Source organism: Coregonus lavaretus, assembly GCF_964263955.1.
Source record: "Coregonus lavaretus genome assembly, chromosome: 35".
NCBI lineage: Eukaryota > Metazoa > Chordata > Actinopteri > Salmoniformes > Salmonidae > Coregonus > Coregonus lavaretus.
In genome coordinates, this window is record NC_140022.1 from 3460111 (window position 1) to 3598767 (window position 138657).

Below are 138657 nucleotides of genomic sequence, written 5' to 3' on the forward strand. Positions count from 1 at the left end.
ACAATCCACTTTGCACTGTTGTTAATTGACTAATCACCACACTTTACACTGTCGTTATTGACCAATCACCACACCACCACTGTCGTTATTGACCAATCACCACACTTTACACTGTCGTTATTGACCAATCACCACACTTGACACTGTCGTTATTGACCAATCACTACACTTTACACTGTCGTTATTGACCAATCACCACACTTTACACTGTCGTTATTGACCAATCAACATACTTTTTTCCATTCACAGGTCGAAACTCAAGAGCGAAGGATAGGAGCATTACATTTACATTTACATCATTTAGCAGACACTCTTATCCAGAGCGACTTACAAATTGGTGCATTCAACTTATGATAGCCAGTGGGACAACCACTTTAGAAGTAGAAGGATTACTTTTATACTATTGCAGTTCCCTTGGAGTTAGCTTTCTCCATGCTCACCCCTTCCATAATACATTGTCTCTCTGTTCCATCTCTGCTGTGTGGATTGCAGTAGGACTGGATCAGAGACCTGCTGTTAGTGGTGAGTGCTTGTCATACATTATTCATACAAGGGTTGTTATTCAGTAGTGCACACCCTAGCAAAATGTTTAGCAACGGAAAACAAAATGAGTGTTTCTTATTGGACAAGTCCAGGTAGTCCCTCCTTGTTTCAGTCAGGTTTCTTCCGTTTAGCGTCTAATGAACACGACCCAGGTTTTCAAAGGGTCTTTCCACCACCCTATGCAGTCTAATCTTTGGAGTATTTGTACCCAAACCCACTGGCCTACTGACCCCTTCTCACCCTACGTTGGTACCCTTGGTACAGGCATGCACCAACATCAGCCCAGCCCAGGGTGCACATTCACAAGACCCCCAAATTCACACAGTCCTGTGATCCAATACAGCTCCCTTTGTCCTCATTGGCTGTGGTCCCAGATCACCCTCCAGGTCTCCTAGCCTCCTCCCTCTGAAGCCTGCAGACACCGTTACAGGCTTCGTCTTAAATGGCACCCTATTCCTTATGTAGTGTACTACTTTTGATCAGGTCCTTGTCAAAAGTAGTTCACTACATAGGGAATATGGTACCATTTGGGACACACCCACAGTTTGGTAACAGTTCTCGGGGCTCTTTGATAGTATTTACCATGCAGTATCATGACTGTATGCTTCAAAGACTCTTCATCTCTCCCCCCTCCCTCCTGCCTTATTTCAAGCAGTATGTCTATCCAGCTAGAAGCAGCAGATTCCTCTCTAATTCCCCTTTGAACTAATTCCAGTTCATTACCCTTCCCATTGTTCTAAAGCACGAGGGATCTAGACCATGAAGCTCACCTCTCTCACCCACCGTTATCATAGTTCTCTCTCTGTCTCTCACTCACACTCTACTGTATCACTAGTGCTCTACTCTACTGTATCACTAGTGCTCTACTCTACTGTATCACTAGTGCTTTACTCTACTGTATCACTAGTGCTCTACTCTACTGTATCACTAGTGCTCTACTCTACTGTATCACTAGTGCTCTATTCTACTGTATCACTAGTGCTCTACTCTACTGTGTCACTAGTACTCTACTCTACTGTATCATTAGTGGTCTACTATACTGTATCACTAGTGCTCTACTCTACTGTATCACTAGTGCTCTACTCTACTGTATCACATGTGCTCTACTCTATTGTATCATTAGTGGTCTACTATACTCTACTGTATCACTAGTTCTTTACTCTACTGTATCATTAGTGCTCTACTCTACTGTATCACTAGTGCTCTACTCTACTGTATCACTAGTGCTCTACTCTACTGTATCACTAGTGCTCTACTCTACTGTATCACTAGTGCTTTACTCTACTGTATCATTAGTGCTCTACTCTACTGCACCACTAGTACTCTACTGTATCACTAGTGCTCTACTCTACTGTATCATTAGTGCTCTACTCTACTGTATCATTAGTGGTCTACTCTACTGTATCACTAGTGCTCTACTCTACTATATCACTAGTGCTTTACTCTACTGTATCACTAGTACTCTACTCTACTGTATCATTAGTGCTTTACTCTACTGTATCACTAGTACTCTACTCTACTGTATCACTAGTGCTTTACTCTACTGTATCACTAGTACTCTACTCTACTGTATCATTAGTGCTTTACTCTACTGTATCACTAGTACTCTACTCTACTGTATCACTAGTGCTTTACTCTACTGTATCACTAGTGCTCTACTCTACTGTATCACTAGTGCTCTACTCTACTGTATCACTAGTGCTTTACTCTACTGTATCACTAGTGCTCTACTCTACTGTATCACTAGTGCTCTACTCTACTGTATCACTAGTGCTCTATTCTACTGTATCACTAGTGCTCTACTCTACTGTGTCACTAGTACTCTACTCTACTGTATCATTAGTGGTCTACTATACTGTATCACTAGTGCTCTACTCTACTGTATCACTAGTGCTCTACTCTACTGTATCACATGTGCTCTACTCTATTGTATCATTAGTGGTCTACTATACTCTACTGTATCACTAGTTCTTTACTCTACTGTATCATTAGTGCTCTACTCTACTGTATCACTAGTGCTCTACTCTACTGTATCACTAGTGCTCTACTATACTGTATCACTAGTGCTCTACTCTACTGTGTCACTAGTGCTATACTGTATCACTAGTGCTCTACTCTACCGTATAATTCGTGCTCTACTCTACTGTATCACTATTGCTCTACTCTACTGTATAATTAGTTCTCTACTCGACTGTGTCACTAGTGCTCTACTGTATCACTAGTGCTCTACTCTACTGTATAATTAGTGCTCTACTCTACTGTGTCACTAGTGCTATACTATATCACTAGTGCTCTTCTCTACTGTATAATTAGTGCTCTACTTTACTGTATCACTAGTGCTCTTCTCTACTGTATAATTAGTGCTCTACTCTACTGTATCACTTGTGCTCTTCTCTACTGTATAATTAGTGCCCTACTCTACTGTGTCACTAGTGCTCTACTGTATCACCAGTGCTCTACTCTACTGTATCATTAGTGCTCTACTCTACTGTATCACTAGTTCTCTACTCTACTGTATCACTAGTACTCTACTCTACTATTTCACTAGTGCTTTACTCTACTGTATCACTAGTGCTCTACTCTACTGTATAACTATTGCTCTACTCTACTGTATCATTAGTGGTCTACTGTATTGTATCACTAGTGCTCTACTCTACTGTATCACTAGTGCTCTACTCTACTGTATAACTAGTGCTCTACTCTACTGTATCATTAGTGGTCTACTATACTGTATCACTAGTGCTCTACTCTACTGTATCACATGTGCTCTACTCTATTGTATCATTAGTGGTCTACTATACTCTACTGTATCACTAGTTTTTACTCTACTGTATCATTAGTGCTCTACTCTACTGTATCACTAGTGCTCTACTCTACTGTATCACTAGTGCTCTACTCTACTGTATCATTAGTGGTCTACTATACTGTATCACTAGTGCTCTACTCTACTGTGTCACTAGTGCTATACTGTATCACTAGTGCTCTACTCTACCGTATAATTCGTGCTCTACTCTACTGTATCACTATTGCTCTACTCTACTGTATCACTAGTGCTCTTCTCTACTGCATAATTTGTTCTCTACTCTACTGTGTCACTAGTGCTCTACTGTATCACTAGTGCTTTACTCTACTGTATCACTAGTGCTCTACTGTACTGTATCACTAGTGCTTTATTCTACTGTATCATTAGTGCTCTACTCTACTGTATCACTAGTGCTCTAATCTACTGTATCACTAGTGCTCTACTCTACCGTATAATTAGTGCTCTACTCTACTGTATCACTATTGCTCTACTCTACTGTATCACTAGTGCTCTTCTCTACTGTATAATTAGTTCTCTACTCGACTGTGTCACTAGTGCTCTACTGTATCACTAGTGCTCTACTCTACTGTATAATTAGTGCTCTACTCTACTGTGTCACTAGTGCTATACTGTATCACTAGTGCTCTTCTCTACTGTATAATTAGTGCTCTACTCTACTGTGTCACTAGTGCTCTACTGTATCACTAGTGCTCTACTCTACTGTATCATTAGTGCTCTACTCTACTGTATCACTAGTGCTTTACTCTACTGTATCACTAGTGCTCTACTCTACTGTATTACTAGTGCTCTACTTGACTATTTCACTAGTGCTTTACTCTACTGTATCACTAGTTCTCTACTCTACTGTATCACTAGTACTCTACTCTACTATTTCACTAGTGCTTTACTCTATTGTATCACTAGTGCTCTACTCTACTGTATAACTAGTGCTCTACTCTACTGTATCATTAGTGGTGTACTGTATTGTATCACTAGTGCTCTACTCTACTGTATCACTGGTGCTCTACTCTACTGTATAACTAGTGCTCTACTCTACTGTATCACTAGTGCTATACTTTATCACTAGTGCTCTACTCTACCGTATAATTAGTGCTCTACTCTACTGTATCACTATTGCTCTACCCTACTGTATCACTAGTGCTCTTCTCTACTGCATAATTCGTTATCTACTCTACTGTGTCACTAGTGCTATACTGTATCACTACTGCTCTTCTCTACTGTATAATTAGTGCTCTACTTTACTGTATCACTAGTGCTCTTCTCTACTGTATAATTAGTGCTCTACTCTACTGTATCACTAGTGCTCTTCTCTACTGTATAATTAGTGCTCTATTCTACTGTGTCACTAGTGCTCTACTGTATCACCAGTGCTCTACTCTACTGTATCATTAGTGCTCTACTCTACTGTATCACTAGTTCTCTACTCTACTGTATCACTAGTATTCTACTCTATTATTTCACTAGTGCTTTACTCTACTGTATCACTAGTGCTCTACTCTACTGTATAACTATTGCTCTACTCTACTGTATCATTAGTGGTCTACTGTATTGTATCACTAGTGCTCTACTCTACTGTATCACTAGTGCTCTACTCTACTGTATAACTAGTGCTCTACTCTACTGTATCATTAGTGGTCTACTATACTGTATCACTAGTGCTCTACTCTACTGTATCACATGTGCTCTACTCTATTGTATCATTAGTGGTCTACTATACTCTACTGTATCACTAGTGCTTTACTCTACTGTATCATTAGTGCTCTACTCTACTGTATCACTAGTGCTCTACTCTACTGTATCACTAGTGCTCTACTCTACTGTATCATTAGTGGTCTACTATACTGTATCACTAGTGCTCTACTCTACTGTGTCACTAGTGCTATACTGTATCACTAGTGCTCTACTCTACCGTATAATTCGTGCTCTACTCTACTGTATCACTATTGCTCTACTCTACTGTATCACTAGTGCTCTTCTCTACTGCATAATTTGTTCTCTACTCTACTGTGTCACTAGTGCTCTACTGTATCACTAGTGCTTTACTCTACTGTATCACTAGTGCTCTACTGTACTGTATCACTAGTGCTTTACTCTACTGTATCATTAGTGCTCTACTCTACTGTATCACTAGTGCTCTACTCTACTGTATCACTAGTGCTCTACTCTACCGTATAATTAGTGCTCTACTCTACTGTATCACTATTGCTCTACTCTACTGTATCACTAGTGCTCTTCTCTACTGTATAATTAGTTCTCTACTCGACTGTGTCACTAGTGCTCTACTGTATCACTAGTGCTCTACTCTACTGCATAATTAGTTATCTACTCTACTGTGTCACTAGTGCTATACTGTATCACTAGTGCTCTTCTCTACTGTATAATTAGTGCTCTACTTTACTGTATCACTAGTGCTCTTCTCTACTGTATAATTAGTGCTCTACTCTACTGTATCACTAGTGCTCTTCTCTACTGTATAATTAGTGCTCTACTCTACTGTGTCACTAGTGCTATACTGTATCACTAGTGCTCTTCTCTACTGTATAATTAGTGCTCTACTTTACTGTATCACTAGTGCTCTTCTCTACTGTATAATTAGTGCTCTACTCTACTGTATCACCAGTGCTCTTCTCTACTGTATAATTAGTGCTCTACTCTACTGTGTCACTAGTGCTCTACTGTATCACTAGTGCTCTACTCTACTGTATCATTAGTGCTCTACTCTACTGTATCACTAGTGCTTTACTCTACTGTATCACTAGTGCTCTACTCTACTGTATTACTAGTGCTCTACTTGACTATTTCACTAGTGCTTTACTCTACTGTATCACTAGTTCTCTACTCTACTGTATCACTAGTACTCTACTCTACTATTTCACTAGTGCTTTACTCTATTGTATCACTAGTGCTCTACTCTACTGTATAACTAGTGCTCTACTCTACTGTATCATTAGTGGTCTACTGTATTGTATCACTAGTGCTCTACTCTACTGTATCACTGGTGCTCTACTCTACTGTATAACTAGTGCTCTACTCTACTGTATCACTAGTGCTATACTGTATCACTAGTGCTCTACTCTACCGTATAATTAGTGCTCTACTCTACTGTATCACTATTGCTCTACCCTACTGTATCACTAGTGCTCTTCTCTACTGCATAATTAGTTATCTACTCTACTGTGTCACTAGTGCTATACTGTATCACTAGTGCTCTTCTCTACTGTATAATTAGTGCTCTACTTTACTGTATCACTAGTGCTCTTCTCTACTGTATAATTAGTGCTCTACTCTACTGTGTCACTAGTGCTCTACTGTATCACTAGTGCTCTACTCTACTCCACTCTACTTGTAAATTCCCAAATTAGCTAACTTGTTTACTCTCTGATACAAAACACATGGAATACACACATCTGAATAGTTTATGAAGTTATCTTTATAATCGCAAACATTGGGAAAAAATTATTATGGGGTCTCTATCACCTCCCTGACCCCTTCATGTTGCATCATGTGCTAGGCCTATATTCTTCCTCCAACTAACAAGCAAAGCAGCCAATCTGAAAGGGTCATTCCATCCCTATAACTAAGAATTTTAACGTTCAGCCTAATCATATTCACCACAGAGCCTGTCAGTTGTTCAGAGAGAAGGGTTTCTCTGGTTAGATCTTTGCTTCACAACGTTTCTTTCTCAGCGAGGCTATACTTAAAATCACCTCCAAATGGCCTCTTACATAAGACTGCTCAGTGATGCTCAGTGATGCTCAGTGATACTCAGTGCTTCAAGAGATTCCTGTTGCTGCTGCTGATGCTGGTAATGCTGGTGATCTCTCTCCCTTTCTCTCTCTCTCTCTCTCTTTCTCTCCAGCTGTCTCTCTCTCTCTCTCTCTCCCTTTCTCTCTCTCTCTCTCTCTCTCTCTCTCTCTCTCTCGCTCTCTTTCTCTCCAGCTCTCTCTCTCCAGCTCTCTCTCTCTCTCTCTCTCTCTCTCTCTCTCTCTCTCTCTCTCTCTCTCTCTCTCTCTCTCTCTCTCTCTCTCTCTCTCTCTCTCTCTCTCTCTCTCTCTCTCTCTCTCTCTCTTTCTCTTGTTCTCTCTCTTTCTTTTTCTCTTTCTCTCTCTCTCTCTTTCTCTTGTTCTCTCTCTTTCTCGCTCTCTCTTTTTCTCTCTCACACACAAGACAAACTATCTCTCTCTATTTGTTCTACTGAGGGAGGATGGCTGCCAAACAGATCATGTCCAGACTTGCCCCCCTTTTAAATGCCCTGGATCAGGTAAGATAGGATGACTGAGATAGAAAGAGTTTTAAATTAGTTAAACCAGTCATAAGTCAAAGAGGAAGAGCCCTGGGTGGTTTATTACATTTAAACACTGTCATGCATAATGACAGGGGGGAGTTTTTTATTAGACGATCTGAACTCTGTTTGGAGTTTTTGGCTTTGTAGTGGGTTCCATGTCACCATCATCAGCAGCATCATCCTCTATTCAGCCAGGCTTTGGAAAATATCACTGAGGACACATTCCAGTGCTGCTAGATGTACATATGTGTGAGTGCTGTTTTTTTTTCATACAAATGCGCTCACTCACTGCAGGACTGTTTCTTAAAGTTGTACTGTGGAAGTCATTGCATGATAAATGACCCACCAGTGTGTGGATCGATGCTTGGGCTTGCACTGCTTATTTGTGTGTTGAGGGAAGCAGGAAAAGAGTGTGTAATGATTTAGCTAAAGTGGAAATACAAGAGGCTGTGATATAAGTAAAGAGAATAGAGGATTGTGGGAAGGGAAACTACTGTATCGGTTTAATTTAACCCTTACTTTACCGGGTAAGTTAACTGAGAGCACATTCTCATTTACAGCAACAACTTAAGGAATAGTTACAGGGGAGAGGAGGGGGGTGAAAGAACCAATGAATTAAAGTGAAGTGTGTGTGAAAGCTTTTGATTATGTCATGAGCCAGATGACTTACAGTACATTGCTGCCAGATACAAGCACTCATACTGTATGTATAGACTGGGGAGATTAGATTAGAATCAGGGTTTCTTAAACTATGGGTCGGGACCCAAAGTGGGCCCTGGGCATGTGAGAGGTGGGTCGCATGTTTTGAGAATACATCTATAATAGCACACTATTTCTTCTTATTGGGGTCGTTGGAGGACGATTTCGGTCACGGGAGGATGGTCAATTTCTCATTTGGGTCTCGAGCTGAAAAAGTTTAAGAACCCCAGGATTAGATAGTACTTTTTTGTCGGTTTTCACAGAAGTTTGTATTACGTTCAGAAATTGGACTGCTTAAAAGAGATCTACATCAAAAATCTCATCACGTCCACTTGTAAACCTATCAGGGACACATCACGTCCCCTTATAAACCTACTAGGGACACATCACGTCCATTTATGAACCTATCAGGTACTCATCACGTCCACTTAGAAACCTATCAGGGACAATGGCCTGTGTTGTCCTACTTAATCAAATATCCATTGTATTTATCCATCCTCTTATATCCTATATCCATTGTATTCATCCTCTTATATCTTATATCCATTGTATTAATCCATCATCTTATATCCTATATCCATTGTGACACAGTGATTGCATCAACTCATACACAGTATCACTTCATCTTGTCATTGTAATGTAAATAACAACAGTGAAGAAAGGCAAGCAGCCTGACTGAGTGTGGATGGAGTTACTGATCACATATGGGTTTTCTGTAATATTTCAGGTAGCTTTGTATATTCAGGTATGTTTTCAATTGTGGGTATATTTTGTTATGAGCGAGGCCCTAATGTTTAACTGACTGACTGACTGACTGACTGGCTGGCTGACTGAATGACTGGCTAACTGAATGACTGGCTGACTGGCTGACTGACTGACTGACTGACTGACTGACTGGCTGACTGGCTGACTGGCTGACTGGCTGACTGACTGGCTGACTGGCTGACTGATATCATAGGTGGAGCAACAGACAGAACTGTCCATTAGAGAGCAAGGGAGAGGAAGAGGCATGATTGTGACGATTAGAGTGAATAAATTCCTAAATTATGAAATTGGGCTACTGATTAGGTAATAGCAGCAACGATAATGAACCACTTCTCTCTACATTGTGTTTGTTCTACAAAAAAAAGGGTAGTTTCAGCAAAAGGCGAAATGTTGATCAACATTAATAAAATCTATAAGATCCTTCTCTATGCAAAGGAGGGCAACCGTTTCCATAACTATACAGTTAGTGCTAGAACCCATGTGACAACCTGTCAGTTGAACCAATCAGCTGAAGACCATTATTACCTGGGCCAGTGACTATTTTGAGCCTGGCTGTTGTGAATATCATCTGTGGGGATTATCACTAATCATCAAATTAAAAGCTAAAAGAAAACTAAAGCCAAATAAAGGTAGACTAGTAATATCCAACAAGATAGAAAAGATAGTCTGAAAAAGGTATGTTTCTATCCATGAGGAAATATTCTCTACTGTTGAAAACATACCCAGAACCAAATCAAACGTTTCCTACTTTAGTAATACCACAACTGCCTCCCAGACATAGGCTTTTACCTTTTGACATAACAGAGGATCATGCGCTATGCTTGAATAACACTGTGAGTTGAGCAGTTTACATTGCAGTGTTGTAATGATGTATAATATGAAAGAGCAGAGTGCAGCAGGGTCGTATTCATTAGTGCAAAACGAAGCAAAAAGGTTTTGCAACGGAAAACAAAAACAAGAGTTTCTTATTGGACAAGTTCAGCTAGTCCCTCCCATGCTGAGGGAACACAACCCAGGTTTCTGAGTCAGATTCACTGTACGTTCTCCATATGCACAGAACCATGGCTGATTGGCTCTTATATAAAACATGAAGCTGCAGGCATGGAGCCAAAAGAACACTGCAGCCTTAGCTACCTATCTGTGTTTAGCTCTCTCTCTGCAGCTGGTGTTGGATCTATTTTGGTTGTCTTGGCATTTTTTTAGGACAACATTGAGCTGTTTTGTCACAGACGCATCCCCTTTATGTAAATGCTACTCTCCTATTAATTATGTTGTTGTGTGGGCAGAAACAAGTAGGACAATAATTTTTAGGAAGAAATGGAGCTGAGCACTGTGCCTTGGGGGATCCCAATCAAACAAATGAAATGTTTTTGCAACAGACGGTTAAGGGAGAGAGATGTAGAATGAGAGGAGGATGATGGAGGAGGAGGAACACACAAACAAAGAAACCCTGGCGACTCAGGTAAAGTCAATTATAGCTTCAACAACAGGCCATTTCCGTTCACTCGCTCCTCAGAGTGAACTTCTCCCAGTGCGTGGAATCTCTGAGGACTAACGATGTATGACACGCACACAGTGAAAATGAAAGCCTGTACTCTGTGAGCATATCTTCAGGTCATATAATGAAAGCTTGTACTCTGTGAGCATATCTTCAGGTCATATAATGAAAGCCTGTACTCTGTAAGCATATCTTCAGTTCATATACTGTAATGAAAGCTTGTACTCAATGAGCATGTCTTCAGGTCATATAATGAAAGTGTTGCAGGACCGTGCACTGCGTTTCAGCCTGACTCATAGGGCCAAGATCCCACGCTCTGACTGATCTTCCTCAGTTGGAGTCAGGAATCAAACTGTACTCCATTAGCCTCCCTGTATTTATAGACCTTTAGGCTTCTAGGCTTATCGTTTTCTGCTTGCTGTTCAGTTGGATCTATTTTTATTTTAGTCACAGCTCAAATAAGGTTAGTGCATGTATTACTCATAAGAATGTGTGTGTGAGTGTGTGTAGACTATAGAGACCCTGTCACATGCCCATGCCTATTGTGTGTGTAGGCACTCCTTTGATGACCTACTTCGACTCTATACAGTACGCACATTCCATGTGAGAACGTTCTAGAAGCTAAGGCACATGTTTTCAGCCAAAGTCAAAACGATTCATAATGTTGGAGCAAAGACATGCAGCGTTAAACACGTTTGTAAGATCCAATTGTCCTCTGTACAAAGAGAGGAGGTCGCTGCCACTTGTAATTCTACAATCTGGACAGGATTGTAGAAGAGTTAGAAGGTTTAAAAAGTTGGGCCTGGGCAAACGATGGTGAACTCTCCTGTGATAATCCACGTGATGGACTGGAATATGGGCTATAATATGCTACCAGCTCTCACAGTGTCACGTCAGAATTAGACGTTCATCCATGTTTCTGAAACGTCAAATTTCTATCTTGTTCCAAACATCAAATGTCGAAGTGTTTAAGGTTAGGTTTAGGCATTAACTCTGAATTTGTAAGGTTAGGATTAAGTTCAGGCATTAACTCCAAATTCTTAAGGTTAGGCATTAACTCTGAATGGTTAATGTTTGGTATAGGCTTAAAACAAAAATATCAAAAACAACTTTCTATCGCTGGATTCAAACTTGCAACCTTTGGAAATGGAGGCAGATGCTTAAATCCATCCCTGTCCACAATGGCCTAGCAAAACCGAAACCTACTTCAAAGTAACAGGCTCACTGTTGCCCCTAGTGGCCGGTTTCCACGTCATCTCCCGACGTCCTCAGACAAGGATGGACGTCGAATACTGACTTGTATCACAGGTGACCTGACTGATAGTATGAGAATCATATCTAACTCTGGATCTACTGTGGTGTATCTACTCGGGATTGGATCTACTCGGGATTGGATCTACTCTGGATTGGATCTACTCTGGATTGGATCTACACTGGATTGGATCTACTCGGGATTGGATCTACTCTGAATTAGATCTACTCTGAATTAGATCTACTCTGAATTGGATATACTCTGAATTGAATTGAATTTATTTTGGGTAACAGACATATACAACAGAATGTACAATGTGGACCCAGAGGATATCACTTGAAAGTATTGATTAAAACGCTTGTTTCCAAAGTGGTCCTCCATGGTAAAAACAATAACACATATAATGATTAAAAGACAAAATGACAAACAACCATAAATACATTCATTTATATTGACACTGCACTTTTCCCTAACCTTAAAAACGAACCATATTAATTTCACTTTAAAACAATCTATTCATTGCACAGCATGCTTATCATTCAAATAAATAAGGTCTCCCGAGTGGCGCAGTGGTCTAAGGCACTGCATCGCAGTGCTAGCTGTGCCACTAGAGATCCTGGTTCGAATCCAGGCTCTGTCGTAGCTGGCCGCGACTGGGAGACCCATGGGGCGGCGCACAATTGGCCCAGGGTATGGGAGGGAATGGCCAGCAGGGATGTAGCTCAGTTGGTAGATCTTCCCCTCACTCCGCCCCTCACCCCGCCAGGTTTGTGGGTTCGATTCCCACGGGGGGCCAGTATGAAAAAATATAAAAAAATAATAATGTATGCACTCACTACCTGTAAGTCGCTCTGGATAAGAGTGTCTGCTAAATGACTAAAATGTAAATACACATGACCAGCAGTAGGGGGCACAAGGGGCAGTGGAGTGGTTTCTCTTACTTAGACAACCTTGTACAAATGAAAACCTATGCCTGCTTTTTAAAGCTATTTCTACTTTTTCTTTGCTTGATCTCCAAGGGGAGGCTATTCCGTAGACAAATGCCTGTATAGAAAAACGTGCTCCCCGCAGTACTGTTTACTCTTGGGATTTTACAAGACATGAACTAGCTCTGGTATTGTAGCTCTGGTACTGTGTTGGTTATAGACCATATCAATGTGGTTTTTCATATAACCTGGGGCACAATCATTTAAGATGTCAAACATATGATTAAGTTTAAGTTGGTCCACTCTGGACTCCAAAGGCAACAAGCCCACCTCCCGGAACTCCTGTACCCCTATGTGGGTCCTAGGGGGAACATTCAGCATATACCTGATAACATTATGTTTCATCACCTGCATTCTCTTTTTCAGCTTTTCCGATAGCCCACTATACCAAGCAGAGCATAATCAAAATGACACTGAATCAAGGTTGAGACAAGCAGCTTCTTAACTTTGATGTTAAAATATCTAGTGATAAGATATAACAATTTCAATTTGTTTGCCATTTTAGAAAGCATTTTAGCAGCAATCAGGTCTCCAGAAAGGGTTTGATCTAGGGACACACCAAGGTAAGTTACACTTGTTTTAGATTCAATCTCCTTGCCTGCACAGTTTACTTTTTATCTTGTCAGCCCAAGCAAAGTTTTTTTTTTGTTCCAAACAAAATCGATTCAGTTTTTCCCAAATGTAGCGACAATTTGTTGTCAGTTTTCCAATCTCTAACAAAATGCAATTCCTTACTCAGGGTCTCCTCTATGTAAACTGTATCCTTCCCTGATAGCAGTATGGCTGAGTCATCAGCATAAAGCAGGAATTTGCACTTTACTGTATCGGGCATATCATTAACGTATATAAGAAATATGAGAGGCCCTAAAATTGATCCCTGCGGTACTCCACAGGATATTTCTTTGGCCTCTGACAGAACATCACCAACATTACATACTTGTGTTCTGTTGGTCAGATAAGACCTAAACCAATTCGCTGCTGCATCATTTAGACCCATGCATTTCAATTTCATCAGGAGAATATCATGGTCCACAGTGTCAAAAACTTTCTGCAAGTCTAACATGACCATACCTGTACAGTCGTGGCCAAATGTTTTGAGAATGACACAAATATAAATTTTCACAAAGTCTGCTGCCTCAGTTTTTATTATGGAAATTTGCATATACTCCAGAATGTTATGAAGAGTGATCAGATGAATTGCAATTAATTGCAAAGTCCCTCTTTGCCATGAAAATGAACTTAATCCCCAAAAAACATTTCCACTGAATTTCAGCCCTGCAACAAAAGGACCAGCTGACATCATGTCAATGATTCTCTCGTTAACACAGGTGAGAGTGTTGACGAGGACAAGGCTGGAGATCACTCTGTCATGCTGATTGAGTTAGAATAACAGACTGGAAGCTTTAAAAGGAGGGTGGTGCTTGAAATCATTGTTCTTCCTCTGTTAACCATGGTTACCTGCAGGGAAACACGTGCCGTCATCATTGCTTTGCACAAAAAGGGCTTCACAGGCAAGGATATTGCTGCTAGTAAGATTGCACCTAAATCAACAATTTATCGGATCATCAAGAACTTCAAGAAGAGAGGTTCAATTGTTGTGAAGAAGGCTTCAGGGCGCCCAAGAAAGTCCAGCAAGTGCCAGGACCGTCTCCTAAAGTTGATTCAGCTGCGGGATCGGGGCACCACCAGTGCAGAGCTTGCTCAGGAATGGGAGCAGGTAGGTGTGAGTGCATCTGCACGCACAGTGAGGCGAAGACTTTTGGAGGATGGCCTGGTGTATACCATAGTAACATCTGACAAAAATATTTAAAAACACTGAAGCAGCAAACTTTGTGAAGACCAATACTTGTGTCATTCTCAAAACTTTTGACCACGACTGTATAGTTCCCCTTCTCACTTTCCTGCTTGATGTGGTCAAAAAGGTGGATAAGACAAGTATCAGTGGAATGAGCTGTTCTAAAGCCAGATTGGAGTTCATAAAGAAGTTTGTGCTTGAGAAGGTATCCCTCAAGTTGATTAAAAAGAATCTCTCAACAACTTTGGATAAGGTGCTGAGGATCGACACAGGCCTGTAATTTCCTACATTTGTTTTACTGCTCTTCTTGTGTAGCGGAACATCTAGGGTTGTTTTGAGATCATTGGGAAATGTACCACTACGAATAGAAATGTTTACAATATGCGTTATCATTTTAGCAGTGACACAAGCACTATCCTTTATGAATCTTGCAGCAAGGTTATCCAGCCCAGTTGCTTTGTTTGTGCTCATTAAGCATAGTAGATTGGAAACGTTGTCCTCTGTTACCATGCACAGCTCAAACAAATAATTTGTGATACCTTTGTTGGTAAAAGTTGTTAATGAAAGACTGGTCCTAGTGTCCAGAGCAGGTCGGTAACTTCTTAACCAGAGATGAGGCTATAGTGGTAAAAAAATAATTGTAAAATAATTTGCAACCTTTGCCTGGTCATAGCATAAAACATCATCAATATCCAGGCCAATACTATAGGATTCTACTTTATGGGGAGTTTTTCAGCCAATGTCCTTTAAACTATTCCACAGTTTACGAGACTTATGTAAGTTGTCATTAACAGCGTCTATGTAATGTTGGGATTTGGCCTTATCCATTTTGTATCTTGCCTGGTTTCTACAGTTAATATAACCATCATAATCTTGTTGTAGATTTGTCCTTCTGAATTTGGCCAGGTAGAGATCCCTTTTCCTTATGAGGTCGAATTTGTTTAATTGGAGCCAGAGAGTCAAGTGCAGACAGAAACAGATCTTTAAAAAGATACCAAGCTTGATCAACATCATCACAGTTTAGTACATGAGACCAATTCAAAATTCCAAGTACTTCTACAAAACGTTCCTTTGAGTATTGTTTCATAGATCACTAAAACCAATATTTAAGACTCCTGACTGACAGATGTTCTCTTGGTCTGATACAATAATCAAATCCAAAGTTGATTTAATGTCATTACACACCCGGGTTGGCTCAACAATCAGTTGTTTCAGTCCAAATAACTGATTAAAGTTATACAGGGCATTTACTAGTGCACTTTTCTTGGGTGATAACTGCACATTTGTATTCAAATCGCCAAGCAGAATACATTCCCTATCAGCAAATACATTGTGATCACAGCAAATTATTCTGCTTAGGAGGCCGATAGCACACCAACAAGTATAGGACAACATTTAGGAAGGAGTATATCTACCCATGCAACCTCAAGACCATCCATTTTTAGATCTGAACGAGGGTTAAAATGCACATAATTCCTTGTAAAAGCACACAGCCGCGGATTGGATCTACTGTGGATTGGATCTACTGTGGATTGGATCTACTCTGGATTGGATCTACTGTGGAGTGTATCTACTGTGGAGTGTTGTCACTTTCAGAATGTGTCCTACTACTGCTACAACTACTACTACTGTTAGCTAAATGTTACGGACATGTTTTTGTGGTGGTATCTGGGATTCACACCCCGGCTCTCGTGTTCAGTGTCCCAGTCTTAACGCTGGCCGATTGGGCGAGACGCTGTTCTTAAAATAGGCCAGCTGCCAGGGTGAAGTGCCCAGCGATCGCTCTTCCCGCATGCATGGTGAGAGTGGCGCTAACTGGGGCGTGATGGTGCCCACTGCACAGAGCTCAACCCCCTCCTCTCCCTTGCACTCGTCTCCTATCCCTCCCGCAACACAGTGAAGAAATAAATGGAGATTAAATTAGATTAGATCAGAAAATCTTTCAAATTCACATTGAGGCAATTCATTTCGCTGCATACATAATACACATACACACCACTACACAGCAGGCCTGTTTAAGAGGCTGGAGGGGTCACTAGAGAAAAAACACTGCCATATAGGATAATGACCTTGATAATAGATATACAGTACCAGTCAAAAGTTTGGACACACCTACTCATTCCAGTTTTTTTTAAAAAACTATTTTCTACATTGTAGAATAATAGTGAAGACATCAAAACTATGAAATAATAAATATGGAATCATGTAGTAACCAAAAAAGTGTTAAACAAATCAAAATACATTTTTATATTTGAGATTCTTCAAATAGCCACCCTTTGCCTTGATGACAGCTTTGCACACTCTTGACATTCTCTCAACCAGCTTCATAAGGAATGCTTTTCCAACAGTCTTGAAGGAGTTCCCACATATGCTGAGCACTTGTTGGCTGCTTTTCCTTCACTCTGCCATCCGACTCATCCCAAACCATCTCAATTGGGTTGAGGTCAGGGGATTGTGGCCAGGTCATCTGATGCAGCACTCCATCACTCCTTCTTGGTAAAATAGCCCTTACACAGCCTGGAGGTGTGTTTTGTCATTTTCCTGTGAAAACAAATGATAGTCCAACTAAGCCCAAACCAGATGGGATGGCGTATCGCTGCAGAATGCTGTGGTAGCCATGCTGGTTAAGTGTGCCTTGAATTCTAAATAAATCACAGACAGTGTCACCAGCAAAGCACCCCACACCATAACACCTCCTCCTCCATGCTTTACAGTGGGAACTACACATGCAGAGATAATCCGTTCACCCACACCGCGTCTCACAAATACACGGCGGTTGGAACCAAAAATCTCCAAATTGGACTCCAGATCAAAGGACACATTTCCACCGGTCTAATGTCCATTGCTCATGTTTCTTGGCCCAAGCAGGTCTCTTCTTATTATTGGTGTCCTTTAGTAGTGGTTTCTTTACAGCAATTCAACCATGAAGGCCTGATTCACACAGTCCCCTCTGAACAGTTGATGTTGAGATGTGAAGCACTTATTTGGGCTGCAATTTCTGAGGCTGGTAACTCTAATGAACTTATCCTCTGCAGCAGAGGTAACTCTTCCATTCCTGTGGTGGTCCTCATGAGAGCCAGTTTCATCATAGAGCTTGATGGTTTTTGCGACTGCACTTGAAGAAACTTTAAAAGTTCTTGAAATGTTCCGTATTAACTGACCTTCATGTCTTAAAGTAATGATGGACTATCGTTTCTCTTTGATTATTTGAGCTGTTCTTTCCATAATATGGACTTAGTCTTTTACCAAATAGGGCTATCTTCTGTATACCCCCCTACCTTGTCACAACACAACTGAGTGGCTCAAACGCATTAAGAAGGAAATAAATCCCACAAATTAACTTTTAAGAAGGCACACCTGTTAATTGAAATGCATTCCAGGTGACTACCTCATGAAGCTGGTTGAGAGAATGTCAAGAGTGTGCAAAGCTGTCATCAAGGCAAAGGGTGGCTACTTTGAAGAATCTCAAATATAAAATATATTTTGATTTGTTTAACACTTTTTTTGGTTACTACATGATTCCATATGTGTTATTTCATAGTTTGATGTCTTCACTATTATTCTACAATGTAGAAAATAGTAAAAATAAAGAAAAACCCTGGAATGAGTAGGTGTTCCCAAACTTTTATTCTGTACGTTAATCTGAGACACTCCATTTAGAATGATATGTTACATTTGGTATGGTTACATAAGACAGATGGTTACTTAATGCAAACACAAAAGGGAGGTGGATGGGTGGGCATATAACGCAAATGTCTAGCAACCCAAAGGTTGCGAGTTCGAATCTCATCACAGACAACTGTAGCATTTTAGTTAATTTGCAACTTTTCAACTACTTACTACTTTTTAGCTACATTGCAAATACTCAGCATGTTAGCTAACACTTCACCTAACCCCTAACCTTAACCCTTTAAATTAACTCCTAAACATAACCCTAACCCCTAGCCTAGCTAATGTTAGCGAGCTAGCTAATGTTAGCCACCTAGCTAGAATTCGTAATATATCATACGTTTAGCAAATGTGTAACACATCGTACATTTATCAAACATTTTACATATCATACGAATGACAATTCAATAACATATCATATGAAATGGGTGATGGACATACACAAATTAATACATACCATACGAAACGTAACATATCAAACTAAAAGGAGTGGTCAGAATTACGTACAGAATAATACGAAATGCTCTGAGACCTGGTTGAAGAGAGACGATCTTTATAGAAGTCTGTCACCACCACTCAAAAAGCCTTTTCCCTCCACTTTGGCCCTCTCACTCAGGTTCACCTGGTGGGTAGGTAACATTTGGTCTGTCACCACCACTCAAAAAGCATTTTTCCTCCACTTTGGCCCTCTCACTCAGGTTCACCTGGTGGGTAGGTAACATTTGGAGGTAAATTATTTATTTATCTCGCACGTGTTAAAAGTTCCAACGAGTACATCACGCCAACTTCCATCATAGAGGTAAATAGCAAAAACAAATGTAATCCGCTAGCAGTTCTATGCAACAGTTGTGTTACGAATATGTTGACTGGAAAATGTCTCAAAAGTATTTAGTTGTTCTTTTTGGGGGGGATGTCTGAACCCATTCTCATTTTCTTAGGACAGCGGTAAGACACGGCCAGCGGAGAGTGCACTGTAACAATGGGAGAACATCACAAGCAAACTCGTAATGCATTACGACCCATCTGTGAATGGTGGTTGATTGCAGAGATCTTTTAGAACTGCTGTGTCACATTGAAAGCAGCATTCAGGGGGAGTTTGTGTATCGAATAAGTCATAAAGTGAGTCGTATTTCAGTCATACAGTATAGGACTTCATGTAATGACCACAAACTGATTAAAGCCATTTTTTCTGTTGATAAGACTATCCAGGTGTGAGTCACTATAGTAACCTTTGGCGAGCGTCAGACTTTCCTATTAATTCGAATGAATCCTGGGCTCAAGCAGTGCGGCTCCACGAGAGTCTGTCGCTGCTCATCTTAAAATTACGCTCTGGTTCTGTTTTCAAGAATTTGACGCACGACCCACGTCCGAGAACACTTGATAAAGTGTCTCGCAACTGGATCATGCAGGCAAAAAGTTACTCATCCCCAGTGTAGCAGCTAAAAACCTACTGTTTTCTCCACACCCCAGTGTAGCTCCCCACCTGTCTGAGCATGGTTATCTCAGTAGCTCTATCACAGACACCTCCCTGTGACTTCTCTGTGACCTCCCTGTGACCTCCCTGTGACTTCTCTGTGACCTCCCTGTGACCTTGAGTCTCATCTCCAGACCACCACTCCCTCTGGCCTCTCACTACCCTCACAGGACTTCTGATTAGTCAAGGAAATGTGCTCAGAAACCTTATTGGCCGTGGAGAACGGTGTGAGGTGCCCCAGCTGCTTTGCCCTTAGTCAGAATAATGTGTTCACCTCTTTAAGATACCTGGAAATAATTTACGAGCTATATCGGGAACCAAAAGTGCCAGCATAGATACAAAATCAGACTAAGCCTTGAAGGATAGATTTAACTGTTGATTATGGCTGAAGAAATCCAGTCCAAAAGACAAGTCTTTGCTGGCATGTTTCCTGGTACAGTATGTTGCTGACTGGCATGTTCTGCTCTGCACAAGGACCGTTCATTCAGGTAGCACTGAGTTATAGACTGCAGTTTATAGGCTGAGCTTGCAGTACGTGCTTGATTAGCTTAGGTCTGTGAGATAACAGAGATAAAACTAACTGAATATTTCCGTTCTGTCCTCTGAGGTCAGTATTGTTAGACCCCTCTGTCACTGATTACCCAATGCTCTTGTTTACATCTCTCCTGGGCTAGTACACACACACACACACACACACACACACACACACACACACATGCACGAGAACGCATGCGCACATGCAAGCGCTTGCACACACACACACACACACACACACACACAGTAATGAGTTTATTGGGACTTTTCTTGTCCTTCTTGACGTTATAAATGACAATATTACATCCTGTATGGCGATTAGATTACTATATCAAAGGCCTTCTAGAAGAATGCGATTATTTTAAGATAGAATCAAAGTATGAAATGGAATCAGCTGAAGGGCAATCAGTACCAGTGTAACCTCTGGGGGAGGTCAGTCCACGGCCGGAATGAGTCACGTACAGATGTTGGATCTTAATTTGATCACCCTTGCAGGAGAACTTTCCTGCAATGCAGGACTTTTTAAACTTGTAGTGCATTTGAGGTTTATAATAATAATATGCCATTTAGCAGACGCTTTTATCCAAAGCGACTTACAGTCATGCGTGCATACATTTTTACGTATGGGTGGTCCCGGGGATCGAACCCACTACCCTGGCGTTACAAGCGCTACCCTGGCGTTACAAGCGCCATGCTCTACCAATTGAGCTACAGAGGACCACAGAAAGGCTTCTGAATTTTGTAATTTCCACTTTGAAATTTCAGACTTGATTTTCCCTCACATAAAATGTATCAACCCCTACAAAAATGTCCATTAATTATAATCCACATAATAATTCAAAATGTCTGTTGCTGCAGAATTATTTTCCTGCTGTAGCAAACTGGATCAAATTAAGATCCTACATCTGTTGTTCGCAAACAGAACAGCACCGTTTCTTTCTAATAGTTTAGTTGTGCTTGATTGAGCTTTCTAGACACAATGGAACCAATGGAATAATCCCCAAAGTGCAAAGCCCACCCATCTGGCACTCAAGGCTGGCTCAATCAAACGTTCAATCAGACACTTTAAAGAAAACAAATACAATGTGATTACAGCTCGTTGGAGTGATATTGTCAAGGAGGACTAGAAATATCAATGTGTTCATAATGTATTTCTTTTTTATTGAACAATCTCTAACGCTCTATCAATGAAAAACATGGTGTAAAAGATAGACGAACAGAGGACTGATTATAGTGTGTTTGGCTGGCAGAGTGTTCCTCTCTACCAAGGAACAACATGCAGTAAAAGATAGATGAACAGAGGACTGTGTTTGGCTGGCAGAGTGCCACAGGGGCAGAAGTGGATTAAAAACATCCAGTAGAGCATCAACAGAGCTTGTCTTATGACATTGACTCTCTCTGTAACACTGCTGAGTTGTGTAGTGGCTACAGTACAGAGTGATCATTGTTCCTCAGATGCCTCCCCATGCAGTCCTCCCTTTCTCCCATCTCTCTCTCTCTCTCTCTCTCTCTCTCTCTCTCTCTCTCTCTCGCTCTCTCTCTCTCTCTCTCTCTCACTGTCTCTCTCTCTCACTGTCTCTCTCTCTCACTGTCTCTCTCTCCCCCTCTGTCTCCCCCCCTCTCTCTGCCACTAGTCTGTTTAGCTAACAATATCACAACAAAGTAACATTCCCACACCACAAACATAACATGAGGACATTAAGTGATATTGCGCAACATGGCTTCAGTCAGGTGAATTGAACATTTCCAACTGACCCAAACCCTGTTGCGTAAAATGAAGCCAAAAGTGCAAGATGACAAAACATGACATAACCAGGCTAACAACACCATAGCTATGACATAATATATAACATATTGTTCGCCCAGCACTATTTCGGCAATGTTTCCCATAGGATTACACAACATTAGGCACTGTAAGAATAACCTAAATATTTCAGCCCGTGGTGGATGTCAATAGCAGCAGCAGCACAGGAATATGTCAGTATCAGATTGAGTGGGAGGAAGGTTTTATATAATAGAGTTGTCACTAGGCTTCATGTATGAGGATCCATGCTGCTAAAGCCTCTCTGTTTTTGTCTCCCTCAGGGCAAGCTCCAATCATACTGGCCTACTTATATAAAACACCAGATGTATTTTGGGCCTTCTTACAATGCCTGCCGGTGAATCTGAGCAAAAAGACTCAAAACACAGTATTGTTTTAACCAGTGAAGAGATAAGTTAAAAGAAAAGAGAAACCCGTAAACTGCTCTTGCTCGTATCACTTATCTTATTAAAGCTTGAAATGAGATCAGACCAGAGTCAGACTTCTGAACATTTTACACGTCTTAGGTTATAATAAACATTAAAGGGGCAATCTGCAGTTGCTACATCCATTTTTGGACTCATAAATTAATGATATGTACCCTTTGATTCTTGAAGAAAATAACTTAGAAATGCCTCATGAGCTTAGTTCAACTGTCGTACCCCATCAGAACCACAAATATGAGCTTGTTTTACTCCAATGTTTGTAAACAAACACTGTATATCCTTAAAACATGGTTAAAACTATAATGTTGATATCATGGATGGTCAGTCTTTGCATACATAGCTCTGTCTATGAATTTGAGAGGTTACGTTTCTCCAGCCCCATCCCTTTAGCTTTTTAATGAAATGGGGGCGGGTAGGACTCTTTGTTATAGTTTCAACTGCTGATTGCCTCTTTAAGGTGAGACGAGTATGATGTTAGAAGACCCAGTGATAGCCAATATCCACACCTCTACTACTCAGCACACCTCTACTACTCAGCACACCTCTACTACTCAGCACACCTCTACTACTCAGCACACCTCTACTACTCAGCACACCTCTACTACTCAGCACACCTCTACTACTCAGTACACCTCTACTACTCAGCACACCTCTACTACTCAGCACACCTCTACTACTCAGTACACCTCTACTACTCAGCACACCTCTATTACTCAGCACACCTCTACTACTCTGCACACCTCTACTACTCAGCACACCTCTACTACTCAGCACACCTCTACTACTCAGTACACCTCTACTACTCAGTACACCTCTACTACTCAGCACACCTCTACTACTCAGTACACCTCTACTACTCAGCACACCTCTATTACTCAGCACACCTCTACTACTCAGCACACCTCTACTACTCAGTACACCTCTACTACTCAGCACACCTCTACTACTCAGCACACCTCTACTACTCAGCACACCTCTACTACTCAGCACACCTCTACTACTCAGCACACCTCTACTACTCAGTACACCTCTACTACTCAGTACACCTCTACTACTCAGCACACCTCTACTACTCAGCACACTTCTCAAGTCTTCCCCGGACAAAATAATAATGTATCTTTTCACTGTAATCTGTTTTTCATGCTCAACAGTTTCCCGTGTGTATCAAGAATGGTCCACCACCCAAAGGACATCCAGCCTTGACACAACTGTGGAAAGCATTGGAGTCAACATGGGCCAGCATCCCTGTGGAATGCTTTCGACACCTTGTAGAGTCCATGCGCTGATGAATTGAGGCTGTTATGAGGGCTAAAGGGGGTGCAACTCAATATTAGGAAGGTGTTTCTAATGTTTTGTCCACTCAGTCTCGCTAGAAAGGAGTGATTCATATGCTTTTGAAGCTTTGCTGCAGTGGTTTCACAAGGCCAAGCACAGGTACTTCAGAGCAAGACTCAAAGGGCCTTTAATCTGAGAGGAGGCAGCAAATGTAGTGACGACAGAGAGTATGCGTCCCAAATGCCACCCTATTTCCTATGTAGTGCACTAATTTTGACCAGGGCCCGTAGAGCTCTGGTCAAAAGTAGTACACTATATAGGGAATAGGGCAACATTTGAGACACACAGAGAGGATTGATGGGGGCACTCAACTCTTTCATCCTCTCTCTGCAGCTGCCCAATGTAACACCGACACCATGGTCCATGTCTGACTGCTGGACAGAACTGCAAGTGACACTCCCCTCTGCTGGCTAATGTTGGTAACTGCAGCCCTTATCAGCTCTAATGGTAAATTCAGCACATTTGATTTCAACAATAATAATAATAATAATAATAATAATAATAATACAAGCGCCTCATAAATATTGGAATGTGTCCATTTCTGTTGCATATACCTTTTCCATCAAGTTAGATCAAATTGAATGGTTTTGGGTACAGTAAAAATAGCAAGTAGATTCCTTCACAGATAGATGCTTTTAGTTCCTAGTAAGAAGTGCACTGCACAGGGATTAGTTATGTGCAAAGACATTGCAAAGGCTTTGCTATGGCAGGTTTGCATAAATCCGACCCTATGGCACTTGAGAATGATTCCCCCTGCTGCAGGGTACCCGTACTGTGCATGTGTGCAAAGGGGATTTATGAAAGAGATTTTAAAAGGGATTGAGTGAGAGGATGCACTTACAGGAAAACAATGCAATAAAAATGTATAAGTTAATAATACAGGTAAATTAGACGAAAGTAGGATGTAGGGAATCCTTTCATGAATCTGTATTGTTGTAACACGTTATGATGTTAATTGCGAATACAGAAAACAAATAAATAGCTACAAATGCATGTAATGCACGTAGGGAAATGTAACAATGCAGAAAATTCCAGACAGGATCAACACAGACAATCATCCTCCATGAGTTCTAGGTCCCCTAACTAACAGACTCACCATTTATTTGTTGGTGTGGATTGGAAGATGACAAATAAACAGAGGACGGGGCGAGAATCAATGCTTTTAAATACTATTGATAGTATTTCTATAAAGTAGCTACTTGCAGGGTTCCATTGTACCATTCCTGTCATATTATGACGCTGGATACTGTAATGTACTCGACTGTACTGTGCATTGCATGCTGGGTGAGTAGCAGGCTGGGTAGTGGTAGGAGTGTCAGAGCTGGCATATGGTACGATACATTGGGCTGTGCAGACCCAGGCCAACCAGACCCACGCCTGGTTTTTGCATTGTCCCCCAGCCACCTCTGTGTATAAAACAACTGTGTTATTTCAGCCATCCCTGGCACCAACCTGGTCTCAGAGCATTTCATACTATTCTGTATGTAAAATCCGAGACACTCCATTTAGTATGACATGTTACGTTTCGTATGGTATGTATTAATTTGTGGATGTCCATCGTCCATTTCATATGATATGTTACGAATTACAATTCGTATTAGATGTTACAAATTTGCAAAACGTACAATATATTATGATTTCGCAAAATGTACAATATGTTACAAATTTGCTAAACAGATGATATGTAATGAATTCTAGCTACATTTACATTTTAGTCATTTAGCAGACGCTCTTATCCAGAGCGACTTACAGGAGCAATTAAGGTTAAGCTCAAGGGCACATCGACAGATTTTTCACCTAGTCGGCTCGGGGATTAGAACCAGCGACCTTTCGGTTACTGGCACAACGCTCTTAACCACTAAGCTACCTGCCGCTAGGTGGCTAACGTTAGCTAGGCTAGGGGTTAGGGTTAGGGGTTAGGTTAAGTTTAGGAGTTAGGTTAAAGGGTTAAGGTTAGGGTTAGGGGAAGGGTTAGTTAACATGCTACAGTGAGGGAAAAAAGAATTTGATCCTTGCTGATTTTGTACGTTTTCCCACTGACAAAGACATGATCAGTCTATAATTTTAATGGTAGGTTTATTTGAACAGTGAGAGACAGAATAACAACAACAAAATCCAGGAAAATGCATGTCAACATTTTTATAAATTGATTTGCATTTTAATGAGGGAAATAAGTATTTGACCCCTCTGCAAAACATGACTTAGTACTTGGTGGCAAAACCCTTCTTGGCAATCACAGAGGTCAGATGTTTCTTGTAGTTGGCCACCAGGTTTGCACACATTTCTGGAGGGATTTTGCCCCACTCCTCTTTGCAGATCTTCTCCAAGTCATTAAGGTTTCGAGGCTGACGTTTGGCAACTCGAACCTTCAGCTCCCTCCACAGATTTTCTATGGGATTAAGGTCTGCAGACTGGCTAGGCCACTCCAGGACCTTAATGTGCTCCTTCTTGAGCCACTCCTTTGTTGCCTTGGCCGTGTGTTTTGGGTTGCCATGCTGGAATACCCATCCACAACCCATTTTCAATGCCCTGGCTGAGGGAAGGAGGTTCTCCCCAAAATTTGACGGTACATGGCCCCGTCCATCGTCCCTTTGATGCGGTGAAGTTGTCCTGTCCCCTTAGCAGAAAAACACCTTCAAAGCATAATGTTTCCACCTCCATGTTTGACGGTGGGGATGGTGTTCTTGGGGTCATAGGCAGCATTCCTCCTCCTCCAAACACGGCGAGTTGAGTTGATGGCAAAGAGCTCGATTTTGGTCTCATCTGACCACAACACTTTCACCCAGTTCTCCTCTGAATCATTCAGATGTTCATTGGCAAACTTCAGATGGGCCTGTATATGTGCTTTCTTGAGCAGGGGGACCTTGCGGGCGCTGCAGGATTTCAGTCCTTCACGGCGTAGTGTGTTACCAATTGTTTTCTTGGTGACTATGGTCCAGCTGCCTTGAGATCATTGACAAGATCCTCCCGTGTAGTTCTGGGCTGATTCCTCACCGTTCTCATGATCATTGCAACTCCACGAGGTGAGATCTTGCATGGAGCCCCAGGCCGAGGGAGATTGACAGTTTTTTTGTGTTTCTTCCATTTGCGAATAATCACACCAACTGTTGTCACCTTCTCACCAAGCTGCTTGGCGATGGTCTTGTAGCCCATTCCAGCCTAGTGTAGGTCTACAATCTTGTCCCTGACATCCTTGGAGAGCTCTTTGGTCTTGGCCATGGTGGAGAGTTTGGAATCTGATTGATTGATTGCTTCTGTGGACAGGTGTCTTTTATACAGGTAACAAGCTGAGATTAGGAGCACTCCCTTTAAGAGTGTGCTCCTAATCTCAACTCGTTACCTGTATAAAAGACACCTGGGAGCCAGAAATCTTTCTGATTGAGAGGGGGTCAAATACTTATTTCCCTCATTAAAATGCAAATCAATTTATAACATTTCTGATATGCGTTTTTCTGGATTGTTTTGTTGTTATTCTGTCTCTCACTGTTCAAATAAACCTACCATTAAAATTATAGACTGATCATGTCTTCGTCAGTGGGCAAACGTACAAAATCAGCAGGGGATCAAATACTTTTTTCCCTCACTGTAAGTAGTTGCAAAGTAGCTAAAAAGTACTAAGTAGTTGAAAAGTAGCTAATTAGCAAAAATTCTCAAGTTGTCTGTAAGGAGATTTGAACTCGCAACTTTTGGGTTGCTAGATGTTCGTGTTATATGCCTATCCATCCACCCCGACCAACCACCCTACTTTCGTTTTTGCTGTAGCCCTTTCCTGCAGTCAAATGACCTACTGGCCTCATGGGTGGAATGTTCTAAATATTTTTCATAATTTCATTAATTAATTAACTAATATTTTTATTTTTAAACAGCCGAAAATCCTGTGTTGTTTCTATGTTAAACTTTATTGTTATATTTCAGTCTTCTGTGATGTATATAAAGTGTAATATAGGGATGGAAACTCAAAATGTAATACATTTCAACTCTATATCTGACATGGTACAGGTGTCTTCTTTTTTGTAAGCCCATAACCATGTGTGTGAGGCGTATTCTTTTATTTCAAAGTAGATTTGTTTAAGACTACCAAGAAACACTCTGTGTGACCCTGATTTCGCCCACTGAAGTACATTAAGTAACCATCTGTGCTATGTAACCATACCAAACTTAACATTTCATACTAATTTGAGCATTCTGGATTTACTTTTACTATGTTACATCTAGTCTATGAGACCAGGCTGCTGCACAGGCTCATCAGGCTGCAACCTCAGCACAATACCCCCCACTGACATTGCTGTGGATCCTTATTGGCAAATCCCCCTGAATCATCACTGGGGTTTACTGACCCATTGTTCAGGCTTTTTAGCCCACATGCCCATTGACCACCACCTGCACCCACCTCTTACCCCACCCCAAACACACTCCCCAGCTCGCCCCTCCCTCCCAATCCAAATAACCTCTGTGTATTGATGTTTGGAATCATCGGGTGGCTTCATGACAAAAGATAAATGAGTGATACAGTATTATTGTTGTATCTCTTCCTGAATGTTCCTCGTAAGCGGCGGCTGGTGGGCGAACAGCAGCAGGGTCGAATTTCGTGTGGTCACGTGGTCAACAAGGGCACGTCAGGGCACAAACACTGTACACAAGATTCAGTTGACCTCATATGACCGAGGGATGTCACCATGACCACACACCTACCGTACTACACAGTCTGGTTGTTCTCAAAAATATCTCACCAAATACCAGCCTGGTCTCATAGACTAGACGTAACATAGTAATCCGAGACACTCAAATGATGGTTACTTAATCCGAGACACCAGATGGTTACTTAAGGCAAAAACGAAAGTAGGGTGGTTGGATGGGCGTATAACACGATTGTCTAGCAACCCCAAAGGTTGTGAGTTTGAATCTCATCATGGACAACTTTAGCATTTTAGCTAATTGGCTACTTTTCAACTACTTACTACTTTTTAGCTAAATTGCAACTACATTGGAACCCTAACCTTAATACTTTTAGCTAATCCTTCCTCTAACCCTAACCTTAACCCCTTTAACTAACCCTTCCCCTAACCCTTTAACTTAACTCCTAAACTTAACCCTAACCTTAACCCTAACCCCTAGCTTAACTAACGTTAGCCAGCTAGCTAATGTTAGCCACCTAGCCACCTAACTAGAATTTGTAACATATAATATGCTTTGCAAATTCATAACATATTGGACGTTTTGCAAATTTGTAACGTATAACACAAATTGTAATTTGCAACATATCATATGAAATTAATGATGGACATCCACAAATTAATACATACCATACGAAACGTAACATATCACACTAAATGGAGTGTTTCGGAATTTACATACAAAATGCTCTGAGGCCAGGTTACAAATACTGATGTATTATTTGTCATTGTTATTTTCTAATGAGGTCCTGATCAATTGCTTTAATTGATATGCTATTGAAGTTTTATTTTCCCTTATTGGCTCAGCTCATTTGGTATGCCAAATGGCATTCTTGATGCACTCCTACTAGTCTATACAATGCAGCTTACTACATTCATGTGGTGTTTGAAATTACAGATCATGCTGGATTTGGATTTGTGTTGAGATTCTATTGGGTAGATATGATGGGACAGGCAATGTGTGCCCTAAAGGTTTGATGGCACAATCTTCTACTGTGGGAGCTTACCTCAAGCGCTCTGATGATGCCACACAATAGTGCAAATGTAGCACAATTAAAGATAAAGTTTCCCAAAACAGTTCTATTTTTGTTTCTTTGTTAAAATATGGTTGGAACTTCGATGAGATGTAGTATAGTACAGGCATTTGATTCAAATGCCTACTATTTTTACAGTGTGCTGTCAAATCTCTCTATGTGGACCAGTACAATTGATGGCCCTGCAGAGTCCCACATGGAACCAAGAGATATCAAGAGAAGAAGAAGCAGAGAGGAAAAGACAGGAAGTAAAAAGTCAGACGCCTTCTGATTGGCTGTTGAGCATAACAATGTCTTTATTTGATCACCCTGTTGCAGGAGAACTTTCCTGCAATGCAGGAAATTAAAAACTATTTGAGGTTTAAAAAGGCTTCTGAAGTTTGTAATTTCCACTTGATTTTCCCTTAAGAAAAATGTATCTACCCTTACAAAAATGTCCATTAATTATAATCCACATAATAATTCACATTTCCTGTTGCTGCAGGATTATTTTCCTGCTGTAGCAACCTGGCTCAAATTAAGATCCTACATCTTTATGACACTGATGGTCTAAAAGTCCTGGACGCGGCGGAGGGAGGCCACGTTGGCCTGCATACCCCCCCACTCGCTGTGGCGTCTGTACTCGCCACTCTCCAGCAGGTACTGGCGCCCCCTGTAGTTGGGGTGCTCGTAGAAGACCCAGGCGCCGTCCAGCACGTTGGCAGAGTGCACCTCGCGGTGGCGGAAGCGCTCGGACAGGTTGGGGCTGTCCTCACTGAACTCCATCATCTGACCGGCAAAGTCGGGGCGCTCGTACACGCGGATCCTGTGCATGCCAGAGGTCTGCAACACAGTTGGAACACAGTGGAGCACAGTTAAGCTCCTCATACGAAAACCAACATCAAGTTTCAGCAGATTAAAAGAACACTGTGGTGTTAGAATGGAAATGGATGCACTATAATCATTACATTTGGTCCTGTGTTTGTGTGTGTGTGTGTGTGTGTGTGTCTGGTTTGCATGCGTGCATGCATGGATGCGTATTTGTGTGTGTGTGCGTGCATGCATGTCTGTGTGGATCCCTGAAAGAGTACTCAACATGTACCACTACCACCCTCAAATCATCTCACAGTGGCTTGACATACATGTCTGATGATCCGGCAGGACCTGATGGTGTCGTTGTAGCCCATCCAGCGCTGGTAGTCGGGGTACTCTCCCCTGGTCAGGATGTACTGAGAGCCCAGGTAGTTGGGTCTCTCGTAGACCACCCAGGCACCACTCTCCACCCTGATGGAGTTGCAGCGGCTGAAATGAGAGCTCAGTTCGGGGCAGTCGCTGCTGCACTCATAGTGGAGGCCCTGGAAGTTCCGGTCCTCATAGAAGAAGATCTGCAAGAAGGATTGTTGTCTTTTTAAAAGGGTTACTTTTTTTTAAAAAGAGGAAGGAACACACACACAAATTCTGCGCACACACACACACACACACACACACACACACACACACACACACACACACACACACACACACACACAGCCACCTACAGTACCTTCCCCTGCATGCGGTCCATGTTTGGATGATTCTTTTTAACACTATTCTACACACAATCAAAAATATCCCTCTAGACATACACAGTAATGTAGCAACACTGCCCTGGGGGAGTTTTATATATGTATGACATGGAAATGCATGGCCAGTGGAATCATTGTCCTTCTCAAACGTGCACCACTATTAACTAGGGCACAACAGCTGATGCTGTGTTTGTTTTAAAACCCGACGGCTTTATGCCAAGTTTAATGGTCTGTTGTATAGACGCTGACCTTTTGATCCTACGGAGCCTGATTCCAGAAAAAAAGATTGATTTATCCAATCAAATTGTTGCCAACGGTGAGCAGCAGTTACTAGAACATAGCTATTAGTCTGAATACACTGTGGTCTCTGATAGTTCCAGTTTGCTATTCCTGTCTGTAACACTTTACCTAAAGCCAGCTGCTATAATGCCTTATCATGTAGTTATAATGCATTGTAAGACTTGTCTGAACATGTATGATCCTCTTATAATCATCTCATAATGATCCTCACCATATACCAGTCATTTTGAGTCAGTTGAAATGTTGATACATAGAGAAACGTAACGTATTATAAGCCTTGTAGAGAAACAGAAGGAAGTGAGGTGCTGCTAAGGTACACAATAGTAGATTTTAGTAGACAGAAGGTGTTGCTAAGGTACACAATAGTAGATTTTAGTAGACAGAAGGTGTTGCTAAGGTACACAATAGTAGGTTTTAGTAGACAGAAGGTGTTGCTAAGGTACACAATAGTAGGTTTTAGTAGACAGAAGGTGTTGCTAAGGTACACAATATTAGATTTTAGTAGACAGAAGGTGTTGCTAAGGTACACAATAGTAGATTTTAGTAGACAGAAGGTGTTGCTAAGGTACACAATAGTAGGTTTTAGTAGACAGAAGGTGTTGCTAAGGTACACAATAGTAGGTTTTAGTAGACAGAAGGTGTTGCTAAGGTACACAATAGTAGATTTTAGTAGACAGAAGGTGTTGCTAAGGTACGCAATAGTAGATTTTAGTAGACAGAAGGTGTTGCTAAGGTACACAATAGTAGGTTTTAGTAGACAGAAGGTGTTGCTAAGGTACACAATAGTAGGTTTTAGTAGACAGAAGGTGTTGCTAAGGTACACAATAGTAGGTTTTAGTAGACAGAAGGTGTTGCTAAGGTACACAATAGTAGATTTTAGTAGACAGAAGGTGTTGCTAAGGTACACAATAGTAGGTTTTAGTAGACAGAAGGTGTTGCTAAGGTACACAATAGTAGGTTTTAGTAGACAGAAGGTGTTGCTAAGGTGCACAATAGTAGGTTTTAGTAGACAGAAGGTGCTCTTTGGTAAAAGGTGTAAATTGCTCATCATAAAGAAAGGAGGACCAAGGCCCTCTTCATATAATTAATTTAAATGTATTTATTTGTATGGCATGTTCAATGGAAACAAAGTTTTAAAACTCTGATGCGTTTCGGCTGCATGGACTTCGTCAGGGAGTACAAAGATATGATAATACAATGTCCTCTTTTGAACAGCTTTTTCCAATCAACCCTGATTTGAAGAGGGAGTGAGCAATACTATACTCATCAAAAAGTGAAATACTGTAGATATGTTATCCAATGAATTATGTAACAACTCCCTCTTCAAATCAGGGTTGATTGGAAAAAGCTGTTCAAAAAAGGACATTGTATTATCATATCTTTGTACTCCCTGACGAAGGCCATGCAGCCGAAACGCATCAGAGTTTTTAAACTTGGTTTCCATTGAACATGTCATACAAATAAAGGCATACTATAAGCCTTATTATAAGACATTATAACAGCTCATATACATGCTTATAACAAGTTATAAAGCATATACCGATATGCTTTACCTTTCTGTTGAATCAGTATGTGCACTCTGACCAACTACCAGCATACAGTCTTTCTACAGAGGACTTCCTCTGCAGAATATAGCACAGGGAAACAGTTGTAGGCCCATCCCAGCCCCTTCGTGGATTAGAAATCATAGATAGTTGTAAAAGTGCATAGCATCCTCTTTTGCAAGCCTTCTGCTGCCATTGACTTATGCAACCACAAATTGCAGTTTTATTTCTGCAGGTCTTTAGGTCGGTGAGGTAAAGCCGTAGGATTGTGTGTTGTGAAATTCACTCCATGGTTTCATGCCTGACATGAAAACATGAGACTACGTAGGTATAATGTACAGCATATTTTGCGGTGTTGAGAGGGCAGTTGTAGATATCAGAATGAATTGGACATTTGGACAACATCAGCTATTTCAATCAGCAATGTCTTATCTTTTCTTTTGTTTTTATTAAATAAAAAGTGTACTTTTTTAGGAAATGTTTAATATATATATTTACATATTCTTTCTTTAGTGGTTGTGCATCTACAGATCCTGGAACAGGGACCTAGCTAGCTCACCTGTAACGCTTGGTAACCTCTGACCTTTGTTTTGGTTCAAACACAATTATTTTGTGGATATTTCCAAGATAAGTATTTTGGTCAAATGTATATAATTAATTGCATATATATTGTACTAACCAAAAAAAGTGTGTGTTTTTATAAAAATGGGAGAGTATAAATATTTGTATGTTTTTGGAAAACGAGAAATGTGAAATAAGTCTAAAATGAAGAATACCCTATTAGCTCAATTCAGTCTGTCTGAAGTTCAAGAATACATAAAGAAGAACAGAAGATAATAACTCTTCCTCTCTCTATGTTGATAAATGTTGCATGCTATAAAAGGTAAGTTAGTGAAAAAGAAGACTATTCCTTTGTGCATAATGACCTAAGATTGAGTGGTACATTTTATGTTTTAAGTCATACTTGATTTAACTGCTCTGGTATTTCATACACTCTAGCTCTGACTTTGCTGATAACTTCTTTATTGAGGAAACATGTACTTAATACGGCTTTGACATGTGGAATTGTACGAATCATTTTTGTGAGTTAGCAAGAGAGTAATCTCTAAGTAACACTTTAATTAGAAAGGAACATATTGCAAACAAGCTTTTTATTTTCAACACATCTTTATTTGTACTTCTTACACAATCATACACATAATCAACCCTTGGTGGTGACGTGTCGTACTACTTGACACAGCGGATATCTTATTTAGCCTTTGGTGGTGATATGTCTATTACTCCTTGACGCGGCGGATGGAGCCAACGTTAGCCTGCATGCCCCACCACTCGGTGTGGCGTCTGTACTCGCCCCTCTCCAGCAGGTACTGGCGCCCCCTGTAGTTGGGGTGCTCAAAGAAAACCCAGGCGCCTTCGAACACCTTGCAGGAGTTCACCTCGCGGCTGTGCCAGCGCTCCTGGAAGGAGGGCATGTTGTCTGCCACCTCCATGCTCTGGCCCTCAAAGTTAGGCTTCTCCCACAGCTTCATTCTCCACGAGTTGCCCACCTGGAATCACAACAACAAAGAAATGTTAAAGCATAAAAATGTTTTAGGGAAGATATGACCATCTAAATAGAAAATGATATCTTGACCTGCCCCTTTATGGTTGAATAATAACTGCTGCACAATCGGACATGTAATATACATTTAGAGTAGGGTAGTAGGGTTTTGTTAGGAACAAGCTCTGTAAGTGTGGGGGTAAAATGATTACAGGTTGGTTATACTTCTCTATTCCATATGAACTCTTTCAAAGAGTCTCATATTGTCAATCCATCCGCTCTACTCACATTCCTAATGATGCGACATGACCTGACGGTGTCATTAAAGCCCATCCAGCGCTGGTAGTCAGGGTACTCTCCAGGGGTCAGCACGTACTGGAAGCCCATGTAGTTGGGCCTCTCGTACACCACCCAGAATCCTCCCTCCACCCTGACCGAGTTACAGCGGCTGAGGAAGGTGTGCAGGTCACTGGAGTCACTGTCGCACTCATAGTACTGCCCCTGGTAGTTCCGGTCCTCGTAGAAGGTGATCTGACACGAAACATCATATAATTAAGTGATAATGCCCGAGAAGCCGGTGGTAACTTGTGGAATAGACACCGGCTGGAATGCGGTTTTAACCAATCAGCATTCAGGATTAGACCCCCCCGTTGTATAATACATATTATGAGTTACTCTGCAACTTCAAAGATATATGCAGTTTGTATTTAATTTACTATAGAGTTATGCTTTATGATAACTTAGATAACTTTGTGATAGCTTTATCAATAACTTCATGTGATAGCTTTATCAATATCTTAATGTGACTGCTTTATCAATAACTTCATGTGATTGCTTTATCAATAACTTTGTGATAGCTTTATCAATAACTTTATGTGATAGCTTTATCAATAACTTTATGTGATAGCTTTATCAATAACTTTATGTGATAGCTTTATCAATAACTTCATGTGATAGCTTTATCAATAACTTTATGTGATAGCTTTATCAATAACTTTATGTGATAGCTTTATCAATAACTCTGCTTACCTTTTCCATGGTTAATGATCAGTAGGCCAGGCATGATACATTAAACATTAAACCACCAGGCTCCACCAATATTCTCTTTATACGCTGCCAGGACAATAAAAGCAAGCACATGGTTACTTAGCACTGTTTGAATTGGATATATTCAATCAGCAATTGAAATATTTATCCCGACTCATCACATTGTTCCGAAGCACTGATGCCCCGATCTACAAACAAAGACAAATGCAAACCATCCCAAATGCACTTTATACCTTACACCATGCTGACCAAAACAAGGGCACTAGAGGACATTGGTTTGATATCAAATGTTTTGGGTCGGGGCCCATCCTTTTTAATTTGTCAAAGAACCTGTAACAGGTCTGGTCTCCACAACAGGACAACAGTTATGTTCTGCACAACAGGACAACAGATCTGGTCTGCACAACAGGACTATTATTGTGCATATTTTTTCCACTGCTGATGGTGCTTATGATGATGCCTATAACAACTCTTAAAGGGATAGTTCACCAACATTTCAAAATGACTAATTTGTAATTGTACCCTGAAAGCAGGTTATGTACAAAGAGGAGAGACTGCATGGAAACTAATGGAAGACAAAAGACAATGTAACATACCAGATATCAGTGTTGTAGTACTCGAGAGGTCTCGAGACCACATATTGAGTGTCTCGGTCTTGTCTCGATGTCGGGGATACATTTGCACTCGGTCTTGACTGGGTCTCGGACAGTGAGGGCTCATCATTTCTTCCCGAGACCAGTCGAGACCAGCGGATAAAAATTGTTTTTATCAGCTTCCATTCAGTCAGCACATAAAACCACTTCGCCAGGCCAAATATATACACTCCTTTCTTTAAATATTAATAGCCTAACAGCCGTTATATCTATTATAGACATGTTTGCGCAGTGGCGAACCTATAGGCCTTCAGTGTGACAGGTTCGTGATGCTGAAAGGACAGCAACCGTAATACCAGCGTACTCATGTAGGAGTGCACTTTTTGTTCAACAAAGGGCCAGTGGTGTAGTGGAGGATATACACAGGTATAAACCGGATACCCACTTTTTTTTCAGTGTGCATTGCTTACACTCACTTCTTAATCCCTACTGTTGCGTATCAAGGTAGTGTAGTGGAGGTGTACGATTGATCAATTATGTGGTACAATAGAGAAATCATGCACAAAGTAGTTTACACAATCGCAAAGTACGTGAAATATATTCACATGCGCTCTGCACACATAGCCTAGTTTCAGCGGGAATATCATCTGCAGGCAACAAGAGTGTGCAGCTCTCAACTGGTTTTGTCATGGAGCAGCTCACCGTAGCGGGTATTGTAGGAAAGACGTTTCAACTTACGATATCTACCAGTAAATGCTAACTAAGGCAACAATGGTTATGCAAACCAGGTACTGAAAAAGTTTAGTACAAAGTGTTGGTTAGTAGGCTATTTGTGATGCGCAATTGTCATCATGCGCTGTTTGCATCAGGGGCGTAGACATGGATGGACAGAGGCCCACCCAGTCAGGCCCTGACAGGCCCACCCAATCAGATTGACGTGGTTTAAGCATTGTTGTGGACCTAGACCATCAAATGTTCAACTTTTTTCTATAAAACGTTTTTTAAAATTATTTTAAGAGTGAAAATCTGAAAAATCTATAGGAAAACTCATTAAAAAACATTCTGGGCAACATTAGAGTATACTTCTCCAGGCACCACTACACCACTGCATAGTTAAATGATAAGCAGTCCACAAACTCTGACATAATAAGCCAGTAGGTCCCAATCATAAGAATATAAAAACACAACCAGTAAGCATTTCCCAATCGAAATGTACAACTATTGCAAAAAACATTTCCGTTTAGCATACAAAGTAACCGGTGACCCAAAGTTTAAAGTGGAACTGACAGCGTTTTAACTACATTTACATTACTTTTTTCTTTTTTTAAACTACTTTGCAGATATGAAATAAACATATTATCAGTAACAAATATAAAATCCCCAGTTCATGCTACAAAACCAACTTTATAAAAGGTTTTTAAAATATGTTCTATTTGACTCAATGCTCCATGACGTACACTAACACATTGTTGGCAGAATAGATGGATGCAGTTCAATGCATGATTAATATCATTCACCAATACATTTCTTGGTAGTCCAGAAAATATCAGGTTGTAAATCACAGCTGGCCTGGGACATTGTTTGCTGCCTCCATTCAGGATGCACCATTTCAGTTTCAATGACTCAATATTCTGGACAAAAATGGACGAATGTAACTAAGGCTGGGAATGTCAAATACAATCAAACTAGCAAGGGCAATGATCACAAGTCAGTCATAACGTGGCTAATAGGCTAGCGTATCTATTAATGTAGCAAGCTAAAAACACGGAGCCTAACGTTTGCTAGATAGCTAGCTAGCTGCTAGGAGGATGTCATGTCATGCCATTGGAGGAGTGGGTGAGTGAGTGACTTTTCCCCTCCTATCATGTTTTGGTGGCTATACACAGCTAGAGATGCAGGTGTCATTTGGTTAGCTAGCAAGAACTTGAACGACTGTTATACAGTTTGCATATCTCTTGCGTTCGTAAATTCACTCTGGCTATCTACTTCGATGCCAGAGTGCAGAATAATTGATGAATTTACGAACGTGCAACACCTGCTGAATATGACCAGTGTCAGTAAATATAGGCAAAAAATGTAATAGTTGTTACGTTCGTTCATAGACGGGTCAGACCAAGGCTCAGCGTGATATGCATACATGTTTATTTAAACTTAATAAACACTCGACAAAACAAGAAACGAAACGAAACGTGAAGTCCAAGGTAGACACAAACAACATACCTTATACGGAACAAGATCCCACAACACCTAATTCCCAATAGGCTGCCTAAGTATGCTCCCCAATCAGAGACAACGAGCGACAGCTGCCTCTGATTGGGAAACACACCCGGCCAAACATAGATCTAGACATACTAGATAGAAAACATAGAACTACACAACATAGAAAAGCACACCCACATTCCGCCTCGGAGGCGGATCCGGCTCCGGACGTGACAACCACCTATTCTCCGCCTCCCTGTTGCGCCCCTGGTCTGGTCTGGACCTCGGCGCGCTGCTTCCTCCCACTATACTCCAAGCCCTGTCTGGACCCTGGTGTGGGAGACCCCGAACCTGGAGAGGGGCTGACGTCTGGGTCTGGACTGGAGCCGCTGACCGGAGCTGGACCGGAAACCAGTGGAGCGGACTACTCAGGCTCCGGACTGGAGCTACTGACCGGAGCTGGACTAGGCACCAGTGGAGCGGACTGCTCTAGCTCCGGAGTGGCGCCGCTGACCGGATCTGGACTGGACCCCGGTGGAGTGGACTGCTCTGGCTCCGGAGTGGAGCAGCTGACCGGAGCTGGATCAGGCACCGGTGGAGCGGACTGCTCTGGCTCCGGACTGGAGCAGCTGACAGGAGCTGGATCAGGCACCGGTGGAGCGGACTACTCTGGCTCCGGACTGGAGCTGCTGACTGGTGCCGGACCAGGCACCGGTGGAACGGGCACGGGCCGTGCCGGACTGGACACACTCACCACTGGTCTGGTGCGAGGAGCAGGCACGGGCCGAACCAGACTAGGAACATGCACCACTGGCTTGGTGCGAGGAGCGGGAACAGGCCGGGCCGGACTGGCGACGCGCATCACTGGCTTATTGCGAGGAGCAGGAACAGGCCGGGCCGGGCTGGCGACGCGCACCACTGGCTTGGTGCGAGGAGCAGGAACAGGCCGTGCCGGGCTGGCGACGCGCACCACTGGCTTGGTGCGAGGAGCAGGAACAGGCCGGGCCGGGCTGGCGACGCGCACCACTGGCTTGGTGCGAGGAGCAGGAACAGGCCGGGCCGGGCTGGCGACGCGCACCACTGGCTTGGTGCGAGGAGCAGGAACAGGCCGGGCTGCCGACGCACACCACTGGCTTGGTGCGAGGAGCAGGAACAGGCCGGGCCGGGCTGCCGACGCGCACCACTGGCTTGGTGCGAGGAACAGGAACAGGCCGGGCCGGGCTGGCGACGCGCACCACTGGCTTGGTGCGAGGAGCAGGAACAGGCCGGGCCGGGCTGGCGACGCGCACCACTGGCTTGGTGCGAGGAGCAGGAACAGGCCGGGCCGGGCTGCCGACGCGCACCACTGGCTTGGTGCGAGGAACAGGCCGGGCCGGGCTGGCGACGCGCACCACTGGCTTGGTGCGAGGAGCAGGAACGGGTCGGGCCGTACTGGGAACACGCACCACTGGCTTAGTGCGGGGAGCAGGAACGGGCCAGACCGGACTGGCAACACGCACCACTTGCTTGGTGCGAGGAGCGGGACTGGGTTCCTTTATTAACCCCCGCTCCTTCTGCTGCCTAACCAGCTCCTTTCGCCGTGCCTCTACACTTTCCTTCTCCCTTTTAGCCTCCTGTAGCGCCTCCCTCTGACCAAATAACTCCTGCTCCCTCTGAACCAATAGCCCCCGTAACATAGTGGCCTCCTCTCCTAACCTGCAGACCCGCCCTTTAACGGCCTCCTGCTGCCTTGTCGTCCACACCGTGTGCCCCCCCAAAATTTTTTATTGGGGTTGCCTCTCGGGTCTCCGTCGTCGGCATTGTTGGCGCCGTTTCTCCTCTCTATACCGGGCCTCAACTGTCTCCTCCCAAGGATGGCGATCCATCCCAGCCTGAATCTCCTCCCAAGTCCAGGATCCCTTACCGTCCAGGATCTCCTCCCAGGTCCAGGCTGTCTGCTCCTGGACACGCTGCTTGGTCCTCGTTTGGTGGGATCTTCTGTCACGTTTGTTCATAGACGGGTCAGACCAAGGCGCAGCGTGATATGCATACATGTTTATTTAAACTTAATAAACACTCGACAAAACAATAAACGAAACGTGAAGTCAAGGTAGACACAAACAACATACCTTATACGGAACAAGATCCCACAACACATAATTGCCAATAGGCTGCCTAAGTATGCTCCCCAATCAGAGACAACGAGCGACAGCTGCTTCTGATTGGGAAACACACCCGGCCAAACATAGATCTAGACATACTAGATAGAAAACATAGAACTACACAACATAGAAAATCACACCCTGACTCAACAAATAAGAGTCCCCAGAGTCAGGGCGTGACAATAGTTAGTCAAGAACGCTCTAGATAACATGTAAACAGCCGAACCAGCTCTGCTACGGTGAGTAAAATGGTCAGAGTGAGGTGTTCTCTCATTTGTGTCTGGAAGTAGCTAGCTAGCAAGCTAGCCAACTTTAGCCAGTTAGCTTGGGTGCTTGGTTGGGATAAGCATGCATTGGCAGGCAAGCTGCAGAAGGACAAGGAGGCTACAATTCCTGATCGTTTATCAGTGCAATTTTGACGGCCAACTAGCTGAAGAAGTTTGAGAGGGTTTATCTAATGTTCCTTCGTTAGATTTGACCTCATCTTGCTCTGGCTAGCATTAGTTGTTGATCTTATTGTTGTTGATGTGCATAACTGAGGGAGAGATAGCCTACATTTTCATGGTTGTTTGATCAATAGGACTGTAAAGTTCCCAAAAGTAAGAGGACTCCCGTGGTGTTTACATATTTGCAGAAATCGATTCAGGTGTATTTTGTGGCTTTTGGCAAATGCATTATAATGATCTAAAGTCGCGCTGTTGCAACTGCCTGTAAACAAACAGTCCAGTTCAAAGTGAATTATGGCAGACCAGTGTAGCAAATGGCTTGTTTGTATGAAGGTCTACTGCAGCTCTGATTGGCTATAGCGCACCGGTCTGTGTAGACTCCTGTTCCTGGACAAGACAGATGTTTTTATTCGGTTTTATTTACTGCAGTGTCTATTAATTGTCCAAACGCACGGTCCTACCATATCAAAGTGGTTGTTTGTCAGACGTCATTTTTTAAAGTGTCATACTCTTCCTGGGGGTGTATATGAACAGATTTTAATAAGATTGAATGTTGCTAAAATGCTGTCAGTTCCACTTTAAATGCAACAATGTTTCACACAAGTTATTTTCAAAGAGATGGCTAACAGCAAGCAGGCAGCAATAAAAAACACAGTTCCACTCACCAGATGATGATCATTTGAAACGTAACTTCTTGTTGAAAGTTATTCTTGAAGAGGGAGAAGCTAACAAATTAGCAACATGTTCTTTGATAACACCTGCTGCAGCCGCTACAAACTAGCTGACAGCAAAAGCTAGCTGTTCGCTATTGATAAGTGACCTGTTGGCCTTCAAAAAGGCAGAGGTTTCCATACGTTTTTGTAACAGTCCCACTCATTAAGTTAAAATGTGATTGCTGATTCCACTGTCAAAATTTTGCCCTAATACAGTTGAATGGCAGATGCTTTTATCTAGCTTCTGATGGCCTAGCCAATGGCTGACTTAGCTAACTTGATTTATCTCCCCAGAAACCAGCAAAGAAAAATCCCGATTGGATCTTTTTCTCTTCAGTATTAACCCTTTCCAACAAAAACTGAAGAGATTAAATCAGAACATCATTGAAAATATTATAATCATTATTATTTAAAAAAATATATATTCTTTAAAAGTACCTAAAACATGTATTTAGGTTGTGGGAACATGACAATAGAGAGGTTGTCACGTTCGTTGAAGAACGGGTCAGACCAAGGCACAGCGTGAAATGCATACATGTTTATTAAACTGAATAAACATACAAAACAACAAAAGGCAACGAAACGTTGGAAGGCTATACACTAACAAGCAAAACTCACTGAACACAAACAAGATCCCACAACCCAGGCAGGAAAACTGGCTGCCTAAGTATGATCCCCAATCAGAGACAACGAGCGACAGCTGCCTCTGATTGGGAATCACACCCGGCCAAACGTAGAAATAGAAAACCTAGATCTACCACAACATTGAACTAAACATGCACACCCTGACCAAACTAACTAGAGTTCTATAGGTCAGGGCGTGGTGCGAGACGCAGGCACGAGGTGTACCGGACTGGGAACTGACGTTAGAGATCTCCGACTGTACCAGTCTTTTACTCTCCGCGCCCAGTCCTCCTCCAGTGAGGACTCCTCCTTGAGCCCCCACGAGTGCAGTTGTCGGGGCTCTTCTCTGTCAATCCCTGACCACCATTTTAGCCCCTCCAAAATGTTTTTCTTGGGGCTGTCTCTCAGGCTTCTGCCTCGGCCGGCGCCTTCTGTGTTGCCGTTGCTCCTCTCTAACCCGGGCCTCCACCGTCTCCTCCCAAGGACGGCGATCCATCCCAGCCTGAATCTCCTCCCATGTCCAAGATCCCTTACCGTCCAGGATCTCCTCCCATGTCCAGGATGTCTGCTCCTGGGCACGCTGCTTGGTCCATTTTTGGTGGGATCTTCTGTCACGTTCGTTGAAGAACGGTCAGACCAAGGCGCAGCGTGAAATGCATACATGTTTATTAAACTGAATAAACATACAAAACGTGACGTGACGTCGGAAGGCTATACACTAACAAGCAAAACTCACCGAACACAAACAAGATCCCACAACCCAGGCAGGAAAACTGGCTGCCTAAGTATGATCCCCAATCAGAGACAACGAGCGACAGCTGCCTCTGATTGGGAATCACACCCGGCCAAACGTAGAAATAGAAAACATAGATCTAAACATAGATCTACCACAACATTGAACTAAACATGCACACCCTGACCAAACTAACTAGAGTTCTATAGGTCAGGGCGTGACAGAGGTTCCCAAAACATAACATCTTTCCAGTTGTAATGACATTCTCTCAATGTTCTTTGAATATTATTACTATGTTCCCGGAATGATAAAATAAAATGTTCAAATCAAATCAAACTTTATTTGTCACATGCACCGAATATAACAGGTGTAGACCTTACTGTGAAATGCTTACTTACAAGCCCTTAACCAACAATGCAGTTAAAGAAAGAGTTCAGAAAATATTTACCAAATAAACTAAAGTAAAAAATGATAAATGTAACACAATAAAATAACAATAACGAGGCTATATACAGGGGGACTATGCATAGATAATAGACAGCGAGTAGCAGCAGTGTAAAAACAAATGGGGGGGGGGGGGGTCAATGTAAATAGTCTCGGTGGGCATTTTATTATTTGTTCAACAGTCTTATGGCTTGGGGGTAGAAGCTGTTAAGGAGCCTTTTGGTCCTAGACTTTGCGCTCTGGTACCGCTTGCTGTGCGGTAGCAGAGAGAACAGTCTATGACTTGGGTGACTGGAGTCTTTGACAATTTTTTGGGCTTTCCTCTGACACCGCCTAGTATATAGGTCATGGATGGCAGGAAGCTTGGCCCCAGTGATGTACTGGGCCGTACGCACTACCCTCTGTAGTGCCTTACGGTCAGAAAATGTGTTGTCGTGCCCTCTTCGCGACTGTCTTGGTGTGTTTGGACCATGATAGTTTGATGGTGATGTGGACACCAAGGAACTTGAAACTCTCTACCCGCTCCACTAAAGCCCCGTCGATGTTAATGGGGGCCTGTTCTGCCTGCCTTTTCCTGTAGTCCACGATCAGCTCCTTTGTCTTGCTCACATTGAGGGAGAGTATGTTGTCCTGGCACCACACTGCCAGGTCTCTGACCTCCTCCTTATAGGCTGTCTCATCATTGTCGGTGATCAGGCCTACCACTGTTGTGTCGTCAGCAAACTTAATGATGGTGTTGGAGTCGTGTTTGGCCACGCAGTCGTGGGTGAACAGGGAGTACAGGAGGGGACTAAGCACGCACCCCTGAGTGGCCCCCGTGTTGAGTATCAGCGTGGCAGATGTGTTGTTGCCTACCCTTACCACCTGGGGACTGCCCGTCAGGAAGTCCAGGATCCAGTTGCAGAGGGAGGTGTTTAGTCCCAGGGTCCTTAGCTCAGTGATGAGCTTTGTGGGCACTATGGTGTTGAATGCTGAGCTGTAGTCAATGAATAGCATTCCACATAGGTGTTCCTTTTCTCAAGGTGGGAAAGGGTACCTTGAAATGCTTCTTACGAAGCCACTCCTTCGTTGCCCGGGCGGTGTGTTTGGGATCATTGTCATGCTGAAAGACCCAGCCACGTTTCATCTTCAATGCCCTTGCTGATGGAAGGAGGTTTTCACTCAAAATCTCACGATACATGGCCCCATTCATTCTTTCCTTTACACGGATCAGTCCTCCTGGTCCCTTTGCAGAAAAACAGCCCCAAAGCATGATGTTTCCACCCCCATGTTTCACAGTAGGTATGGTGTTCTTTGGATGCAACTCAGCATTCTTTGTCCTCCAAACACGACGAGTTTAGTTTTTACCAAAAAGTTATATTTTGGTTTCATCTGACCATATGACATTCACCCAATCCTCTTCTGGATCATCCAAATGCACTCTAGCAAACTTCAGATGGGCCTGGACATGTACTGGCTTAAGCAGGGGGACACGTCTGGCACTGCAGGATTTGAGTCCCTGGCGGCGTAGTGTGTTACTGATGGTAGGCTTTGTTACTTTGGTCCCAGCTCTCTGCAGGTCATTCACTAGGCCCCCCCGTGTGGTTCTGGGGTTTTTGCTCACCATTCTTGTGATCATTTTGACCCCACGGGGTGAGATCTTGCGTGGAGCCCCAGATCGAGGGAGATTATCAGTGGTCTTGTATGTCTTCCATTTCCTAATAATTGCTCCCACAGTTGATTTCTTCAAACCAAGCTGCTTACCTATTGCAGATTCAGTCTTCCCAGCCTGGTGCAGGTCTACAATTTTGTTTCTGGTGTCCTTTGACAGCTCTTTGGTCTTGGCCATAGTAGAATTTGGAGTGTGACTGTTTGAGGTTGTGGACAGATGTCTTTTATACTGATAACAAGTTCAAACAGGTGCCATTAATACAGGTAACGAGTGGAGGACAGAGGAGCCTCTTAAAGAAGAAGTTACAGGTCTGTGAGAGCCAGAAATCTTGCTTGTTTGTAGGTGACCAAATACTTATTTTCCACAATAATTTGCAAATAAATTCATTAAAAATCCTACAATGTGATTTTCTGGATTTTTTCTCAATTTGTCTGTCATAGTTGACGTATACCTATGATGAAAATTACAGGCCTCTCTCATCTTTTTAAGTGGGAGAACTTGCACAATTGGTGGCTGACTAAATACTTTTTTTCCCCACTGTATGTTTGGACAATACCCTAATAAAATATGATGTCAGAAGATTGAAATGCCATTTTCTTTAAATTTGGCAATAATAATGTTACATTACACATCAATATTAGCAGATTATTGCAGCAATGTTTTCAGAACTACTTCCATTATAGTGAAGTATGTTTTTAGAACAATTCTGGATCATCATGTCATAACCTAACAGAATAACTTTATAAGAGTCTATAAGGAATGTTTCTTGTTTGATGTTATATGTGTTAGTAGTAATATATCCATCAACATGAACTGAATATTCCAGGAATGTATTTTTAGAACAACCTCCATTGCTCCAACATATTGCTGAAGTATGTTCAGAGAACGTTATTAGAACCACCATTTCATAATGTCACACTATAACTTTATAAGACCTTTGTAGGAATACTCCCCGCTTGTTGTTATGAGTGTTTTGAATAACATATCCATCAACATTAGCAGAACGTTCTTGTAATGTTTCCTCCTTGTCACACCCTGGCTCGGGGACTCAATATGTTGAGCCAGGGTGTGTCCATTCTATGTTTTCTGTTTCTCTGGTGGGTGTTCTAGGTGGTTTATTTTCTATGGTTGCCGGTGTGACTCCCAATCAGAGGCAAACGAGTGTCAGCTGTCGGCTGTTTGTCTCTGATTGGGAGCCATATTTAATCTATCTGTTTTTCTTTCGGGTGGTGGGATTTTGTTCGTGTTGTACACTGGACGTCACGCTTTCGTTGTTTATTGTTTTTGTTCTTGTGAGCATTTAATAAATATAATATGTTCACTCGCAACGCTGCGCCTTGGTCTCCTGTTCTAGACGATCGTGACAGAAAATCCCACCAAGACCAGACCAAGCAGCGTGTCCAAGGGCCATCGCCAAATGATCTCCGTGGCAGCTTCGACTGGGTCAAGCCCATTGAGGAGTTGAGTGAGGAGGGTTGGAGACAGAGGAGCGAAAGGTGGGAGAGAATGTTGGAGGCCTGGAGAGACCCCCAGAAAATTTTTAGGGGGGGGCTCACGACATCGGGGCAGCAGGAGGCCGCTATGGAGCGGTCCAGCGGGGTTGCAGAGGAGGCCGCCAGGTTACGGGGGCTACTGGTAGAAGAGGAGATGGAAGGTGTAGAGGCACGGCGAGAGGTACTGGCGGGTGTTGCCAGTCCGGTCCGGCCCGTTCCAGATCCCGGTGTGGAGCCAGTGGTGTGTGTCCCCAGTACGGTCCGGTCTATTCCTGCTCCCCGCACCAAACCTACGGTGTGCGTCGACAGCCCAGCCCGGCCCGTTCCTGCGCTCCGCACCGAGTATGTGGTGCGCGTCGCCAGCCCAGCCCGGCCTGTCCTTGCTCTACGCACAAAGCCTACAGTGTGCGTCGCCAGCCCAGCCCGGCCTGTTCCTGCTCCACGCACAGAGCCTACGGTGTGCGTCGCCAGCCCAGCCCGGCCTGTTCCTGCTCCACGCATAAAGCCTACGGTGTGCGTCGCCAGCCCAGCCCGGCCTGTCCCTGCTCCACGCACAGAGCCTACGGTGTGCGTCGCCAGCCCGACCCGGCCTGTTCCTGCCACTCGCACCAAGCCAGGGGTGCGAGTCGCCAGCCTGGTCCAACCCATTCCTGCTACTCGCACCAAGCCAGGGATGCGAGTCGTCAGCCCTGTCCGGCTCGTTCCTGCTCTCCGCACCAAGTCTGTGGTGCACGTCGCCAGCCCATTCCGGTCCGTTCCTGCTCCACGCACCAAGCCAGGGGTGTGTATCGTCAGCCCGGTCCGATCCGTTCCTGTTCCACGCACCAAGCCAGGGGCGCGTGTCGTCAGTCCGGCTCCGGCCAGCGGGGCTAGACAGGACCAGGGGTACTTTGGGGGGTTGGAGAGGGAGTGGGGATCTAGCCCAGAGCCGGAGCCGCCGCCGAGGAATGCCCACCCAGCCCTCCCCTGTTTTCGCTCGTATTTAGGCGCGGTCGCAGTCCGCGCCTTTAGGGGGGGGTACTGTCACACCCTGGCTCGGGGACTCAATATGTTGAGCCAGGGTGTGTCCATTCTATGTTTTCTGTTTCTCTGGTGGGTGTTCTAGGTGGTTTATTTTCTATGGTTGCCGGTGTGACTCCCAATCAGAGGCAAACGAGTGTCAGCTGTCGGCTGTTTGTCTCTGATTGGGAGCCATATTTAATCTATCTGTTTTTCTTTCGGGTGGTGGGATTTTGTTCGTGTTGTACACTGGACGTCACGCTTTCGTTGTTTATTGTTTTTGTTCTTGTGAGCATTTAATAAATATAATATGTTCACTCGCAACGCTGCGCCTTGGTCTCCTGTTCTAGACGATCGTGACACTCCTACCACTATTGCTCCCACATTTTGTTGTGGCAGTATGTTATAAGAACATTACCCTGGCAACCTAATGAGAACCTTAGGGGAATGTTCTGCGGTAGTTTTTACAGATGTTGTGAACATTTTAGTGAATGTTAGGAGAACATTCCAAGGATATTTCATTTCAAACATTTTATTCGAAAAAAATATTTGGTGATAAAAAACATTATTTGAATGTTTGTGGAACGTTATCATCCTAAAGTTAGCTTAAACCCTAACTAGAACTTAGGACTGTGGAATGTTAGCTAATGTTCTGGGAATGTTCCCAGTTTGCTAGGCAGTTTGTTAATTGACATTTAGAATACTCAGATTGTCGCTTATGAAATTAATTTGTCAGAAAAGTTTTGCATTGTGGTAGGATCATGGTGTCCTACCACTGAACTCATGAAACCTTGATGTTACGTTTTGCATCCCACCTCAACAAATCACAAAACGAGTTTCAGACATTTGCGAATAGTTCACTTTTTATTGGATCATGACACACAGATTCAATAAGACCAGAGAACATCTCGATCCCCACTCAAAGGTCAAAGGTCACAGAGCCCTAGAACTCTGTGATCCTGCGGAAGGAGCCCACAACGGCAGATGCGGCGCCCCAGTCGGTGTGACGGGGGTACTCGCTGCGCTCCAGAAAGTACTGCCGTCCCCTGTAGTTCGGCAGCTCGTAGAAGGCCCAGGCGCCGTGGGTCACCATGCACGAGTACACCTCGCGGAACTTAAAGGCCTCGTAGACCGAGGGGCAGTCCTCGGCCCACTCCACCATCTGGCCGCCGAAGTCTGGCCTCTCGTACAGTCTCAGCTTCCACACGTTGCCATACACCTGGCAGGAAGACAGGGAGAAAAATACTAACATTGTGAAGGGTTAGTTAGAGTTTTGTTTTATACCAAATCTACTGTAATATAATATATTGGGTGTTTCAGAGGCTTCTGAAATTCAGTTGGATATCATAATAGCTATAGCTTCCGTACATTCCAGTTAAATATAATCAACTACAAAATGTAAGATATCGGCTTCACTTATGTTGGTCAATAGATTTTTTGAATTCAGAGCAACTCATTCAATTCTTATGAAACAACATGACGTTGTAGCATTTTGTCTAACGTGGACTTGTTCGTCTGCTCTTTTCGTGTTCGAAGGGCATGAAGTATTAAAGGAAAATGCCCCTTTAAAGGTTTCTTGGCATATTTCCTCTTAAAGTGATGGGCATGGGGTAAAATGCTGCCAAAAATGTCTGCTTTTGTCTGCTTGTATTGTCTGCTGGATTATAGAGCAGTGTGTTATTCCCTGATGCATAATGGGCCTGAAGTCCACTTAACCCTGTATGAAACACTATCTCAGCCCCGTTCTGTAACATAGACATTTATACAATATTAGACAAGAGGGAGTACTACCTTACCTCCTAGTCGAGAATATCAAAACATATTTTCCACGTTTTTTTCCACATTTTTCAGAGCAAATTCTAAATGCATATTGGTTTGCGTTACAAGTTTCTGCGATGAAAGAGACACATTAACTGCTGGAAACTATGGAACCAAGACATTTATTTTTTACTTGAATTTGAAGGCATACAGAGGAGAGAGAGAGAGAGAGAGATAGAGAGAGAGTGAGTATGGAGGGAGGGAGGGAGGAGGGAGGGAGGGAGGGAGGAGAGAATTAGGAATGTAGAGAGGAGAGAATTATGAAATGAAAAATGGATTTGCAAGGAATCGTCTTACGTTTTTGATGGCGCGGCAGGACTTGACGCTGTCGTTGAAGCCCATCCACTGCTGGTTGTCTGTGTACTCCCCTGGGCTCAGGATGTACTGATAGCCCTTGTAGTTGGGCTTCTCATAAAGCACCCAGGCCCCGCTCTCCACCCGCGCCGAGTTGCAGCGGCTGAAGTAGGAGTGCAGGTCGGCACAGTCGGAGCTGCACTCATAGCAGCGGCCCTGGAAATTCTTTTCCTCGTAGAATGTGATCTAAGGAAGTATGGGAAGCAGAGAATACTCTGCGGTGAGTAATGGATAATAACAATCATATTACTACGGGATCACACATTACATTAAAGCTTTATTCAGATATTCTCAAAGGCATATAAAAATGGCAAAGCCATATCTTCAAACTATTATCAAGTTAACTTTTTGTGTTTGCAGGAATATGAAGAGTATTGGCTGCATATGAATGAATAAATGAAAACATATATATACCCAAATGCTCTACATTTATATTGAATAAGTAATAATAATAAGTATATGCATCGAACTCATCACTTATAAATACAGACTATTTTTTTAATGCGTCACCTTACCTTCACCATTTTCGCAGCACTGTAAACTACTTCCATAGCTGCGCCGTCAAAGTATTTATGTACAAACAAAATGTGCAGAGTGTGGAAAGCCTTTGATATCCAAATGAGGCCGATTTGCATATGAGCAAAATGGTTTGGTCATGTTTAATTTCTCTTTGTTCCAGTCTAATGACTCTGTATCAAACAATTGATGGAACAGTGAAAGGAATGTTATAAAGGCCTAAGTCACAGCAATCTGCTCTGACTGTTTTATGATTATTTATTTTTCTATAGGGTTTACATCTTGGATATACTGAGTGTGTTTCCTATTCCACTACTCCTGTTGAGGAAAATGGACTTGATCAAGTATCTTCTTCGTCTGATATCAAAGATGGTCTGCAAGTTCATGTGAGATTGTACTTTCTTTTTTTTAAACATCCGTAACATTTTCAAACGATACGAAAATAAAAATTGCTACTTGGGATTGAAGTACAGTATCTTACGTTTTTCAATAATTACTTCAGTTGTGATTTTTGAAATTACAAACATGTAGCCTATTTTTAATTGATAAGTGGGGTGTTGATAAGCGGGTGTTGATATTGGCAAGATATTTGCCTCGCTACCACTCTCTGTGAACAGATTTTCTGACAGTTACTTGATACTGATTTGAGGTCAAATCATTCCTTGGTAGAAATTGAAGTGGATGTATACTGAAAATAACTATGGATACTCAATGAAATGTAAATGATAGCTAAATGAACTCTAACCTTGATAATGAAAATACTGGAAAAACAACCTTTTAGCTAAGTTTAGCAAATTTCTCGATAATCTTGGATCATTTCTCAACCTGGTCTCAGAGGATTTAGTATTATTCTGTATGTAAATTCGAGACGCTTCATTTAGGATGATATGTTACCTTTCGTATGGTATGTATTAATTTGTGGATGTCCATCACCCATTTCATATGATATGTTACGAATTACAATTCCTATTATATGTTACGAATTTGCAAAACGTACAATACGTTATGATTTTGCAAAATGTATGATATGTTACGAATTCTAGCTAGGTGGCTAACATTAGCAAGGTGGCTAACGTTAGCTAGGCTAGAGGTTAGGGTTAAGGTTAGGGTTAAGTTTAGAAGTTAGGTTAAAGGGGTAGGGTTAGGGGAAGGGTTAGCTAAAAGGGTTAAGGTTATGATTAGGGGAAGGGTTAGCTAAAATGGTTAAGGTTAGGGTTAGAGGAAGGGTTAGCTAACATGCTAAGTAGTTGCAAAGTAGCTAAAAAGTAGTAAGTAGCTAAAATGCTAAAGTTGTCCGTGATGAGATTCTGGTTTATCATACATTTACTATGTTACGTCTATGAGACCAGGCTGCATTTCTATATAATTATGTAGGCCTGTCATGACCTAACCCTAACCTTAAATTAAGACCAAAAAAGCACATTTTTGTTTTCATGAATTTGTATGATATAGTCAATTTTGACTTTGTGGCTGTTTTTATCTAGTAGAAACCCAAGTGTAGACTATTGAGAAAAGCTGTTTGCGAATAGGAAGAACTTTGCAGCAGGTGTTTCTGATTAGAAAACATTGCCATGCTGGTGGGTGGTATCATTTAAATAAAACCCAGCCCAGAAACGAAACGCAGGCTGAAAATAATTTATACGTCATCTCATAGGAAAAGACACAGAAGACTCACGGAAACATCCGAAGTCACACATTTGGATTTGGCACTTCAAGGCCAAATATATCATACTTTGACTAAAATGATGACTTATTGACTTACATCGTTGTGTAACATCGTGGGTAAGCTCTGGCCATTATCTTTTAGCTGGAGAAAGTGGATTTCTACTTTCTCTTTAACAATGCTAAGTAAACTGCTGGGTTGGTCTTCTTACTCTGTGTTCCCATAGCCTCTGTCCCCCTATAGGCTGAGTCACTGCAGGATTAACCGAGCATGACCTCGTGACCCCATCTGCTCCCAGGACTGTTGACATCCACCTCTCAAAACAGTTGTCATGGTGACAGACATATTCTCCCCCCCCCCACCTATCCACGCCCCTCCCGGCGCTCACCCTGCTGAGGAAATGGGAAACGAGACTTCCCCTCTTAAGAAACAAGACAAAATGATGGTTGTATAGAGCACATTTTTGGCAAAACATTTTTTGAGCAAATACATTTTCATACATAAATGTGTATGTTAAATACAATATGCAATCATTAAGATCCATCTTCAGTGCCCCAAAAAATGAAGTTAAACATTATTGCACCATATATTTAATACTCCAAACCAATTAAAATGATGGTCAAATGTGTTGGTCTCTTGTAAAACACAATCCAATATAAATTTTTTCCCAAATACATTTCTGAATAAGTGTTTTCTAATACTCTTGGTAAAATATGATCAAAACAGCTACATGTTTTAAAAACCTATGATCCCATGATAATTCTAATACAGTCTTCATGCCCACTCTCTCTCTCTCTGCTTGTGCCAGGCAAGGGCACAGCTGCACAAAATCAACAGCAAGAAGCATCCTGCTTATTCATCAGGATGGGGGATTTGAATAACAAAAAGCCATGTGAAATGGTATAAGGTATAAAAGCTAGCGTGAACATGACCTATTGGACAACATCCCAGAACCGCAGCAAACAAACACCATGGCCAAGGTACAGCGCTGTATAGCTGTTTTTTCTGCCTGATGCATTGGCAATTGACTTTATTTTATTTATTTATTTTAGAATTGTTAAGTTATAGTTTGGACGTTATAAGCTCTTTTTACTTGATTTGTATTTATGTTCAGTAATGTTCAATTACATTTGAACAGCGGTTCTTCAAGGCTGAGATTGTGTGGGCCCCATTGGCCTCATTCCTACATTTTACCATTTCATTGTTGATTTACTAATTTAATTACCAGTTGTTCTTCTTACAGAACAAATAGTTTACATTTAAATATTTAATTATTTAGTTGATAAAAAATAACTTTTGATTTGAGGCTTATCCATCTCCTCTCTGTGTTGTGATTGGTTGCTTCAGATCATCTTCTACGAGGACAGGAACTTCCAGGGCCGTTCCTATGAGACCAGCTCCGACTGCCCTGAGTTGACCTCCTACCTGAGCAAGTGCAACTCCTGCAAGGTGGAGAGTGGCTGCTTCATGGTGTACGACCGTTCCAACTTCCAGGGAAACCAGTACTTTGTGAGGAGAGGCGAGTACGATGACCACCAGCGTATGGGCATGACCGACTCCGTTCGCTCTTGCCGTATGATTCCCATGGTAAGATGTCACTACTAGAAAACATCGTATATATGATGCATTTAGTCCCCTGTAGCTCAGTTGGTAGAGCATGGCGCTTGCAACGCCAGGGTTGTGGGTTCGTTTCCCACGGGGGGGCCAGTATGAAAATGTATGCACTCACTAACTGTAAGTCGCTCTGGATAAGAGCGTCTGCTAAATGACTAAAATGTAAAATGTAAATGTATAGTGTCATATGTATTATATATATAGCATAATACTATGTATCTAAAAATGTAAGTATTTGATTGCAGACTGATCAGATTCATATTTAATTACTTTCATCATGTTCTTACTTTAAATATGTGTCCTTGTAAACTTTACAGCACAAAGGCCAGTTCAGGATGCAGGTCTATGAGAGAGAGAACTTCGGAGGTCAGATGCACGAGCTGATGGACGACTGCGAGTCTGTCCAGGAGCGCTACCGTATGTCCGACTGCCAGTCCTGCAAAGTGATGGACGGCCACTGGCTCATGTACGAGCAGCCCCACTTCAGAGGCAGGCAGGTGTACGTGAGGCCTGGAGAGTACAGGAACCTCAGAGAGATGGGAAACAGCTCCGTGAACAGATACAGCTCCATGAGACGTATCATGGATTCCTGCGAGGGTCAGCGTCATTGATGTCTGAGATTCATATTGTTCTGACATTCAAAATAAATATTGTATAATTGAAATCATGTCTCATTGTCTATGTATTACCTACCTAAACTTTAATAATCATTCTAGTACAAGTGAATGATAATATTTTGTCTCTAGTGCCTTCAGAAAGTATTCATACCCCTTGACTTATTCCACACTTTGTTGTGTCAGAGCCTGAACTGAAACATTTTGTTTTTATCCCACCAATCTACACACAATACCCCATAATGACAAAGTGAAAACATGTTTTTAGATTTTTTTGCAAATGTATTGAAAATGAAAGACAGAAATATCTAATTTACATAAGTATTCACACCACTGAGTCAATACTTTGTATTAACAACTTTGACAGTGATTACAGCTGTGAGTCTTGTGGGTAAGTCTCTAAGAGCTTTCCACACCTGGATTGTGCAACATTTGCCCATTATTCTTTAAAACAATCTTCAAGCTCTGTCAAATTGGTTATTGATTATTGCTAGACAACCATTTTCAGGTCTTTCCATACATTTGCAAGTAGATTTATGTCAAAACTGTAACTCGGCCACTCAGGAACATTCACCGTCTTCTTGGTAAGCAACTCCAGTGTAGATTTGGCCTTGTGTTTCAGGTTATTGTCCTGCTGAAAGGTGAATTCATCTCCCAGTGTCTGGTGGAAAGCAGACTGAACCAGATTTTCCTCTAGGATTTTGACTGTGTTTATTTTTTATCCTGAAAAACTCTCCATTCCTTAACAATGTCAAGCATACCCATAACATGATGGAGCCACCACTACGCTTGAAAATATGGATAGTGGTACTCAGTAATGTGTTGTATTGGATTTGCCCCAAACATAACATAACACTTTGTATTCAGGATATAAAGTTAATTTTGTATTACTTTAGTGCGTTGTTGCAAACAGGATGTATGTTTTGGAATATTTTTTATTCTGTACAGGCTTCTTTTCACTCTGTTAATTAGGTTAGTATTGTGGAGTAACTACAATGTTGTTGATCCATCCTCAGTTTTCTCCTATCACAGCCATGAAACTATGTAACTGTTTTAAAGTCACCATTGGCCTCATGGTGATATCGGTGAGCGGTTCCCTTCCTCTCCTACTAGGTACAGAGATGAGGTAGTCATTGGAAAATCATGTTAAACACTATTATTGCACACAGAGTGAGTCCATGCAACTTATTATGTGACTTGTTAAGCCACATTTTACTCCTTAACTTATTTAGGCTTGCCATAACAAAGGGGTTGAATACTTATTGACTCAGCTTTTCATTTTCAATTTATTTGTAAAAACATAATTCCACTTTGACATTATGGGGTATTGTGACAAAGAAAAATCTCAATTAAATCCATTTTAAATTCATGCTTTAACACAACAAAATGTGGAAAAGGTCAAGGGGTGTGAATACTTTCTAAAGGCACTGTATTTCCTTTAGTGTAAACTAATGAAAATAGGCTTTTGATTTAAGAGACTTATGTTACATGAAGTAGTCCTAAAATACACACCATGCTCATTTCTGAAACAACAAATATTGCATATACTGTATATGTTTGTATCAAAGCTAACCACACACTGCTACCTTACTACCTTGATACAGATTCAAACACAGCTCTGATGATTATAACCATGTTTACATCTAAACGTTATTCTGAAGCCCACCAGGCACTAGAATAATGGATAGTCCATATGAATGACAGAAACTCATATACAGTATGTGTCTGTGATATCATCTTGGGTTGAACTTAAGTAATGCAGTTGAGTATATTGATTCTGAAAAGGGACATTTGTAAATAATACAAAAGGGGCATTGTAATAAGAGCTACTCAATTTACTGAGGTACAGACAACTTAATTATGTACATTGCCACAACATTCACTTGCAGTATTGCTCTATGTTTTGGGGATTGTGGGTAATTTAGCTCATCATGAATTTGGTAAAACTTGGGTTCTATAACTTAATACCCTTCGTTCTTACAGTGGCAAATGGTCAATAATTCGAATAACCTGCAAAGTCAGCCCTTCCAACGTGGAATCGGCTGGTAATCTACTGAAAGTTCCATTTGAGGCGTAGAGTATGCAACCTATTGTAAAAAATAACTAACAAAATAGAATTTGGCAGTCATGTTGTCTAAGCCTATAACTTATTTTGAATTTACTTGAGTAATATGAGTTACACAAACAAAGGAATCTAAGTTGAAACTTTGTTGAATTTAATAAATCAGGCCAGCCTACCATTTTCCCCCCCCCTAGGATAGCTAATGCAGCAAAAGAGTGTAGGAGAGGTTGCTAACTAAGTGTAAGTAATTTTTGCTAGCCAGCTAACTAACTTTGGTACCTGGGGTGAAACAATTAAGCTTTTTTAGTTAGGTAGCTCCTGCACCGCTCTTTGCTAGCTAACATAACGCTTCATCCAAAACTCATAAAACTCAAAAACTGATAAGGTGGCTTCACAATTTTTTATATTTGTGATGTATCCCCTTTCCAAACATATTGCATTACTTTTATTGAACTTAAATGTATTTATGGATTCAACTTCAATTATTTATTCATTGAAACTAATTACAGAGTATCTCAACATTTTGAATGTCGGTGACACCATGTCCCTTTGTCAAATGATGCATGCCTGATTAAAATGAATACTGATCTTTGTAAAGGAGTGGTCTACCATGTACATGTATACAAGTTAGTGCTGTAGTCTTCTAAAACTACAACTAGCACCATTCACTTAGAAAGTGGATTATATCACAATCTGTAAAATGTAAACACAACTGCAGACACCTTGTCATTTTTGGAGGCATGTTCTTGACACAACAGCATTACAGTAGCTAGTAAAATAGTTTAGGAGTGGCTGTTAACTATCTTTAAATAACTTTAGCTAGCTGGCTAACTAACTTGGCTAACTGTGGGACAAAACAATTCACCTACTTACAGCTAGTTAGCTATCTCACGTTCTTTGCTATCAAATGTAATGTTACCCCCAAAACTGATAATGGTTCCATTTTCCTGTTTGTGATATGTCTACTCTCCAAGCGTATTGGCTCTTGTCAGACACCAGACCTTACGCACTTGTTTTACTAATTGGTTTCTTTTGATTTATGAAGTGGTTGTTATGTTTTAAAGAACTAGGACACATCAGGAAAATTAAAAATGAAACACTTTATTAAATTAAACTAAAAGGTTTGTGACTTTAACAGGAATCAGTGATACGTCTAATCGACATGAATCTATTCATGGAGCTGTTTCCCATCTCTCTGAGGTTCCTGTACTCTCCAGGCCTCACATACATCTGCCTGCCTCTGAAGTGGGGCTGCTCGTACATGAGCCAGTGGCCCTCCATCACGTTGCAGGACTGGCAGTCGGACATGCGGTAACGCTCCTGGATGGAGTCACAGTCATCCATCAGCTCGTGCATCTGGCCTCCGAAGTTCTCCCTCTCGTACAGTCTCATTCTGAACTGTCCCCTATACTGTTGATGGAACACAGGATGTTGGTGGCACCAAGGGGCTCGTGGTAATGACTGGAGCGGAATCAGTGGAATGGTATCAAATACATCAAACACATGGTTTCCATGTTTTTGATGCCATTCCATTTGCACCGTTCCGGCCATTATTATGAGCCGTTCTCCCCTCAGCAGCCTCCTGTGATATGGAACTACTGTAGATCCAACCGGTGGGCTCATACATTTAAATGTAAAATCTTGTTGATGACACGAGTTCACGACCAGTGCGGTTGAAACTATTTGCATCAGCTAACAAGCAGCTACACACTGCATTACTTACACTGGGGATGTTACGGCAGGACCTGATGCAGTCGCTCATGGCCATGCCCATCAGGCGCTGGTTGTCGGGGTACTCTCCTCTCCTAACCATCATCTGGTGACCCATGAAGTTGGGGCGTTCATAGACCATGAAGCAGCCACTCTCCACCCTGCAGGAGTTGCACCTGCTCAGGTAGGAGGTGACCTCTGCACAGTCGTTGCTGGTCTCATAGGAACGACCCTGGAAGTTCTTGTCCTCGTAGAAGATGATCTACAAAGACAATCACACAGTTAGTGCTCGATAGTTGAAATGAGTGCACTAATGTTCATTTGATTAGCAATGCCTTGTGTTTCCGATCCGATCGTCTTCTTTGGAATGCATGGCTGCATGGATAGACCCAGAGAGATAGGCATGGAGGAGGAAGACTTGCAGTGACACTTACCTTGCCCATGGTCATGGTGATGGTGATCCAATCTCTTATCCAATTTCAGATGGAATGCTGGACGATCAACCTCCTGTCCCTTTTATACTTTGGACAGCATTCACATCTCCATATTTATTGTTCTAGAGCTCCATGAGTCATCATTCTATATTGTGGTGCAAGCCAGTCCTATAATGTCACATACTGAATGCCACTTTTAGAACTACGTCACTGGGGGTAAAATATAGGATAATGATTGTTTCCAGCTAACCCTAGCTGCCCTAATATTAGCTGAATTATTATGTCAGTCTTTGGAAACATATTCCAGATCAATTGAGATGGAACTGAGATGGAATTCAATCAAAGCTGAACAGTGGGAAAATATTGTAGCATTACTTTATTGTGAGGTATTATTTTACTGATTTTCTTTTTTTTATGGCACTATTTATGTATTTCTAAAATGTTGGGAATCAGTAGTGTTATATTAGTTCATTATTTACCTGATAATTACTTTGTCCTCTGATTCGTATTTTTTGTTATTTTGAGAAGAACCAGGAAGTTGATGTTATGTTGTCAATGTGGTCAGACCAGTAAAGCTGCCAAATAGTAATGTTTCTTCATCCAGTGCTTGTCCTCATGAAGTCAAACAGCCACCTTTAAAATAACCCTCTATCTGCAACGTCTTTGTCCTGCTGAGAAATGTTGTGCTTAAGTTGAACTAAAAATGTGTTCACATTTCTTCATTTATGATATGCAGCAACTCTATAACAATATCTTGCTAACCAAAATCGAGAGCTTGGGACTGTAAGGTTCTATCTGCAAAAAGATGATTCTGAGATAATTGGCTTTAAAGTTCTGAATCCTCATTGGTTTGAATGGTGTCAGACATTTTGATCTTGTATTCTTTTGAACTTAACATGAATTGGGCTAATTCGAGTATACATAGGAAGAGAACATTGAACAGAACAAGGACATGTGTATAACTCAATCCTGACAAAAATGCAGATAGAATCTTATAGTCCCAAGCTTTCAAAATGTAATTACAATACAGAACTGTAAACATTTCAACAGATAAGGTTTATCAACAATTATTGAATTAAAAAGAAACTGGTCAAATACTGTACTCAAAGTTGTGACAGTATACTGTGTAGATATGTAATCACACCAATAAATACAATGTCAGGTAACTAGCTATATGGTGTTTGTGCAACTTAATATAAAGTGTGACCAAATTCACTAAGTGTACCCAAATTCACTTCGTGCGACCAAGTTCACTAAGTGGGACCAAGTTCACTAAGTGGGACCAAGTTCACTAAGTGTGACCAAGTTCACTTAGTGTGACCAAATTCACTGTGTGACCAAGTTCACTAAGTGTGACCAAGTTCACTACGTGTGACCAAGTTCACTAGTAAATATACTGTAACTGTATTTTGACCTGGTAAAGTACCCACTAGCATAATCACCCAAACTGAAGAATATGCAATGTTCTATTTCTGGTGAGAACAATATATGTCATGGCCCCCATGCTGCATTCAGCATCCAATAATAACTAATTGAGATGTGCTGTGTAAAATGTATACAAGCCCCACGTGGGCTTTGTGATGACTCATGTTATTTAGCACAAAGGTGTGCAAGGTGCCCTGTGGACCCAATGTCAATATAAAAGTGCTACTGGATCGACACAACACACCGTGCCTTCTGCGTGTCAAGCTTCACCATCAAGCTAAACCACCGTAACCATGAGCAGGGTAATACCGAGCAGTGGGTTGTTATTCAGTATAAGAGCTGGCCATTGAGATATGAATATAGTGTCTGGCATAGCAGCTGTAACCACAAAATCAAAATAATATCAATCAGTGAGAATAAAGCACAGTTTTACAGCTAAATAATAATGCTAAACTATTTGTTTTATCAAAATAATGTAGCGTCATTATACGAGATCATGCAGTTGATATGCATTATATACAAAGTGAATAATTATAATTATGTTTTTAAATATTAAACAGTAATGACAAATTAATCACAATCAATTAATAATAATTAACCATATTAATTATGTAAAACATTAAAAATCATAGCCTTTGTAGTCTTCTCAACATAGGTGAAGAGGTCAGAGGCAAAATAATTTCTCAGCGTAGCAAATGATCAAATCGTGTTTCGTTATGATGAAGTAGTCACTCGTAGCTGTCTTCCAGAAACTGTATTTCTCAGAGCACCGGGGATACGTTCGCAATCATATTAAAGCCTAAATATATGATCAAAAGCCTAACTTGTTTCCATTCCCTCTCAGATCATCTTCTACGAGGATAGGAACTTCCAGGGTCGCAGCTATGAGGCCAGCAGCGACTGCCCCGACCTCAACATGTACCTGACCCGCTGCCAGTCCGTCAGGGTGGAGATGGGCTGCTTCGTCATCTATGACCGCTCCAACTTCATGGGCAACCAGATGTTCCTGAAGAGGGGAGAGTACTCCGACTTCCAGCGTATGGGCTCCATGATGGGCATGGGGGGTATGACCATGCTGGAGTCCATCCGTTCCTCCCGCATGATCCCGATGGTAAGATGTCCACCGTTGGAGTTCCACCATCTCCTTGTGTTTGATGATGACATGATTATATTTATGATGTGGTTCATGCCATTTCTCTTATAAAGAGTGCATTCTTATATGTTTGAGTAGCTAGATGTTCGTTAATGGTGATCAAGTTTGAGTTATTAGGACTCTGTACATCTGATACTTGATGTGCTTTTCATCTGGGTCGTGTTCAGCAGGGCACACCGTAGCCAAACGTTTTGTAACAGAAAACAAAAATCTGTGTTCTAATTGGACAAGTTTAGGTATTTTCGAAACAGTTTGTCCCTAATGAACGTGGTCCAGGCCTCTGTTACTGTATAAGTCAGCTGACAAGCAATGATAAATGTAATACTGGAAGCATAGAGGACACACACGGTAGTAACTGTCAATGTTCTCTCTCCCCAACAGCACAGGGGACAGTTCAGAATGAGGCTGTACGAGAGGGAGAGCTTCGGAGGCCAGATGCACGAGCTGATGGACGACTGCGAGTCCATCCAGGAGCGCTTCCGCATGCCCGAGATGCAGTCCTGCAACGTGATGGACGGCCACTGGCTCATGTACGAGCAGCCCCACTTCAGAGGCAGGATGATGTACGTGAGGCCTGGAGAGTACAGGAGTATCAGAGACATGGGCATGAGCACCATGATGAGAGTTCACTCCATCAGAAGGATCATGGATGCCTGTGAGGGTCAGCGCCATTGATGTCTGAGATTCCTACTGTCCTGACAGGCTGCTAAAAGTCACAATTCTCATTGAATGAAATAAAACTCTTATTTTGAAGTACCTGTTCGTACCTGTTCTCTTCTTTTTTCTATCAAAGCTAATCTAATCATGGTATTTAAATCACACTGGTTTATTTCCACAAATTGGTGTCTGGAGAGGGATTTCAAACGGTCTGAAAGAATACAAGCAATATAATTACATTTTGATATACGAAATGTTCATAGAACATTCATTTATCAATAGTAAAAAAATGAATAAACTACATTTTCTCACTGGCTCAATTTAACCCAATTTAACCAGTGTTACAGAAACCCTGATGTACTTTAACCTCCAGTTTCTCAAACTTATTTTGCAGCAAACTAATCCATATAATTGATTGTTAGCATTACGCTAGTTCACATTTTCTCCACAGACAACAATATAATGTATAACCAATGGACCATGGACTGGTTTTGAGAACTTAGAGAAGTAATGTATAACCAATGAACTAGTTTAGAGAAGTAATGTATAACCAATTAACTGATTTAGAGAAGTAATGCATAACCAATTAACTGGTTCAGAGAAGTATTGTATAACCAATGAACTGGTTTAGAGAAGTAATGTATAACCAATTAATTGGTTTAGAGACGTTAGATAAGTAATGTATAACCAATTAACTGGTTTAGAGACGTTAGATAAGTAATGTATAACCAATTAACTGGTTTAGAGACGTTAGAGAAGTAATGTATAACCAATTAACTGGTTTAGAGACGTTAGAGAAGTAATGTATAACCAATGAACTGGTTTAGAGAAGTAATGTATAACCAATGAACTGGTTTAAAGATGTTAGAGAAGTAATGAATAACCAATTAACTGGTTTAGAGATGTTAGATAAGTAATGTATAACCAATTAACTGGTTTAGAGAAGTAATGTATAACCAATGAACTGGTTTAAAGATGTTAGAGAAGTAATGAATAACCAATTAACTGGTTTAGAGAAGTAATGTATAACCAATTAACTGGTTTAAAGATGTTAGAGAAGTAATGTATAACCAATGAACTGGTTTAGAGACGTTAGAGAAGTAATGTATAACCAATTAACTGGTTTAGAGACGTTAGAGAAGTGATGTATAACCAATGGACTGTGGACTGGTTTAGAGAAGTCAGAGAAATTGGACGTTCCACGACCTCTGGTGGCTGATAATATTTTGTCAGAGGAACTCTTTGAAGAACATCATCTCCATTGGGGTTTGAATTGGACATCATTTTCATTCATAATAGAAGTTCATAAATGTGGACTATATGTGAGCATCAAATGTGTAACATGGATAGATGTTCCTTTTTCTGTTGCTGTTTTTTGGGGTGTGTTTTCTGAAACATTTCTCGTTTAATAGTTTCAATTGTATTCTTTGTTGGCATGATACATTTTTGTGGTCAACATCGTGATAATGTACATGCGGAACGTTCTGGACCTTTACAATGGAAAGAGGACAATAAAAGCGACATCAAAACACAAATGTATCCAGTTACAGAACTTAACAACCCTCGACAAACCAGACAGCGGTATATCTCTCTATGCTACTTCATGTTGCTTGGTCAGGGATTCTTCACAACGGGGCCACACATTTCACTGAACACAATAGATGGATTATACAAGTAAAGTATTAGATAGGGGTCAGGCATACAGTGCATTGTGGCTATTCAATTTCAGAACAGATCAAAGTGTACAGTAGCCTACCTGCTTACATAATTCATGTATTGCAGTCATCTGCTTTCCTTATGCCCATTGGCCTGCAGGCATGCAGATACACACACACACAGACAGATAGACACACACACAAACACGTTGAGAGACAAAAAGGCAACCACAAAACCAACCATATAGGAACAACTAAATGTAAAGTGTTACCATATAGGAACAACTTAATGTAAAGTGTTACCATATAGGAACAACTTAATGTAAAGTGTTACCATATAGGAACAACTTAATGTAAAGTGTTACCCTATAGGAACAACTTAATGTAAAGTGTTACCCTATATAAACAACTTAATATAAAATGTTACCCTAAAGGAACAACTTTATGTAAAGTGTTACCCTATAGGAACAACTACATGTAAAGTGTTACCCAAAAATTAACAACTTTATGTAAAGTGTTACCCTATAGGAACAACTTAATGTAAAGTGTTACCCTATAGGAACAACTTAATGTAATGTGTTACCCTATAGGAACAACTTAATGTAAAGTGTTACCCTATAGGAACAACTAAATGTAAAGTTTTACCCTACAGGAACAACTTAATGTAAAGTGTTACCCTATAGGAACAACTTAATGTAATGTGTTACCCTATAGGAACAACTCAATGTAAAGTGTTACCCTATAGGAGCAACTTATTATAAAGTGTTACCTTATAGGAGCAACTTAGTATAAAGTGTTACCTTATAGGAGCAACTTAGTATAAAGTGTTACCTTATTGGGACAATGCAAATAGTCCGGGTAGCCTTTTGATTAGCTGTTCAGGAGTCTTATGGCTTGGGGGTGGAAGCTGTTAAGAAGCCTTTTGGACCTAGACTTGGCACTAAGGTACCGCTTGCTGTGCGGTAGCAGAGAGAACAGTCTATGACTAGGGTGGCTGGAGTCTTTGACAATTTTTAGGGCCTTCCTCTGACACCGCCTGGTATAGAGGTCCTGGATGGCAGGATGCTTGGCCCCAGTGATATACTGGGCCGTATGCATTACGCTCTGTAGTGCCTTGCGGTAGGAGGCCGAGCAGTTGCCATACCAGGCGGTGATGCAACCGGTCAGGATGCTCTCGATGGTGCAGCTGTACAACTTTTTGAGGATCTGAGGACCCATGCCAAATCTCATGAGGGGGAATAGGCTTTGTCGTGCCCTCTTCACGACTGTCTTGGTGCATTTGGACCATGATAGTTTGTTGGTGATGTGGACACCAAGGAACTTGAAGCTCTCAACCTGCTCCACTACAGCCCCGTCGATGAGAATGGGGGTGTGCAAAGTCCTTATTTTCCTGTAGTCCACAATCATATCCTTTGTCTTGATCACATTGAGGGAGATGTTGTTATCCTGGCACCACACGGCCAGGTCTCTGACCTCCTCCCTATAGGCTGTCTCATCGTTGTCGGTGTTGTGTCGTCAGCAAACTTAATGATGGTGTTGGAGTCGTGCCTGGCCATGCAGTCATGGGTGAACAGGCAGTACAGGAGGGGACTGAGCACACACCCCTGAGGGGCCCCCGTGTTGAGGATCAGTGTGGCAGATGTGTTGTTACCTACCTTTACCACCTGGGGGCGGCCTGTCAGGAAGTCCAGGATCCAGTTGCAGAGGGAGATGTTTAGTCCAGGGTCCTTAGCTTAGTGATGAGCTTTGAGGGCACTATGGTGTTGAATGCTGAGGTGTAGTCAATGAATAGCATTCTCACGTAGGTGTTCCTTTTGTTCAGGTGGGAAAGGGCAGTGTGGAGTGCAATAGAGATTGCTTGAAACATGTTGGTATTACAGACTCAGTCAGGGACAGGTTGAAAATGTTAGTGAAGACACTTGCCAGTTGGTCAGCGCATGCTCGGAGTACATGTCCTGGTAATCCGTCTGGCCCTGCGGCCTTGTGAATGTTGACCTGTTTAAAGGTCTTACTCACATTGGCTACGGAGAGCGTGATCACACAGTCGTCCAGAACAGCTGATGCTCTCATGCATGCTTCAGTGTTGCTTGCTACGAAGCGAGCATAGAAGTGATTTAGCTCGTCTGGTAGGCTCGTGTCTCTGGGCAGCTCACGGCTGTGCTTCCCTTTGTAGTCTGTAATAGTTTGCAAGCCCTGCCATATCCGACGAGCGTCGGAGCCGGTGTTTTGTACGATTCAATCTTAGTCCTGTATTGATGCTTTGCCTGTTTGATGGTTCGTCGGAGAGCATATCGGGATTTCTTATAAGCGTCCGGGTTAGAGTCCTGCTCCTTAAAAGAGGCAGCTCTACTTTTTAGTTCAGTGCGGATGTTGCCTGTAATCCATGGCTTCTGGTTGGGGTATGTACTTACGGTCACTGTGGGGATGACGTCATCGATGCACTTATTGATGAAGCCAGTGACTGATGTGGTGTACTCCTCAATGCCATCGGAAAAATCCCAGAACATATTCCAGTCTGTGCTAGCAAAACAGTCCTGTAGCTTAGCATCTGCGTCATCTGACCACTTCTTTATTGACCGAGTCACTGGTGCTTCCAGTTTTTGCTTGTAAGCAGGAATCAGGAGGATAGAATTATGGTCATATTTGCCAAATGGAGGGTGTGGGAGAGCTTTGTATACGTCTCTGTGTGTAGAGTAAAGGTGGTCTAGAGTTTTTTTCCCTCTGGTTGCACATTTAAGCTCTGAATATTATCATTTTTATTTTATTAGGATGATGTACAGGTAACTGCCAAAATAATGGAAACACTTGAGTAAATGAGGGATACAAAGTGTATTGAAAATCTATTGAAAGCAGGTGCTTCCACACAGGTGTGCTTCCCATCATGCTTAGGGTCATGTATAGCATAAAAATACTGGGCAGGCCATTATTTTGGCCATTATTTTGGCTACCGTGGTCACTGAATGGTTTGATGAGCATGAAAACGATCTAAACAATAGGCCATGGACATCTCAGTCACCAGCTCTCAACCCAATTGAACACTTATGGGAGATTCTTGAGACAGGAACACTTATGGGAGATTCTTGAGACAGGAACACTTATGGGAGATTCTGGAGCGGCGCCTGAGACAGGAACACTTTTTTATTTTTTTGTTTTTGTATTTCACCTTTATTTAACCAGGTAAGCCAGTTGAGAACAAGTTCTCATTTACAACTGCGACCTGGCCAAGATAAAGCAAAGCAGTGCGATAAAAACAAAAACACAGAGTTACATATGGGGTAAAACAAAACATAAAGTCAAAAATACAACAGAAAATAGAAAATATATATACAGTGTGTGCAAATGTAGCAAGTTATGGAGGTAAGGCAATAAATAGGCCATAGCGCAAAATAATTACAATTAGTATTAACACTGGAATGATAGATGTGCAAGAGATGATGTGCAAATAGAGATACTGGGGTGCAAATGAGCAAAATACATAACAATATGGGGATGAGGTAGTTGGGTGGGCTAATTTCAGGTGCAGTGATCGGTAAGGTGCTCTGACAACTGATGCTTAAAGTTAGTGAGGGAGATAAGAGTCTCCAGCTTCAGAGATTTTCGCAGTTCGTTCCAGTCATTGGCAGCAGAGAACTGGAAGGAATGGCGGCCAAAGGAGGTACCTGCTGGAGCGCATACTACGGGTGGGTGTTGCTATGGTGACCAATGAGCTAAGATAAGGCATGGATTTGCCTAGCAGTGATTTATAGATGGCCTGGAGCCAGTGGGTTTGGCGACGAATATGTAGTGAGGACCAGCCAACAAGAGCGTACAGGTCACAGTGGTGGGTATTACAGTGAGGGAAAAAAGTATTTGATCCCCTGCTGATTTTGTACGTTTGCCCACTGACAAAGACATGATCAGTGTATAATTTTAATGGTAGGGTTATTTGAATAGTGAGAGACAGAATAACAACAAAAAAGTCCAGAAAAACGCATGTCAAAAATGTTATAAATTGATTTTCATTTTAATGAGGGAAATAAGTATTTGACCCCTCTGCAAAACATGATTTAGTACTTGGTGGCAAAACCCTTGTTGGCAATCACAGAGGTCAGACATTTCTTGTAGTTGGCCACCAGGTTTGCACACATCTCAGGAGGGATTTTGTCCCACTCATCTTTGCAGATCTTCTCCAAGTCATTAAGGTTTTGAGGCTGACATTTGGCAACTCGAACCTTCAGCTCCCTCCACAGATTTTCTATGGGATTAAGGTCTGGAGACTGGCTAGGCCACTCCAGGACCTTAATGTACTTCCTCTTGAGCCACTCCTTTGTTGCCTTGGCTGTGTGTTTTGGGTCATTGTCATGCTGGAATACCCATCCACGACCCATTTTCAATGCCCTGGCTGAGGGAAGGAGGTTCTCACCCAAGATTTAACGGTACATGGCCCCGTCCATCGTCCCTTTGATGCGGTGAAGTTGTCCTGTCCCCTTAGCAGAAAAACAGCCACTAAGCATAATGTTTCCACCTCCATGTTTGACGTGGGGATGGTGTTCTTGGGGTCATAGGCAGCATTCCTCCTCCTCCAAACACGGCGAGTTGAGTTGATGCCAAAGAGCTCGATTTTGGTCTCATCTGACCACAACACTTTCACCCAGTTCTCCTCTGAATCATTCAGATGTTCTTTGGCAAACTTCAGACGGGCCTATATATGTGCTTTCTTGAGCAGGGGGACCTTGCGGGCGCTGCAGGATTTCAGTCCTTCACGGCGTAGTGTGTTACCAATTGTTTTCTTGGTAACACTTTACATAAAGTTTACAAGATCCTCCCGTGTAGTTCTGGGCTGATTCCTCACCATTCTCATGATCATTGCAACTCCACGAGGTGAGATCTTGCATGGAGCCCCAGGCCGAGGGAGATTGACAGTTCTTTTGTGTTTCTTCCATTTGCGAATAATCGCACCAACTGTTGTCACCTTCTCACCAAGCTGCTTGGCGATGGTCTTGTAGCCCATTCCAGCCTTGTGTAGGTCTACAATCTTGTCCCTGACATCCTTGGAGAGCTCTTTGGTCTTGGCCATGGTGGAGAGTTTGGAATCTGATTGATTGATTGCTTCTGTGGACAGGTGTCTTTTATACAGGTAACAAGCTGAGATTAGGAGCACTCCCTTTAAGAGTGTGCTCCTAATCTCAGCTCGTTACCTGTATAAAAGACACCTGGGAGCCAGAAATCTTTCTGATTGAGAAGGGGTCAAATACTTATTTCCCTCATTAAAATGCAAATCAATTTATAACATTTTTGACATGCGTTTTTCTGGATTATTTTGTTGTTATTCTGTCTCTCACTGTTCAAATAAACCTACCATTAAAATTATAGACGGATCATTTCTTTGTCAGTGGGCAAACGTACAAAATCAGCAGGGGATCAAATACTTTTTTCCCTCACTGTATATGGGGCTTTGGTGACAAAACGGATGGCACTGTGATCGACTACATCCAATTTGCTGAGTAGAGTGTTGAAGGCTATTTTGTAAATGACATCGCTGAAGTCAAGGATCGGTAGGATAGTCCGTTTTACATGGGCATGTTTGGCAGCATGAGTGAAGGAGGTTTTGTTTTGCGAAATTTACAGTCTAACCAGACACCTAGGTATTTGTAGTTGTCCACATACTCTAGGTCAGACCCGTCGAGAGTAGTGATTCTAGTCGGGTGGGCGGGTGCCAGCAGCGTTCGATTGAAGAGCATGCATTTAGTTTTACTTGTGTTTAAGAGCAGTTGGAGGCTACGGAAGGAGTGTTGTATGGCATTGAAGCTTGTTTGGAGGTTTGTTAACACAGTGTCCAATGAAGGGCCAGATGTATACAAAATGGTGTCGTCAGCGTAGAGGTGGATCTGAGAATCACCAGCAGCAAGAGCGACATCATTGATATACACAGAGAAAAGAGTCGGCCCAAGAATTGAACCCTGTGGCACCCCCATAGAGACTGCCATAGGTTCAGACAACAGGCCCTCCGATTTGACACATTGAACTCTATCTGAGAAGTAGTTGGTGAACCAGGCGAGGCAGTCATTTGAGAAACCAAGGCTATTTAGTCTGCCAATAAGAATGCGGTGGTTGACAGAGTCGAAAGCCTTGGCCAGGTCGATGAAGACGGCTGCACAGTACTGTGTATTATCGATCGTGGTTATAATATCGTTTAGGACCTTGAGTGTGGCTGAGGTGCACCCATGACCAGCTCGGAAACCGGATTGCATAGCGGAGAAGGTACGGTGTGATTCGAAATGGTCGATGATCTGTTTGTTAACTTGGCTTTCAAAAACTTTCGAAAGGCAGGGCAGGATGGATATAGGTCTGTAACAGTTTGGATCTAGAGTGTCACCACCTTTGAAGAGGGGGATGACCGTGGCAGCTTTCCAATCTCTGGGGATTTCAGACGTTACGAAAGAGAGGTTGAACAGGCTAGTAATAGGGGTTGCGACAATTTCGGCTAGTAATTTTAGAAAGAAAGGGTCCAGATTGTCTAGCCCAGATGATTTGTAGGGGTCCAGATTTTGCAGCTCTTTTTTGAACATCAGCTGTCTGAATTAGTGTGAAGGAGAAGCGGGGGGGGGGGGGGGGGGGGGCATGGCCAAGTTGCAGCGGAGGGTGCAGAGCTGGTGACCGGGGTAGTGGTAGCCAGGTGGAAAGCATGGCCAGCCGTAGCAAAATGCTTGTTGAAATTCTTGATTATTGTAGATTTATCGGTGGTGATAGTGTTTCCTAGCCTCAGTGCAGTGGGCAGCTGGGAGGAGGTGCTGTTATTCTCCATGGACTTTACAGTGTCCCAAAACTTTTTGGAGTTAGTGCTACAGGATGCAAATTTCTGTTTGAAAAAGCTAGCCTTTGCTTTCCTAACTGCTTGTGTATATTGGTTCCTAACTTCCCTGAAAAGTTGCATGTCGTGAGGGCTATTCGATGCTAATGCAGTACGCCACAGGATGTTTTTGTGCTGGTCAAGGGCAGTCAAGTCTGAGGAGAACCAGGGGCTATATCTGTTCTTAGTTCAGATTTTTTTTTATGGGGCATGCTTATTTAAGATTGAGAGGAAAGCACTTTTAAAGAACAACCAGGCATCCTCTACTGACGGAATGAGATCGATATCCATCCAGGATACCTGGGCCAGGTCAATTAGGAAGGCCTGCTCGCTGAAGTGTTTTAGGGAGCGTTTGACAGTGATGAGTGAGCCGTTATCGCGGAACCGTTACGGACGCAGGCAATAAGGCAGTGATCGCTGAGATCCTGGTTGAGACAGCGGAGGTGTATTTAGAGGGTAAATTAGTCAGGATGATATCTATAAGGGTGCCCATGTTTACGGATTTAGGGTTGTACCTGGTAGGTTCCTTGATAATTTGTGTGAGATTGAGGGCATCTAGTTTGGATTGTATAATGGCCGGGGTGTTAAGCATATCCAAGTTTAGGTCACCAATCAGTACGAACTCTGAGGATAGATCGGGGGCAATCAATTCACATATGGTGTCCAGGGCACAGCTGGGGGCTGAGGGGGGTCTGTAGCAAGCGGCAACAGTGAGAGACTTATTTCTGGAAAGATGGATTTAGTAGGAGTAGGATTAAGTAGGAGCTCAAAGTAGGAGCTCAAACTGTTTGGGCACAGACCTGGATAATATGACAGAGCTCTGCAGGCTATCTCTACAGTAGATTGCACCCCCTTTGGCAGTTCTATCTAGACGGAAAATGTTGTAGTTGGGGATGGAAATTTCTGAATTTTTGGTGGCCTTCCTAAGCCAGGATTCAGACACTGCTAGAACATCAGGGTTGGCGGAGTGTGCTAACACAGTGAATAACTCAAACTTAGGGAGAAGGCTTCTGATGTTAACATGCAAAAAACCAATGCTTTTACGGTTACAGAAGTCAACAAATGATAGCTCCTGGGGAGTAGGAGTGATACTGGGGGCTGCAGGGCCTGGGTTAACCTCTACATCACCAGAGGAACAGAGGAGGACTAGAATAAGGATACGGCTAAAGGCTTTAAGAACTGGTCTTCTAGTGCGTTGGGTACAGAGAGTAAAGGGGGAAGATTTCCGGGCGTTGTAGAATAGATTCAGGGCATTATGTACAGACAAGGATATGGAAGGATATGAGTACAGTGGAGGTAAACCTAAGCGTTGGGTAACAATGAAAGAGATAGCATCACTGGAGGCACCGATTGAGCCGGTCTCCGCGTGTATGGGGGGTGGAACAAAGGAGCTATTTGAGGCAATTTGAGAGGGGCTTGGGGCTTTACAGTGAAATTGTATAATACGAACTAACTGGAACTGCAATAGGCAAGGCATATTGACATGGGGGAGAGGCATAAAGCAATCACAGGTGTTATTCGAGAGAGCTAAGACAACAACTGGTAATGGCGATGAAAGTTTGGGCTGAGACTAAACAGATAAACAGGACAGGGTACTGTGTAAAGGAACAGTCCAGCAGGCATCAGCTGTGCAGCTGAGTGATCATAAGGTCCAGTGAACAGCAATGTGTGAGTCCGAGAGCAGTTCGAATTGGTGCTACAGCACTGGCTAGCAGGAAGCACAGCTGTTGTTTGCGTGTGCTAGCGGGCCGGGGCTAGCAGATGGATCTTCGTGGTCGTCGCAACGGGAAGCCTGTTGAAACCACAGATGATTACGTCGGCAGACCAGTTGTGATGGATCGGCGGGGCTCCGTGTCGACTCTAGGAGGTCCCGTCTGGTTGACAGAGAGGTAGATAGCCGGGAGATGGGCCTGACTCGAGGCTAGCTCAAGGCTGATTAGCCGACAACAACGTCCATTTTGTTGCAGCTAGCTAGTTGCGATGATCCGGAGTTAAAGGTCCAGTGATTCAGTGATTCCGGCAGAAAAAACGATATGTTCTGGGTCGATAATGCACTGTGCAGACAGTGCAGACTGGCCGATAATAGTCCAGGCCAGAGCTGGCTGGTAGGTAGTGCAGGCCACGGACAATGGTGAAAAACCGTTAACGGTGGCTAATAGCAAGTAGCTAGTTAGCTGGCTACTCCCGTCCGGTAGACAGAGAGGTAGATAGCCGGGATATGGGCCTGGCTCGAGGCTAGCTCAAGGCTAACTGGCTTGCTTCGGGGGCAGTGGTGATTAGCCAACAGCAACATCCATTTGGTTGCGGCTAGCTAGTTGCGATCCGGTGTTAATGTCCAGTGATTCAGTTATTCCGGCAGAAAATCCGATGTTCTGGGTGAAAACCGCTAACGGTGGCTAATAGCAAGTAGCTAGTTAGCTGGCTAGCTAGTTTCAACTGTAGATTCTAGATAAAAGGTAAGTCAATAATATAATCTGTTCCACATTGAGTGAGGCGGGTTGCAGGAAAGTATATTTAGTAGAAGGATGATAAGTGTGATAGGGAAATATGTATGAAAAATACAAAAAAAATACAAATAACTGGCTATTTACACGGGGACACACATAGTACACGACCGCACTGCTACGCCATCTTGGATCATCATGATCCACTTATGGGAGATTCTGGAGCGACGCCTGAGACAGGAATACTTATGGGAGATTCTGGAGCGGCGCCTGAGACAGTGTTTTCCGTCAAACTAAATATCACAGTATCTTTCAATAAGGTGTTATATTGAATGTACTGTACAAAAACTTGCAGATTTCACATTTGTATGCACATCTTAAATAACACTGAATTTAAATATTATTTTGCTGATACACTCAAGGAGCAATTCAAACAACCCCCATATTGTTTTTGATACTATTTTGATACTATTCAATATACAATACACACAGGTTAATATAAGTTGTAAGGCACACCTTTACCTGCACTTTACCTACCCTTTAAAGGTGCACTATGCAGAAATCGCTCCGCCATTTCCTGGTTGCAGTTTATGTGACAAAACAAGCAAGTATAGTGTAGAGAATCATTGTACCTTATAAACCGCTGTGTATTATATCTTCCATAACCAAACATATTGTATTTTCAGCTGTTTGAAGCTGGTGTACAAAACCGAAACTTGTGAACGGGAAGCATAGAAACAGCGCACATAGAACAGAACTACCACTTCTTAGACTTGCTTTCAATGAGAATGACAGATCTATAACTTACATTTCTATGTGAATTTGGTCAGGTTGCCCAAAAAGTTACATATTGCAGCTTTAAAGGGACTTTTGTACATTGGTCTGCATTTTGCATCATCTTGATGATTTGGCCGGTGACACTTTGGTTCTTGAATGTCCAACATCTTGAAAACTTGACTGCTGACATGCAAAACATTTTGGGACTGTATCAACAGTGGACTAATTAACAAAATACCAAAAGATAGTTTTTGAGTGAAAGTTTATTGTGTGTACAAACCTATTCCTAATGCAAATGAAAAGAACATGAACATGCTGTTTGAAAGTAGCCTATTAAGTGCTTCTCCCAAATGGTTAATTATAAGCACATCATTTGCACAAATGTCATGTTGAAGCTAAATGAAAATCCATAGTTCATTAGTTAGTTAAATACATAGTTTATTCACCCTTCAGAGTATATTTTAAAGACACTATACAATTCATCTAAAACGAATCGGACCTAATCTAAACCCTTTTACCTTACAGAGCACTAAATTATAACTCTTTGCCGTGGGCTTAGCGTTGATGTATAGTACAGTACCGAGCCCAGTGATGCTCAGCTGACTCAGCGTTTTATACAATTGGGCGGTAGATTCTTCTAGAGCTACATCAAGCATAAAAGGCAGCACGCCAGTAGGGAGAACAACAGAAATCAAATAACTGTGACCATGAACGGAAAGGTACTGTAATGTGGGGTTCTGATCAAAGTCTGTGCACAGTGCTGAACTGTACGTCACCTGACATTGGAACTATAAATCTAGTATGCATCAGAGCCCATTGCCAATGGAAAATAGATCCTTCATGTGTGTTTTTAGATTCAGAACACTATGATAACTATAGATGACTTATAATGACTTATAATTATAAGCATGGTTGCATTGTTTGATTTTGTCAGGCACATTAAAATGATGTCGAATAATTTCTGAACTGGATCAAATGAATGAGTTTTGCACTTCAAAATCAATTAGATTTCCAGACTTTCATTGCATACTTTCTCTTTCTCCAGATCATCTTCTACGAGGAAAGGAACTTCCAGGGCTGCTCCTATGAGTGCAGCAGCGACTGCTCCGAGCTCTCCTCCCACCTGAACAGGTGCAACTCCTGCAAGGTGGAGAGTGGCATGTTCATGGTGTACGACCGCCCCAACTACATGGGCCACCAGTACTTCCTGAGGAGGGGAGAGTACCCTGAGTACCAGCACATGATGGGCTTCAACGACTGCATCAGGTCTTGTCGTATGATCCCCCAGGTAAGCACTTCTGCAGACAGAGCACAACAGAACACAACTATCCACAACCACACCACAATGATCACAACCATACATGCCATACAACCATTTTACACTCCCAAATGGAAGTCTGTCTAAAGTTTTCACACCTCAAATGTAATCTAAAGTCCACATAAAAACACATCCCACGCCATCGGTTGTGTAGATCCAACTATATACCTCGTCCGCAAATGAATGAAAAAGAGACTAATTAAACGTGCTGTTCTCATCTTTTTCATTCATTTTAGATTGCGGCATATTGCATTGTATGCCATCCTATCAACCAAACTCACCCTGTTCAGTTAATAGATGATGAAAAGTGTGATCTTCTTTTCAAAATTGTTTTGGTTGTTGTGGTTTTCCCTTACAGCACAGTGGCCAGTTCAGGATGAGGATCTACGAGAGGGAGAACTTCGGAGGCCAGATGCACGAGGTGATGGACGACTGCGAGTCCATCCAGGAGCGTTACCGCATGTCCGAGATGCAGTCCTGCAACGTGATGGACGGCCACTGGGTCATGTACGAGCAGCCCCAATTCAGAGGCAGGCAGACCTACCTGAGGCCTGGAGAGTACAGGAACACAAGAGAGATGGGAATGGGAAATGATGAAATGAGGTTCCAGTCCATGAGGCGCATTACCGGCGATGCTGCCTTTTAAATGTGCTGCCTTTAAAGGGTGCATTGACTTTTTAATAAAGATTTTAAACCTTTATTTTTTGCAGCAATTTTTTGCCCCAAATTCTATAAACATTATATTTAGTCTTAAAAAACTTAAGACAGTTGGTTGACCCCCTCTACCCTATTCTAGGCACTTGACACTGCCTTGTGTATGGGTGTTTTAGACAAGATTAACTCTTAACACTGGAATTCTGCCAAAATAAGAAATAAGACTACGCCACTTTTTTGTAAAGGAAAGGTCCTCTAATTGAAGCATGGAAATCAGACAAAGGCGCTTAAGTGATTCATTTTTTTGTTTACTTTGAGGAACTCCTACCTAAGCAGGTGCAACTCCTGCAGGGTGGAGAGCAGCTGCTTCATGGTGTACGACCGCTCCAACTTCCAGGGAAACCAGTACTTTGTGAGGAGAGGAGAGTATGGTGACTACCAGCGTATGGGCATTGAAAGCTCAGCTCAGCACATCATACTGTCCTTACTCAGCCATAATCAAGCATGTTGCTGCTACAATAAAAAGAGGAACATTTCACACATAGCACTCACAAATTCAACTCTTAAGAACTTGTGACAACTTGTCACAGGCCTTCACACTACGCAGTGGCATGCCATATTTATCAAACCACTTCCTACTTCCATCTGCCAAAACTGTAACATTACCATAATACAAAACCACAAACTTATCAAATAAAATATTGTGGTAATCATTTCTAAGAGGCATACATATATAACTCCTTATAAGTGCATGTATAATGCTTTATAATACACTTATAGTGCCTTATAATACTCACTATAAGATATAATTTATCGTAGGTAGTTATAGCTTTCTTAAAATACATTACTATAATGCATTATGAGCCCAAAAAGCATCAAGCATTATAGCCCTACCTAAAATGTTCTGTCACTGATGGCTACATACATATATAACTAATTAACAGCATTAATTTGAACTGAGCATGATTTATAACATCAGCCTTTTGGTATTTAAAACCGGCCATTACCCCTGCTCCAAGAAAACTAGCTAGCTGGCTCGCTCCCTGGATTTGGGAAGCTGTAGCTGGACTAGACTAGCTACAGCTTGTGTTATCTTTAACTCTACATTGTTGGAAATGGACCCATATTTACATTTACATTTATGTCATCCTTATGTAAGCATTTCACTGTTAAGTTCAAAGTTCACACAAGTTCAAATCAAATCAAATCAAATGCTATTGGTCACATGCACGTGTTTATGTTGTCTACGAAGCATGTGACAAATACATTTGATTACATTTAGATTCGTTTTGATTAGACTATTTGAGTGAGTGGCTAGCTAATGTTTGCTAGCTAAATTTCTAGTGGCATGAGGTATTTGCAAATGGCACAACATTGTGTGATTAGCTACGAGCTAGCTAGCTAACAAGCTAGCTAAGGTAGAAATGTCTGAGCTGCTAGCCACCACTGTCTTGTATTTACCCAAGTTAACAGGACTAGGTAGCTAACGTTAGCTAGCAACATATATTTGGAAAAGCTAGGCACCTGCCGACACTTACCTAGCTAGTTAGCTAACTGTTTGCTAGGAAGACAGCTGACTGTGAAGATTGCTAATAGCATTATCTGAAGACATGTCTGATGCTAAACAGATAATTATCAAGCTAGCCGAGTCAAATGAAGCTTTGACCTAAATATAACACTAATAGGTAGCTAGTGCGAAATATGAGTGTTCTTTGGTAGATTTTCACATTCTTGCAATGCTATAATGCATTTTATGCTCTCTGGGCTTATAACATATTATAGGTATTATAAGGATGGATAACTACTTATGAACAATTACGAGATGTTATAGTGAGTATGATAAAACACTTTGTATTATAAGACATTATATATACACTTATAAGGCATTATATGTATGCCTCATAGAAAATATCAACAAATTCGTTTTTACACAGATGACATCTACAAAAACAATAACCTATTTATCATTCAATTTTAATTTAATAAACACATTTTCAAATGTCTCAGAACACTCAAACAATCTAAATTATTTCAACCAATGGGGGTGACTAGATTGCTGTGACTAAAGGAATAGTGAATATCTGGCATAATCAGGAAGTGAGGCATGTCCAGGGGAGAATGAGAGTGGATCCTGAGGGGAATAACAAGCTCACCTTGCCTAAAACACTCACTTACTATTGCTTGACATCAAATTTGGGTAAAATAAACATACTCTTTAAACAAACTACAATTTATAATGGCTCTATAGGGCATTCATAGCCTTTATAAGCACTACACAAGTGCTTCACACATCATCCATAAGCAATGTGGTACTAAATAAAGGGTGAGGTTAAAGGATATTCCATCTGGTATTTTGACAAATGTAACCTTTTTACTAAATCTTATATAGCATCACATTGCTAATGAAGGCTTCATTAAGCCTTACAAGTGGTAGTTCATTTGAATGCAAGGTGGATCAATAGCAAGGTCACGTTCAATAGCAAGGTCAGATTTAATAGCAAGGTTGGGCTCAATAGCAAGGTGAGGTTCAAATGGATAAACTACAGTATGTGACAGTGACAACAATGGATATTTCTCAATATATGCAAATTTTGAGAAATGCAAATTGGAGCATGCAAATTGGAGCGCGGAACGGTTGGAGTGTGAGTCCAAATCAGAGTATGTGAAAAGGGAATGGACTATGGCTGTGAGCGTGTTGATAGGACAACAGACAATGGATAATGGACTAACTCCAGGCTGTTTGGCAACAAGGACGAAGTGGTTGAAGCAGAAATAGGCTATATAGACCACTAAACTCAAGTACTGATATATAATAGCTTTCATTACTTGCAACAAATGGTTGACCAATTTGTATTCATGATTACATTTGTATTCAGAATTAAAGTATCAACTGAACTGATTTCCAATCAATGTTCAATACTGCAAATTGGTTTTCCATTTCACTCAGGGAATTAGAGATTTTGGAGTTAGTGAACCTGCCACCAATGATTAACTGAAAACAAAAGCCAGCCATAATGTTGTCTACCTGTACATGACATGTGTAATAATTTACAGGAAATACTTTCATTTAGCCTGTTTTGACTTTGAAATAAAAAACATATTCCCAGTCAATCAATCACTTATCACTGAACATCTAAAGATCTACTGTTGTTTTCAGTGATTTTTCTGACAGGACATGTCAGTGCGTTAAATTGAGAGGCAATACACAGTACCATATATTACCAGCCTCTCATAACATGGAGTTTGCTCTCTCAAATCACTCATGTGTTCCCAAATATTAGGTATTTTTCTTCCAGCACTAAATTATGTGCATAATGTTATGTTATTATAATAATATTATACAGTAGATGGGTGCCATTTGAGGTAAATTATCATAATTGGACCAGAGAATTTTCTTTTTTTCTCTGTCATTCAAACAGCAACAATCCAAAAATGGACCCCACCTCACAAATGCACACAATGGTGAGTAATAAAGGATTTAGCTGGGAACCACTGTGTAAAGGGGCCCCTATCCCATTATGACAACTCAGTACTTTTCACAATGGAGCTGGGGGTTCTTTTGATGTTAAGCCAGGTATAAAAGTACCCAAGGACGGAACATAAGCTATAGACTTTCAGGCCAAGTATCACCCTATATCCATAGGCTACCTAAAGAGTCACCATGACCATGGGAAAGGTAAGCCAACCTACAGCATCGCACCACTGAAGAAACAATCAAAATTGCAGTTGAATTTGAATTTTGAACTTGTCGTATTACTGTTTGGAGTCAATATTGTTGTTTATTTTGCCCTTCAGATCATCTTCTACGAGGACAGGAACTTCCAGGGCCGTTCCTATGAGACCAGCTCCGACTGCCCTGAGTTGACCTCCTACCTGAGCAGGTGCAACTCCTGCAAGGTGGAGAGTGGCTGCTTCATGGTGTACGACCGCTCCAACTTCCAGGGAAACCAGTACTTTGTGAGGAGAGGAGAGTATGGTGACTACCAGCGTATGGGCATGTCCGACTGCATTAGGTCCTGCCGAAACATCCCCATGGTAAATAAACAACTAATTGATATGTGTCTGTTATCACTGGTATTAGTTTAGATTGGATAAAATAGTTATAATTGGAATAACATTTTATAATAAAATATTTGTCAACATTTTGCAATTATTCTAATGGCTTTGGTTGTTTCCCCTTACAGCACAGTGGCCAGTTCAGGATGAGGATCTACGAGAGGGAGAACTTCGGAGGCCAGATGCACGAGATGATGGACGACTGTGAGAACATGATGGATCGTTACCGTATGTCCGACTGCCAGTCCTGCAACGTGATGGACGGCCACTGGCTCATGTATGAGCAGCCCAACTACAGAGGCAGGCAGATGTACCTGAGGCCTGGGGAGTACAGAAACTTCAGCAACATGGGGGGAAGCATGGGCAACATGAGATGGCAGTCTATGAGGCGTATCATGGATTCTTGTTAATTCACTGTTTGACGTGAATATTAGGTTTGTAATAAAGGCTTGTATAAAAGCATCCATCTCAAATTCAATTGACTCAATGTTTCAGGTAATTTGAATATTTTAATACAAAATAATGTTACATACAATCTATTCCCAAGAAAATCTGCATGCAATCTATAACAAAATGATGATCACTGATTCTTCTTGTGGTTCCAAAACAGCAGCAATGGTATATTTTTCTCCACCACATAATTTATATGTTCATCTTCAAACCATCTGTATACTTACAAGACCATACCAATCATACCCAGATAACATTTAATATATATGTAATATTCAAACTCAATGTCAACATACAGTAATACTTCAAGTTACTCTAAAATCATCTCCCTCTCATAACACTGAAAACTCTTCTACATAGAGCTCATCAGTAGCCTAGCGGTTAGAGCGTTGGGCTGGTAACCAAATGGTTGCTGGTTTGAGTACCCGAGAGGACAAGTAAGGCTTTTAACCCTAATTTGCTCCAGCAGTGCTATGCTACTATGGCTGACCCTGTAAAATATCACATTTCCCTGCACCTATCTGGTGTATGTGACAATAAAACATATCTATTTTTTCTTTACAATTAGAAATAATTTGCAGTATGTCTGTGAGCCTTTTTCTGAGTTAACCAAAACTCTACTAGTTGACGCCACTAGTAGGTTCCTTCCTCATTAATAGTTTGGCATGGAAGTGTACAGTGGCCTGCAGGTCCAAGGCCTCCATATAGCCAGGCCAGTTTCTTATTGAATTGGCCCAAGGCCTAAATTCCAGCAGTGCATGTTTTCAAATGGCCAGGGGTTGTTAGCTCCAATGTCCCATAATATTCCAACCAAAATAAACATCAGGTTCTGTCCTTTAGTTAATTTTTTATAGTTTTGTTATTTAGAAATCATAAAACTTGTGCATGAAGAGTTCTTTTTCTTTTTTTGTAATTTGAAAAAATATGACTTTCGTGGTGACGCTGAGAGAAGGCAAACACCTAAAGCACGAAATACATAGAGAATCTGACTTCTGATAGACTGCCGATAGGTACATATCATAGTAGGAGGCCGTCCCTTCTCTTTCTAGAACAAAAAACATACCTGCTGCGTACCGACGAACCTACCCGCTTCTACTTGTAGAAGCACAATGCTCCTCAGTGGCCGACAACTTGACTTTGAGCCAATCAGAGAGCACAAAGTGGGGGAGCCGAGAGGAGTGACAACAAAAAGGAAATAATATGTTGTGCTAGCTAGCGAATGACATGCTAACAGTTGGGATTATGGAGAGTGAATTAAATTGTTTCTTTGTCATCTTGCTAGCTAGTTATCTAGCTCTGGCCATCTGGCTAGTATCACCAAGGGCATTCTACAACAATAGCAACATTATTGCAGCTAGCTAGCTAATTAGCCAACATTGGATACCTACAAAACAAAATACATAGGGACTAGCATTACCAAACTAAGCTTAAGAATGCAACACTACTCCTACCTTCTAGTTTGGAGTATTTTAACAAGACTGATGGCTTCAAAGTCTGTTCGGTGTGAACACAAAAGAGATTGACTGCCAACACTCTGTTCAGAGGTGCTAAGTACTCTCGGCAAGCAAACGTCTGACAATCTTACTGGTGTGTGGGATCAACTGGGAACTCATTGTAGTTGTAGAAAATTATGACTCCATAGAGAGTCATTTTCTTAGGACCTTTTTTTTTTTTCATGCTTTTGACTACAGAGCATGTGGACATTGGTATCAGTGGCGGTCAGTGCCGTTTAAGATGAGGGAGGACAAAAACTTTTTTTCATGAGCATGGCCTTATTTCTATTACAGCACATTGGATGACTGTCATTCATATTCCATTCACCCAGTTCAATGTAAAAGTGATAGGTTTAGGCTACTACATGATACCAAAATGTTCCCTATACCCATCATGAGGTTGCTACAACCTAGCCTATAAATTAAAGTTTACAACGTAGGTGCACACAGGTCGAGAGAAAAATTTGAGGTGACAGACAGTGACACATGGACAGACAGTGACACATTCAATATCGCCTTGCACACTCTTGCCTGCATCTAGCTGATATAGGGTGTAATCATTAGTCCAACAGTTGCAAACAAGAGTTTCTATTGGACAAATTCAGGTATGTTTATCCCCGTTTTGTTCCGTTTGCTTCCGTTTAAGAAACATTTGTCAACAGAATCGGCAGAATTAATACACCCCGATCACGCGTAAACACAGTTCACTTTCATAGCAGCCACGTTGTATTCCTTCTCGAATCTATGCGATCTCCTCCTCTCACCTTTTCCCTTCGCTTGTGGACTACAATGCACAACACATCAGCTGTATGTAACCGGGCAAAAAAAACGTTCCTAGCCAAACCATATCATAACCACTACACACACCCTACACTGTTGTCACCATATTAGCTAAAGTAATGTCATAGTCAACATAGCTAATAGAACTAACGCGTTAGTAAACCCGCTACAATCATGCAGTAATGTTACAGTGTACAGTCAGTAAGCAGCTAACCTTGTCTTGGAAGAGTTCCAGTGTTGTATAGTCATAGCCAACAAACTAACTGTTTGAGCAGGGTGTTTGAGTAGGCTAAACTAGCTAGCTGCATTTGCTAGCTAAGTAAGTGAAACTCTATCTCTCTCTTGCTTCTCCTTCATTTTGGAAGAAATTAGTTTGTTCAAAACTGTTCATCTATTGTCTTTCTCTCTCTTTGAGTCAACTACATTTACATTTACATAATTTAGCAGACGCTCTTATCCAGAGCGACTTACAAATTGGTGCATTCAACTTATGATAGCCAGTGGGACAACCACCTTTTTTAAATGTATTTTTTATGGGGGGTGGGAGAAGAAGGATTACTTTATACTATTCCAGGTATTCCTTAAAGAGGTAGGGTTTCAAGTGTCTCCGGAAGGTGGTCAGTGACTCTGCTGTCCTGGCGTCGTGGGGGAGCTTGTTCCACCATTGGGGTGCCAGAGCAGCGAATAGCTTTGACTGGGCTGAGCGGGAACTGTGCTTCCGTAGAGGTAGGGGAGCTAGCAGGCCAGAGGTGGATGAACGTAGTGCCCTCGTTTGGGTGTAGGGTCTGATCAGAGCCTGAAGGTAAGGAGGTGCCGTTCCCCTCACAGCTCCGTAGGTAAGCACCATGGTCTTGCAGTAGATGCGAGCCTCAACTGGAAGCCAGTGGAGTGTGCAGAGGAGCGGGGTGACATGAGAGAACTTGGGAAGGTTGAACACCAGACGGGCTGCAGCGTTCTGGATAAGTTGTAGTGGTTTAATGGCACAGGAAGGGAGCCCAGCCAACAGCGAGTTGCAGTAATCCAGACGGGAGATGACAAGTGCCTGGATTAGGACCTGTGCCGCTTTCTGTGTAAGGTAGGGTCATACTCTGCAAATGTTGTAGAGCATGAACCTACAGGATCGGGTCACCGCTTTGATGTTAGCGGAGAACGACAGGGTGTTGTCCAGGGTCACGCCAAGGTTCTTTGCACTCTGGGAGGAGGACACAATGGAGTTGTCAACCGTGATGGCGAGATCATGGAGCGGGCAGTCCTTCCCCGGGAGGAAGAGCAGCTCCGTCTTGCCGAGGTTCAGCTTGAGGTGGTGATCCGACATCCACACTGATATGTCTGCCAGACATGCAGAGATGCGATTCGCCACCTGGTTATCAGAAGAAAATTAATTGTGTGTCGTCTGCGTAGCAATCTTTGAGTCAACTACTCACCACATGTTATGCACTGCAGTGCTAGCTAGCTGTATCTTATACTTTCAGTACTAGATTAATTATCTGATCCTTTGATTGGATGAACAACATGTCAGTTCAACCTATCAGAGCTCTTGCAGCATGGAGGATGTCCTCCGGAAGTTGTCATAATTACTGTGTAAATCTATAGAAGGGGGTGAGAACCATGAGCCTCCTAGGTTTTGTTTTGAAGTCAATGTACTCAGAGGAGGACGGAAGCTAGCTGTCCTCCGGCTACACCATGGTGCTACCCTACAGAGTGCTGTTGAGGCTACTATAGACCTTCAATGCAAAATAGTGTGTTTTAATCAATTTATATTTTTATGAAATTCACTGAGGAGGATGGTCCTCCCCTTCCTGCTCTGAGGAGCCTCCACTGATTGTTTTAGTGCTGAAGATAATGAATATGAGGTTCCATAGTGGTTAAGTGCCTCTTCAAGAACCTAATAAAGATTCAAATACACTCTTTTGTTAGAAAGAATGTTGTTTGTGACTTATAAACACAGAAACTCATTTGTTACTTACAACCCCCCATTTCTTGAGGGTAGATAGGATAGTTTCCTACAAAGAAATTAACTTTGCATTGGATTTTGTATTGGAATATGCCACTTACTGTAGATCTAAAGAAAATGTAATACTAACAGAGGAAATGAACATGCATTATATAAATCTTTACGTTTAAATGTTCATGTTATTTATCCACTCACCATCGTTTAGTAACTTCACTTATTTTCTTTGTTTAGACACATACTAGTATTACAACATTTGAGGGATTAAGCCTATAGAACATCTCACAATAGGAGGGTTTGAAGCCAACAAAACCGAAAAAGACAGAGAGTTTATTATGCTGACCCCATAGCAATGAATGGTGTAAATACGCAACGTATAAAAGGTCGACTGCAACACTAAATGAACACAAACATCCCCATGGGAGACGGTTTGTAATGGCTCTAAATACAACATGTAGATTAGAAAGATAATGGATACAAACAACAGTTCAATTGTAATACATTTACATTTACATTTTAGTCATTTAGCAGATGCTCTTATCCAGAGCGACTTACAGTTAGTGAGTGCATACATTATTTTTTTATTTTTCATACTGGCCCCCCGTGGGAAACGAACATAGTTAGAAAAGTATTGGATCTGCATACAGCTTGATCTTACCTGACAAAGTTGTCAACTCTGCAGGGGAAAACAGTGATAGAGCAGATGTTTTGGTCAGTGTTTACTTGACCTCTGACCCAGACCTGCAAGGGCTGTTGTTTACTTGAGTTCTGACCCAGACCTGCAAGGGCTGTTGTTTACTTGACCTCTGACCCAGATCTGCAAGGGCTGTTGTTTACTTGACCTCTGACCCAGATCTGCAAGGGCTGTTGTTTACTTGACCTCTGACCCAGATCTGCAAGGGCTGTTGTTTACTTGACTGACCCAGACCTGCAAGAGCTGTTGTTTACTTGACTGACCCAGATCTGCAAAGGCTGTTGTTTACTTGAGTTCTGACCCATATCTGCAAGGGCTGTTGTTTACTTGACCTCTGACCCAGATCTGCAAGGGCTGTTGTTTACTTTACCTCTGACCCAGATCTGCAAGGGCTGTTGTTTACTTGACCACTGACCCAGACCTGCAAGGGCTGTTGATTGGCCAACACCAGCTACTGCTTACCCTAACCGGCCTTGCAGTGGCATTCCTCACGTACAGTGGGGAGAACAAGTATTTGATACACTGCCGATTTTGCAGGTTTTCCTACTTACAATGCATGTAGAGGTCTGTAATTTTTTATCATAGGTACACTTCAACTGTGAGAGATGGAATGTTAAACAAAAATCCAGAAAATCACATTGTATGATTTTTAAGTAATTAATTTGCATTTTATTGCATGACATAAGTATTTGATCACCTACCAACCAGTAAGAATTCCGGCTCTCACAGACCTGTTCGTTTTTCTTTAAGAAGCCCTCCTGTTCTCCACCTATTACCTGTATTAACTGCACCTGTTTGAACTCGTTACCTGTATAAAAGACACCTGTCCACACACTCAATCAAACAGACTCCAACCTCTCCACAATGGCCAAGACCAGAGAGCTGTGTAAGGACATCAGGGATAAAATTGTATACCTGCACAAGGCTGGGATGGGCTACAGGACAATAGGCAAGCAGCTTGGTGAGAAAGCAACAACTGTTGGCGCAATTATTAGAAAATGGAAGAAGTTCAATATGACGGTCAATCACCCTCGGTCTGGGGCTCCATGCAAGATCTCACCTTGTGGGGCATCAACGATCATGAGGAAGGTGAGGGATCAGCCCAGAACTACACGGCAGGACCTGGTCAATGACCTGAAGAGAGCTGGGACCACAGTCTCAAAGAAAACCATTAGTAACGCACTACGCCGTCATGGATTAAAATCCTGCAGCGCACGCAAGGTCCCCCTGCTCAAGCCAGCGCATGTCCAGGCCCGTCTGAAGTTTGCCAATGACCATCTGGATGATCCAGAGGAGGAATGGGAGAAGGTCGTGTGGTCTGATGAGACAAAAATAGAGCTTTTTGGTCTAAACTCCACTCGCCGTGTTTGGAGGAAGAAGAAGGATGAGTACAACCCCAAGAACACCATCCCAACCGTAAAGCATGGAGGTGGAAGCATCATTCTTTGGGGATGCTTTTCTGCAAAGGGGACAGGACGACTGCACCGTATTGAGGGGAGGATGGATTGGGCCATGTATCGCAAGATCTTGGCCAACAACCTCCTTCCAAGATGGGTCGTGGCTGGGTCTTCCAGCATGACAACGACCCGAAACACACAGCCAGGGCAACTAAGGAGTGGCTCAAGGTCCTGGAGTGGCCTAGCCAGTCTCCAGACCTGAACCCAATAGAAAATCTTTGGAGGGAGCTGAAAGTCCGTATTGCCCAGCGACAGCCCCGAAACCTGAAGGATCTGGAGAAGGTCTGTATGGAGGAGTGGGCCAAAATCCCTGCTGCAGTGTGTGCAAACCTGGTCAAGACCTACAGGAAACGTATGATCTCTGTAATTGCAAACAAAGGTTTCTGTACCAAAAATTAAGTTCTGCTTTTCTTATGTATCAAATACTTATGTCATGCAATAAAATGCAAATTAATTACTTAAAAATCATACAATGTGATTTTCTGGATATTTGTTTTAGATTCCGTCTCTCACAGTTGAAGTGTACCTATGATAAAAATTACAGACCTCTACATGCTTTGTAAGTAGGAAAACCTGCAAAATCGGCAGTGTATCAAATACTTGTTCTCCCCACTGTATGTACAAATGCTTCAACTATTTTGATACCTCTATTTGCTGAGTTTAACATTTCACATAGCAGGGACACCATTTAAAGCAGAATTGTGGGTAGTATGGCCATCGCATGAGATGCATAACAAAATATGATTACAGAAACATATTAAATTAGAGCAGGGCTGTTCAATTTTGGTTTTATGAAAATGTCACAATGTAGAGGACCTGAGGAAGTAACACAAGGCACATTGAATATATAAACATTTTTAATGACTTGACATTGGATAAATGACTCAATTATATGTTTTACAGTGTTTTTTATGTTAAATCCATGCCATCAAATTTTCCCTTCAAATCAAATCAAATCAAATTGTATTTGCCACATGCGCCGAATACAACAGGTGTAGACATTACCGTGAAATGCTTACTTACAGCCCTTAACCAACAATGCAATTATTTTTTAATAAAAAAGTAAAATAAAACAACAACAACAAAAAAGTGTTGAGAAAAAAAGAGCAGAAGTCAAATTAAATAACAGTAGGGAGGCTATATACAGGGGGGTACCGGTGCAGAGTCAATGTGCGGGGGCACAGGCTAGTTGAGGTAATATGTACATGTGGGTAGAGTTAAAGTGACTATGCATAAATAATTAACAGAGTAGCAGCAGCGTAAAAAGATGGGGTGGGGGTGGGGGGGCAGTGCAAATAGTCTGGGTAGCCATGATTAGCTGTTCAGGAGTCTTATGGCTTGGGGGTAGAAGCTGTTGAGAATCCTTTTGGACCTAGACTTGGCGGTAGCAGAGAGAACAGTCTATGACTAGGGTGGCTGGAGTCTTTGAGAATTTTGAGGGCCTTCCTCTGACACCGCCTAGTATAGAGGTCCTGGATGGCATGAAGCTTGGCCCCAGTGATGTACTGGGCCGTACGCACTACGCTCTGTAGTGCCTTGCGGTCGGAGGCCGAGCAGTTGCCATACCAGGCAGTGATGCAACCAGTCAGGATGCTCTCGATGGTGCAGCTGTATAACTTTTTGAGGATCTGAGGACCCATGCCAAATCTTTTCAGTCTCCTGAGGGGGAATAGGCTTTGTCGTGCCCTCTTCACGACTGTCTTGGTGTGTTTGGACCATGATAGTTCATTGGTGATGTGGACACCAAGGAACTTGAAGCTCTCAACCTGTTCCACAACAGCCCCGTCGATGAGAATGGGGGTGTGCTCAGTCCTCTTTTTTTCCCTGTAGTCCACAATCATCTCCTTTGTCTTGGTCACGTTTAGGAAGAGGTTGTTATCCCTATAGGCTGTCTCATCGTTGTCGGTGATCAGGCCTACCACCGTTGTGTTGTCGGAAAACTTAATGATGGTGTTGGAGTCGTGCCTGGTCATGCAGTCATGGGTGAACAGGCAGTACAGGAGTGGACTGAGCACGCACCCCTGAGGGGCCCCCGTGTTGAGGATCAGCGTGGCAGATGTGTTGTTACCTACCCTTACCACCTGGGGGCGGCCTGTCAGGAAGTCCAGGATCCAGTTGCAGAGGGAGATGTTTAGTCCGGGGTCCTTAACTTAGTGATGAGCTTTGAGGGCACTATGGTGTTGAACGCTGAGCTGTAGTCAATGAATAGCATTCTCACGTAGGTGTTCCTTTTGTCCAGGTGGGAAAGGAAGTGTGGAGTGCAATAGAGATTGCTTGAAACATGTTGGTATTACAGACTCAGTCAGGGACAGGTTGAAAATGTTATTGAAGACACTTGCCAGTTGGTCAGCGCATGCTCAGAGTACATGTCCTGGTAATCCGTCTGGCACTGCGGCCTTGTGAATGTTGACCTGTTTAAAGGTCTTACTCACATCGGCTATGGAGAGCGTGATCACACAGTCGTCTGGAACAGCTGATGCTCTCATGCATGCTTCAGTGTTGCTTGCCTCGAAGCGAGCATAGAAGTGATTTAGCTCGTCTGGTTGGCTTGTGTCACTGGGCAGCTCGCGGCTGTGCTTCTCTTTGTAGTCTGTAATAGTTTGCAAGCCCTGCCACATCCAACGAGCGTCGGTGTTGTACGATTCAATCTTAGTCCTGTATTGACGCTTTGCCTGTTTGATGGTTCGTCGGAGGGCATAGGGGGATTTCTTATAAGCGTCCGGGTTAGAGTCCTGCTCCTTAAAAGAGGCAGCTCTACCCTTTAGCTCAGTGCGGATATTGCCTGTAATCCATGGCTTCTGGTTGGGGTATGTACGTACGGTCACTGTGGGGATGACGTCATCGATGCACTTATTCAATGCCATTGGAAAATTCCCGGAACATATTCAAGTCTGTGTTAGCAAAACAGTCCTGTAGCTTAGCTTCTGCGTCATCTGACCACTTCTTTATTGACCGAGTCACTGGTGCTTCCTGCTTTAGTTTTTGCTTGTAAGCAGGAATCAGGAGGATAGAGTTATGGTCAGATTTGCCAAATGGAGGGCGAGGGAGAGCTTTGTATGCGTCTCTGTGTGTGGAGTAAAGGTGGTCTAGAGTTTTTTTCCCTCTGGTTGCACATTTAACATGCTGGTAGAAATTAGGTAGAACGGATTTAAGTTTCACAGAGCCAAGACGAAGATTGGTGACATGGAGTAATTTCCATTTCTAAAAGTTCAATAAAGAACTCCCCCCAAAATGTACTGTGTACTTTGTTTTCTATAAAATGTGATGGGGTACATGCAGGAAAACATAATTTCCACTACTATAATGTTTTAACCTGGATTGGTACACAAAACTGGACACATGTATTACTCAGATTGGTCTGCCATTTCTATACCAGCTTACTCAGTTTAATTTATTCATATAGAAATAGAATTGTGTATCCCAAACAAAGCACAATCTAGTCTAAAACAACATAGTTCTAATCATCAAGAGATGATCACTCATCTACAATACATTTTATGATTACAATCATCCTAACATAAGAAGCCTTTCTTGAAAGGAAAAAATACTTACTTTGTTGACCACCAAAGACAAAAATACATTGCAGTGTTCACAGCATTCTCCCGAAAAAAAAACGCTGACGTGTTAAAAGTCAAACCATTTACATGACAATACTGCAGTTTGTCCATGGATTATAAAGAGAGCACATCCCGATCCGTGCTGAGTGCCAGTGAGCCCAAAGTTGACCTTCACAATGGGAAAGGTAAGGCTGTTTTTTATGCTATGCATATGTGGTGCCCCTGCATTCCTCCATAGATTATTCAATATTATTATAATGAATGAATGATTATTCAAAATCAATAAAAGGGGATGAGATTAATGAAAGGTAATGTGTGCCTCTTATCAGGAATTTTTGTCTGTACAATAATTCTAAATAATTCTAAATCTTGGGGCTCACTGCTGGGGAAGATATCTGGTGTTACACTAAAAAAACACCTCAACTGATCTGTTTTTAGATAATTTTCTATGAAGACAGGAACTTCCAGGGTCACTCTTATGAGTGCGGTGGAGAATGCTCTGACCTCCATGCCCACTTCAGCCGCTGCAACTCCATCAGGGTGGAGAGCGGCAACTGGATGGTGTACGAGAGGCCCAGCTACATGGGCTATCAGTACTTCCTGAAGGAAGGCGAGTTCTCCGACTACCAGCGTTGGATGGGCTTCAATGACTGTGTCAGGTCCTGCCGCATGATCCCCCAGGTAAGCGACAGATTAAGGAAGAGGTTAAAGAGATACCGTTAACTCTGAAGTATTGGAGGGACTCTAAAGTATTACAGGGCCTTTTGGGCCTTTGTAGTTTGATCCCATGAAATCAACTGCTGGACTCTGAGCAGCGGAGGCTGGTGGAGGGAGAAATGGGAAGGACAGGCTCATTATCCTCCCCATTTCTCCCTCCACCAGCCTCCACTGACTCTGTTGGACGTATTCTACTGCTAAATAGTATGAATGTTTTCTGAGATAGGCTAGACATGATTATCATCCCAATAACGTTCCTCTCTGTCTCCACAGCATCAGGGATCTCACCGTATGAGAATCTTCGAGCGCTCTGAGTTCAGAGGACAGATGATGGAATTGACGGACGACTGCCCCAACCTCTACGAGCGCTTCCATTACAACGATATCTACTCCTGCAACCTGATGGAGGGCTCCTGGCTCTTCTATGAGCACCCCAACTACAGGGGGCGCCAGTACCTGCTGACCCCTGGAGAGTACAGGAGATACAATGAGTGGGGAAGCATGAGCGCCAGGGTGGGCTCCATCAGACGTATTACTATGTAAGAAGCTGAATGTACGACTGTTGAATGAATGACCGTGGGAAATCATGTTGAAATAAATCCATCCACACTAGCCGCCTTTTTTTCTCCTGCCTTTTGTATTTTAAACCCCCAGAGACATAATGAATATGCAAATGTATCTGTTAGGTTGGTTGAACTTAAAAAAAGTTTTTACCATGAATTAACACCCATATTACCATGGTTTAAACGGAGTGAAACTGTGGAGTGAAACAACACCAATCGACCTAGAATAGATTGCTACCCTAAATACTTCACATCAAATGCTTGTATTTATTGGTTGCCATCTTTTGTGTACGAGAGCACCATTCACACGAATACAGGCTGTTTGCGACAATCTGAGAATTATATGACGTGAATACCCTACATATTTTGCTTTGCACTCACATTTGTGTAATGTGTTACAGATGTAGGATCTTAATTTGATCACCCTGTTTCAGGAGAACTTTCCTGCAACGCAGAACATTTCAAACTTGTAGTGTAGTTAAGGTTTCAAAAAGGCTTCTGAAGTTTGTCATTTCCACTTTGAAATTACGAAAAATTTATCAACTCCTACAAAAATGTTAATTAATTATAATCCACATGATAATTCACATTTCCTGTTGCTGCAGGATTATTTTCCTGCTGTACCAAACTGGCTCAAGTTAAGATCCTACATCTGTACTCAGCAGAATTTGCTAATATTTTCATTCTTGATACAATAGGGAAACGTCTGGGCAACTCATAGTCAGCACTATTGATTGAAGAACTTGAGTTACAGAAAGGGAATTGATTATGTTGCAACATTGCAACATGAAAATGTGCATCTGATAATGTTTACATTGTATTTATGAACCGTCTTCCATGTTGTAATGGCTGGAATGAAATCAATGGAATGGTCCCAAACACATGGAAACAATGTGTTTAACTCCGTTCCATTGATTCCATTCCAGCCATTATAATGAGCCTGTCCTCCTATAGCTCCTCCTACCAGCCTCCTCTACCATGCATATGTGTAGATTTATTGTTATACAATGCCATTAAAGAGCATGATACTGTAATACTCAATATTGAATACAAATCACTCTGTGTTCTGTGGATGAATCTAGATGCCCCTGTTCACCGTTTGACAGAAAGAGACACATAATGTTTGGTTGAACATGCAGATTTATTGAGAACTTTTAGTTGTTGGACTCAGTGATTCTTCTGAGGGATCCGATCCTGGGGCTCAGGCCACCCCAGTCGCTGGGTCTGCGGTACTCACCAGGCTTCAGGTAGTACTGTCTGCCCTTATAGTTGGGCTGGTCGTACATGAGCCAATGGCCGTCCATCACGTTGCAGGAGTTGATGTCGGACATGCGGAAGCGGTCCTGGACATTGGGACAGTCGTCGTTCAGCTCCTGCATCTGGCCACTCATGTCGGGGCGATCGTACAACCTCATCCTGTAGGAGCCGCGGTGCTACAGGACAAGGACATTTAGATGAAAGGGGTTTTTAGATTAAAATGATGGTCAATCATTAACGAGACAATATAGCAAAAGGAAGTAGGGCCCAAAACTGAGCCTTGAGGAACACCTTTACCAAGTTCAAGAAGTTTTAATTGGTGCTCTTCTATAAAAACACATTGCAATGTGAGCGTAGCCCTGTGTTTGAGACATCTACACTGGGTTTACCATGGGGATCATGCGGCAGGACCTGATACAGTCATTGATGCCAATCATGCGCTGGTTGTCATTGTATTCTCCCCTCCTCAGGAAGTACTGGTGGCCAGTGTAGTTGGGCCTCTCGTAGACCATGAACATGCCACTCTCCACCTTGATGGAGTTGCAGCGGTTGAAGTAGGAGTGCAGGTCGGCACAGTCGCTCATGCACTCATGGTGCCGACCCTGGAAGTTCCTGTCCTCATAGAAGATGATCTGCAAAGGGGAGTGTAGACATTTTAAAGCATAATTTGGTCATTGTTTAAAAAAAAAAGTTTTTTTATCATACATCTACTGATATATTTTTTTCCATTTCGTAATCATTATATGGTGGATAAAAGTAAATGTTTGGTGTTTTTTCCCCGTTATACTATAAAACTGCCTTATAGTAATATGAATGCAAGTGGATGTCTGGCTTACCTTTCCCATTGTCATGGTTGTGTGTGGGGCAGATAGACACTCAATGGTCACTCTCTCTGTGCCTCTGTCCTTTTATAAAAAGCAGCTGTGTGATTGCGCAGCATAAAGTATTGTCATTCAAATAATGATCTGGAGTTAGCACACAAATCTGTTTATATATAGCCATGCCTTACTGTGTGATGAGTTATTGTTGTTGGCCAGTTTTCACATGTTCATCACTATTGACAGAAAACACTACTGTATACTGGAGACCCGGGGCATGGCTGGGCTTAGCATCAGCAAAACAAATCAATGAGACATTTAGCATATCATTGTCATTCACCAACACGGTCCGTTTCAATTGTGTCCTTTTATGCACAATTATGCATATGTATCAGCATATAAAATGCCCTTCTTGGATTGAATCCGTGAGACTTTCAAGTGAGCCACAGAATATGTTTCTTATTTCTAGATGTAGGGATGCACTCTGAAAACGCTGATGTTACCGTAATTATGTAATGAACGGTTGTTTGGCCCCGTTGTTATTTTCTATACTTAAAGATCTGTGTTCTGTGGGCAAACAAAATCTCTGGCCATATGAATATGCATATATGTAATCATATATCATGTTTACATACATAATGGCCAACAATATTGCCATGATGTCATTAGTAAGAAAAAAAAGAAGTAAAAAACTGTGGTAATTCACTTTGAGAGGAAATACTTAATTTTCAAACTGATCCGGAATTTAAAATAAAAGTCAATGTTATACCGCATGTCAGTGAACGCTTACGTGATGAGTAACCTTGTCGGAGACCTGAAGACTTGCGTTAGCTCCACAAACTAAAGCCTAGGCTTTAGCTCAGTGGGCAAACACATTCTTGTGGTGCGCAGGGGACCCAGATATGAATGCCAGTCAGTCACAGAGGCAGCATCATGTCAGTGTTATGTAATTGAGAAAGTTAACAATAGCACTACCTAAGCATCTAGGAAAAACCATCAGGGACATTAGGATTACTGATACCAATTTATTGTGTGAAAAAAGGCGTACAGGAGACACTTGATCAGGATTGGTTTGTCATTGAAGGTCCTTTTCTTAATAGGTCCTTTTCATTAGAAGTCCATAAGATGCTTGATGGAACCGATCCTGGGGCTCATGCCTCCCCAGTCGCTGTATCTACGATCCTGGCCGGTCCTCAGGTAGTACTGCTGCCCCTTTAGTTGGGTTGGTCGTACATAATTCAGTGGCCATCCATCACGTTGCAGGAGTTGAAGTCGGACATGCAGAAGCGGTCCATGCAGTTGGGGCAGTCGTCATCCAGCTCCGTCATCTGGCCGGCCATGTCATGGTGTTCGTACATTCTGAAGCTGACACGGTGCTGTGAGGAATGACAGAGTCACGTCACTCAACCCAATTTCTACATGTCATCAACATAGCCAGAATAAATGCAGCTTGTTGAGTGATGATCAACACATTATTTAACTAGATGTAGATTAGAACCTACAATTGTCAGATAGGTAATTTACACAAATAGTGAACTATAATGGCCCAGGACAAGAACCCTGTGATACTCCAGTACCGTTTTATAGAATTACCAATACATAGCACAAGATTACCGGTGTACAGGCCTACTCATGTTCTGGTATCAAACTCCATACCATGGGGATCATGCGGCAGGACCTGACACAGTCGTTCATGCCCATCATACGCTGGTAGTCGGAGTACTCTCCCCTCCTCAGGAAGTACTGGTGGCCCATGTAGTTGGGACGATCGTAGATCATGAAGCAGCCGCTCTCCACTCTGATGTACTGGCAGCGGTTGAAGTAGGAGTGCAGGTCAGCACAGTCGCCCATGCATAACCGTGGGAAGTAGGGGTGCTGAGGGTTCTGCAGCACACCCTGAAAAATCGGAATAAAAAAATACAAAATACATATACAGTACCTAGACACACCCACTCATTCAAGTTTTTATTTTTTATTTTTCTATTTTCTATTTGTCATTTTTCAAATAGCCACCCTTTGCCTTGATGACAGCTTTGCACACTCTTGGCATTCTCTCAACCAGCTTCACCTGGAATGCTTTTCCAACAGTCTTGAAGGAGTTCCCACATATGCTGAGCACTTATTGGCTGCTTTTCCTTCACTCTGCGGTCCAACTCATCCCAAACCATCTCAATTGGGTTGAGGTCGGGTGATTGTGGAGGCCAGGTCATCTGATGCAGCACTCCATCACTCTCCTACTTGGTCAAATAGCCCTTACACAGCCTGGAGGTGTGTTGGGTCATTGTCCTGTTGAAAAACAAATGATAGTCCCACTAAGCGCAAACCAGATGGGATGGCGTATCACTGCATAATGCTGTGGTAGCCATGCTGGTTAAGTGTGCCTTGAATTCTAAATAAATCACAGACAATATCACCAGCAAAGCACCATTTTTTTTTTTTTTTTTTTTTTTTGTCATTTAGCAGACGCTCTTATCCAGAGCGACTTACATGAGCAATTAGGGTTAAGTGCCTTGCTCAAGGGCACATCGACAGATTTTTCACCTAGTCGGCTCGGGGATTAGAACCAGCGACCTTTCGGTTACTGGCACAACGCTCTTAACCACTAAGCTACCTGCCACCATCACACCTCCTCCTCCATGCTTCACGGTGGGAACCACACATCTGTTCACCTACTCTGCGTCTTACAAAGACACAGCATTTGGAACCAGAAATCTCAAATTTGGACTCATCAGACTAAACAACAAATTTCCACCGGTCTAATGTCCATTGCTCGTGTTTCTTGGCTCAAGCAATTCTCTTCTTCTTATTGGTGTCCTTTCGTAGTGGGTTCTTTGAAGCAATTCGACCACAAAGGCCTGATTCACACAGTCTCCTCTGAACAGTTGATGTTGAGATGTGTCTGTTACTTGAACTCCATGAAGCATTTATTTGTGCTGCAATTTCTGAGGCTGGAAACTCTAATGAACTTATCCTCTGCAGCAGAGGTAACTCTGGGTCTTCCTTTCCTGTGGTGGTCCTCATGAGAGCCAGTTTCATCATAACGCTTGATGGTTTTTGCGACTGCATTTGAAGAAACTTTCAAAGTTCTTGGAATTGTCCGTATTGACTGACCTTCATGTCTTAAAGTAATGATGGACTGTCGTTTCTCTTTGCTTATTTGAGCTGTTCTTGCCATAATATGGACTTGGTCTTTTACCAAATACGGCTATCTTCTGTATACCCACCCTACCTTGTCACAACACAACTGATTGGCTCAAACGCATTAAGAAGGAAATAAATTCCACAAATTAACTTTTAACAAGGCACACCTGTTAATTGAAATGCATTCCAGGTGATTACCTCATGAAGCTGGTTGAGAAAATGCCAAGATTGTGCAAAGCTGTCATCAAGGCAAAGGGTGGCTATTTGAAGAATCTCAAATATAAAATATATTTTGATTTGTTTAACACTTTTTTGGTTACTACATGATTCCATATGCGTTATTTCATAGTTTTGATGTCTTCACTATTATTCTACAATGTAGAAAATAGTAAAAATAAAGAAAAACCCTTTCTCAACAAAACAAAAATAATGTTCGGTACTAGAATTGTTGTTACGTGTCTGACGTGATTGAGAGGATCAAGTCTGTATCAGCGCAGCCCCGCCGCCAAGGGCAACGAGCCTGGTCCACTTCCTCATTCTTTGCTATACCTCTCATGCTGCACAGACGTTAGGGAGTTTTTCCTAGCCACCGTGCTTTTACATCTGCGTGGCTTTTACATCTGCACTATCTCCACCCGGCACAGCCAGAAGAGGACTGGCCACCCCTCAGAGCCTGGTTCCTCTCTTGGTTTCTTGGTTCCTGCCTTTCTATGGATTTTTTTCCCTAGCCATCGTGCTTTTACATCTGCATTGCTTGCTCTTTGGGGGTTTTAGGCTGGGTTTCTGTATAGCACTTTGTGACATCTGCTGATGTAAAAAGGGCTTTATAAATACATTTGATTGATTGATTGTTAACACTTGAATAATGCAACATGGAAATGTAGACATTTTGAAACGTTTTTGTTGTTGCGGTATCGTTTTGGTATTTCGATTATCGCAATACTAAACTTGGTATCAGTATCGAAAGTCAAAATTCTGGTATCGCGACAACACTACATTAATGACATAATCAAGTATTATACTTTTTATGTTACTTTAGTAGTAGGCCTTTTGTACACTGTCTGGTTGAATTCAGATTATTGATATTTGATGTGATCTATTTTTGTACTCTGCAAACAGATATTGTTACAGGTTTTGCTTATACAATATTTTTCTACTCAGAAATGCATATACTGTACACTGAACAAAAATATAAACGCAACATGTAAAGTGTTTCATGAGCTGAACTGAAAAATCCCATTAGTGTTCCGTGTAGCTCAGTTGGTAGAGCATGGCGCTTGCAATGCCAGGGTTGTGGGTTCGTTTCCCACAGGGGGCCAGTATGAAAATGTATGCACTCACTAACTGTAAGTCGCTCTGGATAAGAGCGTCTGCTAAATGACTAAAATTATATGCACAAAAAGCTTATTTAGCTCAAATTTTGTGCACAAATTTGTTTACATCTGTTAGTGAGCATTTCTCCTTTGCCAAGATAATCCATCCACCTGACAGGTGTGGCATATCAAGAAGCTGATTAAACAGCATGATCATTACACAGATGCACCTTGTGCTGGGGACAATAAAAGGCCACTTTTGTCACACAACGCAATGCCACAGATGCGTCAAGTTTTTAGGGAGCATGCAATTGGCATGCTGACTGCAGGAATGTCAACCAGAGCTGTTGCCAGAGGATGTAATGTTAATTTCTCTACCATAAGCTGCCTCCAACTTCATTTTAGAGAATTTGGCAGTATGTCCAACTGGCCTCACAACGTGTAACCACGCCAGCCCAGGACCTCCACATCCGGCTTCTTCACCTGCGAGATCATCATCTATTTCTGTCTGTAATAATGGCCTTTGTGGGGAAAAACTCATTCTGATTGGCTGGGCCTAGGCTCCCTAGTGGGTGAGTCTATGCCCACCCATGGCTGCACCCCTGCCCAGTCATGTGAAATCCATAGATTAGGGCATATTTAATTTATTTCAATGGAATAGATTTCCTTATATGAACTGTAACTCAGTAAAATTATTGCATGTTGCGTTTATAGTTGTGTTCAGTATACATAACTGGAACATAACAGATCTAACCAGACATAGAAAATGTTAGATTTATTATAGAACAATCTTGTAAGTAACAATATGATTCATACCACAATTACAATATTTTAAATTCTGACAGCACTTTAAGCTAAGTTTGATAGCACTTTTAGGTGGTCCTTAAACATTACTAATAAAAGTGTAATTGTATTGATAAAAAGCCATGATGACAATGTAGGCCCATCTATACACCTTGAAGTAATTGTAATATATTATTATTTATATTACTGACATTAACATTTGCTTCTATATACTTTGACTGACAGGGCCTAGTAACCAATAGGATTTATGTTATATGGCATAAGGTGGAAGCTTCCACCAGCAGGTATGAAAAGAGCTTCAGGATCTCTGTTTTCTTATTTTACTCCTTTCTAGTATGGGCTTTGTTCTGGGACCTTCCTTTCTAATATGGGCTTTGTTCTGGGACCTTCCTTTCTAATATGGGCTTTGTTCTGGGACCTTCCTTTCTAGTATGGGCTTTGTACTGGGATCTTCCTTTCTAGTATGGGCTTTGTACTGGGATCTTCCTTTCTAGTATGGGCTTTGTTTTGGGACCTTCCTTTCTAGTATGGGCTTTGTTCTGGGACCTTCCTTTCTAGTATGGGCTTTGTTCTGGGACCTCCTTTCTAGTATTGGCTTTGTTCTGGGACCTTCCTTTCTAGTATGGGCTTTGTTCTGGGACCTTCCTTTCTAGTATTGGCTTTGTTCTGGGACCTTCCTTTCTAGTATGGGCTTTGTTCTGGGACCTTCCTTTCTAGTGTGGGCTTTGTTCTGGGACCTTCCTTTCTAGTATTGGCTTTGTTCTAGGACCTTCCTTTCTAGTATGGGCTTTGTTTTGGTACCTTCCTTTCTAGTATGGGCTTTGTTCTGGGACCTTCCTTTCTAGTATGGGCTTTGTTCTGGGACCTTCCTTTCTAGTATTGACTTTGTTCTAGGACCTTCCTTTCTAGTATGGGCTTTGTTTTGGTAACTTCCTTTCTAGTATGGGCTTTGTTCTGGGACCTTCCTTTCTAGTATGGGCTTTGTTCTGGGACCTTCCTTTCTAGTATGGGCTTTGTTCTGGGACCTTCCTTTCTAGTATGGGCTTTGTTCTGGGACCTTGCTTTCTAGTATGGGCTTTGTTCTGGGACCTTGCTTTCTAGTATGGGCTTTGTTCTGGGACCTTCCTTTCTAGTATGGGCTTTGTTCTGGGACCTTCCTTTCTAGTATGGGCTTTGTTCTGGGACCTTCCTTTCTAGTATGGGCTTTGTTCTGGGACCTTCCTTTCTAGTATGGGCTTTGTTTTGGGACCTTCCTTTCTAGTATGGGCTTTGTTTTGGGACCTTCTTCTGGTTGGGAACTTTGCCAACGAGGAGGCAAGTTTCAACTGTGTGACCCTTTTTGACCCAGTGACTCTGTGTCAAAGAAGCATGAAGAGTGAGTGAGCTAGAAACTTGATCCTGAACATGGTCTGCTTAATGTCATATGATTCACCACTTTAATGTTAAATGTGCAACACAGAGAAACACCATTAAACAGCCCATTCAGGTACATTCTTAAGGTGTATTTCAAATATATATTTACATCCTCTTATGTAGGCCTATTTGCAGTATATTACATTATATTTATGCCTACTTGCAGGATACTGTATAACATTTGCCTCTTGCTCAATGTATTGAGATTTGTCCTCCATTTAAGTTAAAGGCACAAACATAGACCCCAAATATCATAAAGGTCACCAATTAAATCAATCAGTTAATCAGAAACAGTGAAATGGAAATATCAACAGCAAGTTTAATTTAAACAATAGTTTTATTGACTGGTCAGAGTGGAGAAGATGTTGGGCCTAAAAGTCGGTGATCCTACGGAAGGAGCCAGTGGTGGCGCAGGTGGCGCCCCAGTCACTGAACTTCCTGTACTCGCCGGGCCTCATAAAGTACTGGCGCCCCCTGTAGTTGGGGTGCTCGTAGAGGGTCCAGTAGCCATCCATGACGTTGGCGGAGTAGATGTCACGGCTGCGGAAGCGGTCCTGGACAGAGTCACAGTCCTCACCGAACTCCATCATCTGTCCCTGGAAGTCTGGCCTCTCGTAGATTCTCATGCGGTAGGGACTGCCGCTGGCCTGCTCGGACAGAGAGGTACAGGAGAGTTAACACTGTCAAAACACAGGTCACTTGGGGGGCATGGGGAATCACAGGTAACCAGTACATCTGACATTTTTCAGTGGGCCTTAGGTTAACACATGTAAGTAAAAATGCTAAAGAAGCCAAACACCACATTTGGTGTCAGAAGTGGGATATCGCAATTGGGGAGGTCGCAGTGTGTTAACATAGGCCAGGGTCGTTACAGTCACAAAAGGTAGTTTAGAACATTTCCAGAATGTCTCAGAAATGTCTCTTGAGGGAACCCAAGATGAATCCAGAATGATCTGGATCAGATATTCTTCTGATTAGGTATGGTTCTGGTTAGTGGGAGGCTTTAGTCTGTGGCTAGCCAACATGAAATTGCCTTATGTTATATTAACATGACATACTGTACATGCTAGATCATTATGTCATATGAAACCTCCTAATACAAAGGGACCATGGGATTAACATTTTATGGGCATCCATCCATCCATCCATCCATCCATCCATCCATCCATCCATCTATCCACTCTCCTCCTCTAGGTGAGTCGTAGAGTCATTTTGCTTTATTTGACATGCACCTTCAGACCTTTACGTGGTCTGGTTATCTCCCAACCATTCACATACTCATGTGTTGTGCTTGTAAAACTATGGGCGGGATTCCCGGACACAGATGAAGCCTAGTCGTAGACAAAAATCAATGGAAAATCTCCACTGAAAGTGGTTGTTAGTCCAGGACTAGGCTTCATCTGTGTTAAGGCAACCAGCCATAAAACCACCAGTTGAGTGAACAAGTACACACTGATAAATCCCCACAATGCATTACTACAATACAGATTGAGGCATGAACAAATAAGACATTAAAACCCATCTCAAAAGAGAGCCCCCATTTCTCACCTCCCGGCTACTCACATAAGAGAAGGTACGGCAGGAGCGAACAGTGTCGTTGTAGCCCATCCAGCGCTGATACTCTGGGTACTCTCCCCTGGTCAGTACATACTGGTAGCCTGCATAGTTGGGCCTCTCGTACAGCACCCAGCAGCCGCTATCTACCTTGACAGAGTTGCAGCGGCTGAAATGGGGGTGCACATCGGGGCAGTCCGTGTCGCACTCATAGGAGCGACCCTGGAAGTTTTTATCCTCGTAGAAAGTGATCTACACAGCCAGGGCCGAAGTTAGGAGGGAAATGTTAACATCAGTTAAGCATTCCCTTTTTTCTGTCATTTTACTGCATTTCAAATAAAAATACACTTCCTAATATTTGATATAAACACATTTTCTATGATTTCTATAAATGGCAAAATATACTGCCTTCTCTGGACCAACAATTATGTACAAGTAAGTTTGTCTCCTGTTTGTAGGTCTCCTGTTAAAGGCTAATACACTGTTAGCATTCTACAGCTTGTCTACCAGTAAAACAGTGATCAATGATCATTGTCATTACCAAACACTATGAAACTTACCTCTGGATAATTTTTCTTGGCAGCACTATGGAATTACTGTGTTGAACAATCAACCAGTTTCTTTCCAAATCAGCATTAAAATCCATAAAACAACCAGAGACCACGACCCAGAGCGCTGTATAAAGCCAAATAGTTAGAGAAAAACTGGTCTGCCTTACCTTACTCATGTCTGCACAGTTGTTAGAGCACTCTTCCTCAATGTAATATCCAGGACAGAGGGACACGCGCCTCTTTTATAAACCTCAATCAAAGGTTGCCGGATCAGAGGTTTTGTTCTTTTAATGAACAGGGATTTGGTGCCATTGCGATGCTGCCAAGTTCTTGATCCTGTCCATACAGATAAAACCCCTGATTCATCAATGCAAATGTCCTAGCCCTGCACATTATTCACCCACGTGCCATTGGCCACTGCCCTTTTGATACTGTACGTCTACCAAAATACATGTTATTGTCCAGTAATCCACAATAAAGGGACATATGTTTACCGTTTGGAATGCATCATCACAACACTATGGTATAGGACCATCACAACGCTACGGTATAGGACCATCACAACACTATGGTATAGGACCATCACAACACTACGGTATAGGACCATCACAACACTACGGTATAGGACCATCACAACACTACGGTATAGGACCATCACAACACTACGGTACTAGACCATCACAACACTATGGTATAGGACCATCACAACACTACGGTATAGGACCATCACAACACTATGGTATAGGACCATCACAACACTACGGTATAGGACCATCACAACACTACGGTATAGGACCATCACAACGCTACGGTATAGGACCATCACAACGCTACGGTATAGGACCATCACAACACTACGGTATAGGACCATCACAACACTACGGTATAGGACCATCACAACGCTACGGTATAGGACCATCACAACGCTACGGTATTGGACCATCACAACACTACGGTATAGGACCATCACAACGCTACGGTATAGGACCATCACAACACTACGGTATAGGACCATCACAACACTACGGTATAGGACCATCACAACGCTACGGTATAGGACCATCACAACGCTACGGTATTGGACCATCACAACACTACGGTATAGGACCATCACAACACTATGGTATAGGACCATCACAACACTACGGTATAGGACCATCACAACACTACGGTATAGGACCATCACAACACTACGGTATAGGACCATCACAACACAACGGTATAGGACCATCACAACACAACGGTATAGGACCATCACAACACTACGGTATAGGACCATCACAACACTACGGTATAGGACCATCACAACACTACGGTATAGGACCATCACAACACTATGGTATAGGACCATCACAACGCTACGGTATAGGACCATCACAACACTACGGTATAGGACCATCACAACACTACGGTATAGGACCATCACAACACTATGGTATAGGACCATCACAACACTACGGTATAGGACCATCACAACACTACGGTACTAGACCATCACAACACTATGGTATAGGACCATCACAACACTACGGTATAGGACCATCACAACACTACGGTACAGGACCATCACAACACTACGGTACAGGACCATCACAACACTACGGTACTAGACCATCACAACACTATGGTATAGGACCATCACAACACTACGGTATAGGACCATCACAACACTACGGTATAGGACCATCACAACACTACGGTATAGGACCATCACAACACTACGGTATAGGACCATCACAACACTACGGTATAACACTACGGTATAGGACCATCACAACACTACGGTATAACACTACGGTATAGGACCATCACAACACTACGGTATAACACTACGGTACAGGACCATCACAACACTACGGTACAGGACCATCACAACACTACGGTACAGGACCATCACAACACTACGGTACAGGACCATCACAACACTACGGTACTAGACCATCACAACACTATGGTATAGGACCATCACAACACTACGGTATAGGACCATCACAACACTACGGTATAGGACCATCACAACACTACGGTATAGGACCATCACAACACTATGGTATAGGACCATCACAACGCTACGGTATAGGACCATCACAACACTACGGTATAGGACCATCACAACACTACGGTATAGGACCATCACAACGCTACGGTATAGGACCATCACAACGCTACGGTATAGGACCATCACAACACTACGGTATAGGACCATCACAACACTACGGTATAGGACCATCACAACACTATGGTATAGGACCATCACAACACTACGGTACAGGACCATCACAACACTACGGTACAGGACCATCACAACACTACGGTACTAGACCATCACAACACTATGGTATAGGACCATCACAACGCTACGGTACAGGACCATCACAACACTACGGTACAGGACCATCACAACACTACGGTACAGGACCATCACAACACTACGGTACAGGACCATCACAACACTACGGTACTAGACCATCACAACACTATGGTATAGGACCATCACAACACTACGGTATAGGACCATCACAACACTACGGTATAGGACCATCACAACACTACGGTATAGGACCATCACAACACTACGGTATAGGACCATCACAACACTACGGTATAACACTACGGTATAGGACCATCACAACACTACGGTATAACACTACGGTATAGGACCATCACAACACTACGGTATAGGACCATCACAACACTATGGTATAGGACCATCACAACACTATGGTATAGGACCATCACAACACTACGGTATAGGACCATCACAACACTATGGTATAGGACCATCACAACACTATGGTATAGGACCATCACAACACTATGGTATAGGACCATCACAACACTATGGTATAGGACCATCACAACACTACGGTATAGGACCATCACAACACTACGGTATAGGACCATCACAACGCTACGGTATAGGACCATCACAACACTACGGTATAGGACCATCACAACACTATGGTATAGGACCATCACAACACTATGGTATAGGACCATCACAACACTACTATATTCAAACAGGACTATGTAACATGGAACATTATCATTGAAAGTAAGCTAATGGAGCATCAGTTAATATTCACAAACAGGATATCCTGTATCCTACAGTAGGCTACTGCAGCCACAAAAAGGCTTATAAGGGTTACGGTATTATTGGGTCTGATGGGGGGACAATATATTATGGGGAATAGGAGTATATGTTATGGAACAACATATAATGGGTAGACAGTATGGAGAACATATAATGCTAATAATATAGCCTCTACTGCATCAGATACTGTCACAGGACTGGTGGTCAGCACTGTGGTCTGTGAATTTAAAAGGACTCGATCCACAGGGGTGGGAGAACTGGGTGTATTCATTAGACGGATTTATTAATTAGTCGGATTCCGTTGCAAAACGTTTGGTCTGTGGCAAAACGTTTAGCAATGGAAATCGTTCACTCCAAACGGAAAACGTTTTGCAACAAAAACGAGAGTTTCGTTTGGAGAAATTCAGGTAGGTCCCTCCCCGTTTCGTTCGCTCTGTTTGTTTCCTAGAGTAAACGGTATACCATATACACACACACACACACACTATACATTGACAATCCCACACACATTCACTACATAAGCCCGCGCGCACACACACACACAGGCTAACACACACTCGCAGAACGACACAACAAACATACACACATCATATGCTGCTGCAGCTCTGTTCTTTATTTTAGTCTCATTATTATCTATCCTGATGCCTAGTCACTTTACCCTGCCTTCATGTACATACCTCGTACCTCTGCATATTGATCTGGTACTGGTACTCCCTGTATATACTGTAGCTCCATTCTTGTGTATTTTATTTTATTCCTCTTGTACTATTTTATTTTTTAACTCGGTATCGTTGGGAAAGGCTCTTAAGCAAGCATTCCATGGTAAAGTCTACACCAGTTGTATTCGGCGCATGTGACAAATACAATTTGATTTGATATTTGATTTAAACGGTTTCTTTTCCAAAACATTTTTTGCAACGGAATCCAATTAATGAATACACCCCTGAAGTTCAATCAAATCCGCACTTGCCTTTTTACTGTACGAAGATAGGCTACTTGCACCGCGAGCCAACACTTCCTCCAGCTTTGGCAACATCCGGATTCCAGTCGAGATGGTCATGGCGGAGGGTGCAGCTGTTATGAGGAGGAATCGACCAGGGACTAAAGAAAAGGTACCAGATTTTAGCAACATGGTTTAATTTGATATAGTGTGGCGGTATGCTCAATGCTCTTGTCTTGCATTTTACTTGGGCACATTTGTACCTTTCCTTGACGCCCCGTTTGTCAGCTGTTGGCTTAGTTAACTAGCTAACTTAGCGAGCTACATACAGCCAGCTGGCTAGCCAATGGGTTGGTAATAGCTATCAAACGGTGCCTGTTTGTATTGTCAATTGTCTGAAGTTATCTGAAAATCGAATCTACAGTTAGCTAACTATCTAGTAGCTAGCTACCTAGCCCTTAATCATGACTATCAGTGCTATTACATTACACATAAGTCACTGGACGAAGGCGTCTTCTGTAGGTGGGTGTTTTGTTAAGAGCCGCGACACTCGGTCTGAACATTAACACGCATCGTTTGCAGTACGATTTTGGAAACGTAAGGACCTTATCTTTCATATCGGCGAGAAATACTGTTTAAAAAAAAAAGGTTAAATTGATTAACACCTTTAAAAGGTTAGGGTACCCACATGGCCATATTTCCATGTTACAGCGCTTGTTAAGGTCTCTACCTGTGCTAATTAGCTATCTCGGCGTCTCTGAACACCTGTGTGTAAACTGAAGACAGGCCACAAACATGTTGTCACAAAAAATACTGTCCATTGCAACTGTGTTAAAACCGGTTGAAGCAGTGGTGGCTGGTGGGAGGAGCTATATGAGGACGGGCTCATTGTAATGGCTGGAATGGAACGGTATCAAATATATGGAAACCACATTTGACTCTGTTCCATGAATTCCATTCCAGCCATTACAATGAGCCCATCCTCATATAGCTCCCCCCACCAGCCGCCACTGGTGTACAGTAAGCATGTATTTTGCATTTGTGAAATTATTTTGATGTGACATGAAAGTAGAGGGATTTATGTTTCACGTTTCTAGAACCGTACCGCAATTGAGAATGGATTCACTTTTAGATGGAGTATTTGGTTTTTGCTTCCAGAGCCAATTCGCCCTTTAAACAGAACATGTAAGGTCCTTGGACTATAAGGAATAAAGTTAGGCTTCTTTAGTCCAATATTGGGCAAGTAGCTACCTAGTCATTTACCAGACAGAGATAAGCTAGCTAGCTAGGTCTTTTTGTCAGCAGAATCAGTGCAGTTAGTTTGCCCTGCTGAGTTTCTTGTGTGTGCCCACAGGACTTCTACAACTGGCCCGATGAGTCATTCGAGGAGATGGACAGCACACTGGCTGTGCAGCAGGTGAGAGTCAGATGTCTCCATTTTAATGTTTGAAATATCTTACTGTTTGAGTCATTTAAATGAGGAGACACCGTGGTTCATTGGAGAAGTCCAATCAGGCATTCGACTAGCTAGTGTTGATCTGTATGGGCAGCTCTCTGTAAGATTACCCAGTATGGATTGAGCAGTTGCATATAGCTAATATATCAGAAAAAAATGTATGGCTATTCTGCCATTTGAGTTGCTGAGGTAGAATGGCTTAGTCGGGTTTTGTATTTAATACAGTACTGTTTCTATCTAAAGTCTATGTTTGTGGTTCTTCTCAGTACATCCAACAGAACATCCGTACAGACTGCTCCAACATGGACAAGATCCTGGAGCCCCCAGAGGGCCAGGACGAAGGTGTCTGGAAGTACGAACACCTCAGGTAGCAGCTGACGTTTACCACTTAGAAGAAAGTAATGTGGCCATCCAAAATGTGTACTGGTGCTGAAAACAAATCCTTCTTTTAACATTTAGTCTTGTCTCTTGTTCTCCGTTTTAGGCAGTTCTGTTTGGAGCTGAATGGACTTGCTGTGAAACTACAGGTATGCCCTTACAATTGACCACATAGCTCTTCAGGAAGATCATGTTCAACATCCATTCTTCTCACACTGTGTTTGTTGGAGTGGTAACTTCTGTGAAGTCTGTTACTAACATGTACTCTGTCTTCCCACAGGGAGAATGCCACCCAGACACATGCACCCAGATGACGGCAACAGAGCAGTGGATCTTCCTCTGTGCTGCACACAAGACTCCCAAAGAGGTAATGTCCACTCTGCCCACATCATTTGTAGGGGTGGATCCCTCATCCAGTTCTTAACCCCTTTCCCTGGTATAAGAATATAATAATAATATATACCATTTAGCAGACACTTTTATCCAAAGCGACTTAGTCATAAATTTTTCGTTTTCAAGTAAGCATTTTGTTGGACTGTGTATACCATGTGTATCCTGTACATATGACAAATAGATAAACTTGTAACTTGGGTGGCCCCAGTGGGAATCCAACCCATGACCCTTGGCGGTGCAAGCACCATGCTCTACCCACTGAGCCACACAGGACTACGAGATAGTCACATTCACCATGCCAGAACTAATAACAACATTATACTCATTATTGTATCATGGCTGGTACTCAAGCCTGTTGTTCTGTTTGCAGTGTCCAGCCATCGACTACACCAGACACACCCTGGACGGAGCCGCCTGCCTCCTCAACAGTAACAAGTACTTCCCTAGCAGGTAACAACTGTTTACTATGTTCCTATGTGTCCTGTGACATTTAACTTTCTCATTAACCCCCAGCACCCTTCGCACAGAAATCAGAAGAAGTTATCGAACACCGTTTCATCCAAATGTTCATTCGCATCAGACTGATTTATGCACCTACCTACATTTGCTGTAAGTGTTGTAATAAAGTTACAGTCTATAGACTGTAATCTGATTTGGTCTCTGTTCTATGGTAGAGTGAGCATTAAAGAGTCCTCAGTAGGGAAACTGGGTTCAGTTTGTCGGCGGATCTACAGGATCTTCTCCCATGCTTACTTCCACCATCGTCAGATCTTTGACAAGTATGAGGTAAGCAGTGAGATTCCATTTTCTAGGACTGTCTTTATTCCTGTGAATAGTGTATTGTAATTACACATGTACTTAAAGCACTAACCCTAACCTAGCCCTAAGACTGGAATTCAATCTGATCCCGCGCTGTCCAATGTTCCAGCGGTTGCGGAGATCGCATTCACGGTTAATGCTGCGTATGTCGGCTCAATGGGAAATTACCTTTACATGTTAAGCGTGCTACAATGCGTGATCAGATTGAATCCCATCCTAACTGTTACCCCAACAGGTTTCACATAGATTCAGCTGTGATTGTGATGATACTTGACTGGTGTATTGATTACAATTTACATTTTAGTCATTTAGCAGACGCTCTTATCCAGAGCGACTTACAGTTAGTGAGTGCATACATTTTTTTTTTTCATACTGGTCCCCCGTGGGAAACGAACGCACAACCCTGGCGTTGCAAACGCCATGCTCTACCAACTGAGCTACATGGGACTGTAGCTACCAGTGATTACAGTTTAACTAGCATTGGGTTTAGAAACGTTAAGGTTGTTTAGGATTTTATTAAAACTCAAGCGAATGCTCTTGCCCTCTCCAGAACGAGACATTCCTGTGCCATCGGTTCACGCGCTTCGTGATGAAGTACAACCTGATGTCCAAGGACAACCTGATTGTACCCATCATGGAGGATGAGACTAACCCTAATGAAGCAGAGGGCGAGAGCGACGCCTGAGGACTGGGATTTGAAGAGGATCTGCTACACCCTGCCAAACTATTTCTCTCTCACACACACCCACAATACTCCCAAAAGCACACTAAAATCACCAGTTTTTAAGTAGAACATGTTTTATATTGTATTAACATCCTAATTTAGCTTGTATGTAAGACAGTGTTGTGGTTAAATGACTAACCAAAATACACTGTGGCCAGTTAATTGGGTGCACCCATCTAGTACCGGGTCGGACCCCGCTTTGCCTCCAGAACAGCCTGAATTATTCGGGGCATGGATTCTACAAGGTTGTCGGAAACGTTCCACATGGATGTTGGTCCATGCTGACGCGATGGAATCACGCAGTAGCTGCAGATTGGACGGTGGTACATTCATGCTGCGAACAGCCCGGTCCATCTCATCCCAAAGATTCTCTCTCTATTGGCTTTGGTCAGCAACATTTACATTTACATTTTAGTCATTTAGCAGACGCTCTTATCCAGAGCGACTTACAGTTAGTGAGTGCATACAATGTTCAGATACGCTGTGGCGTTCGATCGTTGCTAAATTGGTATCAAGGGACCTAACGTGTGCCAGGAAAATGTTCCCCACACCAGTACACCACCGCCACCAGCCTGTACCGTTGACAACAGGCAGGTTGGGTCAATGCACTCATGCTGCTTATGCCAAATCCTGACTCTGCCGATCAGCATGAACCGAGAACCGGGATTCGTCAGACCAGGCAAGGTTTTTCCACTCCTCAATTGTCCAGTGATTGTGATCGTGTTCCCGCTAGTGCTTCTGCTTGGTTTTAGTGGAACCCAGTGTGGTGGCCTGCTGCAATAGCCCATCCGTAACAAGGGTCGATGAGTTGTGCGTTCCGAGATGCTGTTCTGCACGCCACTGTTGTACTGCGCCGTTATTTGCCTGTTTGTGTCACGCCTGTTAGCTTGCACGATTCTTGCCATTCTCCTTCGACCTCTCATCAACGAGCAGTTTTCACCCACAGTACTGCCGCTGACTGGATGTTTTTTTGTTTGTGGCACCATTCGCGGTAAACTCTAGACACTGTTGTGCATGAAAAGCCCCGGAGGCCGGCCGTTTCTGGAGATTTTGGATCCGGAGCGACTTGCACCGACTCATACCACGCTCAGTCACTTTTACACATTCTAGCATTCAATCAAACAGTTACTGAATGCCTCGATGCCTGTCTGCCTGCTTTATATCGCAAGCCACGGCCACGTGACTCACTGTCTGTAGGAGCTAATCATTTTCGTGAACAGGGTGGTGTACCTAATAAACTGGCCAGTGTGTGTGACACCCTTGGCTAGTTACCTTATGTGCTTTCTGTTTGGTCCTTCGAAGGCGTTTACACAGGCAACCAAATTCTTATCTTTTGCCCAATTATGGGCTAAATAATATCTCTGGTTGGTCAAAAGACCAATTGGTGGCAAAAGTTCATAATTGGGCTGTCTGTGTAAACGCAGCCTTTGTTGTGTTCTAGGTGTCAGGAACTCTGGTCTAATGTAGAGCTACAAATTACATTTGACAAGTTAATATAACAGGTATTTAATAAACAGCCTACATTATACAGGTTGATATAACAGGGATTTCATAGTCCAATATGTGACTATACTATAAATAGAACAACGTCAGTCTTCCATCCTAGATTAAGGAAGTGGAAGGACATGATTAATTGAAGACTATAACAAAAACGGGTTGTAGGGGGAAGTTGCCCCTAGTTGCTTTTACCCCATTATTGGTTGAGGTTAGGATTAGGGGAGGGGGAAGCTGATCCTAGATCTGCACCTAGGGGAAACTTGAACCTGGAGCCAAAAACGGCAACATTGCCGCAGGGTAGCCTGTTTACTAGGCCAGAGTCCCTGCATCTTCGACATTACATAAGGACTGCTTTCCTAATAACTTATTGTTTCTATAGAATGGGACTAGGGGTGTTTTATGTTCAAGCCATATAGGGCAACAGACTATTTTCACAGTATTTATTTAAAAGAAAGGAATTTGAAGTTTTCATTATTTGTGAAAATTACTTAATGACAGCTACTCAGAACTGCCTTAGGTTCTCAAAGCACAAGTATGTCTCATTCCCTTTCTATATTCTTGTCTCATGAATAACTATTACTCAGGCAACACAAAAACTGTGTTGACTGTGTTGTCATTTTGTCCCTAGTGGATATCCATTCACATTTTCTTATTAAAATAGCAGATATATTTACAATGAAGTGCCATGTGTATACCTATTGTACTTTTGTGACCTGTAGTCTTCACATTTTCACAGTAGTGCAATGTTTTCGAACAGGCTTCCATTTCATTAGGTAGGGTTTATTAATAAAGGGTTGTTTCCCTGGGCTCAATGACACACGGACGTATCCTTCTCAAGGGTTCAAACTTTATTCTTATGAACAAGACAACCCCACTTCTGAACATAAATTCTTAAACATTTCCCCCCAATATTCGGAAGAACAAGGCACGATGTAATGTGCAGAAGAACGTCAAACGTAAACATCAAAATATAAGCGAGTGTTCAGAACTATACACAACACATTCAACTGACAACATGCACTGATGTTAAAACAAAATCGTAATCAAAATCTTAATCATAAAAATGCCATACAAAAAGGGTAGGCGAAGGGAACATGTCTTACCTCCAAAACAATGTGTCATTTTTTTTTTGCTCTGTACTTTGGATCAAAGCAGTTAATCTGCTCCTCAAATTGAGCAATGGGATTACAGGAGGTAGAGAAGACATGGGGAGTGCAATATCCCCAAACTGAACTCATCTAACATGTAACATTATAATAAAATAGTAAAACATATATGTATGTTTTTAAAAGGCAAGACACATTGAATTGACAATGTGGTGCTATTAAAATATGTAAAGAGTAAAACATGTTTATTAAAATTGAACATTTTGAGAAATTACAGGCATGCTTGGAATACAACAAAATACTTATCCTAAAATGATCTAATTTCAAATCAAACTTTGATTCCGTTTTATTAGTAACTGACAAATCAAATTTACCTAAAAGGTTATTTTAATGTCAAATTAACAGAACATGGGAGCACTTGTTTATGAAATTCTGTCATTTGTTTTCTTCTGGCATTGACTTTCACTATGATCAAAAATTAGAGCAAAACGGCATAAATTTTCAATTGTGAACCGTTGTGGCAAATTCTAGCTGTTTCTACCGATTATTATTTATTTTTACAGGGAAGACCATGAAATTAAAGCGAATAGCATTTCACACAATACAAAATCATACACCTCATAGTACATGCAATCCAGCTATTAAAATAAATCCAAAAATAGGCCTACATTAAATATATGAATGAAATATGTAAAACCTCAACTCTGACACCCATAGCTTATCAGTTATATAATACCATTTATATTTTTAAAAAATGTTTACAGAATACATACATAACCAATGACGGAGCAGACCGAGAAAGAACAGAGAAACCAAACCGTGTATAACTGAGTGGACCATGTGTGACTCATGACTGAACCGAGGGAGATTGAAGTTGATGAAGATGAGGCCAATAATTTACAGGCGGGAAAGAACGGCAAAAAAATAGATTACTTTGTTGATCTTCCAATCTTGAAATGTCCCAGCCATCACACAAAGCCGATGTGAAACCATGTGAATATGTTTGACTGATGTTCATTGTCCTTTATTTGTGGTCCCAGTCCTGTGGACAGAGTTCTTTTGATGTTACCCCTCACTTGGGAGGGCACATTGTTTTTAGACTCACAAACACAGCTAAATCTATATGAAAACATGAGGATACATAAAAATGCAAAATGTATAAAATAATGTCCTGTTTGTTTGTTTTCATCCAGTTGGAGAATTATGTAACGATTGACCCTTTAGGGATCTATTTGCCCTCTTCTGTGACAACAGCTTAATTATTTTTCAATCAATTGTCTGACTTTATAAAGACAGTAATCTTGAATATTCTAATACCATTGAGATAAAAACATGCTCAATGGCAGCTTTTATCTCAAAGTAATATTGGCAGGAATCTTTGTTACAGACCTTTTTTTTTGCTTTGTGTTAAGAGCTAATTTGAAAAAGAAAAGTTGTGATTGGCCGATTGGCCTATATAAAGCAGTACCAGGAAATCACAGGAGGCTGCTGAGGGGAGAACGGTTCATAATAATGTCCGGGAACGGAGCAAATGGAAACCATGTGTTTGATGTATTTGTTACCATTCCACCCATTCCGCTCCAGTCATTAGAACGAGCCCCTTCTCCCCAATTAAGGTGCCACCAACATTCCTGGCAAGGAAATATGTTTCCTGTTGCGTCTATACTCTGAATGGTTACATGACAAAAGTTTGACACAGATGCCAAAGCAAGAACATTCTTGTTTTACGAAAGATCGTTTATCTTAGCTTTAAGATCAATTATGCATTAGGTTAGTTATGAAACAGTTAAACAGTACTGGGAGCTAGTTATCCCTCCCTGAGTTGTGGAAAAAAACACCAGAGAGAACAATGCACAATGTTCACAGTCTGGGAGTGATGGAACGAGCTTTTACATCATAGCACTTACAGTACTTTTTAGAAGCTAAGATAATAGAATATTGAGAATATCACATTAAATTATACTACACAGATAAAAATTCACATTCAGCGAGCACATAGTTGTCTGGACTGAATAATATAATGCGGGTGATGGGTTGTGTGAAGTGTTGGAGGAGACAGGTTCATGGAGAGATTGAGAAGCGGGTGGAGAGAGTGAGAAGCGGGTCTTTCTGCCTGAGGAGATGGGAGTTTCATTGGCTGAAAGGAAACGTGGATGACCTCTACTTGACTGGTTCGGTGGTGGGCGGAGGGGAGTGGTCGCTGGTGATTTCGGGGCGGTACTCCTTGCGCAGTTGGGCGTAGTGCGGGTTGCGGCCGTACCTGGGCTTCAGGCTGACGGGCGAGGAGGGGTAACCTCGCCTCATGACGTGGAACTTATGTTCCTAGATGGGTAACGTAACAGACACAACACATGACAACACTTCTCCAACAGTCATTCATCACAACAGACCAATAAAGATGAGTATCTAGCATGCATTAACATATAATGTCATAATAAGTTTATACTGGTATAATAACTGGTACCTTTCCTGGTTCTTGCTGTATCATCACGGGTGTCATCCCCCCTGGACTTTGTGGGTAGTATGATATCGTGTGATTGTAGGCTGGTTGCACCATGTGGTCGATGAACTGCTGCTGTGGTAAAACAAGCAATAACTGAGTATGGATTTATACATCAACTGTCACCTAATGCTAACGCTATGAAGTAGCATATGGGAAATAGTACACTGACTGAGGGAACTACAAAATGGTTGTGTTCAGTAGGGCACACTGTAGCAAAACATTTTGAAACAGTCAATAAAAACATGCCTTTCTTATTGCACCAAGTAAGTTTCTCTGTTTTGAGTGTATTGAACAGGACCCAGGTCAAGATGTTATCTACCTCTGGGATGGGGGCCTCTATGAGGGGCATGGCAGGCTGGACACAGCCCCCGTCGCTGGGCTGCTCCATGGGCTGGTACAGGAGCTCAGAGGGCTGCATGTACAACACTGGGCTGGAGGGCACTGGAGACTGACACACACACACACACACACACACAGAATTTCGCATGCACACACATTAGTTCGCTTTTAGAACGGACCTTGCCTCCGACAAAAACCCACTCACAAACGTAGAGGTGAAGAGCAAAGACGCCCATCTCCTTCCCTTACCTGAGGAACGTTCCATTGCAGGTGACTAGGGTGACACTGTGTAGGGGCCTGAAGGACACAGTATAGGAAACAGATCAGTACCCAGGAGTACACAAGCTTTCTCCTGGAATAACACCTCGATAGCATTCCATTAAATCTGCACAGCTGACTTGGTTGTCAGTGGCTGAGGTACCACTATTTACAATGGATTTTTCTTATGACGCTGTACTGGTGACTAAGGTTAGCCTGGTCCCAGATCTGTTTGTGCTGTCTTGCCAACTCCTATGATCATGGACATCATTGCCTATAGAGCACAAACAGATCTGGGATCAGGCTGGTCAGCTGAGTTGTAATGGTGGTGGTGAGACGGTCCAGGACAGACTGTCTGACCTGGTAGTGGTGGTAGGCTGGCTGCTGGTAGATGGGTGGAGGCTGGTGGGTCAGCATGACTGGAGAGCCAGGTACTGAGTGGGACTACAAGGACACAGATCGGAGGTTAGAGACGCACATGTAATATGGGGACACCAGCCATGTAAGAAAGAACATGTATCTTTACGCCGAATGTATAATACATTTTATCAAATGCAATCCATTATATACAATTTTTACATTTTAGTCATTTTAGCAGACGCTCTTATCCAGAGCGACTTACAGTTAGTGACTGCATACATTTTTTTTATTTTCATACTGACTAAAACACTAAAGAAATGACTAAAATGACTAAAACCCTGTAGTATGTCATGTCTGTTTCATGGATGAAACAATGTCAACAGTCTCTCTATGATTCTCATATGTTGCTCTGTATATTCATGATCAGAATGCACAATTTCATTCACGAGGGAAAAAGTGTCATGAGCACGTGGCTGAGTGAAGGATAGGACTCACAGGCCAGTGGTAGGGGGCGGAGGGGCTCATCTCTGGGGTGTGGAAGTAAGCCACTCCGTTGTGGTAGGTGTAGGGGTACCCCGTAGAGGTGGTGAGGTACATGGTTCCACAAGGGGTGGGCATCATGGCAGGAGTATGGCTGGACACAGAGAAGCTGTTTGCTGAGTGAAGGAGGCACAAGTCAACCACCAGGTTATGTACAAAGGCAAATGTTATCGACACTCAATCCCAGGTGACGAGTCAGCATTTTAAAGCCAACAAGTGCAAGAGCACATTAGCCCCCCACGATCAAGATAAGACAATATATGGTACGAGTGTTAACATTTTCTACGATGCATTATACATTTGTTGCAAATGTAATTTCCACAGCATGGGAAGACAACCCTGTTCCTGGAGTGCCGTAGGTACTGCAGGATTCTGTTCCAACTAGGCACCACACCTGACCGACTGAGCTAATTGGTCAGTTCAGTGACTGCCTAAATTCAACACACCTGGTCTTCGAGGTCGGTTAAATCAAAAACACGCAGGCACTTCAGGACCAGGGTCGCCTACCTCTGCTCTACGGTGCTCTGTCACTTACAGTGCCCTCCCACTTGTTGCTTGCGGACGGCTTGGCCGATGTTGAGCCTCTTGTCCCGGAAGCACAGTCTGTCAGCCTGGGGATGTGGTGGTTGCAGAGGGAGAGGGGGTATCCAGTACAGATTGAGACAGATCACTTTACACTGAGCATTTACTACCCATGACCATGACTTTACTGATGATGGACTGAGCTAGATCTAATGTGAATTAGAGCTGCTGCCCTCCAGAAGGAGATATAAGGTTCGTATCGTATCGCTTCTTTCCCATTTCTGTACAGTATATTGGCTCTACACTCTTAGAAAGAAAAGGTGCCATCTAGAACCTAAAAGGGTTCTTCGGCTGTCCTCATATGGGAACCTGTTGAATAACCCTTGTTGGTTCCAAGTAGAAACATTTTGGATTCCATGTAGAACCCTTTGCACAGAGGGTTCTACATGTAACCCACAATGGTTCTACCTGGAACCAAAAAGGGTTCTTCTATGGGGACAGCCGAAGAACCCTTTTGGAACCCTTTTGTCAAAGAGTGTACCTTTAGTTACTTACATCATGAAGGATTCTCTCGGTATCCTCCTGGGTCTCAAAGGTAACAAAGCCATATCTGTGGGATGGACACATACACAAGGCAATGATACAGTGTCCCTGGATTACATTTCCATTGCTGTAGTTTATTTAATAAACATCATTGCAGGTGTCATCCAGTCTATGTGGGCAGAACATTTACAGTTTAACTGAACTCACCCTTTTGACACCCCAGTACGGTCAATCACAATCTTCACCTCCTTCACCGCTCCATGCTGGGAGAAGAAGCGTCTCAGGTCGTTCTCATTGGTCTACGCACAAAAAGAACACACACACTTGAATTAAGCTGCCCTTTTTATGCTCCAGTAACATGCAGCAGCACCAAAAAATGTCAAGTTAGGTCGCAGCACAAAAACAGGAGACCCTATGAAAGTAAAGAAAGAGTCGATATTCACCTTGAAATCAATTCCTCCCACAAAGATGCGGTTAGGGATGATGGTGCCAAAGCGGGGGGCATGGTGAGAGGGAGTGGTATTGTTGTTGGGGTCTTGAGACACTGGAGCAGGAGGAGGAGAGGGAGTGCTGGTCTGGGTGCAGATTGAGATTAGCTTGAAACAGAACAAGAGCATCACTGGATTGGTCATCCTCACCAATGCTGAGAAATTCTGATAATGTAGCAAAAAGTTAGCTGTTTTACAAAGCAATATTGTTTGATATCTTTAAGACAAAAGGTATGTTGTAAGCCTTTGATCTTTCAAAACAAGCTGTCTATACAACTGTATTCTTGGGAACACCTGCACCTTGAAAAGAGGTTGTCTTTGTAGCTGCACTTTTGTTTTGTCTAGGGCTGGGAATAACTAGCCAACCCTGAGTGACCTTTTGCTTTTTAAAGCCTATAATATGGCTCACAGAAATGCATGAGAAACTGTACATTGCTAGGCTAAGGTTTAGGAGAGAGAACTTTGCTACTACATTAGCTAGTTAGCTAGCTACTGTAGCTAACAAGAGCCAGCCAACACATTTTCGATCAGGAGAGAAACATGCTAGATCAATCTCCATTCACCAAAAACGAGTTACAACATAACTTACTCTGGTTTAGAATACATTAGCTATATCAAGCGACATATAACTGAACATAAATAAAGTCGCTAGTTAACATAGCTTGCTAGCTAGATAAATTAGCTAAACTAAAGACCCTGCTAACTTTATGCACTGCATGCAGGGAAGCTAACGTTAGTGATAGCTAGACAGTTATCGTTAGCGTTCAAGAGTGACATTTTAACTCGCTGGCTATATAACGTTAATTTATATAATTGTAGTATTGGCAACCCACATTGTTACATGTATCACAATTAAATATACCGACACAATCAAACGCAACACTGATCTTTTTAGCCACTTAGCTAGCTAGCCGATGGTTTTTTACAACATATTAATGTTAGCTAACTAGCATACTGGCAGCTAGCAAGATGGCAAGTAGTACGCTCGTGAAAGGTAACTTACAGCTATTTCGTTCTCCATCGTAGACACCGTGCTTGATTAGATATCTTGAACAAGTAAAGTGGAAACAAATAATTGATTGAGGGTTATATCCAATGTAAATCAGCAAGACAATGGCAACTAAAGTTAAAACAACTTGCAAGAGATGTGCACACAGACAGGAACAGCCGACCCTGTATCAGAATCATCAACACTAGTCCCGCTCTAGCTGCAGTATGAACGAAGTAAAAATATCTGGCGTTTATCAAATTGAGCTAGTCGATCCTAAACCACTCATATTCATAGGTGGGCAAGTATTGGTTACATTTATATTGTTACAGTTGTATTTAACCAGAGAAACATGTATCTATAGATTATTGTTAGTTTGTTTCAATGTGCCAAAGGTAGGAAACTGTAGAGCAGTTGCAGGTTAGCTAGCTAGTTTAATTCGGTTTTATTTCCCGCTCTTCGAGGCTCTGCCGCCCTCAACTTGTCAAGATGGCACTTTCCCAGTCCCTAATGACAACGTTGATGGCGGGAGAAAAACCCTATGTATGAAAACCCTTTTTATTGAACAATTTCAGTTAATTCCTACATGAATTTACAATACATGTGAATTAATGAACATGGTAATTATTGTATTATTTAAATGTTGGCACAAATATTCTATAAACAAAACTAGCAAACATACCAAAACATTTAGGCACATTTACCCTATCGCCCTTGTCTGTCATATGGTTGGAACCGGGTTCTGTCTTGCCTGGTCGCCATTTTTTTTTGTAGCTAATGTTAAACTCCTTGTACTTCATATTCAAATTACTTGGGAGTACAAGGAGTAGAATGTTAGCTAAACAGACTGGCAACCAGGCTACAAGGTTCTGTCTGGCAGAGACCGTTTTACACCACATTGATGCAGCACCTGTTGCTGTCTTCAATGCAGCCCCCCTCCCCTCAGTCTAGCTCTCCCTGAGAGGCCTATTATAAATGAACCCTCTTCGATTAGCCATGCACTGTAGTGTGCAGTCCTTTGCTGACCTTTTCACAAGTAGACCTATGGGTAAAATAAAATGGAAAACTGTTTGAATGTGTCTGTGATGATGTTCAGCATTCTTTTGCTAGGCGTTACATTACATAGGCCTATTGAAAAACGGGCATTGCAAAGCAGTGAATTGATTTTGTGTGCAAGCATTCAATACTGCTATTAGTGCCTAATATGTTGCAGGTGTTGTGCAGTAAGGTGCAAGTGTACAGGTGCTATTATTAGTCGCGATCCCCTGCTCAGACGCTGCATGCATAAACCAATGGTTGCGTGCCATGTCATCGACTATGCAGTTGGGTACCAAAATGCATTTGATGTGGTTAGCTGATACATAAAATACCTCAGCTACTTCTGAGTGGAGGAACACGACCATTGCCATGCCTTGCATTGTCATGTTCCCTAGCATAGCAGAATGTCACACCTGTTCACGCTGCCGGTGCTGGGCTTACCTACCTGGGAGCACTGAGGTCCAGGGAGACAGGTGGGGGAAAAAAGGGATACATTACTCAATCACATCAGGGTGAACCGTGCATTTCTTCATGGTCCTGGGAGAGACAGGGTTTAGTGCGATGAAAGAAAGAGACACTGTGAGAACTCGTGTCACCAGGCTTGCAATGCCTTTGCTGCACATACCAGGACGGTATCGTTTAACTGTGAACTGGGCCATGAGCACCCCCCCCCCCCCTGCCCCAGATCTCTCACTCTGTGTTGCTTTGCTTATTGCAGTCCCTCCTTTTTGTTCATTTTTCTCTAGCCCTGACCAATGAAAGAGTTCTGGTATGTACACTCTGTCTTGGCTATACTCTGAGTGTACAAAACATTAGGAACACCTTCTCTTTCCATGGCGTAGGTTGACCAGGTGAATCCAGGTGAAAGCTATGATCCTTTATTGATGTCACTTGTTAAATCCACTTCAATCAGTGTAGATGAAGGGGAGGAGACTGGTTAAAGAAGGATTTTTAAGCATTGAGACAATTAAGAGATGGATTGTGTAATGTGTGCCATTCAGAGGGTGAATGGGCAAGACAAAACATTTGAGAGCCTTTGAACAGGGTATGGTAGTAAGTGCCAGTCGCACCGGTTTGTGTCAAGAACTGCAACGCTGCTGAGTTTGGTCCACCACCCAAAGAATGGTCCACCACCCAACGGACATCCAGCCAACGTGACACAACTGTGGGAAGCATTGTAGTCAATATGGGCCAGCATCCCTGTGGAACGCTTTTGACACCTTGCCCTGACACCTTGTCCATGCCCTGACAAATTGAGGCTGTTCTGAGGGCAAACTCAATATTAGGAAGGTGTTCGTAATGTTTGGTATACTCAGTGTATATCCCTCCTGGCTTGGCCAGTCTTATGACCAGTATGCTATATGATTGCATACTGGCCATAAGACTGCAGAGTAATATAGGCCTGAATAAATATGTATGCAATATTCAAGATTAGTCACAAGAGGGCAATGTCTCCATCTGAATTTGTGCCGGTTAGGCCAAAACCTAGCCTACCTGTCTACTACAGTATGTCATGAACTGGGTTTGTTTGACATTTCTAATCCAGAGAACTGTAAAGCATGTTGTAGGCCTAGTATGTCGTGAGATGTTTAGAGAACGTTTCAATTGATATCTGTGTTCTATCAGGCAATATGGCTCATAACAGTTTTATCCACCACCAGGATAGCTTCAGGCCTATCGCTGGGAGGGTTAGGCCTATAGGATGTGTCTGTCTGACTCTTAGGCAGGTGGACAGGGTACCTGACAGTCTCAGCTTCTAATACAGTTGAACATCTAGTGCAGTATTTCCCTAGCACTACACACCTGATTCAAAGGTTTGATGATGAGTTGATTAGTGGAATCAGGTGTGTAGTACTAGGGCAAAAACATGGCCTCCTCAGCCTGACAGGGCAGCATGTGGAAAGGGGTCTGCTTGGTAAACAACAGGTGTAGACTAACAGTGAAATGCTTACTTACGGCCCTTCCCAACAATACAGAGAAAAAAATAATAGAAAGATAATAACAGGAAGAATAAATCCACAATGAGTAGCGATAACTTAGCTATATACACGGGGTACCAGTATCTAGTCCATGTGCAGGGGAACGAGGTAATTCAGGTAGATATGTACATATAGGTAGGGGTAAAGTGACTAGTCAACAGGATAGATAATAAACAGTAGTAGCAGCGTATGTGATGAGTCAAAAGAGAGTGCAAAGGGGAGTCAATGCAGATAGTCCGGGTAGCTATTTGGTTAACTATTTAGTAGTCTTATGGCTTGGGGGTAGAAGCTGTTCAGGGTCCTGTTGGTTCCAGACTTGGTGCATCGGTACCGCTTGACGTGCAGTAGCAGAGCGAACAGTTTATGACTTGTGTGGCTGGAATCTTTGACCATTTTAGGGCCTTCCTCTGACACCGCCTGGTATAGAGGTCCTGGATGGCAGAGAGCTCAGCTCATGTAATGTACTGTGCCGTACGCACTACCCTCTGTAGCGCCTTGTGGTTGGATGCCAAGCAGTTGCCATACCAAGCGGGGTTGCAGCCAGTCAGGATGCTCTCAATGGTGCATCTGTAAAACATTTTGAGGATCTGAGTGCCCATGCTAAATCTTTTCAGCCTCCTGAGGTGGAAGAAGGCGTGGCCGTGCCTTCTTCATGACTGTGTTGGTGTGTGTGGACCATGTAAATTCCTAAGTGATGTGGACACTGAGGAACTTAAAGCTCTCGACCCGCTCCACAGCCCTGTCGAAGTGGATGGGGGCGTGCTCGGTCCTCCTTTTCCTGTAGTCCACCATCAGCTCCTTTGTCTTGCTGACATCAGTGATCAGGCCTACCACTGTTGTGTCGTCAGTAAACCTAATGATGGTGTTGCAGTCGTGCGTGGCCACGCAGTCGTGGGTAAACAGGAAGTACAGGAGGGGACTAAGCACGCACCCCTGAGGGGCCCCTGTGTTGAGGGTCAGCGTGGCAGATGTGTTGTTGCCTACCCTCACCACCTGGATGGCGGCCCGTCAGGAAGTCCTGGATTAATTTGCAGAGGGAGGTGTTCGGTCCCACGGTCCTGAGCTTAGTGATGAGCTTGGAGGGCACTATGGTGTTGAACACTGAGCTGTAGTCAATGAACAACATTCTCACATAGGTTTTCCTCTTATCCAGATGGGAGAGGGCATTGTGGAGTTCAATAGAGATTGAACTCCACATCTGTGGATCCGTTGGGGTGGTATGCGAATTGGAGTGGGTCCAGGGTGTCTGGGAGGATGGTGTTGATGTGAGTCATGATCAGCTTTTCAAAGCATTTCATGGCTACAGATGTGAGTTAAACGGGGCGATGGTCATTTAGACAGGTTACCTTGGCGTTCCTAGGTATTACAGACAGGGTCAGGTGCTTGAAACATGTAGGTATTACAGACAGCGTCAGGAAGAGGTTGAAAATGTCAGTGAAGACACTTGCCACTCAGGTCACCGCTGCTAGCACAGGCTTAGGCCTGTGTCTGAAGTCACTGTAGTACAATGTGGTTAGACCTGCGCTAATTTGTGTGTAAATGTGAACACAAGGATAATACTTTGGAGTTGTTATGAATGGGAATTGTGTAACATGTTAGGTTGTGTTTGGTTAGTTGGTGGGTGGGTGTTTCGGTGGGTTGGTTAGCTGGTTGGTTGGTTGGGAGTTGGTTGGTTGGTGGGTTGGTTGGTGGGTTGGTTGGGGGTTGGTTGGCGGGTTGGTTGGTTGGGGGTTGGTTGGTGGGTTGGCTGGTTGGTTTGTTGGTTGGGGGTTGGTTGGTGGGTGGGTTGGTTGGTTGCAAGCAACTGATGGCATGTAAAGTAGTCACTTTGTCAATAAGCAAGGGTGCACAGCAATATACCTTTTAAATGTAATTTAATGAAGTCGTCTCTAGGTCTGATAAGGGATGTAGCCATGTAGCCCCTTTTAACTCAGTCAGGTTAGACATGTAGCCATGTAGCGCCATTTAACTCAGTCAGGTTAGACATGTAGCCATGTAGCGCCATTTAACTCAGTCAGGTTAGACATGTAGCCATGTAGCGCCTTTTAACTCAATCAGGTTAGACATGTAGCCATGTAGCGCCTTTTAACTCAATCAGGTTAGACATGTAGCCATGTAGCGCCATTTAACTCAGTCAGGTTAGACATGTAGCCATGTAGCGCCATTTAACTCAGTCAGGTTAGACATGTAGCCATGTAGCCCCTTTTAACTCAGTCAGGTTAGACATGTAGCCATGTAGCGCCATTTAACTCAGTCAGGTTAGACATGTAGCCATGTAGCGCCATTTAACTCAGTCAGGTTAGACATGTAGCCATGTAGCGCCATTTAACTCAGTCAGGTTAGACATGTAGCCATGTAGCGCCATTTAACTCAGTCAGGTTAGACATGTAGCCATGTAGCGCCAATTAACTCAGTCAGGTTAGACATGTAGCCATGTAGCGCCTTTTAACTCAGTCAGGTTAGACATGTAGCCATGTAGCCCCTTTTAACTCAATCAGGTTAGACATGTAGCCATGTAGCCCCTTTTAACTCAGTCAGGTTAGACATGTAGCCATGTAGCGCCTTTTAACTCAGTCAGGTTAGACATGTAGCCATGTAGCCCCTTTTAACTCAATCAAGTTAGACATGTAGCCATGTAGCCCCTTTTAACTCAGTCAGATGTGTGCTTTGGAGTGAGGAAAAGGTAGTAAGGTTCCACTCTTCCAGTTCCCCAGCACACTCTTCAGTATTTTAAACTATTCGCCCAACTTATAACAGAAAGCCACCATCCTAGACGTTGTAGTTTTTCTCCCTAAGTCAAATTGGGCCAGGTAGTGGGAGTCCCTCTGAGCCGGAGAGAGACAGTGGAGGGGAGAGTGGGTGGGAGGCCAATTAGAACCTCGTTAAAGACAGGGCTGATTCAGGTGGTACAATCAGAGCACTTTGTTAATAAAGCTAGTACATGTAATTTGAGCGCTCTGCCCCACACCACGCCACTCGACGCTGCACTGATCCTCAAAGAGCCACTTTGTCTCTGATTATAGGCCTTGTGCAGCTGTAATTTCTCTCTGCTTGAAGACAGATCACTCTAGTCTTGACAGTCTGTAAATTGCATCTTATTTTTTTCCCAACCTCTCCTAACCACAACAAAGGGATACGGCATCAGTTGTACCAAGAGTTTCCACCAGAGCACGAGGCAGCAAATCGCCTGCTCCATTACCTGTAATGCATTGACCAATCCGAGGGGGGCGGTATATTGAAAAGTTTTCACTTCCAAACTTTCCCCTCCTGTGTGGGCTGTTACTGTTATGCATATGCTGGTTGGTCGAATTCGTTTTTATGTCTCTGCTTTTTTCCTGTATTGAATTGTCTGTCTTTTATACGTTGTCTGTACTTTACAGTGACCTTAAATTGAAAATGAGTGTTTTATAGTGAACTAGGCCTATGTGCCAGACATGAGGACGAAGCAGACTTGCCTAAGGATGAGCTGGTTGGGTTGAAACTAGGGGTGTAACGTTTCGTTTTAACAACGATTCGATTTGTATCACGATTCGTGGTTGTCGATACGATTCAAGGACGATATTGGTTCATTTAGAACGATACGATCTGAAACGATTCAGTGACTTGAAATCGATTCAGTAACCTTTTAGCCAAAAATTCAACCAGTGTGACTGAAATAAATACCTGGATACTGGACAGTGCAGGTGAAGTTTCCTAGATTCCTGTTTCTTGTAAGGACCGCAATGGTGGCTTGATAATTTCTCGCTCGTCGGCTTCTCCTCTGTCGTCCGCCATGCTATGTTTTGTTGTCTTTGCGCCTTTGCGCTGCTGCGGGCGCGGGGCGATGACGTCACGGATAGGCAGACTGAATCGAGTAATGTTTAAAGCCTTTATCATTAAAAGTGCTAAGAAAAAACATCCATATAAAGTCTGACGTGATTAAATCCAATGGGTTATTTCCTAGTACCGATACAATCGATTTATTACATTTTAAAACGATGTTAGATTGATATATGTTGTCCAAAAGGCCAACTCGCCGAGCACAGATCGATGTAGTTGGATCATAGGAATATAAATCGATACATCGATGTAGTAGATGGATCGTTACACCCCTAGTTGAAACGTCATTCCATTTACACCCTTTCTCTGTCCAATTTAGATTTTGAAAAACCTCTCTCTTGCTCTCTCTATTTTTCTCTCTCTCTCTCTGTCTCTGTCTCTGTCTCTGTCTCTGTCTCTGTCTCTCTCTCTCTCTCTCTCTCTCTCTCTGTCTCTCTCTCTCACTCTCTCTGTCTCTCTCTCTCTCTCTCTCTCTCTCTCTCTCTCTCTCTCCCCCCCCACACACACACACACAGACACGTCTTCTCCCTCCATACATGCACACTCTTGCTCATACAGCACTTACCTGCTCCCCACTGTTCACTGAAAGCCTCATAACATTAGCCCCCTCTTCATGGTTCCTGCTTCATTATTTCAACCCCCCATCCCCCTTATTGTCTGCCCTCCCGCTCTACAATATGGACCTCTCAACTGGGGCTACAGTCACTTGTCCACGGCCAGTGGAAGTTAATTGGTGCTTTAAATTTCCCAACGAGGTCTTACTGTGCTAAATGAACAGGGCTTTGCGTGATAATTACAGCAATCTAGCACCCCTCCCATTTACATCCCGCAAAGACGGTTTTAGATAGAAGACGGTTAGGCTACTCTGAGAACATCTCTGCTTTAAACAGAAGAACAGAAAGGGGCCCATTCTTTTTATCTGCTGTGAAAAACTACTTTTATGCGTACATGCATGGCTGAGTGTGTGTGTTTTTTTTTACAGTTATTACTCAGTTATATGGGGATTTCTAGCTTATACTGTAGAACTGCCTCTATTTTGACATGTTGTTATTCCTAGGTCTAGACCTATATCTGTGTCATATATACAGTGCATATACAGTGCATTCTGTTACATTACAGCCTTATTCTAAAATGGATTAAATTGTTTTCTTTCCCTCATCAATCTACACACCATACCCCATAATGACAAAGTAAAAACATGTTTTTAGAAATTTTAACAAATTTATAAAAATAAAACCCCCCTGAAATATCACATTTACATAAGTATTCAGACCCTTTACTCAGTACTTTGTTGAAGCACCTTTGGCAGTGATTACAGCCTCGAGTCTTCTTGGGTATGACGCTACAAGCTTGGCACACCTGTATTTGGGGAGTTTCTCCCATTCTTCTCTGCAGATCCTCTCAAACTCTGTCAGGTTGGATGGGGAGCGTCGCTGCACAGCTATTTTCAGGTCTCTCCAGAGATGTTAGATCGGGTTCAAGTCCGGGCTCTGGCTGGGCCACTCAAGGGCATTCAGAGACTTGTTCCGAAGCCACTCCTGCGTTGTCTTGGCTGTGTGCCTAGGGTCGTTGTCCTGTTGGAAGGTGAACCTTCGCCCCAGTCTGATGTCCTGAGCGCTCTGGAGCAGGTTTTCATCAAGGATCTCTCTGTACTTTCCTATGTTCATCTTTCCCTCGATCCTCACTAGTCTCCCAGTCCCTGCCGCTGACAACATCCCCACAGCATGATGCTGCCACCACCATGCTTCACCGCAGGGATGGTGCCAGGTTTCCTCCAGGCAAACTCCAAGCGGGCTGTCATGTGCCTTTTACTGAGGAGTGGCTTCCGTCTGGCCACTCTACCATAAAGGCCTGATTGGTGGAGTGCTGCAAAGATGGTTGTCCTTCTGGAAGGTTCTCCCATCTCCACAGAGGAACTCTGGAGCTCTGTCAGAGTGACCATCGAGTTCTTGGTCACCTCCCTGACCAAGGCCCTTCTCCCTCGATTGCTCAGTTTGGCTGGGCGGCCAGCTCTAGGAAGAGTCTTGGTGGCTCAAAACTTCTTCCATTTAAGAATGATGGAGGCCTCTGTGTTCTTGGGGACTTTCAATGCTACAGACAGTTTTTGGTACCCTTCCCCAGATCTGCAGCTCGACACAATCCTGTCTCGGAGATCTATGGACAATTCCTCCGACCTCATTGCTTGGATTTTTCTCTGACATGAACTGTCAACTGTGGGACCTTATATAGACAGGTGTGTGCCTTTACAAATCATGTCCAATCAATTGAATTTACCACAGATGGACTCCAATCAAGTTGTGGAAACATCTCAATGGAAACAGAATGCACCTGAGCTCAATTTCGAGTCTCATAGCAAAGGGTCTGAATACTTATGTAAATAAGGTATTTTTTTTATTAATTTTTTTATTTAATTTGCAAAAATGTCTAAAAACCTGTTTTCGCTTTGTCATTATGGGATATTGTGTAGATTGATGAGGGGGAAAAAAACATTTTATCCATTTTAGAATAAGGCAGTAACGGAACAAAACGTGGAAAAAGGGAAGGGGTCTGAATACTTTCTGAATGGACTCTATATGACTATCCCCTCCCTCTGGCAGGCTGGTTCTACCCCAAAGCAACGTCTGCCTGCTGCCTGAAATCTGCTCTGATGCAGCATGCCATGACAACCCTCCTGCCAACTGTCCTGCCACTGTCACTGTCACACCCCAGGGAAAGGGTATATCCTACAGTACTAGGTAGATCAGGGTATATCCTACAGTACTAGGTAGATCAGGGTATATCCTACAGTACTAGGTAGATCAGGGTATATCCAACAGAACTAGGTAGATCAGGGTATATCCTACAGTACTAGGTAGATCAGGGTATATCCTACAGTACTAGGTAGATCAGGGTATATCCTACAGAACTAGGTAGATCAGGGTATATCCTACAGTACTAGGTAGATCAGGGTATATCCTACAGTACTAGGTAGATCAGGGTATATCCTACAGAACTAGGTAGATCAGGGTATATCCTACAGTACTAGGTAGATCAGGGTATATCCTACAGAACTAGGTAGATCAGGGTATATCCTACAGAACTAGGTAGATCAGGGTATATCCTACAGAACTAGGTAGATCAGGGTATATCCTACAGAACTAGGTAGATCAGGGTATATCCTACAGTACTAGGTAGATCAGGGTATATCCTACAGAACTAGGTAGATCAGGGTATATCCTACAGAACTAGGTAGATCAGGGTATATCCTACAGAACTAGGTAGATCAGGGTATATCCTACAGTACTAGGTAGATCAGGGTATATCCTACAGAACTAGGTAGATCAGGGTATATTCTACAGTACTAGGTAGATCAGGGTATATCGTACAGTACTAGGTAGATCAGGGTATATCCTACAGTACTAGGTAGATCAGTTTGTCCATGTCGCTGTATGTGTTTGGCACCGTATCAGTTCATGTCAATGGAGCAGTTTTGAGATGCAGTTAAATGTGACCTTGCAGGACCGTTATTGGTGGTAGTTCACCCCAGCTCACATTGTTAAGACTGAGAGGAAAAACAGGAATTTTCCATTCCAATAACTTGTGTTTCCACAGAGTCCAGTGTTATGTACGTGTAGCCTACCCATTCAGCTGGTTGTTCACTACCCATTCAGCTGGTTGTTTACTACCCATTCAGCTGGTTGTTTACTACCCATTCAGCTGGTTGTTTACTACCCATTCAGCTGGTTGTTTACTACCCATTCAGCTGGTTGTTCACTACCCATTCAGCTGGTTGTTTACTACCCATTCAGCTGGTTGTTTACTACCCATTCAGCTGGTTGTTTACTACCCATTCAGCTGGTTGTTTACTACCCATTCAGCTGGTTGTTTACTACCCATTCAGCTGGTTGTTTACTACCCATTCAGCTGGTTGTTTACTACCCATTCAGCTGGTTGTTTACTACCCATTCAGCTGGTTGTTTACTACCCATTCAGCTGGTTGTTTAAAGCAAAGACCAGGTCCTGACTAATGCGCCTGTAAGTAAGAGGGGGCCAAGCAAGGAGAATGGACAAGACCAGGCTCCCAAAGACAAGACCAGACGCCCTGCCCCAAATTACCAGGGGGTGTGGGGTGTCCCCAAGGAGTCAGTCAGTCAGTCAGGCCAGTCCCAGTGTCTCTGGCCGGTCTCCAGTGGCAGGTCATGGTGGATGTCTGGTCTGTGAGCCAGTCTTTGACAAAGCAGGGCATCCAGCTAATCAATTCAACCAAGGCGCAAATGCAAACAGCAATTAGTTTCTGTCACTGAGCTGGGCGCCTGGATTACGTGGAAACCTGGTTGTTGTTGCCACCCCGATGCCATACTTGTATAGGGGTTTGTTTGTTTGGGCTCTGTTTTGCCCCCATTGCAGTATTGCAGTGTACTGAAGTGTTGCACGTTTTGGATGAATGGACACATGTAGTTTGCATTACAGTTACAGGATTAAACTAGTTACTTTGCATACGTTTAAGGCTTACATAGGCCTATATGCTCGTTATAAAAAAGCTTACAGTATCGGCAACCACACACTCTCTCTCTCTCTTCTCTCTCTCTCTCTCTCTCTCTCTCTCTCTCTCTCTCTCTCTCTCTCTCTCTCTCTCTCTCTCTCTCTCTCTCTCTCTCTCTCTCTCTCTCTGTCATTTTTTTCGTACTCTCTTTCTCTATCTTTTGACCAAATTCAGGGTATTTTAACATTCAAATTCTCTCTCTCTCACTCACTCACTCACTCACTCACTCACTCACTCACTCACTCACTCACTCACTCACTCACTCACTCACTCACTCACTCACACACAAACACACACACACACACACACACACACACACAGAGCCACAAACCCATAGACAGTCTGTGTTTCTGAACACGCTCCTGCTATGCTGGTTTTGCTCAGTCTGATTTTCACCCCATGAGGCGTTAGATCCATTTCCTCCCTGTCAAACCCGGTGACACCGAGCCTGCTGATAGCCCAGACAAAAGACAGAGATGAAGACAGGCCTTAAACACAGGCACTGAAAGGAAGAGAATTGACACATACAGAGACATACGCTTTGATGGAGAAGGATAGGCCTGAGGCAGATGTATAATTGTGGAACTCTTTAAAGCCGAAGATGTCAGACAGTTTCCCTCTGCGGTATCTGTGATTGGCCATTCTTGAGAGTTCCGTTTGTCCAAATGTTAAATCTTAACCTGATGAAGTGTGTGTGTAGAGCGAAAGAAAATGAAAGTCTGTAAAAAGAAACAGGCTTTGATTGACAGAGTGGTATGGTACACTGCATAGTTTGAATGGTCCTCAGTTGTTATTCAGTGTTTGAGGATGCCCTCAGATTGACAAATGCTGTTCTTGTTTTATGTTATTCTGTTGCTAAATGATGTGCTGGTAGACGGACATCAATAAATCAGAATGAACACTGTCCTCTCTGCATTGCCACGTAGGTTAGCCTTTTGACTAGATAAAAAAAGATCCTAAATTCTATGTTTCATGTAGTTCATAGATACATATGATAGATAAATAATATAGAATAGAGACATTTCAGGTCAAAGTGCATGTCCCATCAGCCCCAGCGTAGCGGTCTTTTTCTCCCCAGGCAGACAGACACTAGAGACAGAGGTTGAAGAGACGTTACCATAAAACAGTGGTTTGGCTCAACTATGTAATTACTTTACAAATCTCTGATTTCCCTTCCTTTAACTTTCGGCTATTTTTAGACAGGGCCATTCCTTTGGAAAATAAATAAGCTCTGTCACAAAGTACAATACCAGAAATGAACGGTTTAGACAAACATTTGCAGAGGCGTGGTCGAGCACATTGACCACTACTGGCCTTGCGTGTGGTTGTGGTCCTCATGTGGTTGTCTTTCTCAATGGCACAGTAGATTGTTTTTGAATGTTAGAGCCAAAGATAGTTCAAACTAAAATAAGCCTGTACAGTATTGTTTATTGGCTGAATTAGTAATATTGATGGTTGGTCTAGAAAGTAAAAAAAGTTGAAGTGTATTTTACAGTCATCCTTTACCCCTACCTATTCCCATAGAATACGGTCAAAGGCAAACACATCCTGCAAAAATGCATACCCTCCTCACACACAGGCTGTTGTGTCTGTGAAAGCTCAGGTAACGATAATCCTTCAGACCTCCCTACTCCTGTCCCAGTGTGTTTATGTTATAATCACAGGCCTTTATTGGTAGATATGCCCAACCCTCTTCTCCCATTGAGACTAACCACCTCTGATATGTGTATAGAATCTCAAGCTCCCACAGTGTTTAGGCTATCAGAGGACCGTATTTACAATGAGCAGTTCCTCATTGATTATGTCTGCCCTCCACTCTGTTTACAGAGGAAATAAAGAACACGTGTGTACTTCTTATCCTCTCTGCATCTTCTTCTCCTTCTTCCCACAATCATTCCATTCTTTCATAACAGGCCTCCTACTCTCTGTCTCCTTTGATGACCTAGAGTTACATTTTAGTCGTTTAGCAGACTCTCTTATCCAGAGCGACTTACAGGAGCAACTAGGGTTAAGTGCCTTGCTCAAGGGCACATCGACATATTTTTCACCCAGTCGGCTCGGGGATTCGAACCAGCGACATTTCGGTTACTGTCCCAACGCTCTTAACCGCTAAGCTACCTGGATAAGTTGTGTGTGCGTGAGCGTGACTATATGTGTGTGCGTGTATGTTCGTGTGTGTGTGCGTGACTGGTGTGTGTGCGTGCGTGACTGGTGTGTGTATGTGTGTGACTGTGTGTGTGTGACTGTGTGTGTGTATGTGTGTACATGCGTGTGTGCACGTTTGTGTGTGTGTGTGTGTACGCATGTGTGTGTGTGTGTGTTCGTGACTGGTGTGTGTGTGTGACTGTGTGTGTGTGTGTGTACATGCATGTGTGCATGTTTGTGTGTGTACACATGTGTGTGTGTGTGTGACTGGTGTGTGTGTGTGTGTGAGTGTGTGAGTGACTGTGTGTGTGTGACTGTGTGAGTGAGTGTGTGTGTGACTGTGTGTGTGCGTGACTGTGTGTGTGCGTGACTGTGTTTGTGTGTGTGACTGTGTGTGTGTGTGACTGTGTGTGTGTGTGACTGTGTGTGTGCGTGACTGTGTGTGTGTGTGACTGTGTGTGTACGTGACTGTGTGAGTGTGTGACTGTGTGTGTGTGTGACTGTGTGTGTGTGTGACTGTGTGTGTGTGTGTGACTGTGTGTGTGTGTGTGACTGTGTGTGTGTGTGTGACTGTGTGTGTGACTGTGTGTGTCCTATAATGTGTTGTAATGCAGCATCACACATTACTGTTATAAATGTCCTGTCTGTTACAGGAGGAGTATTTCTCCCTTTGACTCTATACAACAACACTTTCTTAAGACCTCTTAAGAAATGTCTTATCTTAAACCAGTGGATTCCAGATGCATTAGGAAATAGTTTGTATGCTTAATGCTTATACTCCAAACCAAAAAGAGAGAGCAGAGACATTCACAGAGTGGAGATATTCAACAGCATTATGTATGGGACCACCCATACACAAAAATGTATGCACGCATGACTGTAAGTCGCTTTGGATAAAAGCGTCTGCTAAATGGCATATTATTATTATTATTATTATGGGTAAACAGTGTCAAATATATCCCTACAGAGAACTGTGTGTTTAACTAAATCAATGTGAATAGTAGGCCTACTTAATCTAGTGAGCTCTGTGTACTGTGTACTCTGCAGGTACACTCAATGGACCATATTCACAAATCAGAGTCTCAGAGTAGCAGGGCTGATCTAGGATCAGGTCCCCTCTGTTCATATAATCTTATTCTTAAATTATGATCTAAAAGGGACATCTGATCCTATATCAGCCCTCCTACTCTGAGACTCTTTGTGAATACAGGCCAATGTTTTCCATCTTTGTCAGTTTCACTTGAGTATTCAAATAGTATTTGAACCCTGGTCAGGAGTATTCAACTGTTATTCAACTGTCACTAACTGTCACTAAAGTATTCAACCGTCACAAATGAGCTGCCATTCTCTAGTCTCCCAGCAGGGAGCAGTAGAGTCTGGATAAGGAAAGAGCCAGCGGCCCCCTACAGGCTTCATGCACTGGATCCCCCTCAACCAGAACTACACTCAGAGAGAGAACGACTACTCACTGTGACTGAACACTTCTGTACCCTTCTACATTCTACACCATATTAACTGAACGTGTCATCCTTCTACAATCTACACCATAGTAACTAAACGTGTCATCCTTCTACAATCTACACCATAGTAACTGAACGTGTCATCCTTCTACAATCTACACCATAGTAACTGAACGTGTCATCCTTCTACAATCTACACCATAGTAACTGAACGTGTCATCCTTCTACAATCTACACCATAGTAACTGAACGTGTCATCCTTCTACAATCTACACCATAGTAACTGAACGTGTCATCCTTCTACAATCTACACCATAGTAACTGAACGTGTCATCCTTCTACAATCTACACCATAGTAACTGAAAGTATGAGGTTTGGTATATGGATATGGATAGAGAGAGCTCAAATGAAAGAAGGCAGTAGGAGAGAGGGAGGAGAGGAAGGAGGGAGGGAGGAGAGAGGGTGTAGAGGAAGGAGAGAGGGAGGAGAGAGGGAGGAGAGAGGGCGTAGAGGAAGGAGAGAGGGAGGAGAGAGGGCGTAGAGGAAGGAGAGAGGGAGGAGAGAGGGCGTAGAGGGAGGAGAGAGGGAGGAGAGAGGGAGGAGAGAGGGCATAGAGGAAGGAGAGAGGGAGGAGAGAGGGTGTAGAGGAAGGAGAGAGGGAGGAGAGAGTGCGTAGAGGAAGGAGAGAGGGAGGAGAGAGGGAGGAGAGAGGGCGTAGAGGAAGGAAAGAGGGAGGAGAGAGGGCGTAGAGGAAGGAGAGAGGGAGGAGAGAGGGCGTAGAGGAAGGAGAGAGGGAGGAGAGAGGGCGTAGAGGAAGGAGAGAGGGAGGAGAGAGGGCGTAGAGGAAGGAGAGAGGGAGGAGAGAGGGCGTAGAGGAAGGAGAGAGGGAGGAGAGAGGGAGGAGAGAGGGAGGAGAGAGGGCGTAGAGGAAGGAGAGAGGGAGGAGAGAGGGAGGAGAGAGGGTGTAGAGGAAGGAGAGAGGGAGGAGAGAGGGCGTAGAGGAAGGAGAGAGGGAGGAGAGAGGGCGTAGAGGAAGGAGAGAGGGAGGAGAGAGGGAGGAGAGAGGGAGGAGAGAGGGCGTAGAGGAAGGAGAGAGGGAGGAGAGAGGGCGTAGAGGAAGGAGAGAGGGAGGAGAGAGGGCGTAGAGGAAGGAGAGAGGGAGGAGAGAGGGCGTAGAGGAAGGAGAGAGGGAGGAGAGAGGGAGGAGAGAGGGCGTAGAGGAAGGAGAGAGGAAGGAGAGAGGGAGGAGAGGAAGGAGAGAGGGAGGAGAGAGGGAGGAGAGGTAGAAGTGTTGTTTATACACCAGCATGTCTCAGGAGGCAGGGCTTGAGGAGTGCTTTAAGGATTCTGTCAACAGGTCTGCATACTGCCCCCTGCTCAGACTGTCAGTCTGCCTGCCAATACTGCCCCCTGCTCAGACTGTCAGTCTGCCTGCCAGTACTGCCCCCTGCTCAGACTGTCAGTCTGCCTGCCAATACTGCCCCCTGCTCAGACTGTCAGTCTGCCTGCCAGTACTGCCCCCTGCTCAAACTGTCAGTCTGTCTGCCAATACTGCCCCCTGCTCAGACTGTCAGTCTGCCTGCCAATACTGCCCCCTGCTCAGACTGTCAGTCTGCCTGCCAGTACTGCCCCCTGCTCAGACTGTCAGTCTGCCTGCCAATACTGCCCCCTGCTCAGACTGTCAGTCTGCCTGCCAGTACTGCCCCCTGCTCAGACTGTCAGTCTGTCTGCCAATACTGCCCCCTGCTCAGACTGTCAGTCTGCCTGCCAATACTGCCCCCTGCTCAGACTGTCAGTCTGCCTGCCAATACTGCCCCCTGCTCAGACTGTCAGTCTGCCTGCCAATACTGCCCCCTGCTCAGACTGTCAGTCTGCCTGCCAATACTGCCCCCTGCTCAGACTGTCAGTCTGCCTGCCAGTACTGCCCCCTGCTCAGACTGTCAGTCTGCCTGCCAATGTACTAACCTTAGATGGACGGAGTGTGTACATACTGGCGACAGTGTTGAGTACATAGCAGGCCTGAACAGATGGACGGAGTGTGTACATACTGGTGACAGTGTTGAGTACATAGCAGGCCTGAACAGATGGATGGAGTGTGTACATACTGGTGACAGTGTTGAGTACCTAGCAGGCCTGAACAGATGGACGGAGTGTGTACATACTGGTGACAGTGTTGAGTACATAGCAGGCCTGAACAGATGGACGGAGTGTGTACATACTGGTGACAGTGTTGAGTACATAGCAGGCCTGAACAGATGGATGGAGTGTGTACATACTGGTGACAGTGTTGAGTACATAGCAGGCCTGAACAGATGGATGGAGTGTGTACATACTGGCGACAGTGTTGAGTACATAGCAGGCCTGAACAGATGGACGGAGTGTGTACATACTGGTGACAGTGTTGAGTACCTAGCAGGCCTGAACAGATGGACGGAGTGTGTACATACTGGCGACAGTGTTGAGTACATAGCAGCCCTGGGTTCAAAATAGTAGGCCTATTTGCTTTTCTTTCAAATAATTTAGCACACTGGGGCCAATGGAGTAGTCCCAAAAGTGTAAACCCCGCGCATCTGGCACTATGTGTCAAATAGGGGGTATGTCAGCTAAGAGGGTAGGTCAGAGGTTGGGAGGGGGGTGTAAGGAGAGTTTGGGCTTGGAGCAGCAGTGTCCAGTATCGTTGGGTCAGCAAGAGAGAACACAACCATTTCTGTTCCCCCCAACAACAACTCTCGTTTCACTAACATGAAATTACCTCTCTATTTACAAGCAGGGTGACAAACAAGATCAGAACACTTTTTATTACCATAAAACCACCATAAAACCACCCAAGGCTTACTGCTCAGAGTCTATTACTATCCTTTGTACTATTTTAGATCACATAAAAATCACATGAACGTTAAATAGCCGTCCTCTTCATCCAAGGACTTGTTGCTGACGTGTTCCTGGGACAGTTTTCATCCCTTGTTTACTGCGTCCCCTCTTTATTTCATCTCATAATAAACAGTCTATGGAGTCATCGTGTGGATTCTATCTACTAAATACCATTGATCTGTACAATACAGTGTGTTGTGACTCGATCAGATTCTTGTCATTATGGAAGTAGGTCCCCTTCCTGAACACTGACAATCTCATGGACTGTCAGTCCTTGCATCCAGCAGCTATTTTTTTTAAACAGTCATCCAAACAAAAGCTAGACAGTCAGGGAGTGATGTATATAATCCATTTATAAAATAATCCATTTATTTGTACAATCCACTTAAAGTGAGGGCCTACGGATCTCGGTGAAGACTGAATGCGGCCCGCAGGGCAAAACGAGTTTGACACCCCTTATCTAGCTACTTCTATGAATTGTCCCAACCCGATTCCTCATCTCAGTCCTGGCAGGGAAGCAGCTGTTGGCTGAAACACAAGCTGCAGATTGTAGCTTTAAGTATAGACGGTTGAACCCCTAGCAACATATTGATGACACTGGGAGGGCCCATTTGATGTGTTTTACTACTGTGGCCCCTCATACATTCCTGTCCTAATCTACTGAGATAAAGCAGTGACAATATAAAGTGTCTTTTGACATCGTCAGCTCAACGTCAACTCACAAAAGAAACGTCCTCACCCTTCACCTCTGCAGAACCCCATGACCAGTTTCTATCTGTTCATTTACTGGTTTCTCTAAAGACCAGTCTAACTACCTGTCTGCCTGTCTGCCTGTCTGCCTGCCTGTCTGCCTGTCTGCCTGTCTGTCTGTCTGTCCACCTGTCTGCCTGTCTGCCTGTCTGCCTGTCTGTCTGCCTGTCTGCCTGTCTGTCTGCCTGTCTGCCTGTCTGTCCTGTTTAATCATAGGCTTTTAAATGTAATGTAAATGTACACTAAATGACCATCATTCATCTCCATGTTGAAGTAATATATCAGCACATGACTGGCCTTGACATGAAATGTAGTTATTGTCTAACTATAAACCGTTACGGTACTCTGGGAAATTATTTCCCTATAAAGTTTTATTCTCTTCAGCATTTTTTCTACTAGGTTTTACTGTCTCTCTGTAATCAACTGTTCTCTGGTAGAGGCCAGAAAGAGGTGACAGTTCACTTGTGCACTGTGTGTGTGTGTGTGTGTGTGTATGTCTGTGTGTGTGTGTGTGCGTGTGTGTGTGTGTGTGTGTATGCGCGTGTGTGTGTGCGCGTGTGTGTGTGCGTGTGTGTGTGTGTGTGTGTGTGTGTGTGTGTGTGTGTGTGTGCGTGTGTGTATGCGTGTGTGTGTATGCGTGTGTGTGTATACACAGTGTTGACTAATCTGAGTCTTGAATCTTGGATGTGGTAGAGAGGTTTAGGAAGTATTGGTTCCGTTGTTTTGACTTTTATTTGTCATTGTATGTGACACATTTTGACCACCCCACTCAAAAACCATGTTCTCTCTCTCACATTCACAAACACAAGGTCATGCACTTGCACACACACACACACACACACACACACACACACACACACACACACACACACACACACACACACACACACACACACACACACACACACACACACACACACCTCTCACCAACATACTCTTCAATGTAAACTCAGATGTATATGAAGGTACAGTCCTACCGTGGCCCTATGTATGGCGAGGCCAGAGCCCCTGGTCACTGTCACCATGCCAACATTCCCCTGTGGGTTAGGACCCCAGACACACAGCACCTCCCTCCTTTGTCTGCCCTGTGGGTTAGGACCCCAGACACACAGCACCTCCCTCCTTTGTCTACCCTGTGGGTTAGGACCCCAGACACACAGCACCTCCCTCCTTTGTCTGCCCTGTGGGTTAGGACCCCAGACACACAGCACCTCCCTCCTTTGTCTACCCTGTGG

The 138657-nt window shown here is 42.8% G+C and overlaps 9 protein-coding genes and 3 pseudogenes across 13 annotated transcripts; 5 read left to right on the plus strand and 7 right to left on the minus strand.

The window, feature by feature from the left end:
- Positions 1–30162: 30162 nt before the first annotated feature.
- On the minus strand, positions 30163–31156 carry LOC311109520 (gamma-crystallin S-1-like; the record flags this gene model as incomplete). The annotated part of the gene is made up of 3 exons (XM_084152439.1): positions 30163–30435; positions 30735–30977; positions 31136–31156. The coding sequence occupies 3 exons, from the start codon at positions 31154–31156 to the stop codon at positions 30163–30165; spliced, it is 537 nt and encodes a 178-aa protein (XP_084008565.1).
- Positions 31157–34278: 3122 nt separating this feature from the next.
- Positions 34279–35579, minus strand: LOC311109521 (gamma-crystallin S-1-like; the record flags this gene model as incomplete). The annotated part of the gene is made up of 3 exons (XM_084152440.1): positions 34279–34548; positions 34830–35072; positions 35571–35579. The coding sequence occupies 3 exons, from the start codon at positions 35577–35579 to the stop codon at positions 34279–34281; spliced, it is 522 nt and encodes a 173-aa protein (XP_084008566.1).
- Positions 35580–48567: 12988 nt separating this feature from the next.
- Positions 48568–50320, minus strand: LOC311109522 (gamma-crystallin M2-like; the record flags this gene model as incomplete). Its single annotated transcript, XM_084152441.1, has 3 exons — positions 48568–48843; positions 49740–49982; positions 50312–50320. The coding sequence occupies 3 exons, from the start codon at positions 50318–50320 to the stop codon at positions 48568–48570; spliced, it is 528 nt and encodes a 175-aa protein (XP_084008567.1).
- Positions 50321–50681: 361 nt separating this feature from the next.
- LOC311109524 (gamma-crystallin M3-like) lies at positions 50682–54200 on the plus strand (annotated as a pseudogene). Its single transcript has 4 exons — positions 50682–50698; positions 52883–52955; positions 53323–53562; positions 53907–54200. The product of its transcript is annotated as a gamma-crystallin M3-like (transcript).
- Positions 53329–79787, plus strand: LOC311109834 (gamma-crystallin M3-like; the record flags this gene model as incomplete). Of its 2 annotated transcripts, XM_084152836.1 has the most annotated exons (4): positions 53329–53408; positions 74481–74637; positions 79117–79356; positions 79506–79787. In XM_084152836.1, the coding sequence occupies 3 exons, from the start codon at positions 74509–74511 to the stop codon at positions 79785–79787; spliced, it is 651 nt and encodes a 216-aa protein (XP_084008962.1). The 2 variants fall into 2 exon arrangements, with proteins under 2 accessions (XP_084008962.1, XP_084008961.1); XM_084152835.1 differs by lacking the exons at positions 53329–53408; positions 74481–74637 and adding an exon at positions 78983–78997.
- Positions 57397–94893, minus strand: LOC311109832 (gamma-crystallin M3-like; the record flags this gene model as incomplete). The annotated part of the gene is made up of 3 exons (XM_084152833.1): positions 57397–57675; positions 57989–58237; positions 94771–94893. The coding sequence occupies 3 exons, from the start codon at positions 94891–94893 to the stop codon at positions 57397–57399; spliced, it is 651 nt and encodes a 216-aa protein (XP_084008959.1).
- LOC311109488 (gamma-crystallin M3-like) lies at positions 58417–61662 on the plus strand (annotated as a pseudogene). The gene is made up of 4 exons: positions 58417–58431; positions 60008–60136; positions 60679–60945; positions 61369–61662. The product of its transcript is annotated as a gamma-crystallin M3-like (transcript).
- LOC311109489 (gamma-crystallin S-1-like) lies at positions 89936–91019 on the plus strand (the record flags this gene model as incomplete). Its single annotated transcript, XM_084152408.1, has 3 exons — positions 89936–89944; positions 90198–90440; positions 90750–91019. 3 exons carry the CDS (start codon positions 89936–89938, stop codon positions 91017–91019), a joined length of 522 nt encoding a protein of 173 aa, XP_084008534.1.
- Positions 92194–93147, minus strand: LOC311109835 (gamma-crystallin M2-like; the record flags this gene model as incomplete). The annotated part of the gene is made up of 3 exons (XM_084152837.1): positions 92194–92472; positions 92686–92928; positions 93133–93147. The coding sequence occupies 3 exons, from the start codon at positions 93145–93147 to the stop codon at positions 92194–92196; spliced, it is 537 nt and encodes a 178-aa protein (XP_084008963.1).
- Positions 94894–99787: 4894 nt separating the features above from the next.
- LOC311109833 (gamma-crystallin M2-like) lies at positions 99788–106739 on the minus strand. Its single transcript, XM_084152834.1, has 5 exons — positions 106188–106739; positions 105955–106085; positions 102058–102226; positions 101349–101591; positions 99788–100432 (listed from the first exon to the last, which is right to left on the minus strand). The coding sequence occupies exons 3-5, from the start codon at positions 102064–102066 to the stop codon at positions 100157–100159; spliced, it is 528 nt and encodes a 175-aa protein (XP_084008960.1). The 5' UTR covers positions 102067–102226; positions 105955–106085; positions 106188–106739; the 3' UTR covers positions 99788–100156.
- On the plus strand, positions 105916–112008 carry LOC311109831 (MOB-like protein phocein; annotated as a pseudogene). Its single transcript has 8 exons — positions 105916–106096; positions 107279–107341; positions 107647–107747; positions 107865–107907; positions 108039–108125; positions 108522–108601; positions 108826–108937; positions 109521–112008. The product of its transcript is annotated as an MOB-like protein phocein (transcript).
- A 2449-nt stretch (positions 112009–114457) lies between these two features.
- LOC311109525 (protein boule-like) lies at positions 114458–117994 on the minus strand (the record flags this gene model as incomplete). The annotated part of the gene is made up of 10 exons (XM_084152442.1): positions 114458–114619; positions 114762–114872; positions 115120–115248; positions 115389–115436; positions 115758–115841; positions 116253–116413; positions 116833–116908; positions 117375–117429; positions 117570–117661; positions 117806–117994. The coding sequence occupies 10 exons, from the start codon at positions 117992–117994 to the stop codon at positions 114458–114460; spliced, it is 1107 nt and encodes a 368-aa protein (XP_084008568.1).
- Between the last annotated feature and the right edge of the window lie 20663 nt (positions 117995–138657).

Coding starts and splice junctions, on each gene's coding strand:
- LOC311109833 (XM_084152834.1), bottom strand. Junction 100,433..101,348: donor CCTGCCGTACCTTCTCTTAT/GTGAGTAGCCGG, acceptor CTGTCCGAGCAG/GCCAGCGGCAGTCCCTACCG.